Here is a 140,048-nt window from a genome sequence, read left to right on the forward strand (position 1 = left end):
CGTGAGCCCTCTACACTAGGCTTCGTAACTCCAACTTTCTCAGGCAGGTAACTGAGCAGAGTGAGTGTGTAGGTTGTTTGTGCACGTGCTGTTTAAGTGGGTTCACTCAGCACCCACCCAACTCACTTTCCCCTGCCTCCTACACTGTAAGGGTGATAAATAAGTGACAAGCAGTAGGCTATATTGGAGGATATGAGGAAGCCATTTGGTTTGAAACTAATTTGACCTGACCTTGTTTTTCCAGAAAGGTCTGTTGAGCATGCATTGTACATCTGCTTTAAACGCTTACAATGTCCCAAAGACAAGAACAATGCCCTTAAAGATAAGGAGGTAGCTTCCCCCCACATCGGCATTTCCTTTAATATGCATCTCTCCCTAAACTAAGGATTAATTATGGACCTGCTGTGCTCACTGTGTGACCACCCACCTTGTGACCACTGACCTACTGACCTCTGACCTGCTGGGCCAGCAAAGCATCTCACGATAATTGTAAAAGGGATATTCCTGCCATATATGATGGATGCTCTTTGTTCCAAGACTGTGTATAACCACTCGGTACACCCCACTTCTTTGGTGCCCTTCCTTCCTTGGGGGAGGAAGGCCCCAGGCTAGTCCTCAGACCTGACTCATAATAAATTCACCCCAATTTTGATTTGTAGATTGATGTGGATTATTTGTGTCAAGGGGCTGAAAACAAAACTCTCAAATTGCCAGCTTCCTTTGCTGCTAGGGTTGGCCAATGAAATGTGGGCTGGAGTTTCTGAGGAGGCCTTTCTTCTTGGATAGAAAGGCCTTTGGCTTTTGCTCCTTCCTTTTTTGGGGGGGGCAGTCCTGGAACGTGGATATGATGCCTTGGGACCTAGCAGCCATTTTGTGACTTGGTCTGAGGTCAGAGGCACACACTAAGGACAATAGGGAAGAAAAGGAACCTAGTTCCTTGAAGACAGGCTTAAGACAAAATCCCTAAAGTAACTCCTCTGGACTTCTTATGTGAGAAAAATAAACTTTAGTCACTTTTCAGGTTTTTTGTTCCTGGAGCTAAGTGTATCCGTAACAGTCACAGTGGTTAAGAACAGACTGTGGAGTCAGAAAGATGCAGGTAAGTCCCACATCTTTCCCTCACCAGCTAAGTGAGTAAGTTACCCAGCTGACCAAACCTGTTTCACATCTGTAAAATGAAGGTAGGCATAGCACCTACCTCAGGGATGTTGTGAGGAGGAAGGACTTGGCATGTACAATAGTTGTTACATTTGTACTTAAAAATGTGAATGATTATTAGAAATTCAATTATAATGGATGGTAAAAATTACCCTTAAAGATTTTTTAAAACCCTGCCCTAGTTTCTGCTTGTGTTCACATAAGGTCTTTGGTAAAACTGTCTCTCATTGCCCCACTGTAGCTTCTAACACTGGGTCTAATGACTGTAATCACACGCAGCTGTGCTCCTTGTGTTCCTAACAACATCTTTCCTTTCTTTTTTTTTTATGCTTTTTTTTTGGTGAGGAAGACTGGCCCTGAGTTAACATGTTACCAATCTTCCTTTTTTTTTTTTCCTCCCCAAAGCTCCAGTACATAGGTGTATATCCTAGTTGTAGGTCATTTTAGCTCTTCTATGTGAGACACTGCTACAGCATGGCTTGATGAGCGGTGGTAGGTCCACACTCAGGATCTGAACCAGTGAACCCCACGCCACCAAAGCAGAACATGCGAACTTAACCACTTGGCCATGGGGCCAGCGCCAATACCTTTCCTTTGACTTTTGAGGATTTTGGAATAGACTTTTTATGAATATGAGAGTTCCCTAATCAAGGCCAACTCAGGTACCTCTTTCTCGATGCAGCTGTCTTCAGCCTCCCTTTATTCACAGATCTTCAACAATTATGCTTACTCTACGACCGCCTAAGTCACATGGTATTGCAGATATTTGCTTACCCCTCTGTATAGTCAGTGGACTAAATTTGTTTAAGGTTAGGGACCATATCTTTTTCACCCTTACATTGTGATCAGCTCATATTAAAAGTATGAGTTATTTGTTTTCCAGCTACATGAGTCCCACAAAGTCAGTGCCTTTCGGTGCCTAGACCAGTGATCAGCACACAGTAGAAGGTAGTTAAATATTTGAGTATGAATGGCAGGCTCTCAATAAGTTTCCTGAACATGATTCTGCTAGGCTCTCAAGAAAATGTTTCCTATGAACAATACTGTATTTTGTCTTCTCTGGTCCTGACTTGACTTTTCAGATTTTAGCGTCGTCTGACCATCTTACTGCTTTTTAACATTCTCGCAAGTTTCCATTGCTAACTTTCATCATTGTTCCTTCACAATCTTTCATCATGACACTGAAACTCAGGTCATAAGAGTTAAGCAACATTCTGAGGGAGACATCAGCAAGATGGAGGAATACAAAGTCCCAGCTCTTCTTCCCTGACAGAGACACTGTCTTAACAGCAATACATGGACCAAAGTATCTTTGTGAGAACTTCAGAAGCCAGGTAAGAAGTTGCAGTCCCCTGGGTAAGGGCAAAGCTAACAACTTCCACCCTGAAACTAGGCAGAAGAGCCCTTTCATTTTCCCTGCGACCACCTCTCCCCCAAGCCAGCACAGCTCACCCCTGCTTACAGCTCCTCCATCGTGAGGAGCAGGGGAAAGAAAAGAGAGGAAAATTCATTCACAGTTCCGTCTTTTTGGAGAGCTGCCTGAAGGACTGGTTTCTGTCTCACTTGACCCGAACTGCTGATGGAACTGGCATGGTCTGGCACCAGACAGAGACTAGCGTGGCTCAGCACCATCAGGAGTAGGTGCCCAACTCGAAGCTTCATCCTCGGGAGGGAGGGAGGGAGGAGAACAGAGCGTGTGTCTTATGTGCCAGCGTTTTGGAGGGCTGCCATTGGGACTGGTTTCTATCTCACCTGATTTGGGGTGCTGATGGGAGCTGACGTAATTTGGATGCCTGGGGGCCAATGAGAACAAAGGAGAGTGGGGTGGCTTCCTGCTGCAGCACCAAAGAAGCTGCAGTACTACAGACAGATATTAGAGGGAGCAAGAGATTATGAGCTCCTGAAAAAGAAACTGGCAAACCTCTCTAATTGGCAAATCACACACACAAGCCTAGAGAGTCACATCTGCCCAAAAGCTTTCAGAGGGCCCACAATCTATAACTGGGCTGACTGATGAAGGTCTTCCCCTGTATGAAGCAGCCCATAAAGACTGGAAGAGGTGGCTATTTTTCAAATGCATAAAAGTCAGCAAAAAAATCAAAAGGCACACAAAGAAACAGAGAAACACGATGCAATCAAAGAAACAAACTAAATCTCCAGAAACCAACTCCAAAGAAATGGTGACCTATGAATACCTGACAAACACTTGAAAATAATAGTTTTAAGGAAGCTCAATGATCTACAAGAGAACACCAATAGACAGCTAAATGAAATCAGGAAAATGATGCACAAACAAAATGAGAATATTAAAGAGATGGAAACTATAAAAAAGGACCAAACAGAAATTCTGGAGCTGAAGAATACAAATAACTAAAATGAAAAATTCACAGAGGGGTTCAATAGCAGACTTGATCAAGCAGAAGAATCAATAAGTTGAAACCAGGTCATATGAAATTACTCAGTTAGAGAAGAAAAAAGAAAAAAGAATAAAGAAAAGTGAAGAGAGCCTAAGGTACTTATGGGACATCAGCAAGTGGACCAATATATGCATCATGGAACTTCCAGAAGGAAAGAGAAAGGGACAAAAGATTTATTTGAGGAAATAATGGCCAAAAACTTCCCAAATCTGAGGAATGAAAGATATCCAAATTCAAGAGTTAAGCAACATTCTACTAGACTGGATATCTGAAGACTGATCTTATATATATATATAATTTCTATTGAGTTCATAAGAGTTGACATCATTGTGAAATTTCAGTTGTACATTGTTTCTTGTCTGTCACCACGTAAGTGTTCTCCTTCACCCCCTATGCCCACCCCTCACCCCCCTTCCCCTGGTAACCACTGAACTGTTTTCTTTGTCCATGTGTTTGTTTATATTCCACATGTGAGTGAAATCATCTGGTGTTTGTCTTTTTCAGTCTTACTTCCCTAAGCATAATTCCCTCCAGGTCCTTCCATGTTGTTGCAAATGGGATGGATCCGTCTTCTTTTAATGGCTGAGTAGTATTCCATTGTATATATACCACATCATCTTTATCCAATCATTGGTCAATGGGCACTTGGGTTGCTTCCAGGTCTTGGCTATTGTGGATAGTGCTGCTATCAACACAGGGGTGCATATGTTCTTTGGATTATTGATTGCAAGTTGTTTAGGTAGATACCCAGTAATGGAATAACTGGATATGGTATTTCTATTTTTAGTTTTCTGAGGAACCTCCATCTTGTTTTCCATAGTGGCTATACCAGTTTGCAGTCCCACCAGCAGTGTATGAGGGTTCCCTTTTCTCCACACCCTCTCCAACTTTTGTTATTTTTAGTCTTAGTGATTATAGCCATTTAAACAGGTGTAAGGTGGTATCTTAGTGTAGTTTTGATTTGCATTTCCCTGATGATTAGTGATGTTGAACATCTTTTCATGTGTTTCTTGGCCATCTGTATATCTTCTTTGGAAAAATGTTCATATCCCCTGCTCATTTTTTGATTGTGCTGTCTTTTTGTTGTTCAGTTGTGTGAATTCCTTATATATTATGGAGATTAACTCCTTGTCAGATATATGATTTGCAAATATTTTCTCCCACTTGGTGGGCTGTCTTTTTGTTTTGATCCTAGTTTCTTTTGCCTTGCAGAAGCTCTTTAGTCTGATGAAGTCCCACTTTTTTTCTTCTGTTTCCCTTGTCTGAGAAGACCTGGTATTCAAAAAGATCCTTTTAAGTTTGATGTCAGTGAGTCTACTACCTATATTTTCTTCTAGGAGTTTTATGGTTTCAGGACTTATCTTCAAGTCATTGATCCATTTTATTTTTGTGTATGGCATGAGATAATGGTCTACTTTCATTCTTTTGCATGTGGCTGTCCAGTTTTCCCAACACCATTTGTTGAAAATACTTTCCTTTCTCCATTGTATGTTCCCAGCTCCTTTGTCAAAGATTAGCTGTCCATAGATGTGTGGTTTTCCTTCTGGGCTTTCAGTTCTGTTCCACTGATCTGTGTGTCTGTTTTTGTACCAGTACCATGTCATTTTGATCACTATGGCTTTGTAGTACACTTTGAAGTCAGGGATGGTGGTACCTCCAGCTTTGTTCTTTTTTCTCAGGATTGCTTTAGCAATTTGGGGTCTTTGGTTGCCCCATATGAATTTTAGGATTCTCTGTTCTGTTTCCATGAAGAATGTCATTGGGATTCTGATTGGGATTGCATTACATCTGTAGATTGCTTTGGGTAGTATGGACATTTTAACCGTGTTTATTCTTCCAATCCATGTGCGTGGAATCTCTTTCCATCTCTTTATGTCATCATCTATTTTTAAGACTGATTATATTTTTAATGGCCTTAAAGTCGTTTTATTACCCAGGTGAACATACCTACTACTTTGCAATACTCTTATTCAGTGGAGGAGTGAACATCGTAGAGAATCAACCTGCAGCTCTGTAATCATGTCTGGTTTGGGTGCAGAGGAGAAACCAAACTCCCAAGGGACAGGCCTGAGGGACAGCGTTATAGGAAGGCACAGTTTCACTTCACCCTAGTGAACCTGTGACAGTGTGTTAAGGTAAGGGAAATAACCAATTCATAGACTTTAACAGTGATGGCTATGATATAATTAATAATCTCTCCCTTTGAATGTCTTCTTACCAAAGAGCCAAGAATGCCTTGAAATCACTAACTCTGTTCTAAACCTTATGCAACTTGCTGTTTTATATGGTTTTTCAAAGTCATATGATATAAAAGTACTATCAGATACTCTCTAAAACCACAGTTCTTAACCTCTTATAGAGTAACAGACCTCTCAGAGAGTATGTTATAAGAAAGTAGGGACCCTAGTATCCTAGAAAACTGAATCCACACACAAAAGATAAAATTTCAGAGGTTTTACAGATTGTGTGAAGCCCATCCATAGATGCTTTATGTGTTGCGGGGAGCCCAGGTTTAGGAATTTTGTTAATTAAATGATGCTTTAATTTATGTATTATCTAAGTCACATGTGGATAACGAGATTAATGAAAATGTATACATTTTATGTATACACGGAAAGACTGGAAATTTCCTTCAATAACTTTATTCTTCACAAAATATATAAATAAATAAAACAATTCAACTTCTAAAGTATTATCACATTCAGGAAGAAGGCAGTCTATCACCATTCTAAATGACTGGAATGCCTCAATTTCTAATGGCAAAGTGCAAACTGAATTGAAATTAAGTTGGACTGTGACATCATTGCCAGGGATAGAAAAATAAAGTAACAAATACAGTCATTTCTAAATAAGGAACACTAGGCCCCTAGAAAAGTGACAGCAGAGTTTACTGAGTCTTGCACTCGGGCACAGCTTGTCCTGAGGAGGCGTGCCAAGGGCCTGGCTGAGGATCCACACTCTCTGCTCCAGCAGTTTGTTCTTCTGAGAAAAAAATAGAAAGCAAAAGTCATCTTATTAAAAAACACGTTTGGTTGCAACACAACATACAGTTTATATACAGTTTACCTTACAGCTGAGGTAATGTTTTCAAATTGATAACCCATTATGTTCTCCTGCTGTTCTTTAACATCTTTCAACGGCTTCCTCTAGCATGCTCCCAGGATGAAGTAAAAATTCCTCTCCACAACCCACAAAGTCCTGCGCATCTGGCTCTTCTCTCTCTGGCTTCACCGACTTCACCCAGAGGAACCTGTGTGCACTGCGCTCTGGCCACACGTGGTTTTCCAACCCTTCCCCTGGTTACGGTCTCTCCCAGCTGGGCCGACCCTGTTCCCTCTGCCTGAATCGCCTTCCCCTCCCCTCTTTGTTAAGCTAACTCACCTTAACCTGTTAGATCTCAGTCCCCTTCTTCAAGGAAGACTTCCTTATGTTCCTAAAACAACCTATTAAAAACTCATAGGCTTTTGAACTCTAGAACTGTACCTTTTTTGACTACTTGATCACCGTCTATACCCACTAGACTGTGAACTCCAGGAAGGCAGGGGCCATATCTGGTTTGGTTATCAATGTACCATCAGGGTGCAATATGTGACACATAGGTGGAGACCAAAAATTTCTGTTCATTGAATGAATATGTAAATGATATAAGTCTATGATCTGGCTTGTGTAAAATGAATATAATGCTACTGGAAATACTGGCCCATTGAATTGATAAGAAGGTCTTTTGCAGTAAAAGTAGTTATGTTTGTAGGATGGTGTCTCTCTGTGTCCTCGAGAGCTGCTTGTCTATCTGAGGGAAAAGTTGAAGGTTCAGGAGGCAGAATAAGACTTCCCTCGGGGTAAAAAGTGATTTCACTTCAGTGCTGTGCTTTGGAGAAACTTCTCACAGAGACAGCAAATGACATCTCTGCAGTGCAGCTTCTCCATGACATCTTCTCTTGTCTAAACTTGCCCTTTGGGGCCACAGGGGACAAATGAGTTCCAACCGTTATCCCCGATCCCCAAGTAACCAGTATATTTACCCACCTGGGCGGAGGCCTAGACTTGAGTTATCAAAATAGCGAACTGGGTGAGGTGCTGGGAAAGACTTTGATCGGCCATCAAAAAACCAAGATTTCGGTGAGTCCTTTGGCACAGGATCTTGTAAATTCCGTTCCTTGCATTGAGAAGGCGTATGCTGTCTCTCTTGAGAAGCTGGTCCGGTCGCTTTAGGAGACTTTGGAGAATTCTCACAAGTCACTTCTTTGTGAGCTTCTCTTTTAAGAGTTCTCTCCTTCCACATTTTGACCTCATTGGAAAGATGATGATTATTGCTTAAATGTGGGGAAAAATAAAAGAGACTGTAAGACTGCTCAATTCCAGAAATATATTCATATTTACATAAAATTTTTTTTCTTAATTGTGGTAAAATATATGTGACATATAATTTACCATTTTATCATATTTACATTTTAATTTCAACCTAATGCTTCCTAAGTTTGGATTATTTCCACAGTTCAGAAAATGAAATGAGGTCAATATAAATTGAAAAATTGTACTAAATCTCCGTGATCACAGAATCTTGAAAAGTATGATATTAGGTTTCAAATGAATCAGTGATGTCGTCCAGCATGGTTTATCTACTGATACTCTGTGGCAATAATTTGATAAGTTAGTCTTCTGGATGGATGAATCTTTAATGTACCTTTGTTATTTTAAAAGATATATTACACTGTGCTTTTCTGGATTACTTATAGTGTTGCTTCCCACAGGAAATGCTGCCTGCATTTATTCACTCCTTCAGAGAAGCCTGGGAAGCAATCCTAGGCCCTGCTCTCCTTTCTTTGATCAGTCAGCCAAGTGTGTTGATACAACCTCACACTTTTGGGTTCCCCCCCATTCTGCTCTAGCAGCTAGAGACGCCGTATGAGCTCATTAGGCCCCAGCTTAAAATCCTCCAGTGGTGGTAATCCTCCCGTTACATTTAGGAGACCACCCCAGCTGCCTCAGAATGACCTGCAATGTGTAATCTGGACCAGTGGCCTCTGGCATCGCATCTTGCACTTACTCTGCCTCATTCTGTATGCTCTGGCCACACTGCATGTCTTTCTGTTCCACTTTCCTCTTTGACTCAAAGCCTGTGCACATGCTGTTCCCTCAGCCTAGAAGGCTTAGCCATCTCTACTGTCATCAAGCCTAACTGCTACTCATTTTCAGATCTACTCTTACATATTAGTTTCTTGATCACCGCCCCTCCCCACATCTAGATAAGGTCTGATCCCTCTGTTGGACCCTTTCATAATGTCCTGTTTGCTTTTTTTGTTGTTTAATAGCCTCACACAGAACAGTAGCTATTTGCATATTTATTTAATGCCTATTTTTCTTCTATTGCATCATTAGTAAAGATTAGCACAAGATTCTAATCTTTGGTAGAAGCCAATTAATTAAATTTTTTACAACTGTTTATAAAGGTTAATGGGCTACAATAATGGACCTCAGGGATTCTCCTTTGAGTAAAGCCTCACTGACTTGGGCATATTTGTGGCATATTTAAGCTCCCCTCAAAGATCTTGGTTTACTTTTTGGTTCTTGGCTTAGTTAAAAACAGGCTTAGCTAAAATCAGTTGATGGGCCAGCCCTGTGGCCTAGTGGTTAAGTTCCGGGCACTCCACTTTGGCAGCCTGGGTTTGGTTCTCGAGTGTGGACCCACATCACTCTGTTAGTGGCCATGCTGTGCTGGCAGCCCACATACTAAAAATAGAGGAAGATTGGCATGTTAGCTCAGGGCGAATCTTCCTCAGGAAAAAAAAAAGGTCAGTTGATGGATAGCAAACCTCTGGAATGGTGCTACCATATTCTCATTCCTTTTCAAAAAGACACATTACATGAGCTCTAAAATTTACTTCCCCTATATGTGTGAGGGGTTGCCCACTGCAAAAAATATATATGCATGTGTAGGCATCATCCTCTCCCACACATACCACCATAAGCATAATTCCTGTATCAGGTAAGCAGATCTTACCTTAACATTTCATTCCTTTGCTTTGTTAACTGTTCATTTTGCTGCTTTAACTTAGAAATTTCCTTTTCTAGCCGTATATATTCACTTTTCAAAATAAGAGCTTTTGTGCTTTGTACAATGCCGCTGCCACCCCCACAGGTTAAGGGTTTCCTTGAAGGCTGAGAATCAGTATGTTCTGATATCACTGTGGGAGGCAAACACACAGACAGGTGATAATTTTAATTATCTCCAAAGTTCACAATAAAGGAAACATTAGTAAGTTCAATAAATCACTATAAAAAACAAAACATCTCAGCACCATCTCCCTGAACGTCACCCTTGACTTCCTCCTCTTCCCTCACCTCCTATGCCAATTCCATCATGGATTCTAAGTATCTGCGGAACCCCTGCTTCTCTCCACCCACTATCTCCACCACCACCACCTGCTAGGATCACTCACGGTGACGGCAGCAGTCGGAGCTGCCCTTCACTGTCTACTCTCGACGCCAGTGGGGTCCCCTGGAGGGCTGCTTCCACCACACAGCGTGTGTGGGGTCCACCCCAAGGCAGTCAATGTGCTCCCAATACTCAACACGTATTTGTTAACTAAATAAACCTTAGACTGCTATTAAAGAATATACTATCCAGTATTTTACACCATATGTGTACAAGTAATGTAAAGAACTGTTTTGTAAATTTTAGGTAAAATTGCATAAAAGTGTGAGGTGCTTAGAAAGTGGAATGATCCACTGGGTCACTGACTGTTTACAAGGGAGGGGCAAGATGAGTGTGGGGAAGACACTCAATGTCCATTTCCTTTTGAATTATTCTGAATTCAGGTACAACACGTACCTGAAAGTCACAAATTAGAAGGAATCATCCTGACCCTTCTCTAACAACAAAAGTTCTATTTTTACCCCTTGAAGTTTTCCAGGTAGGAGCTGCAATTATCCTGCAATGGACACTAGGGCAGTTCAAACTAAACAAGCACCAGACAATGCGTGGACAATAATACACACAAACATCATCTTGCATTTGCCTGACATTTAGAATTTTCAGTGTGCTTTCACACACAACTTTTAGCCTGATCCTTACAAGTCTATATCCAATCTAGAAGGTCAGGCGTTCTCCTCATGATTTCACAGGCTGTTAAGTGAGGGCAGTCAGCTTAGAGAACTGTTCGTGACGTTATTTCGATGCTGGACCCACTACACAAAGCTGCCCCAAGTACTGTTCAGCATTCTCTCTTTTCAAATGAAACATAAGAGACAGAAATATGGGAAAAGATACAGTTTGAGGAATGTATATGCAGAAATTTGATGATTAGATTTGAAAACTGTATCTAAGATAAGTTTCAAAGAGTTTGCCAGTAAGCATCAAGTCTGTATTTTCAGTACCAACAACAAGTAGGATAATATTTACTGTATACTGACTATGTTTTTACAGTGCACATGGTTAAAATCTATTAAGATATGCTTGTGTTTTATTGGGAAGGGTATGTCTACCTTGACAGGTAAGTCATTCTTGTATACTACTGAAGGTATCTTCACTAATATGTAAAGATCTGATAGCGCACAGGTTACATTCATAGTTTTTAAGAATCTATAATGGATAAATAGTTGAGATTACAGGAAACTTAAGGAGGTATCACAGGATAAATATGATCTCAATGAATTCATTTTAAAAATAGTTCTTTATAAATTAGTGATTAACAGGTTTATTCTTGACTGTCATATATATAGTAGCAGTCTTCAAAATGTGTAAGTATACTGAGAAGTAAGATGGAAAAAGATCTGGAAATATCAGCATTTTCTACTTACTTGAAGTATCTTGGGCCTGCTGATTTCGTCTAAGATTTTCTCTCAATAGCCTTATAACTTCTTTTTGATGTTCTACAGTGGCTTTTGTACAAGTAATTCTATTAAGAATAACAACAGAAATATGTAAAAGGCCAGCAACTAATTTTTAATGGAAGAATAAACAGAACTGCTGTCAAGAATTTTCTGATAAGATACATCACATTGATATGATATGCATAAGCAGCAGTAGGTAAGCCCTCACGATACCCCCTGGTATCATGCACTTTATAGCCATAAATAACACCATCAAATTGGAAGTGTTCTGTTTGGCTGCAGGGGCAATTTTTTTTTAACATTGAGAAACCAATTCTTTTAAAATTTCTGAAAGCCCAATAGGTATCATTAACTGGATATTGAGCAAAATTACATTCAGGGGCACCATAAAACAAATAATTGGGTTGTTATCATGAGGTCCTAGAAACCTCTTGAAGGTACAACAATTACCAAAGCGTAAAACCAAAAGCACCTTCCTGTATATACTGTAAGGAAAGCACACTCGACTGCAGCTCTGATCTGAGGTGACACAGTCAGAGGTCACAGTCTGCTCATTGCACCCAGGAGAAAAAGACATTCTGTTAATTATTTGCTTGAGTGTTAATTGGCAATGCTAAATTATGAGACTTTCTGCCTTTCTTAGAGACTGAAAGTATCTGCTGATTCTATTCTATATAAAATTGCTTTGCATTTATTTAAAAAAAATTTTTTCTTTTGAGGAAGATTAGCCCTGAGCTAACATCTGCCACCAATCCTCTTTTTGCTGAGGAGGACTGGCCCTGAGCTAACATCGGTGCCCATCTTCCTCTACTTTATATGTGGGATGCCTACCACAGCATGGCTTGACAGGTGATGTGTAGGTCCACACCTAGGATGGTGAACCCTGGGCCACCGAAGCGGAATGTGCAAACTTAACCACCGTGCCACTGGGCTGGCCACTAAAATTGCCTTTTTAATGATGCTCCACTAAAACCAACAGTCCTATCAATAGAAGGCTGGTTAGAATGCATGAAGATTCAGAGTGCGACTTTTTGGGCAAAATTAGATATCATCATTAAACATTTATTAAACATTTACAGGAAGAATAAAAAGTGTGAGGAGTCAGAGGTGACATATTAATAAGTGGCAACATTATATTTCTAATTCAGTTTCCTTGACTCTCTGTTTAATGTTCTTTTCATTATGCTATACCACAAAGAACTTTAGGCATGCTATTGTATATGGTACTATACATAAATAAATCAATAAAAAGGGAATATGCTCTTGGGCACTAAGTACTACAATTTAAAAGGAAATAAAACCTTACACAAAAATACAATAGGAAGAACAAATGAAATTAAGAGAACCAACAGAAACCTTAGACAAACTGCTAAAAACACACACACGTTCTTAATATTCACTTTCAAACAAAAAAGGCCATTTTTAAGCTGTTCCTATATGATTGAACAAGAAGTATCCAAAGACATAGTATGTCAGTAATTGATCAGAATTGTGCTTGTTTTCAAAACCTTTGCATACATAATGAGAATTTAATAACTTTAAAATCTGTAGATGTTTGTATTTATTTTATAAAAAGCAATAACAATATCTTAATATATTTTAAATTTATACAGTTTAGAAAGGAAGTTTAAGCTACTAAAGTCATATTCAATTAAGACAAAGACATACTCCTTTTCAAACTCCTTGGCATTTCTCATCTTCTCTAGGTCTATTTTCACCAGCTTTGTTTTGAGCTCTTCAATTTCTTCTTTATAGGGCTTAGCTCCTAAAGCAACTTTGTCCTAAAGGTTTTAGAGAAAAGAGAAATAAAGTAATTTTAGAGCAGTTTCAAAGACTTGTTAACTACCTAATATAGTAGGAACATTTTAAAACAGCAAACTCCAAACATATGAAAAGGAGGAAAGGCACAAATTTTAACCCTAAAATGAGTAACAAATAGATATTTGATGTGAAGTACATGTGAAGCTATTGGAAGCTAATGTGTAATTAGAAAACCTATGACTTCTATTTCTTAAAACAAATATTTTTCCCAATTAAAAAACAATATACTTAAACAAAATGAAACAGAAAGGTTGAAACGAATGAAATGGGTAGATAAAGGTAAATCAGGAAAATAAGACAAGAGATGAACAGTAATATAAATATCAAAGTAGAACTGAATTCAAGGCACAAAATATTATATAACATTATTGGGGATATTCTGTACTCAAGGTTGGTTCAATCTAGCCATACATCTACTTCGACTCAGAAAAAAAATCAGTCATATATACATACAAACATATACAAAAATCTTTTTTAATAAATAGGTTTAACTTTTTAGAGCAATTTTAGGTTTATAGACAAATTGAGCAGAGTACATAGAGTCCCGGTAATACCCGTGTCCTCCCCTAGTTTCTCCTATTATTAACATCTTAGTGTGGTATGATTGTTACAAATGATGAGCCAATATCGATACATTATTAACTGACGTTCACAGTTTACATTAGAGTCTATTGTTTGCATTGTATAGTCCATGGGTTTTGACAAATGTATGACACGTGTTCATCATCACTGTATCATGCAGAATAGTTTCACTGCCCTAAAAATCTCCTGTGCTCCACTTATCCATCCCTCCACCCTCCCCCAGAACCCTTAGTAATCATTGATCTTTTCCTGTTCGCCTAGTTTTGCCTCTTCCAGAATGTCATACAGTATGCAGTGTTTTTAGATGGGCTTTTTAAAATTAGCAATGTGCATTTAAGGTTCCTCCATGTCTTTTGTGGCTTGATGGCTCATTTCTTATTATTGCTGAATAAATCATTCATTTCTTTTATTGCTGTTACCACAGCCATACTATGGATTACTATTATATATTGAATACAAAAATAAACCCATCTAAATAGGGACCCAGAGAGCTCTTCATTCCTCTAGGCGTTACCCCCAGTGCCTATAAAAACATTTGCACACACACGTAGTTAGCAAAGACTAAAAAGATGCAAGCTTCCAAAGCTGAGATGCTCAGCTTAAGAGGGTTGCTGACTAGGTCAGATAAGCCCATTCTGGGAGGAGCCCAGTATTTGCTCAGTCATGGCACCAGTAAAATACCCTGGCTTTCTGGACCAGATGCTGATATCAGGGACTCCTTGAGCATATGACTGGCTGGAGTGGTGTCAGTTTTGTAAGAAACTGCCAAACTCTCTTCTAAAGTGGCTACTGTACCACTTGCATTCCCACCAGCAGTGAGCAAGAGCTCCTGGCCCCACTCCTTGCCAGCATTTAGTGTAGTCAGTGTTCCGGATTTTGGCCATTATATTTTGAGATACAGTGGATGTACAGTGGTATCTCATTGTTTTTTAATTTGCAATTTTCTAATGACATATGATGTGGAGCATCTTTTCATATGCTTATTTGCCATGTGTGTATCTTCTCTGGTGAAGTGTCTGTTCAGATCCATTGCCTATTTTTAAATCAGGCTGTTTGCTTTCTAATTATTGAGTTTTAAGAGTTCTTTGTATATTTTGGATAACAGTTCTTGAAAGATATGTGTTTTGCAAAGATTTTCTTCCAGTCTGTGGCTTGTCTTTCATAGGGCAAACATTTTTAATTTAAATGAAGTCCAGTTTATCAATTTTTTTCCTTCATAGATTATGCTTTTGGTGTTGTATGTAAAAAAATGTCAATGCCAAACCCAAGGTCACCTCGATTTTCTCCTACGTTATCTTCTAGGCATTTTCTAGTTTTGTGTTTTAGATTTAGGTTACAATCAATTGAGTTAATTTTTGTGAAAGGTGCCCAGTTGTTCAGCACCGCTAGTTGATAAGACTACCCTTTTCCATTGAATTGCCTTTGCTCTTTTGTCAAAGATGAACTGACTATATTTGTATATATTTCTGGGCTCTCTATTTTGTTCCATTGATCTATTTGTATACATTTTGATTTAAAAGTTCAAAGAACTCTAAAAATATTTATTCATTTATGACACCTAAAAGAAAATTTCAATATATTCTAAAAATGGAGAAATTGCAGTAATTTTTTTGCCACAATATAATGAAATAAATTAGTCATATATAACAGTTTTAAAACAATTCTTGAGTAAAAGAAATTGAAATTGGAAATACTCTCTTAGAAATGAAAGACAGTGAGAATTCCTTATTTCAAACACATGACGTGTGCCCAAGCTGCACTCAGAAGCGCTGACAGCCTTAAACATCCTCTAGCCGCCTGAGGAGTCTGAGCGCCTGTGTTCTCAGTGAACAGCACCTGCTCATCCTATTTTAGATGGAGTCTGCTGAGAAACTTTCTTTGCTCTACCAGAAAAAGAATTCCTTTGAGATTCTGATTTGAATTACATTAACTTTAGAAATTAATTTGGGAAAAACTGATGGTTGTACAGTATTTAGGTTACAACCTAGGAAATAGCATATTTCTTATTTTAAACCACATGCTCTCCTATATTTCCTTTTAGAGTTTTGTTGTTCTTTTCATATATGTTGCCTCATTTTTTGTTAAGGTTAGTCACTTGAGCATTTTATATTTTGTGCCAGTTATAAATAAGATCTTTTTTTCCCACTGTGCAGGATGTCCCTAAAGTACTAGCACAGTTTGAATTTTTAACAAATTTACTGCTACTTGATATAAATAATTTGTAAAGATACAACAGAGGAAATGTATCAAGATTTAAACAAAACTGTTAATGAGTCATTTGTTCAAATTACTTTCTTCTATATTCACTTAATAAACCCTACATTATATTGGACAGCTATATCCAGGTGAATTAAAATAGTGGTGAATAGGTTAAAAGTTAATATCTTTGCATTTTACTATGCCAAATCTCGAGTTAAATATACTGTTGCATTTTATAGAATATTTATATAAAATACAGAAACAGATTCTTAAAAATTCAAACTGTATAAAGATTTTATGGATACCCTATACTTTGCTTTCTTTCCTCATGGATGCTGTACAATGGCATACTCTATTATATTATCTAAATGGTTACTTTTAGTATGCAGGAAAGATATTCCTCTCTCCATAGACACCTGTACCAATCTATACTGAGTGTGGAGAAATTTGTCGCTTACTCCCTTTTTCTTGAAACACTAGCTTCACTTATATGAAGAAACTGGAACCACTCTGTTGCCCAGACCCCCTTTTCTTTTTCACTCACTGGCTGCTCCATCTCAGTATCATTTGGTTACTCCACATCTCCTCTCCATTATGCTTATGCCCTCGTCCAGTCTCATGATTTTTATACGCTGATGATTCCCCAAACTTAAACCTCTCGCCTATATCTTGCTCAGACTCAGATATTCAATTGCCTAAGTCATATCTCAACTTGGGTGTCCCCAGTGGGCATTTCCAATTCAGCATGTCCAAAACTGAACTTTCCTGGTTTCAAACTTCCTCTTCTGGCAGTCTTTCCCATTTCCGTATGTAGCAACTCTATCTTCTTGGCTGCTCAGGCCAAAAACTTTGGAATCATCTCTGACTCCAAGAAATACGAGAGGTACGTGTTTGGCTTTCTCTTTGATAAATTGAATCTAAATATTTTGCAAAAAAAAAGAAATATGAGAGGAAGAGACATGTGCCACTTCTGGGCCAGAGCCTTTATGAGTACAGATTTTAAGACAATTTTTAGCTTCTCCATCTTGTCCCTTTTCTGTGAGCCTGAGCACGGACAGCTTACAACTGGGCTTTAACCATGCAGATGAAAACAGCACCAAGGAAGTGCTGGAGAAACAAGATGGGAGAAACGGGGGCCTCTGAATGACCATGTGGAAAGGAGCCACTTGCCAAGCTGGAACCCACACTTTTACGTGTGAAATAAGCTTCTGTTTTGTTTGAGCCATTGCATTTTGTGGTTCCCTTTGTTGTAGGAGCTGGCACGTCACTAACAAACACGCCTTCCTGGATTCTATTTTCAAAGGGCAGCCTTTAAAAATTTAAGTCAGACTATATCATTTTGCCAAAATCCTCTGATGACTTCCCATCTCATCCAGAATAAAACCCAAAGTGCTTACAAATAGCTTTCAAGATGCTTTATGATTTGGCTCTCTGCTACTTCTCACCTATTTCCCCTTCTATCCTTGCCCACGCTGCTCAGGAGACGCTGGCTTTCTTGCTGTTTCCTTGAATACATCTCAACTACTTCTGTGTTGTGGCCTTCGCATTTGCTACTTCTTTTGCCTAGAAGGCCCTTCCCTACCAGACAGCTCACACCATCACTTCGTCATCTTAATTGTGCGGCTCTCCTCAACTCCCCTTACAAAATCACACTCCTACTCACACCCACTCTCACCCTGCACCTATATACCTCTGTCTGGCTTAATATTTTTCCATTGCACTTCTCACCGTTTAACAAACATATATACTTGTTTATTTTCTGACTTCATGAAGCAGAATGTAAGCCTCTTCAAGGAGGCTTTATTTTTTTTCCATTGCAGTACACATGGCATCTAGAACAATGACCAACACATAGTAGGTATTCAACAAATACTTGCTGAATGAATAAAAATGTGATCATTTAGTTATTTAAAGTATTAAAAAATTACTCTCAAGGATTTTAAAGCTTTACAGTTGATTTTCTTGGTTTTTAGCTATACTAACAATTTCTAAAAACAAAATTAAGATTATTTTCTCTTGCCTCTCTGTTTCATGTCTCATTGAAAGAACCAGAATTTTTAGAACAATGTTAAATAATGAAAAGAGTAGGCATTCTTGGCTTGTTTCTAATTTTGGAATGAAGAGAAGAGACACTGGAGCAGGAACAGTGAACAAAATGCCTATTAGGATCCGACCCAAGTAGCAGAAGAGTGAGAAGTAGCTGTGGCTCAGACGAGGAAGGAAGGCTGTGATGAAGGAGGGTGCGACTTGTGTAACGGCATTCAAGCTCAAAAACATTTCAACTCTGCTCTTTCTAGAGAAAACAGGTTAGATTAAGCCCATAGGCTACCAGGTGGGACTCAATAACAGGGGATTAAGTAGAAAAAAATATAATTTTAAAATGTACTTATCTAACAGAGTATTAAATATTTAGATAAGAAGCATATTTTTTTGAAAAATAAAAAGAAAGTCTCAACAAGAAAAAAACCAACAACTCAATTAAAAAGTGGGCAAAGGATCTGAACAGAGATTTCTGCAAAGAAGATATATGGATGGCCAACAGGCTCATGAAAAGATGTTCAACATCATTAGCTATCAGGGAAATGCAAATCAAAACTACAATGAGATATCACCTCCCTCTGGTCAGAATGGCTATAATTAACAAGACAGGAAACAACAAGTGTTGGAGAGGATGTGGAGAGAAAGGAACCCTCAAACATTGCTGGTGGGAGTGCAAAGTGGTGAAGCCACTATGGAAAACAGTATGGAGATGCCTCAGAAAATTAAGAATAGATCTACCATATGATCCAGCTATCCCACTGCTGGGTATTTATCCAAAGAACTTGAAAACACAAAGGCATAAAAGATATATGCACCCCTATGTTCATCACATCATTATTCACAATAGCCAAGGCTTGTAAACAACCTAGGTGCCCATCAAGGGACGAATGGAAGATGTGGTATATATACACAATGGAATACTACTCAGCCATAAGAAATGATGAAATCTGGCCATTTGTGACAACATAGATGGACCTTGAGTGTATTATGCTAAGTGAAATAAGTCAGAGGGAGAAAGTCAAATACCATATGATCTCACTCATAAGTAGAAGATAAAAATGACAAACAAACACAGAGCAAGAGAGACTGGATTGGTGGTTACCAGAAGGGAAGGGAGGAGGGGGAAGGGCAAAAGGGGTGATTAGACACACGTGTGGTGATGGATAATTGGTCTTTGTGGGGTGAACATGATGTAATCTACACAGAATTCGAAATATATTATGATGTACACCTGAAAGTTATATAATGTTATAATCCAATGTTACTGCAATAATAAAAAATTAAAAAAAAACATATTTATGAAAAAATGTTTCAATATACTACTAGAGATATACAAACATACATCCTCTACATTTTTGGCATTCAGAAATTAAAGTGAAAATAAAAAATTTCCTTACTTTGAAAAGTAAAAAAATTAAAAAAAATTAAAAAAATAAGATATATTTTAAACTGTCAAGAATATTTATGTTTTTTAAAAATAATTTTTACAGGAAGATGAAAACAATCATTATTTGGCATGAAAATAAACGTATGCATTTATTTATATTTATTATGCATAATTTATAAAATTATGCCTTTATTTATAAAATGAGTTTTAAGTTACCTGAAGTACTTGGATCATTTCTTTTGTTTTTTCAAGGCATTTATTTGATTCATTAACTTGTGATTGAAGTTTTGCTATTATATCATTAGTCATCTCAAGCTCTTTCTGTATCTTTATAATCTTGTCTTCCTTTTGCATGGCAGTTTCTTTAGCTTCACGTAGTGAAGTTTCCAGCTCTTGAATCTTCTATTAAAAAAAACACACATATATAAGGTGTGCCTTGAAGACAGAATCACAGTTTATATGAAACAAAGATCATATATAGGTATTAATCTTTCAGATTGCATCAACATAGGATAGATGGAGACTCCAAATGTCACTCAATTTATACATGTATTATTTTTTTCATTTAGAAGCTGATCATTTAGGACTAAAAGAGGCCCAGATTTTATATAAGGTTAGTACTTATTTTATTTACTAGTTAGCATGGTGCTAAGCATATTAAATAGGCACTTACATTTTAAATTAACACTACTTACAGAAAGTATATTTGTTAATTGACACTTTAGAGGAATACATGTAACATATCTTTCCCTTTATTTTTATTACCTAGTTTTTATGCTGAAAAATACAAGTATGTGGAAAAATCCAAAGGCATATAATTAAGATTAAGTTCCCCCATCTCAGAACCCCCACTGACTCTAAAGCGATGACTACTAAACTCTTTCAAGTGTATCCTTCTAGAAATTTTCTATATGTATCTACGCATGTGAATATACAGTTTACAAAAACAGTAAGTCACACACACAATAGTGTGTAAGAAGAAAGTTCACACAGAATAGCGTGAAAGAAGAAAGAGCCAAAGCAGGACTGCATTCGAACATGAAGAAGACAGATATGACTACAGAAGAACTATACAACTTTAATGTAGACCATGAAGACACTGAAATTGTTAAAGGTTTTGTTTCCCTTGGTTCAGTCATCAGTTTAAATGGAGACCGCAGCCAAGAAATCAAGAGAAGACTGTGACTCAGAAGGGCAGCGATGGAAGAATCAGGAAAGATCATCAACAGTAAGGGAGTATCATTAGAGACCAAGGCCAAGATTATCAACATCCTCGCATTCCCAATTACTATGTGTGGGTGCGAAAGCTGGACAGTGAAGAAGGCTGACAGGAAAAAATGGACTCATTTGAGATATGGTGTTGGAGGAGAGCTCTACAGATACCCTGGACTGCCAGAAAAATGAACAAGTGGGTCCAAGAGCAAATTAAGCCTGACCTATCTCTGGAGGCAAAAACTGTAAAACTGAGACTATCCTACCTTGGGGACATGATGAAAAGTAAAAGGCAGCAGGAAAAGAGGAAGACGAAATACGAGATGGAGTAATTCCAGAAAGGAAGCCATAGGCGTGAGTCTACAGGAGCTGAGTAGGGCTCTTGAGGACAGGATATTGGACATCACTCATTCATAGAGTTGCCAGGAATCAGAGCTGACTCTACAGCACATAACAACAATAAATATATACTTCTGGTTTTTTGTGGGTTTTTATTGCTGAGGAAGATGAGCCCTGAGCTAATATCTATGTCAATCTTCCTCCATTTTATATGTGGATTGCTGCCACATCATGGCTGCCAATGAGTGGTGTAGGTCCGTGCCTGGGATCTGAACCATGAACTGGGCCGCCAAAGTAGAGCATGCAAACTTAACCACTATGCCATGGGGCTAGCCTCCTGCTTTTTAAAAAATTAAAAATTTTATTTTCACTTGATAATATATTTTCCAGATCTTTTCATTATCAACACATAGATCTCTCGCATTTTTGTTTTCATGGGTAAATATATCCTATTTCATGGAGGTACTATAAACTAGTTAACCTGTCACCTACTAATGAACATTTAGGTTATTTCCAGTTTTTTATAAATACAAAAATATCTTAATTTGTTCATAATATAAGACTGTTCACATATACACACATGCAGGTTTTCCTGGAAAATGTTTCTTTTTGGTCCACCTGGAATTTACTTTTGTTTAATGAATGAGGTAGGAGTCCAGACTTATTCTTCTAAGATGGCTAGTTGGTTGTTCTGATTCAAACATTAAGCAGACTATCTTTCCCCCGAGTTGACTGCTCCTACTGTCATGCACTGAATTCTCCTACTTGTTTGGGTGGACTGCCCAACTCTCTGCCTGCCCCACTGCTCTACCTCCACATCACTGACCTGCTCTGTGCTACTCTGATTTGGCCTAATTATCAAACTAATAACATACGATTTATTATCTGATGGGGTATTTCCTGGGGTCATTGAAAATGGGATTTCCTTGTGCTTGTTTATCTTATTGCTTTGGAAGATGGGTTTCATATTTCCACTATTTTTACCTCTACAGCTGACTGAGGTCTGTAGTGATCAGCAAATCAATAAACTCTATATTAGTGATCTTCTAGTTTCCACTAGTAATAATTATTAAACTGGCAGTTGATGTTTTATTATAAATATTTATTTTGGTAAAAATGCTAAGTTGTAATTCACTCGGGTTCCCCACTAAGACGTGTGTGCTAACAAAATAAAACAGCATGTTTGCTGTACAGATTCCCAAGTAAGGGCAGTTAATACAGTTATTGGATTATTCAAATAATGTACTGATTCTTGGGCACAGGTTAATCTGTATAAGAAATTTATTATACTTTTAGCCTCTTCCATTTTTGTTTTGATCACATTAACCAATATTAAAGACACTGATGATAATTAGAGAAAAGCTAAATTGCTCTTTCTCTCTAAACTAGTTTGGTACTATAGACATAGATTATAATTTAATAGAAAGTCACATGATTTAGAAAACTTATAATGTATGGTAATAACACCTTAAGTGGTATACATACCTATTAATCAAATTAAGGCATGAGTTACTTCTATTTTATAATTCAAAGGTAAGATCTTATGTAACATGTAGCTTTATAATTAGTTGAGTGAGCGCCCCAATAGAACTATATTTAAAAAACAAGTCCATCATGCATGTTCCCTAATACCTTCAATACTGTGATTTTGCTCTGAAATGTTACATATGATACATCTTTAACTCTACAATGAAGCTGCAAATTGAAAAACATCTTATAAGAAATCTCATACCTCTGTGGTTAGTTGTGTAGCTCTTGATGTGACATGAAGATTCTTATCGCCTTGTGTAGTAGGATTAACAAGGGCACCAGATGTTCGAGAGATCTTCAAAGTTTGATAGTTTTTCAACAGTTTTTCATTTTTCTCTTTCACTGATTTCAGGTCATGTTCCCATTCTTTGGTGATGGTCACATTTCTTTCCTCAAACTCTGTTGATTCATTCATTATAGCCTATTGAGTAGTAAAGACAACACTATAGCTTCTAAAATGAATTACGTATTAAAAAAACCACTATGGAAAATACTAGAGTTCTAGGACAAGGCATATGTTGAAATTCATTATTCAGAACATTCTAGAATAGTACTTTAAAAGAATGTGAACATTCTTTGTGGCTTGCACCAGTTCCTGACATTTCAGAAGACGCTGGATATTGATTATGAGAATAAAAGAAGAAAAAGGACTAGAGAGGATTCATATTGATCTGCAAGATGATAATCTCATTCTATTAGATCAGCACTGACATATGAAGAGGAATCTGAAGAACTGGTCAGGTTAAAATCATTATGTATGTTATGACATATATAATGTCATATATAAACATTAACTGACATCTAATAGCAGAGCATACCCAGTAAACTTAATAACAATCTATTTTCCTCTTTCATTTCAAACCTCAGTGTTTATAAGGAAAAAAATTTACTGACTTTTCGTAATCTGAAAATCTTCTATTTCCGTGCAGGGAGTAACAGCCAATCCATACCCTCATTACATCAAAGGCTGACTCACTCTGAAATTGCTTCTATCATCTTTTTACTTCCTATTCCTATGGGATGTACTTTTTGCTCTCATCATGAATGCCTTCTTGGCCTTACCTGTATCTTTCTTTGTGGCTTTATGGTAGTTCTGTGAGATGCGGATCCTAAATTAGTTGTTCTTGCTGGCACCCTGGACTCTCCTTGGTTCTGGACTACTGACCCCACACCACACCAAGTTATCAATTGCTATGCTCAGATGGTGGAAGAAGCCACATATCCATGCTGATCCACAGAGCAGAAATCTCTACTTTCTAACCACAAGTGAGCCCTCAATATTATGAGAAAAACACTGAATTATATGGAAATTATCTTATCCCAAACACTGGTTTTATGCTTTTCTTCATTGATTGTGGACCATTTTTTTTTATTTTAAAAGCTCATTTACTGTTTTGCTAGCTTGGGGTATTCGACAAATGGGATTCACTATCCACAGGAAAACCTTTTTTTAAAAATGTTATCTACATTTCAATGTGATTTAAGTATAGTTTCCAGATGAAATTAAAGTGTCAGGAAAGAACTACCCAAACAAATGAAATATAAAACCAGTCTTAGGAGCTATAATATTAATCTAGCTCCCTTTGCTCCAACTGCCTATATAACAAGCAACTTTCTGATTAATGACAATTTTACCAGGTGTATGAGGTAGAGATTACTTCAGAAAGCCGAATGAATCTTCTCATCAGTGGAAAGTAAAACAAATTAATAAAACTGATCTCAAGCAATATTGGTTCATATGAATCTGTCCACAAGGGCTGGTCACCTTGGGAACAATGATACAAACCACATGTTTGAACCTCACAGTTGAAGGATCAGCACGTATGATAGCAACAGCACCGAGGTGAGAAGCACAAGGCCTCACTAATTAGTGGACTAGAGCTGTCTTTGGCTTGACCACAGGTGCTGCCCACAGCCCTGAAACAGGCTAGCATCTCACCTTGTTTGAGGATACTTGGGGGAAAAGGCTCAGGTCTTACGGAAGCGAGAAAGGACAGAGGAAAATGGCAAGATTTGAGGTTTCACCAGTGGAAATGGATTGTTATACTGCAACATTTTATTATCTTCTTTACAAGTTGATATATTTAATTACCTTAAGGAAGCAAAATGTGTTAGAGGAAGAACACATTTACAGTCACTCTTTTTCAAATAAAAAAATAAAGAAGCATATACAAATAAATGAAAGAAAATATACTTAAAATTAAGTTGCTCTAAGTCTTTTTAAGAATGAGGCAGAAAAATTAAAGCAAACAAAAAAAAAGAATGAGCACAAAAAAAGTACTACTTACAATTATCTTTTTATTATAAAAGATATTCACTTCACAAATCCTATCATTTTCTTTCTGGATGCCATTTTTAAGCTTTTCTATATCAAAATGAGTATTCAACCACTCTTCCAAAAACTGGGTCATTTCTTTCCTATTACTCAGTACTTGTTGAAATTCCATCTTTACGCTGTGGAAGTCACATTCCGAAAAATCTTTGAGAATTTCCTGTGTGAAAAATAAGCATTGAATCTCCTGAATCTTAGGAAAGTTTTTATCTAAATATCAGACAAATATCATAAAAAGGGGAAAATAACCTTACTGAACTTTCACTTCTAATATTTTGAAGTAAACATAATTCTAATTTATCCTCATTATATTAGAAATATAATTCTAATTTAAATAATAAAATTTTGGCAGTATAGGCTATGTAACAGAGGCACATCTACAAATTCTGCCTTTTGGCATTTTTAAAACCTGTTCGAAACAATGAATCTGTGACAGTGTCTGAAGTGCTTCTGGATGCAGCTTTTCTGTGCATACAGCAGGCCTTGCATGCATACTGGGAACTGCAGGGGCCTCACACTGCTGGGTGAGAGCAGGACACTCCATGTGGGGTTGCTACAATACAAATGTCTGTGACTCCCAGTCACAGATCTAGGAAGTTTTAGAAGGCATTTGGAAACTTATTCTGGCCTTCCAAGAAATCCTACTTGCTGATATTAAGTCTACTTTTCTATATCTGTGTAGTTCTGAAAGGAGGCTAGTCTATGACTTGGCACTCTTTACATCTGGCCAGCTGTCATTCTGCAACCTATTTTTTTTCTCCCCAAAGCCCCAGTAGTACATAGTTGTATATCCTAGTTCTAGGTCCTTCTGGTTCTTCTCTGTGGGACACTGCCACAGCATGGCCTGATGAGCAGTGCCAGGTCCACACCTAGGATCTGAATCAGCGAACCCCATGCTGCCAAAGCAGAGCACAGGAACCCACTTGCTACGCCACCAGGCTGGCCCCTCTGCAAGCTGTTTTTAATTTCATAAATGAAAATGACTCTAAGCACATGAAGAGGTACCTTTCTATTTGATAAAAAGACTTAAAATCTAATTAAATCCATTTTAAATAAATCATACCTCAATATGTAGATCCATTTTCTGGCTCAACTGGAGGTCCCCTAATTCTCTGGATGGTACATCATCATCTTGTTGAAGATGCTGCATTTTACTTAGCAGTTCATTTTGCTTTTCCACTTCATCAATAAAAACCATTTCAAGTTTACTGATGGATTCATGTTGTTCTTCCTTTATCTTTGTAACATGGCTTAACACATACTTGCAGGAAAACATGAAACAAATTGGGAAATGAAACTTTTATCACGTTTAGAGGAAGTTCTAAACTCTCAAGACTAAGAGGTGGGGCGGCTTGTCTTGTTTGTCTCTATCCTCTGAGGAGTGAGGAAGAAGGGAAGAACCTCTCTCTATTCCCAAGTTTCTACTCTCAGCGTCTTCAGAGAGTGACTTCCAGACCTCTAGTTTCTTATTTCTGACTTCCTTCTGGAGCTACCTCAGGGATGTCCTACAGTTACCTCAGATTCAATATGTTTACAATGTAACATGATGCCTTTCCCTATAAACCCACCTTTTTCTATTGCCTCCTTTTGGTTAATTATATCACGCAGTTTTCCCAGTGAGATTCATTTCAACATCCTCTCCTGCCTATGTCAGCTGGGTGGCCAACGTGAGTGTGCCCTGCCTCAGGACTTACCTGTCAAGTGTGGCTTAAAGGGGACAAGAATTTGAATGCCCTGGTTCTATGGACCTCATGAATAAGTTCTGGATATCTGATTGTTAGGCTTTTGAAGACTATTAGAGCCTGAGGGGCAATCTACCTAGGTAGGGAAGATACCGCTTCCTACTTCCTCAACTTCCACAATTCCTTAACAATTTACAATCTGGCCTCTTTCCTAACCACTCAACTAAAACTGCTCTGACAAAGGTCACCAGTAAGCTCTATTGTCAACAATTGAGGGGATCTCTTCATTCATGTTCTGGCTGTCTGAAGCATCTGACACTCTTGACCACTTCATCTTTGACACACTCTCCACCACTGACTTGACCAATGGCACTTTTGCTCAGTTCTCTCTTATCTCTCTGACTTTTCCAACCTCAAACTCATGTGTTGCTCTCTTTTCTGCTACTGCCTCTTGAGAACTGATCTTTTCCAGAGTTCTCTTTTATCTTCACTCTATTATACTTCTGGGTGGCCTCATTCACACCTGTTGTACTATCTATCACCAAATGCTGATGGATCCCACATCTTTATCTGTGGTCCTGATTTTTCTCCTGACAAACCTCAGATTCACAACTAAAAGCCTACTTGGTTTCTCTTCCTGGATGTTCCATTATAGGTATTTCTATCTCAAAACATCTCAAATTAAACACCAGATCTCTCCTCCTGCCTCACCTGCCTTCTCCCTTTCGTTTTTTCTTTCTATCAGTTAATGGCACCACTATCCACAAACCCGGCTAAGCCCAAATCCTGGGGCTCAGTCTGAACTTCCCTCCCCTCCCTCCACTGTCAAGCACATGGACCTACTATTGTAAACTGCCAAATATTTCTTTAACTTCTTTCATCCTTTCCATCCCTATGAATCCTTCCCCCATAGTACTGTCACCCATCACATCTCATCAGGACAATTGTAACTGCCTCTTGTCTCTTCTCTCTGCCACCAGGCTTATCATCCCCTGCAGACTCATTTCTTCTTTGTCTGTAGTGAAGTCTCTACAATGGCAACCCGATCACATTACTGCCACCACTTAAAATAACTGTCCAGTGACCCCTCCTCATCTCTAAAATGAACTCTAAGCTTTACTGCTTGAGCCCAGCTTCCAGTCCAGTCTTGTCCAACTTGTTCTCCAGGACATTGTCCACTACTGCACTTCTCACCTGTTCAAATGTCTGCCTCACCCACTGGACTAGGAGAGATTTAGCGCTTGCTCATCTCTGTCTCCCCAGCACCCTGACACATTGTTAAGGCCAAAGGCAGAGCTCAGGTTTTGTTGAATGAGCAGGTCCTAGATGCACTGAGGATCCTGCACATGCTATTCTCAGACCCATGCCATCTTTAATTCAGTAGCAAATGTACTAATTAGCAAATACACCAACTCCCAAAGCAGGACTTAAATATACTGGTTTGTAACTGAAATTAATGGCAATATTTACAAAGATATTACTAAAACAGGTGGTACCTTGAGTTTCTTCATGACTCTGTGGAACTCCATGGAACATCTCTGGTTGGCAGTGAGAAGTTTCTGAATCTGTCTGGTTTGTGGATGTGGAAGTGAGAGGTTTGCTTTTACTCTAATTGAAAGCTCTCTTTGGGTTTCAATTTCCCTCTCCAAGTCAAGGCAGAGTCCATTTAAGCACTCATAATGACTATCCATCTCTGTGTATCTCTTCAGAAGCTCCTAAAGGCAGTGAGAATTCATTCAATTTAATAATTCATTCTACTTTAACAATAAGTAGTCCTAGCTCTGGAATTGTAACAAAATTTATGCTTTAACACTTTCTATAGGGCAGAAATAAATTGAGACTTTTGTGTATAAAAAACAAAGAGAAAATGTTATTGTCGATTTTGGATTATAGAAATAATTATAATCATTGTGGAAATTTAAGAAGTTTAAACTGTAGGGGAGGAAGATATTTCCTCTACACGCTCTAGGTCCTTCTGGCTGGACAGCGAATTAAATTCACATGAGACAGAATAACAGGAGAAAATTAAACAAAGCTTTATAACATGTATACATGGGAGAGACCCAGGAAAACTGAGCAACTCACCAAAATGGCGGAAGCTCTCACCTTAAATATCATCTTCAGCTAAAGACAAAGGAGGATGTTGTGGGTAGGGGGAGTCAGTATGGGAGGTTACCAGACAAGTACAGTAAACAAGAGTAAGGTTATTATGCAGATTTAAGTCCTTGCCTTCCGCATTGATAAGAGTTTCTAGAGGTAAGGTCATCCCCCTTCTTCCTGGTACAGAGAGGGAGACATCTTTACAGATGGAGATTTCCCTTACAAATGGAAATGTCTCTTACAAAGGGTAACTTCTACTTTTCAGAGTTTCTCTCATGTCTGCAGTTTTTGAAAGTAACCAGCCCAAAATAATCTTCATGCCAAAGAGATATATCTTGGGGTGGCCAATTCTAATCCTCTATAAAACAGCTATAACAAAGAAAACCAGAAACAACCATTGTTATCATTTTGATACATTTTCTTTTAGTCTTCTAAACATCCATGATTTGAATGAACATTTACAAAGTTGGAAGAGAAATTTGCATGAATTCAATCTAGTATGTATTGTAGCTCAAGGCTGAATGCTAGCTTCTGTTGACAATAGGTGGTGTGAGTGAGCAGATAAAACTGATGAGGATCAAGGATGCCTCAGGGAGAAAAGCCCAAGGCTTCCTGGCCTACATACCAATCTATATCATCCTCACAGAAGCATGGGACATCCTGACCTCATTCAATCTGATTCTTACCCAAAGTTATAAGACCACCTGATAACCAGACTCCACCTGCACTGATACTTTTTTTACCTAATTTTTCCTTTGTCTTGTAAAGAAGCAACTCACATACTTATGCCTTATAAATTTAGCCCTACCCTCAACCCATGTTTGCAGCTCTTCACTGCCCATAGGTCCTGTCCCCATGCTACTCCATGCTACTTCCTGAATAAAAGAGCACTACTGCCAGACCTTGAGAGTCCAAGAAATGTTTCTTTCGACTCCTCAGCTCACTGAGCCAGCATCAAAACGAGTGACAACAAATCACATGACCTACGTTCTATTATCTGCCTAGAATCTGAGATTTCTCACCTTTTATCAGAGTTAGAGTTCAGGTTCTAGCCCTGTCACTTCCTGACTGGGGAAATCCTTGAGCCATTCTCCCAACTACAAAATGAAGAGTACAATAATTTCCACAAAGTTTTCTAGGGAATTAAGTAAAATGTTAGATAATATCTAAATATAACCTATAAAATACATACAGACACTATAAATTAAAGGAAATAAAATTACATTTGTAGAAATGCTTCTATACCCAAGTTTTAAACTTAGACTTGGTTTCAAATCCTAATTTTACCAATTTACCAGCTGTGTGACCTTGGGCAATGACTAAACTTCCTCCTGGGCCTCAATTTCTTTGTTTATAAATGGAACAATAAACTCTGTCTCATGAGGTAAAGCACCCAGTCTAGTGCCTTGTGTATGGCAGACACCCATTAGGCCTAGGCCCAGCAGCTCAACTTTCTAGAGACCAGACAGGTGACAAGCTGGTCAGGGCACAGGTGGAAGAACACTTTACATTCAATCGGGTATTAACATATTTAGTTCAGGGTGCTAAACAATAGAGTAAGGGGCTTCTGACAATAATGAGCTCTCCTTTTAATAATTTAAGGAAAACCTAGATAGATGTTCATTAATCTGGGATGTTGGAGAGGGGATTCTTGCCTTTGGTCTTAGGAGGAATCACCTTATGGTTGGAGCAGCACTGTCTAGTCATTCATTTGTACTTTTAATAAATACATATTGAAGGCTGACTTCTGTCAGGACTGTGCTAAGTGATGCAGCCATAAACAACACACAGAAGTCTTTAGGGATCTTGTGTTCTAATAGGGGTGACAGTAAATCCTGTTGGCTTTACCCTCACTACATGTTCAGAATCCACACACTTCTCACTGCTTCCACTACTACCTCTCTGGGCCAAGCCATCACCATCTTCGCATGATTACTGAAATTAGTCTTTCAAATAGTCTTCCTGCTATCACTTAATTTTCAACACAACAATCAGAGCTATCCCTTTAAAATGTAAGTCAGACCATGTCTCTCTTGTGGTCAAAACTCTCCAGTGGATCCACATCTCGTTCAGAGTAAAACCCAAAGTCTTTTAAAAGCCCCACAGCCTGCTTCCTCCTGTTAACTCTGACCTCGTTTCTCATTAGCTTTCCCCCTTGTTGATGTTGCTGGAGCCCACTAGGCAGCTTCTGCTTCAGGAGCTCTGTCCTTGCTGTTCTCCCTGCCTGTTCTGCTCTCCACCAGATACCTGTATGTCTCAACCATTGACTCCTTTCAGGTATCTGCTGAAATACCACCTTTCCAGTGAAGCCTCAAAATCATAAACCCTACTGTTTTTTTTCAAAGATTGGCACCTGAGCTAACATCTGTTGCCAATCTTTTTTCTTCTTCTCCCCAAAGCCTCCCCAGTACATAATTGTATATTCTAGTTGTGAGTGCCTCTGGTTTTGCTATGTGGGATGCTGCCTCAGCGTGGCCTGACAAGCGGTGCCATGTCTGTGCCCAGGATCTGAACTGGGGAAACCCTGGGCTGCCGAAGCGGGAGCAGAAACTTAACCACTTGGCCCCAGGGCCGGCCCCAAACCCCACTGTTTTGTTTGTGTATGTATGCATGTATGCACACACATATCTGTACTAGATTATGAAGTTTAGAAGAATACTGAGCATTATCTATTCATTCCATAGAGGTGCCTGTGACTCCTCAGGCCTTTGGAAGGGCCCCAATATTTATTTGTAATTTGAACAGGGGCACTTACTTTTATCCTAAAGCACTTTTCTCTCAGGCTTTCTGTAAGGTGCTGTTTTCCATCACATAGCAACATTTTTTCATATTTTAATACCTCTTTGATGTTCTGTTGGTCCTGCTTGGATGGAAAGAAATAAACAAGGCTTCAGCTATAACTCCATTCATATATAATGTCTAATCATTTACTTTTTCAATTACACATTGTACATTATTTCAATAATGGAATCAAATATTATACTTGTAACACAAAAAAATGTAAAAAATGGTCAGAAAATGAATAATAGTATCATGAAGTCTTTTAGTGAGTAACCTCAACTCATTGGGGAAAAAAGTGGGAGAACCACATATTTTTTGGAGACAGAATCTGTTCCTGTAACGTTCATAGCTGCAAATTAGGTTTTAGATTTATCTCTGGTTCCTACTCTTCCAGATCTCTGCAGTAGAATAATTATTGCCAACTAAACATGCTAGCACGACTGTCTGTACTGTCCATGGTGCTCCAAGCTCCATTCATATATTCTTCCCAGCACCTTGGACCAGAAAATTCATACCCTGCCTACATTTTGTATTTCTGACTACAAGTACAAAACAAAACATTTTCTCCCATTTGTTTATCTTATTTACTGCAGTACCCAGAAGACTAATTGTTCAATGAATATTTGTTGAATGAATTAAATCTCTTTATAAATTTAGTTAGGGTCCACATAAATATGATTCCCAAGTGTCTGATGTTTCTATTGAGATTGCAAATGATACTGTTTTCCACTTTATTCTTTCTTCACTATTGAAATATGAGAATGAAAAAGATTTTTATAGATTTCATAAACTTTCTTATTGATCTGAAGTTTACATTACTTTTTAGAGGATTCAGTTCAATTTCTTTTTTTGTATTCATCTTGCCTTCTTCCCTTCTAATGTCACTAACAAGAGCCCACGTCTAACCCTATCAGGTAGAGATAGAGAGATGGGCTATTTAATCTTTTGTAAATCGAATCCTTCAACTATTTCTCCATTGAGAATAATGCTATTTCTTGGTTTAAAAACTCTTTTAAAATTTCATTAAAGAAAATAGTCTGCTTATTTAACAAATTTTTTCTTAAAAATAAAGAATTAAAATGGTATTTTCTGAAATAGATTTTAGCTTCTTTTAAAACTGTACTTGCCTGTTTGTGTGAAAAGTTATAGTAATAGTTTTCCCATTATCCTCCGTTTGTAGAAATTTCCCGGAAAAAAAAAGTAAAAACATTGCTACCCTTTTCAAAAAAGCTTGTTTCTTATAAATAGTTACTAGATAGGGGTAGATTCTGAACTCGCTCTAGCTATCATTTCTCTTAAGGTTTCTCTGAATTGGTCTCTTTCCATTTTTGAGAGACTTTTATGCTCCTTAGCTCATCTCTCTCCTTAGCTACAATTCTTATTTCTTCAAGGCTTTCATAAAGTTTCTTAGTCAAGTGTAAGTTATCCATTTCCACATTTTGCATAGATAAATTTTGGGCCTCAAACTGCTTCTTCAATCCTTCCGTTTCATTCATTTTTTAATGAGTTTTACTGACATCTTCTTTCACTTTAAGAAGTTGAAGCTCTTTTTTCTGAAGTTCTCGGATCTTGAGATAATTATAAAACAAGTTAGAATGCAAACAGAACTCCTTCAAGGATGGAAAATAGTCTATTTGTTACATACAAGCACATATCTATGTCTATATATCTATTTCTATCTCCTTGCTGAGTCTACAAATAATTTTGGACACAACTACTCCCAAAAGAATAAAACAACAATACCTTTTCCTGTAATTCATCTTTTGCCTTATTTAAATCCTTTTGAATATTTGAAATCTGGGTTGTCTTTTCTGAAACTCTCTCTCTGAATTTATCAATAGTTTCCTGGTGTTCTTTCAAATGCATACGAGCAATTTTCAGTTCTTGTTGTGTTTCCAGATCCTTTATTATTAGAAGAAATTGAGAAATATGATAATATAAAGGCACATTATCTTTTCTTAATGATGAACTAGTTAAAGTAAAAAAATGCATTCTCACAGTTAAAAACCACCAACACACCACCCCCAAATCAGAACAGTATGGAAGGATAGAGAGTACAGACCCTGTCCCTCACCTCGCCCATCCTAGTCCTGCTCCTTGTTGAACTGGCTGCTTGCTCTTCTCCTTTCAGACCCCTTGGACACCCTTCTAGATCAACGTCACAGAAAAAGTGTCCCATTCTTATGCTTAGTGTTCCCTTATACAGACAAACCCCACTTAGCCAGTGCCTTATGGCGGACACTTGGATTGCTTTTAGCTTTTGTTTACCACAAACAATGCTGCAGTGAATGCTGTTGTATTTCTGCCCAAATGTGTGAATATATTGGTTGGATAAATTCCTAGGAATGGAATTGCTGTAACAAACGTATATGCTGATAAATTTTTAATAAGATATTGTCAAACTGTCTCCCTAAAAGGCTATAACATTTACTTTTTCACCAACAGTATCATTTATTTAAAAGAGAAGGAAGCTTCTTGTATTAAAAATATGTGTGCTGGACAGGAAGAAAGAGTATAACTCACTCTAGCTATGGTTTCTTGTAGGTTTGCCTTCAGTTGGTCTCTCTCCAGTTTGAGTGCCTCTTCCACTTTTCTTAGATTATCTCTTTCTTTCATTACAGATTTCATTTCTTCAAGATTTTCATGAAGTTTCTGAGCCAAGTTTAAGTTTTCCGTTTCTATTTTATCCAGAGTTAAACTTTGGGCCTTGAATTGTTTCTTCAATCGCTCTATCTCGGACATTTTTTTCTGTGTCTCACTGACATCTTCTTTTAACTTAAAAAGCTGATGTTCATTTGCCTTAAGTTCTTGGATCTTATCAAGATAATCATAAAATAACATGTCAGGATACAGATGGTTTTTAAGACAAGTATAAAGAATAGTTTCTAAATTGATTAAGACAATAGGCTTCTAATGTCACTCATTAATATTCTGCATAATTCCACACAGAATTTATTTTCTTTTGAGATTATATACGTAAGTGTATATATAATATACACACAAGTGTGTACATATGTACATATACACACAAGTGTACATATAGATACATATATATACTTGTGCATATATACACATGTATATAGATGCACTCATGTACATATACACATAAGTGCACTAATCTTAAGTGTATAGTTCAATTATTCTTGACATATGTTTACATCTATGTAATAACAACCCAGATTAAAATATAGAACATTTCTAGCACCCCAAAAAGTTCCTGTGTGCCCCCTTACTACAGCCAACCACTATCATGACCTTGGTCATCTTAGGTGACTTTGCCTATTTTTGAACTTATAAACCACAAGGTGTAAATCCATTCTCCCAGTGAAAGGCATCTGAGTTGTTTTCAGTTTTTCACTATTATGATTAGAGCTGCTATGAACATTCTTGTACATATCTTTATGTGGAAGTATGCGTTCTTTTCTCTCAGGTACATACCTATAATCGCTGGGCCACAGGCATGTACATGTTCAGTGTCAGTAAACACTGCCAACGTGTCTTCCAATGTGGCTAAACTATTTCATATCCCCAGAGGATTATAGGCACAAATAAGTCAGACAGCCAATCAAATAACCCTCCCCTCCCCCCATACCTTTTCTTGTAATTTAGTGTTTGAATTTTCTAAATCCATCTGCATATTTGATATTTCATCTGTCTTCTCAGAAACAATCCCTCTGAGTTTATCAATAATTTCCTGGTGCTCCTTCAGATGCATGTGAGCAATTCTTAGTTCCTCTTGTTTTTCCAGATTCTTCATCATTAGAGAAATTTTGAGAACAGTGACATATCTTAATGTTAAAATGTTAGTATTTTTTTGATGAAAATAACATATTTTCTTAGTAAAAATAATAAAACTATTACTTCTTACTCTGTATTTTTGTTGTTAGAAAGTGATAAGCTTTTCCTCCCTGTCCCCACCTCCCACAGCCTGCTTCCACTTTCCAGAGGCAAACATGTTATATGTGCACTATTCTACAGCTTGCTTTTCCTCCTAAGAGTCATTCTGGGCTTTCCATATTAGGACGGTCAAATCTATTCCATTTTTTTATTAGGTGTTGCATAGTATTCTGACATATTGCTCTTGTTTACCCAGTTTCCTTCTGATGGACATTCAGATTGTATCCCATTTTTTATTACAAATTGCTACAATGAACAACACTGTGGTGTATATATGTGTATGTATATATATATATTTCTTTATCTTAACAATTGATTAAGTATACATGTAGGATAAAGTCTATGAAGAAAATATTGCTTACAGAATTTACAATTTTCAAGAACAATACCAAGTTACGTGCCTAAAAGTTTCTATCAGTTCACTCACACCAGCAGCACCATCATGTGAAAGCAGGGCTCACTGCTGTCAGCAAAGCCCACGCTTCCTCACGAGGGAGGGAAGGAGTATCGCTTACTGTAGCTTCCGTCTCTCGCAGGCTTTCCCTGAGCTGCTCTCGCTCCGTTCTGAGGGTTTCCTCCACTCTTCTGAGGCCATCTCTTTCCTTAGCAACAAGTTTTATTTCTTCAAGGTTCTCAAGATGTTTCTGAGTCAATTTGAACTTCTCTGTTTCTATAGTTTCCAGAGTTGAATTCTGGGCCTCTAATTGCTTCTTCAATTGCTCTGTTTGATGCATATTTTCCTTGAGATCATTTTTTGCCTTAAGAAGTTGATGTTCTTTCTCCTGAAGTTCTTGGATCTTGAGATAAGCATACAATAAATTATGATATAGATAGATTTGATAAAAAGCTAAATAATAGTTTCTAAATTAATAGGAAAATCTTTACTTGTCTCCAATTTTAGGCTAACTCATATCTTGTTTCTTTACACAAAAGACCTGATTCAAACTCTCAGCTACTCAGATAACAACTTTAAAAAAATACCTGTGCTTTTAAGGCAGTATTTGTGTTTTCTAAATGTATTTGCATATTTAATATTTCATCTGTCTTCTCTGAAACAACTTCTCTGAGTTTATCAATAGTTTCTTGGTGTTCTTTCAGATGCATGTGAGCAATTTTGAGTTCTTCTTTTGTTTCCAGACCCTTTATTAGCATGTGAAGTTTAAAGAATATTTTAACAACATCATCTCAACACTGCCCCCCTTCCCAATTGGCTCAGTTTTAAGGAAACACAACAGATGAAGAAAAGGGTCTAACTGACCTTAACTTCAATTCTTCTTATGTATTCTTTAAGTTTCTCTCTCTCTACTTCAAAGGACTCTTGTAATTTCTGTAGATCATTTCTTTCTTTGGTTATGGATTTTATGTCCTCATAATTTTCACGGAGTTTCTGAGCCAACTCTAGCCTCTCCATTTTCATACGTTCCAACGTTAATTCTCGGTTCCTTAATTCATTCTTTATATTCTCCACATCATTCATCTTTTCCTGCATCTTACTCATCTCTTCTTGTACACTAAGAAGTTGTTGCTGTTTTTCTTGGAGTTGTTGGCTCTTAAGAAATAAAGTTTTTATTATTACCATTTTGCCATATTATCTTAAAATTCTTATGTAAAATGTACTTTGCCAAACTGAGAGAATCATTATCACAGCCCTGCACACTACCCTAGTGGAAACAGACAAGCAGCACTGAAAGTAAAGCAGCTTCTAGGCATAGTGTCTGTACTGGGCTGAAGAGGGTCCCACCCAAAATTCAAGTCTACCCAGAACCTCAATGTGATCCGATTTGGAAAGAGGGTTTTTGCAGATGTAATTAGTTAAGGATTGAGAAGATACCCTACTGGACTAGGGTTGGGCCCTAAATCCAATGAGAATGTCCTCATAAGAGACGGGAAAGGACGCACAGAGACACAGAGAAGATCCTGTGAAGATGGAGACAGAGATTGAAGTGATGCAGCTACAGAACAAGGACTATCGAGGACAGCGGGAGCCACGGATAGCACAAGGCAAGGAAGGACTCTTCTCTAGAGCCTTCAGAAGAAGCATGGTCCTCCGACACCATGATTTTGGAATTCGAGAATCTAGAAATGTGACAGAATAAATTTCCATTGTTTTTATGCCAGCAAGTTTATGATAATTTGACACAGAAGTCCTAAGAAACTAACATAGTGTCACTTGGTTAATCAAGGAGGCAAAGTAAAAATGCGAAAAATTTAAAAAGAAAAGAGACTGACTAAATATATAGATGTACCTGGCAAATAAACTGTAATTCCTCATCTCTTAAAACCTTTTTGGATAATTTATTTTTAGTTCCAATAAGGTCTTTAGGGGATGGCCCACACAAACACTGAGGCATTAACTTTTACATAAGCCTATTGATATCACCTCTTTGGGAGGAGTATGAAATAGGAGGTTTTAGTAAATTCAATTAGGTTATAGTGAAAGGGATGAGAATTAAGAGAACATATATTAGGAAAAAAACATTCCACAGAAGCACAATGGAAACACTACGCTATTTATAATGCATGTAGCACTGTTCTTAGGATAAACAGAAAGATATCAGTGGGTCCATTTTAGAATTACTAGAGCAGTACAATTGTTCTAACAGTCTTAGCTCTTACACAATTATATTACAACAGCACCTTACTTCTAAAAAAGAAATAATTCAGGAACTTGCAAACATCTAAGAGATGGTAATAGTGACAAATCTTAGAGTTTAGAGAATGACTAATATAGCTCTATATAAGGGCAGGAGCTTTGTTTTACTGACTAATGTATATCAAGTGCCCAGAACAGTGCCTGGCCCACGGTAATGCTCAATAAATATTTGATGAATGAATGAATACATCATGAGTAGTTTAGATGAACCAAGGCCCCCTCTCATTGAAAGACTCTAGGATAATATAATACACACAAAAGAGGTTAGCTAAGATCCTAGTGTGAGTTCAAACTGTCCAAAATATTAGCATTGAGAGCTGTTCATTTGGGAGGTACATTCTATTTCTGGAATTTAGGTCTATTAGAACCAAAATTTATCACCAAAAAAAAAAAAGTTTAGTCAGGAAATATGGCCAGGAAGATAACTTTAAAAATTCACCTTTTCCTTTAGCTTTTCTTCAACTTCTGCCAGTTTCTCACAGGTCCTAGAAAGCTCTTTCTCTTTCTTTATGGTACAGTTCTTTTCTTGTGCAACTATCTCTTGTTGCTTTTTAAGTTCACCTCTAAGAATTCTTAATTCTTCCTGGTTTTCAATGGTCTAGAATTTTTAAAAAGTTGAGATTAAATGACACTAGCTTACATTTAGGAAATCAGGTAAAAATCAGCATTTACCTCAGCCTGAAAATGGAGAAATCATGGCAAACTATATTGGAAAAGACTAACTTAAAAAGAAAGTGAGTCTATTTTGATCATGTAAATGCCAAGAATCTGCTTTCTTATGCTGTTTCTTTATTGCTCAACTTACATTCCTACCACGAGAATTAGAACTGGATTTAGTATTCCATCATAAGAGGTTTGCTTGTTTTCTACCCTGAAGCCAAAAGAGACTGTTTCTAAGCTTTCATCGATAGACGATGAGACTGCAGGTTATAGGCTTTTCATATGCTGGGATGGCTTTGATTTTGAGCAAGCTCAAAACAGCAGCCGTCCTTTGCTAGCATGAATTGGACTAATCTTAGTTATTATGCTTAAAGAGTGACATTCTCAAGTATCAAGACCAAAAAACATTACAAGACAGATACCGAGAAGAAAATACAACTTTTGTCTGTACTCTTATTTACATTCAGCTCTTTGACCAAACAGACAATCCTAAGAAACATGGAAAATTACACAAAAGGTCAGGGTCTACTGTGATCCATAGCAAACTTCTGAAAATATTAATTTCAATCTATTACACATTAGATTGCCCCCACATATAGAAACAAAAACTAAAGTAGGTTTGAAAATATTGGCAAACATTAACAATTAAACATGAAATTTAAGAAAAATTACAACAGCATAAATAAAATAGAAACACTTAGGAACCAATTAACAAAATATGTCCAAGATCTGTACATTGAAATCTATACAACACATCACTGAGAGAACAGTTTATAGAAAGATACACAATAAGCACATAAAAAGATGCTCAACATCTTTAGTCATTAGGGAAAGGCAAATCAAAACAAGGTTACACCCAATAGAAATGGCTAAAATTAAAAACACCAATAATATGAAGTGTTGGTGGGGATGTGGAGCCATCAGAATTCTCTTAATGTGCTGATGAGAATGTAAAACGGTGCAACTATACTTTGGAAATCAGCCTAGTAAATTCTACCAAGCTAAACATACATCTCCCTATGACCCAGCTATTTCACTTAGATCCATACTCTAGAGAAATAAAAAATATATGTTCATAAAAACATTTGTATGAGAATGTTTATAGCAGCTTTATTCAAAATACCCAAATAGTAGAGATAACTCAAATTTCCATCAATACAGGAGAAAGGCTAAACAAATTGTGGCCTATTCATACACTGGAAGACTACCAAGCAGTAAAAAGGAGTGTAGAAAGAAGTGAGACAAAAGAGCACATGCAGTGTGATTCTATTTGTGTGAAGTTCTAGAAGAGACAATGAGCTGAGGTGGAAAACATCAGGACAGTGACTATGTGGGGCAGAGGATGAGATCAGGATTGCCTGGGTGGAGGTGGGAGGGAACTTGCTGGGGTGGAGAGAACACAAGTAGAGACATTTGTCAAAAGTCATCACACTGGACACTCACATCAGATACATTTATTGCATGGAAATTATACCTCAATAAAGTTGTAAAAATCTAAAACATACAAAGACAAAAACACATTGCTGAATCTCACCATTCCAATACTGTCCCTCAGGTCAGTCTTCAGTTGCTCCTTTTCTGCAGTAACCCTCTCTAACATTTGTCGCAGTGCTGTTTTCTCCTGTATTAAAGAAAATATCTTTCTCTGTTGTTCAGTTAGCTCATTATCAACATCTGCAATCAGCACTTGGGTTTTTTTGGCTTCCAAACTCTGCTTTTTATCTATGCCAACCATCTAAAATATTAATACATTAGAGAAGAATTTCTTAGTAACAGTTTTAATAATAAAAATAGCCAAACTTCTATTACTTATTATGTACCAGGCACTATTTTCACACAGTGACACATTTAATCTTCCCCATAACCTTACAAGGTAGGCACTATTACTATCTCCGTTTGACAGGCAAGGAAACTGAATCCCAGAGAGGGTAGGTCACTTGCCCAAGGTCACTCAGAGAAGTTATCAGACTTTGAATCCAAGTGGTCTGGTTCCAGAGCTCGTGCTCTTGTGCCTGTTCACTGGTAAGAGCTATGTGGACAGCTATAGATAATTCACAACTATCTTCATGTACGATGGGTTAACCTGGCTTTATGAAGGAGTAAGCCAGCTTAAACTCTCCCTCTTTATTTCTTTCCTTCAAAAGCTGGAAACCATAACTTATGCCCTACTACTAACAAATCTTTATTTTCAGAGTTTTATTATAGATAAGAGGGCAAAAGAGTTTTGTTAGAAACATATTTCATATTATAGTAGCATAATTCACCTTTTCATATTTTTCATATACTGCTTAAGAAAAGCATGTTATATAAATCCATTTATCCATAAATAAGTCTTAACCAAAGGTAACCTGATACATGGACTCCTTGGTAAAAGGAGACAAAGATTGATGTTACCAGTATGAAATTAGGGTATCACCATATAATCCTATACTAGCCCAGTAAAAACACTCAGCTGAATATTGGTCACAGATGTTTAAAAAGTTTTTGTAATAATCTATATTTAATTAGAAAAAAAAGAAAAAGAAAAAAAATCATCCAATGACACCAACTTCACACAACCACTATTAGAATTTGGGAATATTTCCTTCCAGAGTTTCTTCTATTAAAAGAATTTTTTTAACATTGCAATTATGACTACTTTACATATAAGATCCTTTTTAGTTTTTCTTTCCCACTTAGATTAGATGATATGCATTTTCCCATGCTGTTACATAATCTCCAAATTATAATTTTTAGTAGTTGCTCAATTCTCTAGAGTGGATACAGACAAACCATATTTCATTTGGTTAGCCCCTTCTTTTTGGCAATCTGCATGAGCTTCTACAAGGATGAGCAGAGAGCTAACTACAACTACAGGAGAAATTAAGGCAGGAACACAGAGTCTTTGGGATTAGTCAGTCAGCTACTATAATTCAGAATCTTGCATCTTTACTCCTAAATATGGAAATGTACACAAAACAAAGCAGATTGAGACAAAGTGCAAAACTGAACTCAGCCTAGAAAGTATTCCAGCTACCATGGTTATGAGCAAATCTAATAGGTCTAATTATTAAATAAGGAAAAAAATTGTGTCCTTTATATGAGAATAAGCCTACTAATCACAAAGTTTAAAATTTCTGTTGAGACACACTAGAGAAACTCATTTCCAGAGAGAGACATATCAAGCAGGATTGAAAACGGGCACTCCTAGAGGCTTCATGATAGACCTACTAGGCTATCATAGGCTGCCCTCTGGTGCTCTGATAAACAGGTTTATCTGGAAATCCCTAGACCCACTGCATTATCCTCATGGGTGATTCCAGCATGAACACGATTTCACAAGACCAAGCTCACCTCAGCATTGCATCCCAGATTTCAGAAACCCTGATGAACAGAATGGCCCAGGAGAATTTCCAGTTAGACCCTTTTATCAACACAGATGATTCCAGCATGAACTTAATACCACAGACTGGCTGGTCCAGTGAGTGTAACTCTCCTTTTCCCTCACTCCGCCTCTACTGCTCCTTCTCATGGGGCCCTGTGACTGCATTTTGCATTTGTTTAAAAGCGGCTACTGACTGTGCATTTATTTTCAAAAAACTATTGAAAAACCTTTCCCCTTATAAAAGTGGAAGTTATAAATTTTAAATCAAGGTCAAGTGCCTTTGGCCCATAGTTGACCCAAAATATAGATAAACTGAGAATACAAGATATAGAGCAAGTGAAAATGCTTTCTAGGAAAGAATGACTGAAGCATAGGGAGAGAGGAAGAGAAAGCTCCTTTTCCAAGGCAGGAATATTGTACCCCAGAGTAAATGGGAAAAAAGAAGCTCATTATATAGAGTAATAGTATATAAAGGTATATAGAGGTTTCTTTACATAAGTTGGATCTTACTGAATTGTTCTTTAGTATGTATCTGTTTTTATTTAATAATGTATCCTGGAAATTTTCCAATTGTAGATAATGTCTACTTTAAAGAAATTCCATGACTATACAAAACTCTATTACATTTCTATACATTAACAATAAACAATTAAAAAAGGAAATAGAGAAAACAATCCATTTACAAAAGCATCAAAAAGAATAAAATATTAAGGAATAAACTTAACCAAGATGGCAAAGGCTTGTACAATGAAAACTACAAAATGTATCTGAAATACATTAAAGACACAAATAAATGGAAAGACGTCTCATGTTCACAGATTGGAAGACTTAATATTGTTAAGAAGTCAATGCTACCCAAAGCGATCTACAAATTTAATGCAATCCCTATAAAATCCTAATAGTGTTTTGCAGAAATAGAAAAATCCACCCTGAAATTCATATGGAATCTCAAGGGACTCCAAACAGGCAAAACAATCTTGAAAAAAGAACAGAGCTGAGGGTCTCACACACCCTGATTTCAAAACTTACTACAAAGTTATAGTAATCAAAACAGCTCAGTACTGGCATAAAGACAGATATATAGACCAATGAAATAGAAAACAGAGCCCAGAAATAAACCTTTGCATATGGTCAAATGATCTTTAACAAGGATGTCAAGACCATTCAATCATAAAGGATGGTATCTTCAACAAATGGTGTTGGGAAAACTGGATATCTCATGCAGAAGAAAGAAGTTGGGCCCTTACTTTACATCATATAAAAAAGTTAACTCAAAGTAGATCAAAGACCTAACCATAAGAACTAAAACTGTAAGATGCTTAGAAGAAAACATGGGAGAAAAACTTCATAAAGTGGATCTTGCCAATGATTTCTTGGATATGACACCAAAAGCACAGACAACAAAAGCAAAAAGAGATAAACTGGACTACATAAAAACTACAAATTTCTGTGCACCAAAGGACACAATCAACAGAGTGAAAAGGCAACCTAGGAATGGGAGAAAATATATGCAAGTCACACAATTGATAAAGGGTTAATATCCAGACTATATAAAGAATGTCTAAAATTCAACAACAAAAACCAAACAATCCAATTTAAAAATGAGTAAAGACTTGAACAGACATTTCTGTAAAGATATACAAATAGCCTACAAGCACATGAAAAGATGCTCAACATTACTAGTCATTAGGGAAATGCAAATAAAAACCACAATGAGATATCATCTCACACTTATTAGGATAGCTACTGTGAAAAAAGGAGAAAATAATACGTGTTGGTGAGAACTTGGAGAAATTGGAACCCTTATGCACTGCTGGTGGGAATGTAAAATGGTACAGCCATGATGGAAAACAGTATGACAGTTCCTCAAAAGATAAAAAACATGATCCAGTAAATCTGACATCCAAAAGAATTGAAAGCAGGGACTCAGAGAGATATTTGTACACCATGTTCATAGCAGCATTATTCCCAACAGCAAAAAGGTGAAAGCAATCTTCACTGCCCATTAATGGGTGAATGGTTAAACAAAATGTAGTATATACATACAATGGAATATTATTCAGCCCTAAAAAGGAAGGAATTTCTGATGTATGCTGCAACATAGAGGAACCTTGAGGACGCTATGCTAAATGAAATAAGCCAGTCAAAAAAAGACAACATACTGCATGATTCCGCTTATGTGAGGTACCTAGAGTAGCCAAATTAAGAGAGATAGAAAGTGGAAAAGTGGTTGCTAGGGGCTAGAGGAGGGAGGGAATGAGGAATTGTTTAGTGGGTATAGAGTTTCAGCTTCACAAGATAAAAAGAATTCTGGAGATTGGTGGCACAACAACGTGAACGTACCTAACACTACTGAACTGTTTGCTTAAAAATGATAAAGATGGTAAATTTTATGCTATGTATATTTTACCACAATTAAAGATACAAAACAAACAAAAATAAATTTATACATATATATATATATATATATATGAATGACTACTACTCCAAGCTATGGATGTATGAAAGATTATTTCACCATTCTCCTATTGGTGAACGTTTTAAATTCCCAGTAGTAATTATTCTGGATTAAATAGTATTAAGTATAATAACAATGAAAAATAGTATAAAAAATTCTGACATATAAAAGGCATTTTTGAAAAGTAGAAATGCATTGTAAATAAATCAGTTATATAAAATTACAGGCAATCCCGTTATGGACTGAATTATGTCCTCCCAAAATCCACATGTTGAAGCTCTAAGCCCCAAAATGACTGTATTTGGAGAGAGGGCCTTTAAGGAGAGTAATTAGGGTTAAATGAGATCATATGGCTGGGGCCCTAACCCCATAGAACTGGTGTCCACTCCAGAAGCAGAAGAGAACCAGAGCTCTCTCGGCTCACACACAGAAGGGCCATGTGAGGAGAGGTGCCATCTGCATGATAGGAAGAGGGCTCACAAGAAACTGAATTTTCTAGCTCCTTAACCTTGGACCTCTAGCTTCTACAACTGGGAAAAAGTAAATTTCTGTTGTTTAAGCTACTTAGTCTATGATATTTTGTGATGGCAGACTAATATACCTCCCTTTTAAAAAATCATCATTAGCATCCTAGCCTTTCTTGTATATAATTAAATAACAAAGCAGCTCTTCTCCCCAGGTTTCAGGACAAAACGAACCATGCTGCCTAGAATAAGCTGAGATTTAAGCACAGCACAGCTCTAGAAACAGACATGAACACGACACACACATCGATAGTGAACTCTCAACTAGTACACAAAATCTGATATAAAACAAATATTTTACCCATAAGTAATAATAAGCACTCAATCTTTCTTACATTCTTAGAATTCAGAGGGGCTTTTAAAGATGTTTAAAATACACCAGGCCTCGGAAAATATCAGCTCAAAGTTTGAACTAACATTTTTGCCTTTTCCTTTTCCAACTGATTGTAAGCAGTTATATCTGAAGTTATTTCAAAGACACTAGGGCTAATCTTGTAAACTGTTGTTAGTTATTCACTGTGAATAATCAATAAGATTGAGGTCACCATTATGTACTTAAGTGTCTGAAGTTAAGGAGAAAGCTCACATATAGTATATGAAAACTCGAACAGAAATACCCTTTACCTTTTCCTGAAATTCATCCGAATTTTCTCCTATGTTTTCCTCTATACGCAAATTCCTGGAAGTTTCCTCAGAAATTTTCATTTTCAGTGTGTTAACTGTTTCTTGGTGTTGTTTTAAAGACTCAAGAGCATTTCGTAATTGTTCTTGGGTATCTATGTTCTTTGTCAGAGAAAGGGAACACAATTTCAATTAGAATAATGTGAAACAATGAAAATAACTTTATAGTTACTGCTTGATCATAAATAATAACTGATGGCTCCTGAACGTCTTGAAGAGGCTCTGAGTTTTCAGTTTACTCTGTCAAAGCCTCACCATGGTCACGGTGTCCTGAATGTCACTTCTGAGCTGGTCCCTCTCAATCTGCAGGCTCTCTTGGAGCTGTTTCAGGCCATCTTTTTCTTGGGTTAAGGTTCTTACTTCTGCTAAGGTTTGTTGAAGTTTCTCAGTAATCAGTGCTTTCTCCCTTTCGACAGTTTGCAGCCTAGAATCTCTACTTTCTAATTGTTGCTTCAGCTCTTTCACTTCATTTAACCTTTCTTGACTCTCAGCTGTTTTCTGCTGAAGTTCCTGGGTTTTGTAAGAAAGCTTTAAAATAAGAAAAAGTTACTGTGAGAAGCAGAGCATTCTGTGGCATCTATATAGAAGCCAAACCCCAGAAAACTAAAGACCATTTCCATAGAGGGTGTGTTGTACCAACCTCCATGTTCAAAGCATCCAAGCTTAAACCAAGTGTTTGAGCTTCTTTAGAGAGATTTCCTATGTTCTGACTCATTCTTGCATTCTCCTCAAGGACCATCTTATACTTTTGCTCAGTTTCAACATGTTGATTTTTAAAATCTTGGAATTCTTGATCAGTTCTTTTATAATTCAACTGGCTAGCTGCTAGGTCACTTTTAGTTTTCCCAACTTCTTCAAGTAAATCTTGAATTCTACTCTCTTTATGAACTACTTCAGAAAACAATTTGTCTTTTTCTGATGTTATTTTACAGAGCTCTTCAGATTTGTCATTTATCTACGGAAAAGAAATAAAATTTAGCTATGTTAGCAATATAAGATCCACTACAGCAGTTATCAGGAAAAGAAAAGCTTTATCTGCAAAAAAGAAAAAAGACATTGAAATTAAGCACAGATTTGACTGAGGAAAGGTAATATTTTTATTGTCACATCTTTATAACAATATATTATCCTGCTTAACTTTACCATCAAAGTTTTGTTTGGGTTCTAGTAAGGATTGAGTGGAGAAGAAACACTTAATTAGGATGTCTTTATTTCCTTATCTATCATTCTAAAGTGTTTTCTAACTTTATGGTGTTTCAGGCATCTTATGGTTTTTCTTAGAATTTGACTTATTATTTTCTTTCTAAAGGCTTTGAATGCAGCTCAGATTTCCAAAAACTTAATCCATGAATAATTTAAATTTTAAATAACTTAAATTGAAACTATTATTTAAGTAATTAATTTAAACCAACAATATCCAGCTTATAAATAGTTTAATCATTGTGAAAGATAAAGGAGAAGGAAGTGGGAAAAAGAGAGGAGAGCCAAAGTTGAGACAAAGGAGAGGGAGCGAGACAGTAGAGCTCTTGTAACCACAGGCTCAGGGTAGGAGGCAGGTCTGTGTAACTCAGCTTTTAGATCCATAACTATGTGTTGGGCTAAAAAACAGCATGTACTTTAAAGAGTTTTTAGGATGACTAAATAACGTTGCTAAAGTTGTTTAGCATGATGCTCACCATGTAGTAAGTACTCAAATTCTTGTCCTTTTTATTTCTTTCAGAAAGGCAGAAAAAGGAAAGGCTGGCAGAAGGTTTCCGGAATTGCTCACTAGGCTGCAATATTTACGTCAACCTCTAAAACTTCATCAATGCCACCCTCTTTACCTCCTTACTCTCCTTTATTCAACATAGTGATATGACCACAGCAACAGCACCAAAAAAGATAAAGACTAAGGGTGGGCCATCAATCTCTGTTGAAAAGCACTACATCTGAGGACTATAGAAATGGCCCCTACATGGATCTCATTACTAAGTATACTGTTACATATTCTTTGAAAATGTTCCTAACAAGCAGGGTCAAATGTTTACAGTCTCTTCACTGTTACTTTAAAACAAACTATGGCAAAATATTTAAGGCAATATTGCAAGGGTTTTTATTTCAAAGTAAGAGTTATTTGCTTAAAAACATATTTACCTCTTTCCTTAGCATTTCTACTTCTGAGGGTAAAGATTTCAACTCTGAGAGCAAATTAACTTCTTTATGCAAAGCTTCATTTTCTTCAACTTCTTTATTCAGTTCTTTCTGGAGATCAGTAATCTTTCTTCCTGATTCCAAATTACAGAGCAAATCTAGGATATTTTTGGTAAATTAAACAGTTTGCAGTTATTGGGACAATTTAAATTACATACAAACTTAGATTACTTAATCAGATTATATAAAATTTATTAAAGAAAGAACCAGTGTTGGTCAACAGGTAATCCAATTGTTAAAAGTTCTTGAATCGCCTTTTTCAAGATCGGGTCCAATTCATTTGAAAAATAATTCTTAAACCTTTATAATTTGAAGTCCATGGAAACACTTATAAATACTGACACCAAATGATATTGAAATTTAATATTAGGCTACTTACAAACATCAGAGAACAATGGACTTTTAATCATTGGAATGGAGGTGCAAAATCCTTTAGGCAGTTGGATTTGCAAAGAGGTAAGTCTGAAATTATAAAATACCTTTTGGAACTTTTCCATCTATAAGGCAGGTGAGTTTTGCTATTTCATTAAAAGAAGATTGTAATTCTTTCTCCAGATCAACTTGCATTTTCTTCTTTGCCTCCAACTGCCTTTGATATAACTGAATATCATTTTCCATTTGCTTGCATGCACTTGCAAGTTCTTTCTATGAGAGAAACAATACAAATTCACAAAAATGTAGTGATCATTACAACTGCTTTATTATAAATATAACAAAAATCACTTACCATTTTCTCTTTCAGCTCCAGATTTTCACTCCTGAGACAGGCTGCTTCTCTCTTGGCATCGAGGGCTACAGCCTCAGCATCGAACAGAGTCTGTTTCATCTGTTTGAGGTCTTGAATGTTTTCCTATACACACAACAAAAAGGATTTCCTGAAAGCTAACTTTCTTAGAGTTGGAAAAGACTTTAGAGAACACACACACAGATGTCATTCCTAACAAATCAAAAATGGTGAAAATACGTTAATCACCAAATTTTTTTTAGGATAGATGAAAAGAAATGACATTTTCGAAAATAAAAATATTTTTAAAAATTCTGGTTATCTTTTTCCAAATTATAAAAGCACTATATATATAGAAGTACTGTAATTTAAGAAATCTGTTATTGTTTAAAAAAGATTAACACAATTGTTGCTCAGCTAGCCTGTTAAAGTTTCCTACGTATTTTTAAATTATTCTCTCCAAAACATGACAGGTGAGCAATTAATAGTTAAAATTAAGAATATTAAATCACAAACTGAAAAAAAAAAGACAAACAATCCAAAAGAAAAAGAGAGAAAAGATACGAACAGGCAACTCACAGAAGAGAAAATATAACTGATAAATACATAAAAAGATCCACTGTGTCATTTTTAAAGAGAAGTAGCATTTTAACATGACTTTAGCTGACATGAATTCAACCATATGTCCTTGGGAAAACATTAATGCATGAATGAATGAATGAATGAATAAAGAGAAAGAAATAAAGAACAACTTTTAAAAAGTGGGCAATTCTGCTTGCCACTCTGTCAGTAGACACTCGAAGATTATATGAAAGTACCTTTCTTCCCAGGGCCTCCAAACAGTAACAACACTTTTAAAAAGAATCATTTGTGATTAATAGAAGGTAACAAAAAGTACTCTGACAAGTTCAAATGAAAACAAAAGAACAACAGAAACTAAGATTAAAAAAATTCTAGCTAGTGGACAGCCCCGTGGCCGAGTGGTTAAGTTCACGAGCTCCACTTCAGTGGCCCGGGGTTTTGCTGGTTCGGACCCTGGGTGCGGACATGGCATCACTCATCAGGCCATGCTGAGGCAGCATCACACATGCCACAGACAGAAGGACCCACAACTAGAACATACAACTATGTACTGGGGGGCTTTGGGGAGAAGAAGAAGAAAAAAAAAATGATGACGACGAGTGGCAACAGATGTGAGCTCAAGTGCCACTCTTTAAAAAAAGAAAAAAATTCTAGCTAGAAACTGTTGCCTTTTAAAAAAGGGTGTTAAAAACTAGAATCAAACAGATACTTTCTTGAAGTAATCAGGTGGATTGAAAGCAAATAAAAAAATTTAACAATTTCACCATGAGATTCAAATGTTACTTAATGCCAAGATCTGATATCTTGGCTGAGATCAACTACATACTTCTTCATGCATTTGTATAAAACAATTGAAAAAAATTAAAATGTTTTTTGAATTACTGGTTTTTAATGGAAGCTCACTCCTAACTTACTTACATGCACTCAAAGAATGATGTCCTCAACTCTCTGAGCGATTCTTTATCTGTAGAATGGCAATGATACCAACAGTCCCTTTCCCATAGGGTTAGTGATAGGATTAAATAAAATACTAAATGTAAAACAACTACAACAATGCTCGGCACACAGTAGGCTCAACGTAAGCATTTGCTATGATGATGGTGATGGTACACTATAAATGCCAACATGATTACACAACAAAATAAACCTGATTTTTACCGATGAGTATGACAAGTCCATGTTCACATTTTCTGATTTTTGAGTGTCTATGTATTTCTGTAGCTTTTTAATCTGGTCTTCCTTTTCTCTAAGCAGCTCTACTTTTGAACTTAGTTCATTCTAAAAGAATCAAAGGAGAGTGAAACACAATTTAATTGGATCTAAATTCTAAGGGATTAAAAAGAATTTACATTTAATAGTTTAGACAGTAAAATTTAAAAGTTGATACTTAAATATAATTCCTTCTCTTTTCTGAAATCATGTTCAATTACATATGATGTATATTTTATAGCTCTAGTCCCTTATCAACAGAAATATCAACATAAAAGCTCACCTCAAGATCTTGATTATACACTTCTGCATGCTTAACTAAATTCTTTATTTAAGTTGGAAATTTCATGAATTAGTTGCATCTGTAAGAGCATGTGAACAGGCAACAGAGCAAACCAATAGTTAAACAGAGCAAAAAAAAAAAAAAGACAGCATTCATTCACTGCTTCAGAATCACCTAACACAGTAAGAAGGGCTGAGAGATAACTGTTCAAGCTACTGCAGCAGAGCACCTCATTATTTAAAAATACAAAAACTCTCCCAAAAGACCAAACCCAACTAACCAAACGAAAAATCCCAAAACCCCACAAAACAAAGAAGAAAACCTCAGCATAACCCAAATAACAGTTACATCATCTGTTAATAAAGTTACAAGAACATCAAAAGTACATTAGTAGGCATCACTTGGAGGAGATGAACTGTAATCAAACTTTTAAAAAACATTCTCTGAATAGATTTTTGTTTTGGGTAAGTTAAATGCATAAATGTATTTACCCCGTAAGATTTTTTCTTCCCATGAATTAGCCATTTAGCTTTACACTGGCGTGCTTGTTAATGCGTTGTGATCTGGAATGCAGGTTTGGATTAGGCTGGTTCCATGTGGTGCTCACCAAAGCTACAGAGGTATGCACAGCATTACCAACTATCTACCCTGTTGGTTTATTCCACAGGGAATATTGGAAAGATGATGTTATCGCTTTACATTGTCCAACTGTCTAAAAGTATAAAGAATACTTAAAGATATAAGTATTTCTATTAAAGTTTCCTTTCTATCAAAATAGCTATAGCATTAACTATCTCAGTACCATAAACTTTTGTGTTCAAAACAAGTAAACTACAATTTCCTAAGATAAACATATTTTTCCTTAGAATTATTTAATCTTAATAATCAGATGAGTCCTTAAAGAGTAAAAGCAAATTCTAGTAGAATGCAAGCGACTGGCTGTTTCCATCCTAAACTAGTTTCAGATTTCAGACTAGTGTTGACGTTCTTATTTTAGGGCAGTATCATCCAACAGAAATATAATGTGAGCCAAATTTGTAATTTAAAATTTACTAGTAGCCACATTAAAAAATAAAACAGGTAGAATTAATTTTAATAATACATTTTATTTAACCTAATATATCCAAAATATTGTCATTTCTTCATGTAATCAATATAAAAAAAATGAAATATTTTACATTCTTTTTTCATACTGAAGTCAATTCAGACTGGCCCCAATTCAAGTGCCCAGCTGCCACATGTGGTGAGTGGCTGCCCAATTGTTTGGCAAAGTTTTAGACATTTGTATAGGTTGTAATTTAAACTGGCTTCATCTTTTACCTCTTCTTCTCTGTTTCTAACTTTCGTGCAAGAAAGCTGCCTATTTCTAATTTTTGTGCAAGAAAAGCACATTTACCAAAAAGAAAGAACTAAATGATCATTCTTAATTTTGGAAAATATTTAGAAAATAAAGATTTAGAAGGAAAAATTCTCCCACTTCTCATTTGAAATAGCACTTCATTTGAAGTATTGGTTCTCATAAACAGAAAAAGATGAAGCAACTTTTGTAAAGATCTGAGTGTAACCTTCCAATAACATATTGTTTAAGATGCTGAGCATAAAGTGTACAATACGATCAAAAGTTAATCTGTTGCTGCTTAAGAAAACAATGTAGATTTCAGCTGTAATTTTCCGCAGGTGAAATGAAATACTTAAGTTCTTAAGACAAAAATCTCCAAGTTGTGAAAATTATAAAATTAAATAAATCAAGTTTTTGTCTTAAGAACTTAAGTATTTCATTTCACCTGCTGAAACTTAGAGCTGAAATCTGCATTGTTTTCTTAAGCAGCAGGACTGTAATTTCTCTTGTTCCCTGAGCTTGATGATACTGACCTTATTTCTCCCTCTAAAATCACTATTTAAACATCCTATATTATGATATTCCCACTTGAGAATTATCCACAGCTTTGGTGATTTTTGGTGAAACCCTTTGGCAAACCAGAGCAATGACATAGGTCCTAAAGCCATAATTTGACTTTTACTCTTTTTTGGTTAAACTTTTCCCCAAAATATATGTTTTGGAACATATTTTACTGCATACACATAAACTTACAATATTTTCAGTTTAAAATGGAATGGATATTGTAAAACTGTCTTTGAAAAGAATAAGTTTTTATTACTTAATCTTTTATGTTACCTTACAGAACCTAGAATTTCAATTTATGTCCAAGAAAAACTGAAGAGAATAGGATTATTTTCCCCTTTGACTGTGGTTAAAAAAGAAAAAAAAATCCAGATGTGAGATTCAAGTCATACATTCTGTTATTTTGTAATCTTTTTGAGTGTGACAATTCAGTGAGCTTCAGTTTTTACTAATTGAACATATAAATGACGTAATAAAAAATTAGAGAAATTACTGCTACACTTATGCCCGAAGTTAATTTTACATCATATTATTTATAATAAGAAATACACAAAAACTTAGATGAAATTTTGGAGTTCGAAGGGGCCTTGGCAAGCACCTGATCTAACCTCAGGGGTGGAGACACGCAGGAAGGAAGCCCTATGAAATTCGGTGCTTGCTCAAGGCCTTGTCAATAATGCGTGCCAGGCTTGAATCCGCAGTGAGGTCGGGAGCAGCAAAACTGGGGCTTAAATCCATGGAGTCTGGCCCCAGAGAACCTGTTCTTAACCACGACGCCAGACCACCTCCTCTCAATAAAATCCAGTTTTACTGACTGAAGTCCACTGTTTTTTTCATGACATTTTGCATTTTGTCAATATGAGAATATTAAAAAAGGTAAATGAAACTCTGGAGAACTTACAAACTTTTGCGTCTTAGGATATAATACCTATGAAATGTAGGATTAACTAATTTGTAGGTAGAATGGAAATAACATATTTGGCACAGGATTCTTTTTTTCCTTTTAAAAAGGAAAAGAGGGTGAGAAACTAAACAATGACACAGAGGAAAAATGATTGTGTCCCTTTGGGCTATTCATACAGAAATCTGAGAAGCAGCTGCAAATTAACTCATACTTTAACCACACCAAACACTGGCTCTTAATTTTGGAGGGAATCACAGATCACTTCACAAGTATGATAACAGCTATGGATTCTCGTTCCCAAAAAAGAGTGAGTTCAAAACTTCTGCAAAATAATTTCATCGTGTCTATAAACTCTAAGTTAACGACTCTCTGCACTAAGAAATCTCTTGAATCTTTTGGACAATTTCTGTCTCCAAAGTCTGATGATTTGGGGATTAGGTTCTCTTAACATGTAGCCTAACATTATACACTGAGAAAATTTAACTAATCTGTTTCATTTCTAAAAATTCCATTAAAACTACTTCATATTAGTTATACTAATTTTTACAATAACTCTCTTATGGAAAAAGAAACATGCAAAATCAGCTTTCCCAGCTATTCTAATAATGTTCTAACTACTTAGGTACATACTTTCTAAAGAAAATGAAGTCCATTAATATGTAGTATCCATACATAAAACATTCACTAGATATTAAAATTCATATTGGTCTCAGAAGGAAACAGCTATGCTCTAGGCAGCAATTCTGGTATACTCAATAAATTATTGATAACATACAAATTATCAGGAAATAATTTCTTCAAGATTAATTCATCAATAGGCAGATTCACCAAACCTGCTCAAAGATGTTTTTGATTCCTTCCTCTTCTTGCACACAAGCACAAGTGAAACAATTATGATTTAACTATTTTTAAAGCAATATAAATGAACTGATTATTTCTTAAATTCTCTAAATTGTGTGTACAAATGGAAAATGGTTGGGTTTTCAATATATCAACCTTAGAAATAAACATCTTTAAGAAAATGATACTTTTAAAAGTGTGGTTTTAGGGTCCAGCCTGGTGGTGTAGTGGTTAAGTTTGTGCACTCCATGGGTTTGGATGCCAGGTGCAGACCTACATAGCACTCATCAAGCCATGCTGTGATGGTGTCCCACATACAAAATAGAGGGAGACCAGCACAGATGTTAGCTCAGGGACAATCTTCCTCAAGCAAAAAAAAGAGGAAGATTAGCAGCAGATGTTAGCTCAGGGCCAATCTTCCTCACACACACACAAAGTGTAGTTTTAGTTTAGTTTTGTGTTTCCACATCTTTTCATCTTTTACCTCTTGATCTTTTTCCGCTTTTCTTTCTAGAGCCTCAAATTCATGCAAACCATTCTTTTCTTTTAATTTCGATTCCATTTCTTCATTTTCTCTTCTTAGTTGTTCATAGTCTAGTACCAGACTATCATAGTTAGCACGAAGTGAATTCAACTCACTTTCTAAGTTTTCCTATTATAAACAAAACCAGATTTTCAAGTCAGAGAGGATTCAAGTTCTTTGTTTTGTTAACTAAAATCTGGATTAGTCAAATAATTCATTTAACCTTGAATCATTTGGTAGTTTGGGCCATTCTCCAATATCTTCCCAATGGTCTAGCTTGATCCACAGCATAACAGAAGGTCTGCCTTTTGGTAAACTAGCTAACATAGAATAGAGGAAGACTATTTTCAAAGAGATAGAATTAAAAAAGAAAGAAAGAAAGAAAGAAAGATCATATAAACAAATGCTCTGCCTGTGCCTGACTTAAAATTCAGTCGGGAGTAGGAGTAGGGCACATAATGGGAAGTCATCTGACCACAGATCCTTAAGCTCCTTGGTAATAAAGCTAATAATGTAATTCTCCACCTGCTTGACTCCTGTTTAATTTCTCAGACAGCTCTGAATTTAGGAAGTGACACGGAGCCATTATTTATTGACTTCTAAAACTCCAACGGCTGCCAGGCCTCACCGTGCTGAGCAGAGGCCTGTTTCTGCTTTCTGTTCCATCATGAGGAAGAGTAAGCCATGAGTTAAAAGAAACTAAACCAACACTAGGGATTTGAAAAAAACAACAAACCTTCCAGAGTGTTTTAGGGACACAAAAGCATATAATTCCCCATAATAATTAATTATAAGAACCATTACAACTAATTATAATGGTTAGCTAATGATAATAACAATTCCCAAGAATCACTGCAATTTTATTTCAAAATTAAAATGAAATTTTCTTTAACAAATACATTTATATGACTATGTTATATTTCTTTGAATATTAGCAGCCTAGAAAGCAAACATGGAATCTAAACATACTAAAGTATTCACTACAGTATTCCTTATTTCTTAAAGTTTTCATAAGACTATATAATTTTATTTACTTTCATTTTTCAGCATTATTTGGCAATATTACCCTTCCCTGATACACCATTCTACTTTATGCCTGAGAATTTTGATACTTTTAAAATCAGCCCTTTTTACCTTCAAGGGATGGCCCAAGGCAAAACAGAAACTTACCAAAAAATCATAGATACCAAGATCTGCTGGTAAAAACTAGAAGCAAAGGTTTACCTATTACCATACTTTAGGAAATGTTTAGCCTCTCTCTGTATGCCACAGTTACCAACGAGGAGTGTAACAAGTTGGGGAAGCCTTAATAAGAACCTCAACTACTACTGAAACAGTCAGAGCTAGAAATGTGCCACAACAGCAAACATCAATAACAAATGAATTTAAAGAAGAGTAAAAGGATAATGTTCTGTAAAATACATTTAAGTTACCTGACTTAGTAGTTTTGTTGCTGGATTCCACTCTGTCTCAGTTAATGTATCAAGAGTGTTACTGAAAATATCAGACTCTGAATAGAGAGCTATAATTAGGGGGAAAAGAAATTTATCCATAAACATGTTATTAAGTTTCCTAAAACTCAAATTAAAGATTAAAAAAATTCTGATCTGAGGTAATAAGCTCAAATTAGTTAATATGTGCTCACAGTATGAATGCCAAGAATATATAAACAGATGTGATCATTTATATACTCGTGTGAATTAAGATCACTGGTTAGAATTAGTGATAAAATGTAGGATCCTTAGTACAACACATTCATGCACGGCATAAGGACGTTTCAGTCAAGGACGGACTGCATATACAACAGGCGTCCCACAAGATTAGTACCACAGAGCCCAGGTGTGTAGCAGGCTGTACCACCTAGGTTTGTGTAAGTGCACTCTGTGATGTTCACACAACAACAAAATTGCCTAAAGATGCACTTCTCAGAACACGTCCCATCATTAATCAACGTGCGACTGTATAGGTTAAAAGGACAAATTCTAAATTTGAGATTTAATCATTGTAAGCAGATTTTTAAATGCCCCTAAAAAATACTTATAATGTTAGAGACAAACTTTGCAACAGATTCCTGTGTAAATGCTACCCTTTCAAGATTAGCAAAGTTTAAGCCAGACATTATATGGGTACTAACTTAATGAGCAGTGATTAAAACAAAAACAAAAAATAAAAATATCTGTCTCAAATGTTTCAACTACAGCACATCATTCTTAAGAGATCTGGAAAAAATAGAGAACTTCATCAATGTTCACTTTCTTAAAATTACTTATTTTTATCATCGTAATCACATCTAAAATACATACATTTTATTTAACTGTGTTTATCACATTAACTGAGTTATAAATAAAGTCTCTCTTTATGGGGATACTTTTATAATTAAAAGTAGTTGAAGAAGAACTCACATTCATCAATTTCTCCTCCTAAAGTTAGAGCAGACTTATGTGTCTTTGTTGTTACATTCTCTGGTACATTAAACTCATTTACATAGTTTGAATCCTTCATTTTGTTAATTTTGCCAACACACCAAGTGACTCTTCGTTTTTTTTTAGCCTAAAGAAGAAGAAATCAAAATTACCTCACACACATCTGGCTCAAACATCATAAAACAAGGGAACTAGTTTCCATTTTTAACAACCATTGACTTGGTAGAATTCTTATTCAGCCTAGTTTAATATCTTATCAGTCTAAGGACATCCTGAGATAAGAAAACATATTCAAACTTTTCAAATTAGTGTTAACTTCATAATAAATTTGATGAAACTATTATTTAAATTTCATTTTGTATTTGAAGGCTTACTTACAAGAATTTCTGCAAATTTACTGAAAGGAATTAGTTAAGTATCAATCCTTCAAGTAATCTGGTGTTACAGAAGACAGCACAGCCACCAACATAGTGACCAAAAGCACTTCTGGGAACCCAGCCTTAACTGGGAAGGAACAGACAGGCAGCCCATTTGAACTTCCCTCAGCAAGTAAATCTTCCACAGGGCCATTCCCATGCCAATTCTTTGCCAGTTTATAAAGCTCACGATCCAACCAGCGCTCCTAATCTTGTTCCTTCCGTTCTCCCTTGGGACTCTGTTCCCTCAGGTATCTGTTCATCTGTCGTCTTCACTACCTTCTTCCACTGGGCTTTAAGAATGCTCAAGCCTCTGTTTTCTGCTTTTGATTTTTTCAAAAACAAACCCTTCACTCCTTCCTTCTCTCTAGCCAACATTTTCTTTTAGTTTCTATGTTCTCTTCTTCCTCGTCTCTCTACTTCTTCCTCATCCCTCCTGGGATACCTCTGTCTCCTGGTTCTTGTCCCACCCAGCTAGCTGTCCTCATCACTCACTTGGCTTTACTGCTTTCTCTTTCTCTGACCACCGCCTAAGTGTTTTTCCATATTTTACAGGTATATTCCTCTCTTGTCCCTTTACTAGAACAAGCATTATCTCATCTTTTTTGATCCTCTCAACAATCCTCTCTTACTACATCCACTTTATAGATGCCTGAGTGTCCAAAAAGTTTACATGAGTTGTGTACAGTCATACAGCCAATTGGTGGCTGAGCCCATGCTTGTAACTTCAGACCTTATCCACCACCCATTCCACTGCGTTGCCTGTCAAGATTATCTGTTGTCCCCAGAATATATGGCTTCTGCTTGAAATGGCCAGCCCTTTCCACAGCCTGCTCTGCAAAAGCACATTCATATATAAATCCTTGATTCCCATGACCTTCAGCTCAACTCCATTCGCTCCCAAAGCCACTGGACCCTGTCATCTGAAACTCATAAACCTAGAACTCCTTCCACCCCAGTGATTCAGTTAATCCCATTATAGCTAGTTAGCTTAAGAGGGACATCTAGTCTCTTGATCCACTGTTTTCTTTCTGCCAGCTACCTTTGGGCTCTCATCCCATCATCTTAGATTCTATAGATCACCAGTTCAATCACATTTTGGGGTCAATGGTCTCAAACTATTAGACCCATTCTGTGTTCCCCACACCTATCCTATCACAATGTACACTCAGATGAATTACACTGCCATCTGAGCTTTTATTAGCCTCCTGAACACTGTGTGGACAGCCAGAAGACTGGCTACCAACATCACCTGGGCCCTTAAGGCTGCCTGGCAAGACTCCTTGCCCCCTCGTTGGCTTTCTTTTCCATTCCCTACAAAGGCGAGACTATTTCAAACCCTTAGTAGGTCTACAAACTGTGTCTCTACCATCTCCAGCCACCACAGAAGAAAAATTAAACCTCCTATTTCACAAAGAAAATACAAGCCTAAACTTACAAAAGCATTACTTGCATTGATTCCTACCCTTTTCCTCTGTCCTTGTTATAATGAAGGAGTGTTTCTCCTTCTATCTAAGGCCAGACCCTTCTACTGTATTCAAGATCCTACGCCTTTGGGCCATCTCAGCCTACTGCAAGGTGGCTTTCATTCCCAATACATAACTCAAATTGTTTTTGCAAAGGAGCTTCTTGTTTCTAAATCCAAAAAGTTTTAGTCTATATTTGTCTTATTTAACTTCTCAGCAGAACGTGACATCACTGACATAGAATGTGACCTCTCTATGCAACATTCTCTTCTTTTAGTTTACCACGTTCACCTGGTTTCTTTCTTAACTCTAGAGCTAAACCTGGGCTCCTTTAGGCATTCCTCTTTTTTGCTTTTACCTAAAAAGTTGTTTGGGAGGATCTTATCTTTGGCCCTCTGTTCTTTTCATTCTCAACATGCTCCCAGAGCAAGCTCATCCATTCTCACGACTTTAATTTGGATTTGCAGTAGTTAATGCCCAAATTGATATCTCCATCCCAGATCTTTCACTTGATTTTCATATATTTGCATTTTCAACTGCCTGACACCTTAAACTAGAGCTGACCCAAATAAAACACTGGACAGCTCCACTGCTCTTCACTCAATGTTCCTTAACTCAACAAATACTGCTACCAGCTATCCAGCAAGCCCAGTAATGTGTGCATGTCATTCTAGATGCTTCCTTCTCCCTTTCCATGTCCCCATGTTGAAACAATCACAAAGTTCTGTCGAGTCTGTCTCCCAAATAGCTCTCCAATTTACCCATTTTTTTTCCATCTCCAGAGCCACAAGCCTTGTGGAGGCCCAATCAATTGTAGGTACACAGTAGCCACATCTTTCTAAACAGCAATTCCAATCATGTTACCTACAAGGCTTTCCCATATCCTTAGCATAATGCAATGTTCGAATCCTACAATGTGGTTTAAATGCCCCTGCCACCAGAATATTTTAAGTCCAAGAAATATGTTTTCTCACGACTCCAAGCTTTTGTACATGTAGATGTCTAACCGGCATACTTTTCCCTACCCCTTTCCTTGGGCTGTTTCCTACTCATGGCTGAGCCAACAGATGGTTTTGATGCCTTCCATTTACCTGGTATGGTGGACTTAAAGGTAGCGTCTATTAATAATAATCTTAACAGCATACACTTATTGAGGATTTGCTGTATGGAGAGTATAGTGTTAAGCACATTCTATATATCACTTCACTTAATTGTCACATCAGTCCTATGAGGTGAGGATCAAGCTTTCTCACAGATAAGGAAACTGCAGCAAAAAGTATTTAAGAAAGGGCCCAAGGTCGAGAGTTAGGAATTGACAGAACTGGGATTCAAATCCAGAAAGTCCAGCTCCAGAGGCCATTCTCTTAACCATGACACTATCACTCCCCAAAACATCTGCTGGATAAATAAACCCCTACTCTGGTAAAAACAAAAGCACACAGACTGGAAGCCAGAATTTTGATTACTATGTTGATTTATAGTCTAGATAAATTTTCCTGAGATTACTATTTCTGTTTCATTAAATAGAAAATATTACCACATACTCTAGACACCTGTGGTTTCCAATCACCTAATCAATTTCATTAGAATTTCATAAGAAGTATAGTGCAAATAGATTCCTTGACTACATCCCAGACTTTCTGAATTAGGATCTCTTCATATGGGAATCAGGGTTAAGTATTTTTAATGAACGTTCTAGGTGTTGTTGAGGTATAGGCAAATACACAAAAGGTTCTTTCCTAAAATATACTGTATCAAAGGATAAGAAACACATAGCTATATAATAAGCATATAAGAATACCAATTCTATTCCCTATATATCAAGTTTAAGCTGTCATCTTTCATAAAAAAAATAAGACCCATATATGTGCTGCATACAAGAGATGCATTTCAGACTTAAAGACACTCACAAACTGAAAGAGAAGGAATGGAAAAAGATACTCCATGAAAATGGCAATGAAAAGAAAGCTGAGGTAGCAATATTCATATCAGAAAACATAGACTTTAAAATAAAAACTGTAACAACAGACAAAGGGCACTACATAATGATAAAGGGAATGATCCAACAAGAATATTTAACATTTACAAATATCTATGCACCCAACATAACAGCACCTCGACATATAAAGCAATTATTAACAGACATAAAAGGAGAAATAGCAACACAATAATAGTAGAGGACTTTAACAATCCACTTACACCAAAGGAGAGATCATCAAAACAAAAGATCAATAAGGAAACGTTGGCCTTAAATGACATATTAGACCAGATGGACTTAGTACACATGTATAGAACATTCCATCCCAAACCTGCAGAATACACATTCTTTTCAAACGGACATGGAACATTCTCCAGGACAGATCACATATTAGACCACAAAACAAGTCTCAATAAATTTAAGAAGACTGAAAAAATACCCAGCATCTTTTCTGACCACAATGGTATGAAACTAGAAATCAACTACAGGAAGAAAATCAGAAAAGCCACAAATGGATGGAGCTTAAACAAAATGCTATTGAACAACAATTGAGTCAAAGAAGAAATCAAATGAGAAATCAAGAATATCTGGAGACAAATGAAAATGAAACTACGACAGGCCAAAGTCTATGTGATACAGCAAAAGCGGTTTTAAGAGGGAAGTTTATATCAATACAGGCCTACCTCAACAAAGAAGAAAAATCCCAAATAAACAGTCTAACAGTGCACCTAAAGGAACTGGAAAAAGAAGAACAAAGCCCAAAATCAGTAGAAGGAAGGAAGTAATAAAAATCAGAGCAGAAATAAATGAAATAGAGACTAAAAAAAACCAGGAAAAAAAATCAATGAAACTCAGCGCTGATTCTTTGAAAAGATAAACAACATCGACGAACCTTTAGCTAGACTCACCAAGAAAAAAAGAGAAGGCTCAGATAAATAAAATCAGAAATCAAAGAGGAGAAATTACAACAGATACCTCAGAAATACAAAAGATTATAAAAGAATACTATGAAAAGCTATACGCTAACAAACTGGATAATCTAGAAGAAATGGATAAATTCTTAGACTAATACAACCTTCCAAAACTGAATCAAGAAGAAGTAGAGAATGTGAATAGACCGATCACCAGTAAGGAGATTGAAACAGTTATCAAAAACCTCCCAAAAGATAAAAGTCCAGGACCAGACGGCTTCCCTGGTGAATTATACCAAACATTCAAAGACTTAATCCTATCCTTCTCAAACTCTTCCAAAAAATTGAAGAAGAGAGGAAGCTTCCAAATTCATTTTACGAAGTCAACATCATCCTGATACCAAAAGCAGACAAGGACAACACAAAAGAAGAAAATTACAGGCTCATATCACTGATGAACATCGATGCAAAAATCCTCAACAAAATACTAGCAAATCAACTACAACAATACATTAAAAATTTCATACACCATGATCAAGTGGGATTTATTCCAGGGATGCAGGGATGGTTCAACATCTGCAAATCTATTAACGTGATACACCACATTAACAAAAATGAAAAATAAAAATCCCATGATCATCTCAATAGATGCAGAGACAGCGTTTGACAAGATATAGCATCCATTTATGATAAAAACTCTAAATAAATTGGGTATAGAAGGAAAGTACCTCAACATAATAAAGCTGATATATGACAAACCCACAGCTAATATCATTCTCAATGGAGAAAAACTGAAAGCTATCCCTCTAAGAACAGAAACCAGACAAGGATGCCCACTGTCACCACTCTTATTTAACATAGTATTGGAAGTCCTAGCCAGAGCAATCAGGAAAGAAAACGAAATAAACAGCGGTCAGATTGGAAAGGAAGAAGTGAAACTGTCACTAGCTGCAGATGACATGATTTTATATATAGAAGACCCTTAAGAACCCACCAAAAACTTCTCGAACTAATAAACAAATACGGCAAAGTTTCAGGATGCAAAATCAACATACAAAAATCAGTTGCGTTTCTATACACTAACAAGGAAGTGGCAGAAAGAGAAATTAAGAATATAATCCCATTTACAGTTGCAACAAAAAAGAATAAAATATCTAGGAATAAACTTAACCAAGGAGGTGAAAGGTTTGTACACTGAAAACTATAAAACATTGTTGAAAGAAATTGAAGAAGATGTAAAGAAATGGAAGGCTATTCCATGCTCTTGGATTGGAAGAATAAACATAGTTAAAATGTCCATACTTCCTAAAGTAATCTACAGATTCAGTGCAATCCCAATCAAATTTCCAACAACATTTTTCACAGAAATAGAACAAAGAATCCTACAATTTATATGGAACAACAAAAGACGCAGAATAGCCAAAGGAACCCTGAGAAAAAAGAACAAAGCTGGAGGCGTCACACTCCCTGATTTCAAAATATACTACAAAGCTATAGTAACCAAAACAGCATGGTATGGCATAAAAACAGACACACAGATCAATGGAACAGAATCCAGAGTCCAGGAGTCCAGAAATCAACCCACACATCTATGGACAGCTAATTTTTGACAGGGGAGCCAAGAGCATACAATGGAGAAAGTAGAGTCTCTTCAATAAATGGTGTTGGGAAACCTGGACAGCCACATGCCCAAGAATGAAAGTAGACCATTACCTTACACCATGCACAAAAATCAACTCAAAATGGATTTAAGACTTGAATCTAAGACCTGAAACCACGAAACTTCTAGTAGAAAACATAGGCAGTACACTCTTTGACATCGGTCTTAGCAGCATATTTTCAAATACCATGCCTGACTGGGCAAGAGAAACAATATAAAAAATAAACAAATGGGACTACATCAAACTAAAAAGCTTCTGCACAGCAAAGGAAGCCATCAAGAAAAGGAAAAGACAGCCTAACAATTGGGAGAAGATGTTTGTAAACCATATATCAAAAAAGGGGTGAATATCCAAAATATACAAAGAACTCATACATCTCAACAACAAAAAAACCAAAAACCCAGTTCAAAAATGTGCAAAAGATCTGAATGGAGATTTCTCCAAAGAAGATATACGGATGGCCAACAGGCACATGAAAAGATGTTCAACATCACTATCAGAGAAATGCAAATCAAAGCTATAATGAGATATCACCTCACTCTTGTCAGAATGGCTATAATTAAAAAGACTGGAAACAATAAGTGTTGGAGAGGATGTAGAGAGAAGGGAACCCTCATACACTGCTGGTGGGAGTGCAAACTGGTGCAGTCACTATGGAAAACAGTATGGAGATGGCTCAAAAAATTAAGACTAGACCTACCATATGATCCAGCTATTCCACTCTTGGATATTTATCCAAAGAACGTCAAAACGTGAATGCGTAAAGATACATGCACTCCTATGTTCACTGTAGGCTTATTCACAATAGCCAAGACTTGGAAGCAACTTAGGTGCCCGTCAAGGGATGAATGGATGAAGAAGATGTGGTATATATACACAAGGGAATACTACTCAGCCATAAAAAAGGATGAAATCTGGCTAATTGTGACAACAAGGATGGACCTTGAGGGTATTGCTGCTGAGAGTAAAAAGTCAGAGGGAGAAAGTCAAACATTGTATGATCTCACTCACAAATAGAAGATAAAAACAACAAAAGACAATCACATAGCAACAGAGATTGGATTGGTGGTTACCAGAGGGGAAAGGGGGAGAGAAGAGGTTGAAAGGCATGATTAGGCACATGTGTGGTGATGGTAATTAGTCTTTTGGTGGTCAGCATGATATAATCTACATAGGAATTGAAATATAACGATATACACCTGAAATTTATATACTGTTATAAACCAAAGTTACTGCAATTAAAAAAAACAATAATAAAAAAGAAGAAGAAAAGAAGCTGTTGTCTTTTAAATTTTACTTTTAATTCCTGTTGTGATGTGAGGGAAGAAGAGGTCACTAGCATTCGTGTTAAGTTTTGAATTTTCTCAATCTGCACTTTTTGAAGCAAATCTTTTTCTTCCAAAAGTTGGGCCAATTGGTCTTTTTCCATTGCCTGGGCCCGAGTCTCTAAAGAAACCTAAAGAATGTAATATTGGGTTACGTTAATAAATGTAGGTAGGTTTTAAAACCTTGAAAGTATAGTTTAAAAAAATATAAATTTGTATGTGAGTTTTGAGAATTTTTCTTTTCTTTTTTTTTTGTTGAAGAAGATTCACCTTGAGCTAACATCTGTACCTATCTTTCTCTTTCTGCTTGAAAGGGATTTGCCCTGAGCTAACATCTGTGCCTATCTTCCTCCATTTTGTACATGGGACAACAGGACAGCATGGCCGCCAAGTGGTGTAGGTCTGCGGATGGCAACTGAACCCGGGCTGCCAAAGTGGAGTGCAACAAACTTAACCACTAGGCCACAGGGCTGGCCTGAGAATTTTAATTTTATTGAAATAAAATATGCCCTACCTGCAGAACACCAATATGCAGTTACCATAATCAATAATTTCTCAAACTTATAATAGGGTAAAATATACATTTCTCCTCATGTCACTATTCTATATGCCATGTATAAGATTATATCAATGCTGTTAAAGCAATTCTATTAATTGACTAAAAATATATAAATAGGCAGAGAAATCATAAAGCAGAGACTTGAATACCTATAGCAAAGGAAGAGAGATCCTTCTAAGACCGCCATTTGACATTTTAGGTCATTTTTAAAAAGATCAGTAAAATGTAAGTTTTTTACAGACTGGGGACCATGATGGTTTAAACAAACAAATGGTAATGACAAGCAATTATGCTATCTTATTAGATTGCTATCTTAGGGCTAGAAGAGGAATTCAAGATAATGTAAAATGAAACAAAGTAGTTTTAAACACTATTCATGGTCTCTCTTTTTAACCTAATTCTCTGTATTTGTGACAGTTTTTATCTCTTAAAAAAACGTATCTCTACTTGGCCCATTTGAAAATCTCAAATTTTGCCCTTTGGAAATGAAAAACAAAATCTAAAATAAGTTCAAGAAACCAAATCTTGCAGTTTATAGTAAAGTTTTTACGGGTTGATTTCTCCTTAGTTAAAAACTATTTGTTTTAAATTTAGATTGTAGAACTCAGATATTGAGGATTTAAGAGTCTCTGGGCATGTAGGCAGATCTCAATTCTAAATCCATCTCTATTCTTTACTGAAATACACAGTTCATACATACCTCCTCTAATTGTTTTTTAAGATCCATTATTTCTTTTCTATATCTTTTCAGGAGAGCTTCATCACTAGACACCTCATTGACATAAGGAGTATTCTTCATATATTTAGCAGTGCTGGCAAACTGGGAAAAAATACAAGAGTGTTAAACGTTGACACCAAAAGATTAGTTTAATTAATATTTAGGTTTCTTGTAATTTTCTTTTGTAAAGAAACATCAGTAAAAGCTTCCCAGGTGGCTTACAGCTTCTGAACACACAGCATTCTACGTCCCTGTAACAATGTCCATAACTTACCTTTGCCACTAGTCTTCAGGAGGGTCAGAGAAATATCTTGAAGACAGATGCCAACAGAGAGCCTACACACCCTGGCTCACTGGAATCCATCTACTCCTCAAAGTCCAGGGCAAATGCTCCCTCTGCGCTGAAGCTTCACTTCCAGTCAAAAGCACCTCTCCTTCCTTTGAACTCTGTCCTACTTATTAGCCACTTAACTTTTAATCCAAGGAAATCACGCTGGAAGACAGGTCTTATCTTCACTATAAGACTATAAATTCTGTGAAGCCAGGAACGCTATCTCCTACCTTTGTTTCTCTGACAGAACCTTGATCCAGCGCTCAATAGCTACTTAAAGTGATGTTTCTTAGAGCATGAGTGTCAAAAGTAACTTTAACTGGGTACGTGAGGGTGCCCATTAAATAACACTGAACCCTTCATTGAGACAGCTATTCTACTGACAGTTCTCATTCTTCTTTTCTTTTGAAAACAGAAAATACAGGCCTTAGGCTCAGAGCAAAGGCAGGCAACAATTTGTTAGCAGGAACTTAAGAATTATTTTGTTATAAACACGCACACCCATTTTTTGGGTCACCTTCTGTTTGTTCCAAGTGATAACCAGTTTTTCATTTATGGGACTGATAGAAAGTTTCCTTTTATAATAAGTTAAATTTAAAAAGTGAGTTATTTAAGAAAAAATCAAGTCAATTTCAATAAAATATTGTTGGATGTGGCAAAAATTGGGGAGGCAGGATATGAATGATTGAAGTTTGGGAAGATTAAGGAATGCTATTTAGTAGACACACCAATTTTATTTTAACAGGTATGTTATGTCAATTACAAAAAATTACACCTAATTTTAGTAGCTAATTTTTCCTTCTGAAAGATGATTTCCCCCATATTGATTCGAGATAAAAATCAAACTCACCTGGAGAGTAGTCAGGGTTTCATCCAAAGACACTGGAGTAATTGTGCAGATAATGCGTGTTTTTGCATTTCCTCCCAAGGAATTCTGGAGAATTCGTGTTAATTTGCTATCTCGATAATTTATGAAACCACTTAGTGAGAGATGAGTTTGGGGAGAAAAAGAGTAAAACTTTTTATATAACAAAAGTGGTTTATTTTTAACGCAGAACCTTAAATTTGCTACAGTTTAAAAAATTCATTCTTTACTGGTTACTTGAGGCAGAGCAAAACTACTAACTAGAAAATATTTAAAATATAAAGTAAATTTAGTAGGTCACGGTCATACATATAAGAAGCAACGCATGCTCATAGAATCACAGAAGCTTTTGAACATACAGGGGTATCAGTACATTTATTTGAGTGTCACTGAAATATCATAATTTTCAACCTAATGAAAAACGTAAGCATTAATAGGTAAATGTACAATGGGACAAACTTACCCAACTTGTCCATCACTAAGTTTCTTGATCACTTGTCCCAAAATAAATAAGCTACGATTTATATTACAGCCTTCCTTGAGTCGCACACCTGCATTTATTAAATAAATAAGAAAACAAATTGGCCCCTGTACTAGATGATGAACTTATTTATCAGTAATTTATGGGAGAAATTAGAAATTGCAGGGTCAGATGCTACAGTCTGTGCTTCAAATTAGATCTGCGCCCACCTTTCCTCCCACTGCTGACAGGCGCCCTTCCCTTCCTCCCACCCATCACGTGAAGCAGAAAGGCTCTCACCCAAGAGAAACAGCTCGAAAAAGACGACTAAGAAAAGAATAAGAATGCAGGAAAGCCCATGTCTGCACCACGTCCTAAAAGAGCTCCTCGAACTCCTCAATTCCAATCTATTTTTCCAAACCTCCAATACAGGCAACTAATGACGTGCAACCAAGTTAGTTCCTAGAGGTTCACAACCAAAAGTCCTTATTTTTAAACTGTTAATATGCTCACATGTCTTAAACGGAAGTCTACTGAAAAAGGTTTCTCTCACTTTATTCTCCTTTCAACCAGTTCCTATCGCTCTAACCAAGAACTATTATTAGTTTATTCTTCTAGAGATTTTTAGAAATACAAGTTCATACGTATTAATTTTTCCCCTTTCTTCTTTACATAAATAGTAACATACTATACACACTATTTTGCACTTTGCTTTTTTCACTTGGCAATATATCATCTATCTTATTGGTAAACATTGGTCTTTTTCACTCTTTTTTACAGCATAGAATTCCATTGTATGGATGTATCAGAATTTATTTACCTAGCACCCTGCTGAGGGACATGCAGGTGTTCAATCTGCCATGTACACAAAAAATACTGCAACAAATCCTTCTGAACAGCAGTTATTGCACAGGTGCGTTATTCAGCTATTGCTGGAATACTGCTGTTTAACAAGCCAGCTTAAAGCAACAGGCATTTATTTCTTGTTCACAGGTCTGAGGATCCACTGGTGTGGTGGGTACAGGCCACACTCAGCTGAGTGTCTCTATGTCAGGCTGCAGGAAACTAACACAGAGAGAGGCCTGACATCTTTATGGTTCTGAAACTTCCCATCTAAGTATGCGTTTTCATTTGTCTCAGTGTTTGGTTACCTCTTTCAGGTCTGTTTTAATGTTTTCCTTATTTTGGTCTTATACAATTTTTGTTGAGTTTCTTCCTAGGTATTATGCCTTTTAAGTCATTATTGCAAAGGGGGTCTTTTCGTACATTAAATATTCCAACCGGCTGTTGTGTTAGGAGGTGCTCATGTCTATAGATTAATTTTGTATCCTGCCACTTTTCTGAATTTCCTTACTGATTATGGTGTTCATGGGACTCTCAGGAGCTTTCCAACTATAAATCCTGTCAACGACAGAGTTTCATCTTTTTAACTAACGCTACAGCAGCACAAAGCAGATAATAAGCCAGATAAGGAAGCTGCTTTTTCTGTTAAAGACTTTTATCACAAAATTATCATTACTTTATTAGTCTCTAAAATGCATGGTGGCACTTTTACTCTGTTAAAGAACAGGAGGACTTTCAGACCAAAATATTTCATGAGTTTTCATTACCTTCAGCACCTGTTTGAGCAGCTCTTTCACTGCCTGCAAGATCAACCAAATTCTGCAGGAGATGAAAATAAACCTTTAGGAAGTGTAACTTGAAATAATAAAATCCAAAGTACTGGAAGAACATTTTTAACCCATGGTTTATCTGAACACCCCATCTGTTTCCTTGTTTCTCACCTCACTATTTAAGCCTTCCCTTGTCTGAGTCAAACTGAGCTCAACATCTTGTTCCTTCTTTATAATACCTCCTCCATAATGCTGCCAGAATAGGTTCACTTTCCTACACAAAGTTCGAAATCTTACCATGGTGAATACGATTCTTTATAATCCGGCACTTGTGTTGCTCTAGCCTCATTTCTGTCCATCAGTTACTCTTAACTCTGGCTGAACTACGGACTATGCCCTCCACACCATGCACAGCTACCCTTTGCCATTCCCTGTGTTTCGCTGATTCTGATGTTCTAGTCTGCCCCTACTCTTCCTTCACGACCAAAGGCAACTGCCACCTTCCCAGTGTAGCTTTGTCAACTTGATCCTTCCTTCCCTATACCGTGAATGAATTGACCTTTCAACGGTGTACCCAGAGGTCTTTATAGATATGACTGGTTATTATAGCACTTACTGTGTTGAGCTAGTTATTTGCGTCTCTGACCACACTGTAGCATCTTTAAAACCATGGGCTTTTCTTCCATTTCACAAATATTGTTGGAAAGAACTGACTGCCTGTCGTGCTGCAGGCAGCACGTTAGGTGCTAGGGATATGGCAGCGCAACAGGCAAATGAGGACCCTGCTCTCAGCTTATGTTCTGCACAGGGTGGGACTCGGGGAGGAGGAAGTTAGTGAGAGGAGAGAAAAAGACAAACAAATAAGAAACATAGCATGTTAAGCGTAATACAGACAATTTAAACAGAGTGTTAGAAGTGGGAAGAGGAAAGGACAGGACAGGCTCTTTGGGCAGGATGGCAGGGGAAGTCCCCCAATTCAGCTAAGATCTGGAAGGACGGAGAAGAGGGAGCCAGCCCTGCAAAGACCAAGGGAACCATACTCCAGATTAAAGAACAACCAGCACACCAGTCACAAAGCAGAAATGAGCTTGGTGTGTTCAAGAAATGGAAAGGGCAGTGTGGCAGAGTTGGTGAAGGAGAGATGGGACAAGATAGGGTACAGAAGCGGGTTTTTGGGATGCAATGGGAAGCCATTGGACGGCTTTGACAAGAGTGACATGCTTGACTGAACTTCCTCAAGGGTCACCTGGGCCCCTGGGGGGCAAACAGATTGGAGAGGGGCAAGACCGTAGCCAGGAGTCCAGTTAGGAGGCTGGGGCAGGAATGTGAATGGAGACAAGGCGGCCTGGACTAGGGAGGTTGCCATGGAGACAGTAAGTATGGAGGGATGTCTTCTTTACTCTTTTAATCTCAGAGCCCAGTCCTGGGCTCAGAACACTGTAAAGCCTCCGCAAATATTCTTAATGCATTAAAAGAAAGTCAAAGATTTAAATTATTTGTCTCTGTGGAGACCTCCAGTGATGAGCAGGTGATTACACACTTCTGCTTTGGAGTCCTGTCTCAGATACTTCTTTCTTTAAAACATTCAAAGAAGTCTCACCTTTCCTGTGTAGTATCTACCACAGATGGCCTAGATACATAATAAAGGGGTGAAGTGGTGGTGAAGGCAGCATGAACTTAGGTATAAAGATGGGAATAAGCATTAGTGTTCAAAGATACCAAGTGGCCCAACCTATCCTTAAGAGAGGAGCGCACATGGAGCAGAAGGACGTCAAGTTAGACTGGTTAAGAGTGGCCAGATCTTGTCCAAGGAAGTGACACGACACAAGCTTAGTGACATCAGAAATCTGCATAACAGACTGAAGAAGCAAAACCAGGTCATGGGGGCCAGGTCCAGGGGAATGATACAGTAATTCAAGAGATGAGGACTTGAGTATGACACCCATGGAATGCTAAAGGGTAGCATCAATAAAAAACGGGGATGACGGGACAAAAGAGAAGGCAGAAAAAGATGAGGTGAAACTGACTTGGGTTTCCAGCCTAGGTGACCAGGATAACACTGATAATACTGGAAAAAAGGAATATTCACCATGGTAGGAAGAAATAACTTGGTTTTAGACACACTAAAATTTGAGATATCAGTGAGACACACCATTATAACAATCTTTAGGAAGATATGAATTAGAACTCAGAGCTCTAGACAAAATAAATATATGGCTGTCATCAAAAGACAAATGTGAACCAAATGTCAGAGGGCAACGGGGAAGTAAGAAAGGCCACAGAACACGCCTGAGTTTTTGTTAGAAAGGTAGGGAAAAGAAGCCACAGAAGGGAACAGAGACGGAGCAGAGCTAAGAGAACCTGGATATTATTCTCCCAGAAAGGCCAGGAGACACTCAGAGACTCCCTCCAAAGAGCCAGAAAATGACTCTGGGGAAGACTTCTTTCCAAGAAGATACTTAGAGTGAGCGGGAGGCTGGAGGGCTGGACTTGATGATATCTAAGGTCGCCAGATAATAGAACATCAAAGAACACAAGAAAAGTCACCAAATGGATCACTGAATATGTCAAGAGTATTAAAGCTACATTATTAAGAGAAAAGTTAAAAATTGCAGTTAAAAAAGTTAAAAAAGGCCAGGTTTGGAAAACAAAACAGAAGTTAGGTTTTGTGGGGTTTTTTATTGTTAAACTGAAGAAAGAATAGGCTATTATAATAGACATTATACTGTGTAGTAAAATAACTGGGGTGAACTAGAATTAGATACTTGAGTGATTTTTCAAAATCTCAAAGTGAATAAACATATTATAGATTTACTCGTTTTTTCCCTGAAGTTTTCAAATAAAATAATCTTTATTTTTTAAAGATTGGCATCTGAGCTAACATCTGTTACCAATCTTCCCCCCCACTTCTTCTTTTCCCCAAAGCCCCCCAGCACACAGTTGTATATTCTAGTTGTAGTAGGTCCTTCTGGCTGTGCTATGTGGGACACCACCTCAGCGTGGCCTGATGAGCGGTGCTGGGTCCGCACCCAGGATCCAAAGTGGCGAAACCCCAGGCCTCCAAAGCAGCATGAGAACTCAACCTCTTGGCCACGGGGCCAGCTCCCAAACAGAATAATCTTAAATTGTATCCCACATCAAGCTAAAGAATTTAGGTCCTGAAGACAGAGAATAAAGTAATAATGGTAAGGAATAGGAAGGAAGCACAAAAACAGAGAGAATTGATACAGCGCAGCAAGAAGGAAATGGGAGGTTTACTTATGTGGTAAGGAGTGTTTGCATAATGCTTATGTTCACTCATTCAACAAACAGGTATTGAATATAAACTACATACGATGTGTTGGGGCTATAAAGATGAATTAGACATTACTCTTCCCTTCAAGCGATTTACAGTCTAAAACATTGTGCTCATGGACGGGGTGGGTGGAGCAAAATGGAGGGGTGAGGTGACCTGGGACTCTCTCCCCTCCAAACTACAACAAAGGACTGAAAAAAAACTGAATTTCAGCTAATAAACCTAATGCCAGGAGATCAGAGACCTAGAGTATCAAAAAGACGGAGGACAGAGACCCTGCTGCTGGCCTCAGAGGAGCTGGAACAGGGTAGGAGAGAACTTCGCTCCCTCCCCTAGAGTCTGGGATCACTGCCGCAGGTGAGGGAAGGAGTCGGGGAGGGGCCACGTGACCGGGGGATTGCCCAGGACTCCTGCCGCCGGTATAGTGGAAACCCGCTGATGGGGGAAAGCTTCCGTGTGTGGGGACCCCATAAACCCAGGGCCTCAGGAGACCAGAAAACAGAACTGATCCAAATCCAGATCGGCGAGCCAGAAAAACAGCCCCTCCCCCTGGCAAACAATGCTGGGTGCTGCCATCTTGTCCGAAGGCGGAGAGCTCAAAACACGCGGCTCTCAACCCCCATATAGTGGCAACAGGCTGTAACTGCAACTCAATTCTACCACCATGTGAAAAAACCGCTCCTCTACCATCCAGCAATTTATAAAAGCTCCAGACCAGAAGGAAAACAATAAAAACACAGAATTAAGTCCTGAGAACTTAGAAATAGGTAAACTAAGTGAAAATGAGTTCAGAGCAGCTATAATCAAAAAACCCAATGAGATAGAGAGAAAGATAGAGAAACAAGCCAACGAGTTCTGGAGTTACTTCACAAAAGAGATTGAAATTATAAAGAAGAATCAAACAGAATAACTAGAGATGAAAAACACAATGGACCAGATAAAACAGAATACGGACTCCCTGAATGCCTGTGTAGACACCAGAGAGGAGCAAATTAGCATAATTGAAGATATACAGGCCGAATGGCTCCAGACAGAGGAAGAAAGAGAACTAAGAGTTAAAAAAAATGAGGAAAATCTCTGAGAGATAGCGGATTCAATGAGAAGAAAGAATTTATGGATAATAGGAATTCCCAAGAACGTGGAAAAGGAAAATGGAGCAGAAAGTGTTCTTAATGAAATTATAGAAGAGAACTACCCAAATCTAGGGATTGAGGGAGAAATGTGTGTAGAGGAAGCTTTCAGATCTCCTAGATTTGTCAATGTGAAAAGACCTACTGCAAGGCATATAGTAGTACAAATGGCAAAAATGAAAGACAAAGAAAGAATACTCAGGGCAGCAAGACAGAAGTAAATAACCTACAAAGGAACTCCTATCAGACTTTCAGCAGATTTCTCTGCAGAAAATTTACAAGCTAGGAGAGAATGGAGTGACATATTCAAAACTTTAAAAGATAAAAATCTTTAGCCAAGAATACTCTATCCAGCAAGAATATCCTTCAGATGTGAGGGAGAAATTAAATCTTTTCCAGACAAACAAAAGTTAAGGGAATTTGTAACCAAAAGTCCTCCACTACAAGAAATCCTCAAGAAGGCTCTCATACCTGAAAAAAGAAAAAAGGGAGAAAGGGGACACAATCCACAGAGTAGGGAGACAGATAAATAGAACCAGAATAGGATAGCAAATATTCACCTATAGCATTAGGACAAAGGTAAGGAAACTACCAAAGCAAAGTGGATCTTATCACTCTAACTACAAACTCATAACACGAGTTGGAATAAGAAATGAAAATAACGGGGCTGGCCCTATGGCCAAGTGGTTAAGTTCGCGCGCTCTGCTGCAGGCGGCCCAGTGTTTTGTTGGTTCAAATTCTGGGCGCAGACATGGCACTGCTCATCAAATCACGCTGAGGCAGCGTCCCACATGCCACAACTAGAAGGACCCACAACGAAGAATATACAACTATGTACTGGGGGGCTTTGGGGAGAAAAAGGAAAAATATAAAATCTTAAAAAAAAAAGAAATGAAAATAATAATTTAGGAGGGGAAGAGCAAAGGGACTAAATTAGTCTAGGCCAAGTAAGTAAGAGACCACCAGAGAATAGACTATATTATACACGAGATTCAAAATACAAACTTCAGGGTAGACACTAAACTAAAAAACACAACAAAGCCACAAAACATAAATAAGGAAAAAGCTAAGAAACCCAGCATAAGAAAGTGCAGTATTAAATGGGTAGGCTAAAGCACACAAGAAGACAAACACAGGAAAACCAGATAACGAGCAACAGATTGACAGCATTAAGTCCACATGAATCAATAATCACTCTCAATGTAAATGGACTGAACTCTCCAATAAAAAGACACAGAGTGGCAAAATGAATTAAAGAACAAGATCCAACAATTTGTTGCCTCCAGGAAACACACCTCAGCCTCAAGGACAAACACAGGTTCAGAGTGAAAGGGTGGAGGACAATACTTCAAGCTAATAGCAAGCAAAAAAAAACCAGGTGTTGCAATTCCTATATCAGACAAAGCAGATTTCAAAATAAGACAGGTAAAGAGAGACACAGAGGGACAATATATAATGATCAAAGGGACACTTCATGAAGAAGAAATACATAAATATCTATGCACCCAACACAGGAGCACCAAGATTCATAAAGAAACTATTAACAGACCTAAAGGAAGATGTTAAAAACAACACAATAATAGTAGGGGACCTCAACACCCCACTCACATCAATGGACAGATCATCCAGACAGAAAATCAACAAGGAAATAGTGGAGCTAAATGAAAAAACAATTGGGCTTAATAGACATATATAGATCACTTCATCCTAAAACAGCAGAATACACATTCTTCTCAAGTGCAAATGGAATATTCTCAAGGATAGACCATATGTTGCCAAACAAGGCAAGCCTCTACAAATTTAAAAAAAATTGAAACAATAACAAGCATCTTCTCCGATCATAATGCTATAAGGCTAGAAATTAATTAGAAGAAAAAAGCTGAGAAAGGCACAAAGATGTGGAGCCTAAACAATACACTACTGAACAAGCAATGGATCGTTGAAGAAATTAAAGAAGAAAAAATACCTAGAAACAAATGAAAATGATAACATGCCATACAAACTCATATGGGATACAGCAAAAGCTGTGTTAAGAGGAAAATTCACTGCAATACAGGCACATCTTAACAAACAAGAAAAATCCCAAATAAGCAATCTTAAACTACACCTAACTGAACTAGAGAAAGAAGAACAAACAAAGCCCAAAGTCAGCAGAAGGAGAGAAATAATAAAAATCAGAGCAGAAATAAATACTATTGAAACAAAAAAGGCAGTAGAAAGGATCAACGAAACAAAGAGTTGGTTCTTTGAGAAGATAAATAAAATTGACAAACCCCTAGCCAGACTTACAAATAAAAAACGGGAGAAAGCTCAAATAAACAAAAGCAGAAATGAAAGAGGAGAAATAACAACAGACTCTGCAGAAATACAACGGATTATAAGAGAATACTATGAAAAACTCTATGCTAACAGAATGGATAACCTAGAGGAAATGGATAAATTCTTAGACTCCTACAATCTCCCAAAGCTCACTCAAGAAGAAGCAGACAATTTGAACAGACCAATCACAAGGCAAGAGATTGAAACAGCAATCAAAAACATCCCAAAGAATAAAACCCCAGGACCAGATGGCTTTCCTGGGGAATTCTACCAAACTTTCAGAGAGGATTTAATACCTATCCTTTTCAAGCTATTCCAAAAAATTAGGGAGGATGGAACACTTCCTAACACATTCTATGAGGCCAATATCACGCTGATACCAAAGCCTGACAAGGACACCACGAAAAAAGAGAACTGCAGGCCAATATCACTGATGAACATAGATGCAAAAATTCTAAACAAAATTTTGGCAACCCGAATTCAGCAATTCATCAAAAGGATCATACATCATGATCAGGTGGGATTCATACCAGGGACACAGGGATGGTTCAACATCCGCAAATCAATCAACGTGATACACCACATCAACAAACTGAGGAATAAAAACCACATGATCATCTCAATAGATGCAGAGAAGGCATTTGACAAGATCCAACAGCCATTTATGATAAAAACTCTGAACAAAATGGGCATAGAAGGGAACTATCTCAACATAATAAAGGCCATATATGACAAACCCACAGCCAACATCATACTCAATGGGCAAAAACTGAGCACCATCCCCATGAAAACAGGACGAGACATGTATCATCACTTATTTAACACAGTACTGTACACACTTATTTAACACAGTACTGGAAGTCCTGGCCAGAGCAATCAGGCAAGACAAAGGAATAAAAGGAATCCAAATAGGGAGGGAAGAAGTGAAACTCTCGCTGTTTGCAGATGACATGATCTTATATATAGAAAACCCCAAAGAATCCATTGGAAAACTCTTAGAAGTAATCAACAACTACAGCAAAGTTGCAGGGTATAAAACCAATTTGCATAAATCAGTAGCATTTCCATATTCTAACAACGAACTAACAGAAAAAGAACTCAAGAACACAATACCATTCACAAAAGCAACAAAAAGAATAAAATACCTTAGGGTAAATTTAACTAAGGAAGTGAAGGACCTATATAATGAAAATTACAAGGCCTTTTTGAGAGAATTGGATGACGACATAAGGAGATGGAAAGACATTCCATGTACATGGATTGGAAGAATAAACATCGTTAGAATGTCCGTTCTACCTAAAGCAATCTACAGATTCAACACCATCCCAATCAGAATCCCAATGACATTCTTTACAGAATTAGAACAAAGAATCCTAAAATTTATATGGGGCAACAAAAGACCCCAAATTGCTCAAGCAATCCTGAGAAAAAAGAACAAAACGGGAGGCATTACAATCCCTGACTTCAAAACTTACCACAAAGCTACAGTAATCAAAACAGCATGGTACTGGTACAAAAACAGGTGCACAGATCAATGGAACAGAATTGAAAGCCCAGAAATAAAACCATACACCTATGGACAGCTTATCTTCGACAAAGGAGCAGAGTGCATACAATGGAGAAAAGAAAGTCTTTTCAACAAATGGTGCTGGGAAAACTGGAAAGCCATATGTAAAAGAATGAAAATTGACCATTCTTTTTCACCATTCACCAAAATAAACTCAAAATGGATCAAAGACCTAAAGGTGACACCTGAAACCAGAAGGCTTCTGGAAGAAAACGTAGGCAGTACGCTCTTTGACATCAGTATTAAAAGGATCTTTTCGGACACCATGTCTACTCAGAGAAGGGAAACAATAGAAAGAATAAACAAATGGGACTTCATTAGACTAAAGAGCTTCTTCAAGGCAAATGAAAACAGGATTGAAACAAAAAAACAACCCACTAACTGGGAAAAAATATTTGCAAGTCATATACCTGACAAAGGCTTAATATCCATAATATATAAAGAACTCTCACAACTCAACAACAAAAAATCAAACAACCCGATCAAAAAATGGGCTGGAGACATGAACAGACATTTCTCCAAAGAAGATATACGGATGGCCAATAGGCACATGAAAAGATGCTCATCATCACTGATCATCAGGGAAATGCAAATCAAAACTACACTAAGATATCACCTTACACCCATTAGAATGACAAAAATATCTAAATCTAATATTAACAAATGTTGGAGAGGTTGTGGAGAGAATGGAACCCTCATACACTGCTGGTGGGAATGCAAACTAGTGCAGCCACTATGGAAAACAGTATGGAGATTCCTCAAAAAATTAAAAATAGAACTACCATACGATCCAGCCATTCCACTACTGGATATCTATCCAAAGAGCTTGAAGTCAGCAATTCCAAAAGTCCTATGCACCCCAATGTTCACTGCAGCATTATTTACAATAGCCAAGATATGGAAGCAACCTAAGTGCCCATCAACAGATGAATGGATAAAGAAGATGTGGTATATATATATACAATGGAATACTACTCAGATGCAAAACAGAACAAAATCATCCCATTTGCAACAACATGGATGGACCTTGAGGGAATTATGTTAAGTGAAATAAGCCAGTTAGAGAAGGATAATCTCTGATTCACTCCACTCACATGAGGAATTTAAAAATGTAGACAAAGAGACCAGATTAGTGGCCACCAGGGGAAAGGTGGGGTGGGGGGTGGGCACAAAGGGTGAAGTGGTGCACCTACAACACGAATGACAAACAGTAATGTACAACTGAAATTTCACAAGATTGTAACCTATCATTAACTCAATAAAAAATAAATAAATAAATAAATAAATTCAACCCACCATTTGGGAGAAAAATTGCAATTAAGGGGGAACAAAAAGTCCCAGTATCTACGGACTGTTAAAATTAAATGATAAGAAAGACCACAATGGTTTCTCCTGTTGCAATAAATTCTTCAGATCTGTAGAATGCCGCAAACCCCCTCAATTCATTTTAATTTGCTTTCACTGACACGCATGTCCAACAGAACAGTAAGAAAAAAGAAAAAGAAAGAAAGAAACTACCTTGGGGGAAAAATAAAGTTTATTGGAAGAAACACTCCATTTGAAAACAAAAAGAAACTCTGGGTGAATCAGCATATGATCCAACACAACTTGGAGGATGCATGGGAAGGCCTGTGCTGTAAACCAAAGAGAGTGCCATCTACAGAATGCATACTTTGAATACATCGTCAACAGTGGCAACATTTCCATCGGTTAAATAAATGTAATTTTTTTTCATTAAAAAAAATAAAAACCATAAAACATTGTGCTCATAATATAAAACGTATTTTTTTATTGTACTTAAGAACGAACTTGAATATGTGATTTATTTTTTAACCATCCCATCTAGGTTTCTGTTGATCTCACAAGTCTCAATTCTACTGGCTGAGACTAAGTTAAAAAAAAAATCACCAAATTCCAAGATTACTTTAAGTTTTAAATGTAGATTGGAAAAAAAAACCCAAATCCTCTTTCGTTACTGGTTAGGAAAGGCCTCAACTCCTACAACCATTACATCTAAATTTTAGGAGATGGCAGCCATAACATAACAGGAAGAAAGACCCCCGAATTTTTCCTATATTTTAACTAGTTATCTCATGCTACCGATAAGAATAAACTACCAATTTATAGATGTTTTTCCCTATTTAGTTAACAGTTCTTATGAAACCAAACATCCAGCAGCTGAATTAAATTTTGCTTTGGCCCATAGAGTACATTAGCAGGGTTTACCAATACTCACCAAATGGGACACCTTGACAGATCCTTCACAATTAGAGGGTTCACCTTTCTCTCTACTTTCCAAAATCTAGACAGAAAAGGCAACTTGTAGAAAAATTAGTGTCTTCTTAATTGGAAAGACCAAGTAGAGAGAGAATTACCCACCATCCTAAAAATGGTATGAGAACGACTGCTCCTTTGATTCATCTTTGTGATTCCATAGTGTCTGTTCTCTGTAAAAATGAGTCATATTTCAGCGGCATATATTAAAATCCAAAGAAAAACATTAACTTTTACTGTAGCTTAAAAGTGAAAAGTGTGATTTGAAGCCTAAATACATTCAAGTGAATAGTTTTTACTATTCTACAAGTGTTTTGAGGAAATACAGCATAAAGTCTTACTTTCTCCCTTTGTGATCCACTTCAAAGCCATTTCTGGTGTATAAACAACTTCTTCTGTGAGATCAGCCACATATACATTCCTCTGAAACAAGGTTAATGATGGGAAGAGTAGAGAAATAGAAGTCACTTAAAAGTGTGCATCTCAAGAGAAGGTGCAAACTATTACAGAATTAATTTGTAGAAGTTAAAAGTAGAAAATGGAGAATATTACTCTGTATAAAAATAAGAAGTAAATCTATGATATTTACAATTTATATCCTATACAAAAGCACACCAAATTCTAACCTGATACTTCCATCTTGTTCTTTTGAGGCCCTTACACAAAAATATTACAACTGTCAACATTTCAAAATGATACACATCACTTAAAAGATGATCTCATAAACATTTAAGAAAGAAAACAAAAAACAAATCACAGAAACAGGAGACATTTTAAAAAATAATGGAAAGTAAAGGTTAATGTTCATGAACTATAATCCCAATAAGTAACTGTATTGTTTGAGCCACTGTTACTCACATTGAAGTCTTCCCGAATTATCAAAGGCTTCATTTTTTGAGTGTCACAGAGTAAGTCTGTAATGGTTTCATTGTATATCTCCATGTAGGACACACGTAAGAGAAATTCCCTATCAGGAAACTAGGGGAAAACATATGTAAAAACATCAGAGATCACCCAGTTATGAAAACCTAATACTGAATGTTGATGTGCTCATAATAAACATTAAAATATTCTTTGAGAAGTTATCTTTGTAAAACAAACAAAAAAAATCCTATGGTTCTATATTGACAAAAGTAAACACAAAAATATAAAAGCATTGGGGCTGGCCCCGTGGCTGAGTGGTTAAGTTCGCGTGCTCCGCTGCAGGCGGCCCAGTGTTTCGTTAGTTCGAATCCTGGGCGCGGACATGGCACTGCTCATCAGACCACGCTGAGGCAGCATCCCACATGCCACAACTAGAAGAACCCACAACGAAGAATACACAACTATGTACCGGGGGGCTTTGGGGAGAAAAAGGAAAAAATAAAATCTTTAAAAAAAAAAAAAAGAAATATAAAAGCATTGTTTCAGAAATAATGAAAAGTATGGCATCATAAAATTCGAAGAAGAGGGTGCCCAGTCCAACTCTCTAAGCTTAAAATAAAACCCTACAAACAGATGTTCAATTCAAATAAGAACATTAAAAATCATTAAAACAGTAAGGAAAAAACAAATTGAAAACCCGCCTTAACTGATTAGGTTGCCTATCCTGGTCTTCTCACCACATCTACCCTCTCCTGCTCCTGAACGATCACGGACAGCTCCTCAAAGGCAGGGTTAAGATTTCTTGTTCCTCAATGCCTGCTTTGTGACAGGAGCAGCACTGCTTCAGGATTCAAGGGAAAGAATGAAAGGACTCTAAGCTCTAAAGCAAGGCTGTGGGGAAAGCAAATGTACGCTATGCCTTTCTTCCTTCCCCGTGGATAATCGAAAGAGAACTGTAAACCTGCTTCCTTCCACCATGACAAGAGGTGACTGCTTTTACCCGTATGTACCGGAAATTTGGCTATTTACCTTCTTAATTTTTTGGAAAATGTCATGAATTGCCCTGGGTATTACTCCCAAATAATCTTTTGAACCCATCATGGTATATGTTTTTCCTGAAGCAGTCTGCCCATAGGCAAATACAGTACCTGGGGACACAAAAACACACACACACAAAGATTGAAAAAGCATCGAGAGTATGTAAAACTATCAATACTGTTGAACACACACCCAAGACTAAATAAAACGTTTCTGCAGTGGATACAAACCATTGTAGCCTTGTATGGCAGAATCTATGATTGGTACTGCGATTTCCTCATACACATTTTTAGTAGATTCATCACTGTCAAAGACACGATCTAAAAAAAAAACCACACAAGTTAAACTAAACAAATCAACTGTGTTTTCACTTTGAATTAGTAGCTGCCCAAAGAAATAAAATTGTCAGGATATGGTATGATAAAATATTTAACTCACAATATTTTCTTCAACTTATTGGTCCTCTGAAAATACACTTCTCTATAAAGTAAAATGTGCTGGTTCTCACACAAAAAAACACAAGTCAGCTATCTTATGTGCTTTCAAGAGGCAGTGAGGCATAGTGGCTGAACCTGGGGATCTGGAATCAGACTGCCTGCAAATCCTGGTTCTGTCACTTAGAAGCTATGTGACCTCGGGCAACGTGGATGATGTCTCTGTGCCTCACTTCCCTAACCTGTAAAGTGAATATATATTATCTTCCTTAGAGAATTACTGTGAACATATGGTTAATACTTAGGAAATGCAAACTATTACTATTCTTTGAGAAATTTTAGTGTTTATAACATATCTAGCAAGAAGGCCTGGCTCAAACTAAACCAAGAAACACAGACAATTGGAAGAAAAGCACCGAGCCAAGCTGAAGTGTTACAGAGAACAGCTGGTTGGCTGGCTGCTGAGGGCTGGGGTTAGGTAGCACTTGCCATGATGAATCCACCAGTCCAGGATGTGGTCTCTCCTTTGTTGGTGCATCAAAAATGGACCACTCTCTCAGTGATGGGCTCACATTAGAAAGCCCCCAAGAAATGGATTTGTCAGTCAGGAGGGAAATGTATCAACTGTCTTGAGAAATTCAGTGCTCACACGGCTTGCACCATGACCAACATCTGCACTTGCAGGTAGAACCCTATGGGAAACCAAAGTGCCATCTGAATGCTGCCAGGGGTCAGGAGTTCAGGGCAAGGAGAGATGGCAGGATGATTCAAATCTTAATACCAGCTGCTTCAGACAGGTAGGTGAGTCCAAACCCCTTGTGAGCATACACAGCTACTGAGAACCTGCAGCACTTGAGTCAGAATGCCTGTGTATCCCTTGTTCTTGGTTTTATCATCTCTGGAACATACTGTTCTACCTTTTAAAAATTTATGTTGATACTATCAAATAGTCCTTTACCAGGAATCATTTTCTATTCTATACATCTTTACTCTAAAGGCTTAGATATTGGCTTTCTAGCATAACACTAAGTCAACAACCTAATCACTCTCACTCCTAAGGTTGTTGAGGGGACCTTACTGTGCTTTGTGGTGCCTACGTGGCAGCATGGCAGTGTGGCTGGAACACAGATCTGACTCCTCCATTTGCTGGCTGTGTGATTTGCGTTTCAGTTCCTCATTAAAATGGGAAGGTACCTATCACATGGGCTTGTTAGGAGGATTAAATGAGTTAATATATATGAGGTGCTTAGAACAGTGTCCGGCACATGGTCAGCACTATACAGAATGTGCTAAATCAATACACAAATCAGCCTGGCCAACCTTGAGGGCCTCCAAGTCCTTTTGCCCTAGCTAGCTCTCGCTCATCCTACAGGTGCCGGGTACCTAAGCTAGTTAGATCCCCTGCTAGAAACTCCCACAAAGCCATGTCATCATAAGTGTAATTAGTAGTCTAAAGTCTTTCTTCCCACCATATGACAAGCTCCACAAAAGGGGCAGTAGGTACCCGCTGTATTCTAGCCAAGAAGGAATATCTTCACTATTTATTCTTTAAAGAGTTTTCTTGAAAATAATTGTGGAAAGAATATACCTAACTGAAAGATCTTAAAGATGACTTGACATTAAGCAACATATTTTGGGCTTACGGAGTCTTAGGCCACAAATACACTAATGAATAAGAGGAAAAATGTTAGTTTCAGTCATAAGGCATTATGACTATAACTGTGTTTTAAACATCAATTCATTATCTTACTTATCATAAAGGATGGATGAGCAATTTTTCAAATCTTCCACTGAAGCAGTTTACAGACGGCTTAGTCTTATCTTTAATGTCAAATCCAGTATTCTGGATAAGCCTTTTGTACTCTTAAAAGGAAAAGGATAATATGTTTACTTTTGATGCTATTATAAGCTTACCAAAATTGAAGGATTTACTTCCATCAACTTGATAAATAGCATTATTGTCAGTTTTCCAGTAAACTTGCGTATCTTCTCCAAGAGCTTCTTCTCTAAAAGAATAAAAACAGTGCATTTTATAACTAGTTTTGAAGTCTGTTATATGAAAGATAATTTAAAAGATTTCGTCTTCTGAAGAATATTTTAAAGGATGGTAATGACCTATACTATAATTGGGAGAAATGTGGAAAGTCCACCTTTAAGGGGTCACCACTCTTCAATGGGGCTTCCCTGACCTCCTGCCCTCTCACCGGAGCGTCCCTGGGAAGGTCTTCACGCCCTTCCCCCACCCAGCACTGTATGCTGAAAAGATACATTCAAACGCAACTCCGATTATCCTTCTTGCTTAACATCTTTCAAAACCATCCGAAATCCTCAACACACGGCACGTGAGACTTCGATCATGTTTATTTCTCTCTTCAACCTTTGCTTCCTCTGACTTCCTATATACACCCTAACTCAAGACAAATCAACTATCTGAAGGTTCCCCCAAGAGAAGAGATTTAATCCCTCTGTGCCTGGAATACCCCGACTTCCGTTTCCATCAAGTAACGTAACTATTCTTTCTCCCTGAAAAGTGTCAGGACTTTCCTGACACCAGCCCTGCCCGTCTCCCACGCCGTCATCTCGCTGTGGGGCTAATGACCCCTCCGGCACACTCCCCACCTGCCCGTCACAGCACCTGTCACAGTGTCGTGATGGTTTTGTTCCGGAGCTGTCTTCTAACGCATTAGATAATGAGCTCCTAGACAAGAGGGAAGTCCTCGTCTTGATATTCCCCTTTATTTAACACAGTAACATTTAACACATATTTCTCAAATGCAAAAATGTGTTAGTATTCTGAGGGAGGGGCAGAGACTAGAGAAGCAAACAGACATCATTTCTTGCCCTTCCTGCTCTCTCTATAGGGTTCATGACCTCTGTGTCTCCTCCTCTAGAATGTAAGATCCACGGGGCAACGACGGTAGTGTCTACACTGTACCAAAAGGAAAGAATTCCAAATGGGCGAATATCAGGCTCGCAGCGTCCTGAACGCTGAGCCAGCCGCCGCCGGAGCGAAGCCTGGGCGCAGCGAGCAGCCTGGGCCTCGCGCCCCGGGACACCGGGCGGCCGGGCCAGCGGCCAGCGCGCAGGGAGCCGGCTGCGCAGCGTCGAGAGAAGCCCCGGCCGGCCCGTCTCTCGCCCGGGCCGGGACCGCGCACCAAGGGCGAGCGGCCGAGCTGCCGACGGCCTACCTGATGTTGAGCGGCCGCAGGCGCACGCACACGGCCACCGCCGCCTCCTCCTCCATCCCGCCGAGCGCCGGCCGGCTCGACGCCGGCGCAGCCTTAAAGGTCAAAATTTCCGCGACGCCGCGTCTGATTGGGCGGCGGCCCCGTGGCGTCACGCGTCGTCCCCTGCGTCCCCGGACGCTCGCCGCGGGGGAGGCGCGTTTCCAGCGTCTGGAGCAGAGGCGGCCACGGGGCGCGGAGGGCGGCTGTCCTGGCGGCAGCGGAGACGACGGCCGTCTGCTGGAAGCCTCTGGAGGGCGGGCAGCCGGTACGAACGCCGTCCGTCGCCCATCCTTGAAGACTTCGCAATCGGTGGGAAAACACGGCAGAGAAATTTTTTTCCACAATCAAAAGAGAATTACCACCTTTAAGCAGTCATACTTTTTCCTGTTTTAATCTAAAACCCTTAAAACGACAAGAGTTGAAAGTTACTACCCAGCCCAGAAACAAAAGAATCTTGTGCTCCTTAGAAACTGTGAGTTTTAGGTTTTTCCTCTTTCTTTTTGTTTGAACTCCTGTTCCCATTGGCTGTAAGTTCCTAAAAGGTTGACTTAGGAAAAGAATTATTGAAGAGTGGAAAAACTCACTTAGTAATGAGCTCAAACTTTTATTAGCGAAAGTGGAAAAGTGATTCTGAATTCTTTCCCAGAAATAGTGCTTGGTTTTCCTTTGTTTTAAATATGTATCCCAGTAAAGTATTAACATTTTCTTTAGGCAATTTCATTTCCTTTCAGTCCTTTTCTTAGTTGATTTAAGAAGCATCAAGAATTATCTCCTTTCTCTCACCAAAAACATGACCTGCAGTTGCTAATAATTGTTCGTTGTTTAGGAGTAGAAAACACTATTGATTTAATAAAACTATTTTGGAAGGTAATTCGGCAATATCAAAAATTGGAAGGCGCATGTACCCTTTATGCGAGCAATTCTGCTTTTAAGAATGTATACATATATTTGAATGACTGTGCAAGGACATGTATATCAGGCTATCAGTTGCAGCATTGTTGACAGTAGCAAATGACTGAAAACACATTAAATGCCAATAAATATGTTAAGTGGTTGACATTGTCAAGGAAAATAATCCATAATCAATCTATAAATGAAAATTTGGGTGAGTTTATTCTGAGCTTAAATCTGAGGATTATAACCCAGGGCCTTTCTTCCCAAAGGAAGAAAGGGCACCAAAGAAGTGGGGTGCACAGAGTGGTTATATACCCCCAGAGAGGATGTTTCACATAGGATTGAAATGTCCCTTTTACCGTAGTCGCGAGACTGCTCTGTCCGCACAGCGATTGATGGAAACAGCAGGTAGGTCTTCTGTCTCAGTGAACGCAGCAGGGTGGCAGTCTGTTGTCTCCAGCTGAGTGGTCACAGGTGAGCTGGGTGGTCAAAGGTGAGTGCAGCAATCAGTTCCTAGCCTAAGGAAAGATGCTTATCCCTAAGGAAATGCCAATGTGGGGGGAAGTTGCACCTTTATCTCGAGGGCCTTTGTTCTTGCCACAGGAAATGTCTAAGCAGATATGCAATGCGTGCTCAACAGCCACAGTCAGGCCCTTTTGGAAAAAACAAGGTCAGGCCGAATTAGGTTTATACCAAATGGCTTGCTCATATACTCCAATATATCCTATTGCTTGCCATTTTTATTTGTCAAACACAAGCTGGGAATGTAGTCTCGCTTTCTGGTTGGAAAGAGGAGAGTGGATTTTGGTGGACTGCCATCAGCCTCTGCAACACTCTGACTACCTTAGATTTTCTCTGTAACCTAGGTTGCTTTTCCCTTCCTCTCATACATCTGTATTCTATTTGACACTCATCCATACTCAATTTTAGCAAGTTTCTTTTTTTATGAAGATGTCATAGACTTATTGAAGCTGAAAGGAACCTTAGAAATATTCTCATACAATTTTCTCATTTTGTGGATGGGACAATGGTGAATTACAAGATAAATGATTTTCTAGTGTGGCATAGCTTATAAATGGTGGAGTTGGACTGACCCAAGCCAGTACAGTTTCCATCTGCCACTGAACTCCTGTGTAACCATGACTAAAAGGAAAGGGACACTATGTCTGTAATCATTGCAGATAATTGTTGCAAGATTAAAGACTTGTGCTTTTGAAATTAAACACTGTTTATCTATTAAACAAAAATTACTCCTGTTGAAGGGGATGGAATGATATAAATATACATTGCAATTAATTTTATATGAAATTCATAAAGTAAGTGAGCACAGGTAAGTATTTCAAATTCATGTATATTTGTAATACCAGGAGCTCTCTGACCCCTAAAATTTGCACCATAATCAAGAACTGCCAAACACTATGTGAGGCCATGCCTCCCTCTGGAAGGACCACGGTGCCCTCTGCAGCTTTAGCAGAAATGAATACAGTTTGGGGGAAAAAATAATGAGAACACCAACATGCAAGTATGTGCAATTAACATGCCTCAGAAATTCACTTTACCTTCTTGAATTGAATGAAGATATTTATGTAAAGATCATATTTTAAGCAAAGTATACTACAGCCTGTATAGCAGGTACCTATTTATATAAAAAGATATGCAATACAGAAAAAGATACATATAGGTCCATATCTACAGATTAATTTGAGGGTAACACTCTAGGAAATGGCACAGTTGCCTTTGGCGAGACAAACTGGCACTCAGGGATCAGATGTGGGAATATTTACTTTTCACTGTGCTTCTTCTTGTACTACTTAAATTTTTTATCATATGCATGTATTAATCTTTCAGGCAAGAAAAAAGTTAATCAACAAAAATTTTAATTACCACTTAGAGCAATAGCTTGCATCCAAATTTCAAGCCTCCCTCTCCAGAAGTTCCATAACTGAAGTTCTTTAATCTGTTCAAAACAAGACAACAGGCCCAAAATGGAGTCACTTATACTAAGCCCCACGTCATCAAACCAAGACTTAACTTAATTACAGGTTCAGCTTTCCCAGAGAAGGAACTTTACACCAGTCAACCAGGAATCACCCCACCAGCACTAGTTAGGTAATCTGCCTGATAGGCCCCTTCCATCCTCTAAAGGAAAGTGACTTTTCAATAACTAATTTGCTTGCCTAGTATAACTTCCTTGTCCCCACTCCCTTCAGCCTATAAAGGTTTTTCATCTTGTACAGCCCCTCGGGGCTCCTTTCTATCTGCTACATTGGATGCTGCCCAATTCAAATTGATTTTTGCTCAAATAAACTCTTAAAATTTTTAAGTATCCCTAAGTTTGTCTTTTAACAGTTCTGTACCTGTTGACAGTCCTGGTGTTAAATGAGGGAACTGAGGGAGACCCTGAAGGTGCCTGCCCCCGAGAAATGAGCAACCAGGTGGGTGTGTGTGGAGCCCCTTGAGCTCACTGCTTTCTCGCTGCCTCTGGAGGTGGTTGTTAAGTCCTTCTGGGATCCTAGCTCTGCAGCTCTTGCATTATGAGTTTTCAAACTTTATTTGAACATTTCTTTTTCCAGACTGGGTCTGGAAACTGACGGGAGTCAGATTGGGTCCGACTTACAAGCTGGGCGGTACGGGGGCAGGGGAGGGGGTGGCTGGCCCTGTTGTCCAGTGGTTGGGTTCACGCCTCCGCTTTGGCAGCCCAGGGTTTCTCGGTTCTGATCCTGGGCACGGCGGTGGCACTGCTGGTAGGGCCATGCTGAGGTGGCGTCCCACATGCCACAGCTGGAGGGACCTGCAGCTGAAGGTATACAAGTATGTACCGGGGGGCTTTGGGAAGAAAAAGGGAAAATAAAATCTAAAAAAAAAAAAAACCTGGGCTGGGTCTGGGTCTGGACTGGACGTGACTTAAGCTGGACTGGGTCCAGTGTGAGGCCTTGAGTGGATAAAATTTTCTTTCAAGGATGGGCAAGTAAGTTAACCTTGCCAAAGACAGTCTTGAATTATAGTGGCCATGGTGGAGAACTTTTAACCTAGCTAAGATTATCCATTTAGAAGATGCCCTGGTGAAAAAGGGGTCTCAGCCAAACACAAAACACGAAGAGGGAAAATTATTTTTCCTCCTCTACTGTGTCTGGTACCAGGATGAGGCCTGCTGGGACACCCCACTCGCTCCAGAGCCTGCAGACAGGATCCAGGAAAACTGGTAGAAGCTGCCAAAGGGTGAGAATTCTTACCAAAGTCACCCTCCAGATCTCTATCTGTGGTGCCTGGTTGAGAGAGGAAGGTAAAATTTCACATTATTCCTTCTATTCCAAACTCAGATTGGCAGGACAAAACATTTGTAAGAATTAGATCTTGACTGAAAGTATGAATCTGCTTTCAGGTACCCATTGGTTGTTGATCCTTTCCCTCCTAGGGATAACTATTGCCTTATTGTTTGTCTCCTTTAGTGGCCAGAGAAATTGGCCTGGCAATCACCGGGTTGTGGACCCCTACAATAAGGCAAGACAGAAATGTAGGTTGCACTCCATCTGCAGCTAGATATGGCTGGATAGAAATATGGGTTGCACCCCATCTGCAGCTAGATATGGCTGGACAGAAATGTGGGTTGCACCCCATCTGCAGCTGGACATGGCTGGACAGAAATGTGGGTTGCACTCCACTTGCAGCTGGGATTCTACCCACTGTTGCCAGCTCTCAGGGGAATTATTTCTTTCTTGCTTTGATTATCTTGGAGAGTGGCTCTGGATCCTGAGAAGGTAGTATCTTTTTTTCCTCTTTGAGGACACCTCTTGTGTCCATGGAGTTGTTCAGTACTGCCAGGAATATTTACTATTTGCCCTGGCTGAAATCTGACAAGATATTCAAAAGGATTTTTTTAAGTATCTCTATGGTCAAAAGTTGGCCCAATAAGAAGCTGATATTTAGAGCCTGATAGAAAACAATTTTTTTAGGCCTTCTCCCCTAAGCTAGAATGAAACTATATACCCAGAGGGAAAGAAGAACATTCTGAAATCTTTGTGGAAGAATTTACTAAAATATTCCAAAGACACACAGCTCTAACTCTAGAACATAGGGATCTTTTGTTTTCCATCTTAGTTGATGATCTTCTCCCTGATATAAAGAAGCAAACTGAGGATAATGTGCTTGGTAGATGGGGTCCCTCCTTGATATTAATCTGGTTGCAATCCCATTCTCTGAGAAATTAAAAACAACCATACTTGTCTTACAAATTGAGTCTTTACAAGAACAGAAATGTGGATCTAGAAACAATTCAAAGCCCATCTCTCTTTTTTACCAATCCAAAACCTCCGATATTCATCTCAGAAGGCTTGCAGATATTCTAAAGGATCTGGGCTTCAGAAACAAAAGTCCTTCTAAGTGGAACTTGTATTCTTTCTCTGTGCCTTTTGAAATGTAAATATTCTACCTGGTCTTCTCTAGGAACCAAGGTCATTCATATCAGAAGAAAGAAAAAGAAAAGGCAATTTTGAAAACTAGGCTTATTGAAAATCTCTTCCACAAATAATAGTAAAAAGCTTTAGCCATCTGAGCAGTTAATTTACTCCCTCTGCCAGAAACACAACTTGGATGAAACTGATTTTTTTATAAACTAGTGAGTCTTGCATTACCATACCTGTCTCTCAGCTAAAATTTTAAGATAAAAGCTAGGAGATCTTTGTTTGATCTGTTTGCGTGTTTATGCTTGTCTATGTATGTATGTTATAAATCTGTATTTTTTTCTACCTCCAGATGGTATTAATGAGGGTTTTAGGCTGGTTAATTTTAAAACTGAAGATGAGAAGCAGGCTCCGAGGAGCAGGAGAGGAGTTTGCTTGCCCTTTGTTGGGAAACATTTACATTTGTAAGGGAAACCTCCATCTGTAAAGATGCCTCCTCTCTGTGTCAGGAAGAAGGCAGGATGGCCTTATCTCTGGGAACTCTTAATGGGGAAGGCAAGGACTTAAGTTGGTTACTGTTTGGCAACCTCATGTAACTGATTTAGGGTGGTGGCTTCTGGCCTTTACTGAATCCGATTTGATTCTTATCTAAAAGTTGTGGGACCACCCAATGGCCAGACCCCACCTGCACTGATAACATTTTAACTTTTTTACATGTTCTTTCCTTTGTCTTGTAAAGAGATGGCTCACATACCTATGCCTTAAATTTAGCCTTACTCTCCACCCATGTTTGTAGCAGAAGTGGCAGCAGCAGCTCCTCTTGCCCATGGGTCCTGTCCCCACACAGCAGCTCTGACTGCCCATGGATCCTGTCCCCATGCTATTCCACACTATTCTCTAAATAAAAGAACACTACTGCCAGACCTTGAGAATCCAAGAAATCTTTCTTTCGACTCCTCGGCTCACCAACCCCGCATCGGTATTGCCAAAATTAATTTGTAAAGAGCTCTATTTAGTTGGCTTAAAGGCAAACAAGAGTTTATATAAATCAAGTGTACTCTCAAAAATATAGAAACTAACCCAAATGTTTTTCAATTTCATGTGATCTAGAATAATCTTCAGTAAATAAAAGCTAGTTTAAGTTTTTTGGTTTAATTAAAACAGGCATTTCTTGAGAGTTATCAGCATTAAATATAAAACTTTTATTCTACCTAGGTTTAGCAAAAGTCAAATAAGCTCATGTGCTCTCTGTTACAGAATTTGTCAGCAAGAAAGATAACTTAAGATGATGATTAGCTGTGTAATATCTTGTGAAGTTTTAATGACTAATCTAAGCATAATTTTTAGGAAGCAAATGAATTAAATAAATGTAATAAGATAAAAGTTTATAAGTGAACTTTTCAACAATAATTATTCTTTATAGTATATCTATTTAAAAATAGTTTCCAAAATCTTTTTTGGTAACTTGAAACCTTAAAGTTATACTGAAATATGTTAAATAATGGGTATTAATTGAACGTCTAGATCATTTCCAAATGAAATAAAATACTGAAACATTAATTACTGAACATAGATTTATCCACTTTTGGCTTCCTTTTACAAAGTAACTAAAGATATTGTGGTCTATTAGCAAAGAATGTGTCACAATGTTTTGTGCCACATTGAAAAATTCATTGTGAGGAAGATAAACTTCCAGAAATTATGAAATGTGTTTACAAATTTGCCGACTCACAGAATGCTTGTGTAATAGTCCACAATTGCTTACTTCTAAGTTATCACTAGGAATAAAGGATTCTAAGGGCCAAGAATTCTAATAAATACATTTAATTAAAACTATTTAGAAATAACAAGAGTGGAAGAAAACAATGCATATGAAAAGTAGGTAAGGAAAGCAAAATGACTGATTGTTCCAGAACGAGAAAGAAGAAACAGCATAGGATAAAATCTGAATGGATATCAAAAGCTATAGGTTTGTAGAAAAAGGAATCTTGGGAAAGAAATTTTATGTGTTCGGCATGGATTTATTTAAGTTTTTTAACAATGAATTTTAATATCAAAAGTGCACTGGTGCAAAACTAGAATTTGGTTTCACTCTGTTAAGAGAACAAAGTTTTCTTAGACTATGGTCTGCCCTTGATAAGAGGTTGTGAAAGTTTTTGTTTTTTGGGTTTTTTTTGTTTGTTTGTTTTACCTTTTGGTTAAATCTAACTGGAAAGCTTGAAAGCAAAGATTTTGTGTCTTACCAAAATGATTTACTGTGCTTCACATTGTCTTTATTAGGTTTTTGATTACTTAAGAAAACCCAATCTTCTCAATATTAAAAAAGCTAAGTTTTGTTTACAACTATGTAACCTTCTGTATTAGACTTTAAATTTTTCTATTGTCACTTTGGTTAAATGGATAATGAAGTGTTATTTCATAATGGTTTGTGATCCCAAGTCAATGGTTCAAACTTTTAGATGTTTTGACAACTTCCCCAAATCAGACTCTAAGTGGAATCTTTTTGAATGCAACATAACTTTGAAATTTCTCAGATGGCCCCTGGAAAAATCTCAAAAGATTTGTCTTTCACTTTGTAAAAGAGAGATATTAAACTAATAGGCTTATTTGGTATGTTAAATTACAGCAGAAGAGGGGCTGGCCCCATGGCCGAGTGGTTAAGTTCGCGCACTCTGCTGCAGGCAGCCCAGTGTTTCGTTGGTTCGAATCCTGGGCGCGGACATGGCACTGCTCATCAGACCACGCTGAGGCAGTGTCCCACATGCCACAACTAGAAGAACCCACAACGAAGAATATACAACTATGTACCGGGGGGCTTTGGGGAGAAAAAGGAAATAATAAAATCTTTAAAAAAAAAAAATTACAGCAGAAGCATTGTCAAATAACAGATGATAAACACTCTTAGATTATATTCGTATGACACATGTTATTAATATGTGTTCTAGAAGCCATATGAAATTCCTAAAAATCTGATATGTCCTGGTATAATGTTATCAGTTGTAATTCCACTAATTGTCTTAAAATGTCGTAGGTCACAGACATAACAAAATTTCCTTGTCAATTCCATTATAATGAACTCTGATCAGATCTTTAACCATGGGGATTTTTAAGTCTTTTGTCATTTCCAAACAGATATTATTTTACTCTAATGCTTTTGCAAAAGGAAGATTCATGGAAAGGACCCTACCAAGTACTCTTGGACCATGACTCTGCTGCCAAATTACAAAGTGTCAAAACTTGGGTGCACATTTCACAACCGAAGAAAGCTCCACCTGACATCTGGTCCTGTGCAAATGCTGGAGACATCGAAATCAAACTAAGTAGGAAGAGCAGTGGCCAACATCGAGGTAGATGCTTCCTCCCAAGATGTCAGATCGAGAACGTCTCTTTCCAGTCCTCCTCCCCTCTCTGACCTTCCTTTTCCTAATTTTTACACCATGAATGTCTTTATTTTTGTTGTTGCGGTTGTTCACATTTTGTCTTGCTCTGGCCTGGAAAAATAATATCATTGTTCACACATCTCAGGCCACTGCAGAGGAGGGTACTCCCACCTCAACATGGCTGTTGGATTTGCCACAGTGGTGTTGACCCTGCCCTCACAAACTTCTCCCTGATTTCCAATGCCTCCATTTCTCGGGACAATCTGACTCCTTTCTCTATCATGCCAGATTCTCCAAACCTGGGGGTCCAATTCCCCGCTTCTGGTTAACAGCTCCAAACCCAGGGGACCTTGCTTCTAGGCTCTGTACAAAGAAAGGGACACAAGATAAAGGCAACCAGAATAAAACCACCCATGCAGTCTACAGTCCCTTAAGTTTTACTCACCTCCATGGCTGTCAACTTTCCAGTCCTGAGCCACAGACAAAAATTGGAATTGCCAGGAGGCATCCATGATTTAAAAAGTTCACTTCCTTCAGCAGATCTCTACTCCCCTGGCTAGGAGTAAGTGCAAATGAGGCTATGTTCAGGAAGCTCTCCTTAACTCTTGAAGATATTGCAATCCAGTCTAAATTAGATGATGCTTGATTCAAATCAATTTTTGCACAAATAAACTAAAAAATGTTAATGTGCCTCAGTTTATCTTTTAACAAATATCTTTGCCTTCCCTGACCACTCAATTTAAATTAAAGTATAGCTTCCTGAACTCTGTATTATCTCATTAGATACAGCATAGTATCTTCGCAATTTAGCTATGAAAAATTTGTCTATATTAGCCCACAGCTGATTAACCAAAACAAAACAAACGACACAGAAACAAACTCTTAGAAGCAGACAACAGATTAGTGATTATCAGAGGGGAAGGATGTGGGGGCAAAATGGGCAAAGGGGGTCAATTATATGGTGATGAATGGAAACTACACTTTTGGTGGTGAGCACGCTGTAGTATATACAGATGTGAAATTATTATGTTGTACACCTGAAACCTATACAATGTTATAAACCAATGTTATCGCAATAAAAAAGAATAAAAGTGGTGAGAGTGGGCATCCTTGTCTTGTTCCTTTTCTTAAAAGGATATCTTTCAGTTTTCACCATTGGGTATGATGTTAGCTGTGGGTTTGTCATATATGGTCTTTATTATGTTGAGGTACTTCCTTCTGTACCCATTTTATTCAGAATTTTTTTTTATCATAAATGGATGCTGAATCTTGTCAAATGTTTTCTCTGCATCTGTTGAGATGATCAAGGACTTTTATCCCTTAATTTATTAATGTGGTCTTTCATGTTGATTGATCTGCAGATTTTGAACCATCCCTGCATTCCTGGAATAAATCCCACTTGATTGAGCTGTATGATCCTTTTAATGTATTGTTGTATTCAGTTTGCTAATATTTTGGTAAGAATTTTTGCATGTATGTTCATCAGAGATACTGGCCTGTAATATTCTTTTTTGGTGGTGTCCCTGTCTGGTTTTGGTTTCAGGGTAATGTTGGCCTTTAAAATGAGTTAGGAAGCATTCCCTCCTCCTCAATTTTTTGGAAGAGTTTGAGAAGGATAAGCATTAAATCTTCCATGAATGTTTGGTAGAATTTACCAGTGAAGCCATCTGGTCCTGGACTTTTATTTTTTGTGAAGTTTTTCATTACCGTTTCAGTTTCCTTACTGGTGTTCTGTTTATTCAGATTTTCTATTTTTTTCATAGTTCAGTCACAGAAGGTTGTATGGTCTAAGAATTTATCCATTTCTTCTAGATTTTCTAATTTGTTGGTGTATAGCCGTTTGTAGTAGTCTCTTATGATCACTTCTATTTCTGTGGTATCAGTTACGGCTTCTCTTATTTCTGTTTTTATGTATTTGAGTCTTCTTTTCTTCTTAGTGAGTCTAGCTAAAAGTTTGTCAGTTTAGTTTATATTTTCAGAGAACCAACTCTTAATTTCACTGATTTTTTTAGTCTCTATTTCGTTTATTTCCCCTGTGATTGTTATTATTTCCTTCCTTCTGCTGATTTTGGACTTGACTTGTTCTTCTTTTTCTACTTCCTTTAGGTGTAAGGTTAGACTGTTTATTTGAGATTTTTCTTGTTTCTTGAGGTAGGTCCCTTTTTGCTGTAACCTACCCTCTTAGTACTGCTTTTGCTGCATCCCATAAATTTGGTATGTCTTATTTTCATTTTCACTTGTCTCTCTGTATTTTTTTATTTCTCCTTTGATTGCATCATTGACCTAATAGTTGTTCAGTAGGATGTTTGGTCTCCACATTTTTGTGATTTTTTTCAGTTTTCTTCTTGTAGTTGATTTCTAGTTTCATACTGTTGTGGTCAGAAAAACTGTGGCTTGGTATTATTTCAATCTTTTAAAATTTATTGAGACTTGTTTTGTCTCCCAACATATGTTTTATCCTTGAGAATTTTCCATGTGCACTTGAGAAGGATGCATATTCTGTTCCTTTTGGATGCAATGTTCTGTATATATTTATTAAGTCTATCTGGTCCAATGTGTCATTTAAGGCCAATGTTTCCTTGTTGACTCGCTACCTGGATGACCTATCCATTGATGCTAGTGGGGTATTAAAGAACCCTACTATTATATTGCTTTCAATTTCTCCCTTTAGTTCTGTCAATAGTTGTTTTATATATTTTGGTGCTCTCCCATTGAGTGCATAAATATTAATTAACGTTATATCTTCTTGAAGGAGTCTCCTTTATCACTATGTAATGTCCATCTTTGTCTCTTGTTACCTTTTTTAGCTTCAAGTCTATTTTGTCTGAAATAAGTATGGCTACACCTGCTTTCTTTTGGTTGCAATTTGCCTGGAGTATCTTCTTCCATTCCTTCATTTTGAGTTTATGCTTGTCTTTAGAGCTGAGATGGGTCTCCTGGAGGCAGCATATTGTTGGGTCTTGTTTTTTAATCCATCTAGCCACTCTTTGCCTTTTGATTGTGAATTCAATCTATTTACATTTAGGGTGATTATTGTTATATGAGGACTCACTACTGCTATTTTATCTTTTGTGTTCTGGTTGTTCTATATTTCCATTGTTTCTTTTCCCTTATGTTTCTGCTTGCCATTTTAGTTTGGTGGTTTTTTTGTGATGTGTTTCTCAGTTTCTCCTTTTGTTTGTATTTGTGTTTCTGCTCTAGATTTTTGTTTTGTGGTTACCATGAGGTTGTATACAATGTCTCAGAGATAAAATAGTCTTTTATCTGTTGATAACATCATATCTTGATTTGCCTATACAGGTTTTCCTCCTCCCCTTTTATGTTTTTGTTGTCTCAAATTATCTCTTTTTATGTTGTGAGTTCATTACCATATTGAAGTAGCTTTAGTTATTTTTAATGGTTTTTTCTCCTTTAACTTTTATGCTACATTAAGTGTTTAACACCCTATTCTGTAATAGCTTTGAAATTACCTGGTTCTCTCTATTTATCACCTTACTCAAAGTTTTACCTTTGCCTTTTCATTTCTGGTAGTAAAGCTCCTTTCAACAGTTCTTGTAAGGCAGGTCTAGTGGTGGTGAACTCTTTCAGCTTTCATTTGTCTGGGAAAGTCTTTATTTCTTCTTTATACCTGAAGGATAATTTTTCTGGATAGAGTATTCTTAGCTGACAGTTTTTATCTTTCAATATTTTGAATATATTGTTCCACTCTTTCTTGGCCTGTAGAGTTTCTGCTGAGAAATCTGATAGCCTAATGGGGGTTCCTCTGTAGGTTACTGTCTTTTCCTTGGCTGTCTTTAAAATTCTTTCTTTGTCCCTGTCTTTTGATAGTTTTAATATAACATGTCTTGGAGACAGTCCTTTTGTGTTGAGATATTTAAGTGTTCTATTAGCTTCACATACTTATATATCCAGTTCTTTCCCTAGGTTTGGGAAGTTCTCAGCTATTACTTCTTTTTTTTTTTCAAAGGTTTTACTTTTTTTCCTTTTTCTCTCCAAAGCCACGTGGTACACAGTTGTGTATTTCTAGTTGTAGGTCCTTCCAGCTGTGGCATGTGGGATGTCGCCCCAGCGTGGCCCAATGTGTGGCACAATGTCCGTGCCCAGGATCCGAACCAGCAAAACCCCAGGTTGCTGAAGCAGAGTGCGTGAACACAACCACTCAGCCATGGGGCTGGCCCTTCAGCTATTATTTCTTTAAGTAGGCTTTCTGCTCCCTTCTCCCTCTCTTCTCCTTCTGGGATACCCCTTATCCTTATGTTGCTTTTTCTAATAGAGTTGGATATTTCTCATAGAATTTCTTCACTTTTAAAAAATCTTAGTTCTCTCTCCTCTTCTACCTGCATCATTTCTAAGTTCTATTTTCAACGTCTCTAATTTTCCCTTCCACATGGTCTGCTCTATTTCCAGTGTTGTCTACTGTCTTTTTCATCTCATTTTTTGAGTTCTTCCACTCCAGAATTTCTGCTTGGTTCTTTTTTAGAATTTCAATCTCTTTGATGAAGTACTCCTTCTGTTTATTAATTTTATTTCTGAGTTCATTGAACTGTCTTTCTGAGTTTTCTTCTAGTTCACTGAGTTTCTTTATGACAGCTATTCAGAATTCTCTGTTGGTTAAATTACAATCTTCCATAACTTCAAGTTTGCTTTCTGGAGAATTGTCATTTTCTTTTTGTAATAACATGTCACCATAATTTTTCATGGTGCTTGAGGAGTTTTTCCTCTGCTGGTGCATTTGTAATAGTGAGTATCTTGCTTATTCAGGTAATGCTTTGTTCACTTTGATTCTGAGCTGCTTCTGGTTGTATTTGAGAACCGGTACTTTCACCCTCCACTGCCTCTGTTAGCAGTGTCCTTGGTGCCCTTGTTGTGCTGCTTGTGCCTCCGATGTTGCTGGTGGCTTGCTGCTGCTGGTGTCTTAGCAGTAGCAGGCATCACCACCAAGGTCCAGGCTGGCGTGTCCCTCTGCTGCTTCCAGTGTTACCTGGTTTGTGGGTTCTCCCCTGCAATGGGGGCAGGGAGAGAATGAGGCAGGAGCTGGGGACATGGGCACTTCTGCCACATCTGAAGTTGTTGGGTCCAGAGGTGCTACTGCCACAGGTGAGGGGCCAGGGTTCAGGCACTGCTCTAGCTGGAGGGGACTGGAGTCACAGGCTCCACTGCCATTTCTACCTGGCTCTTTGCAGATTCATGTGCCACTGTGACTAGGGGGGCTGGAGTCACTTGTGCTGCCTCTACTGCTGTTCCTGGGTTTTCTAGGGGTGCTGGCACCACCACTACTGGGGGTTCTGGGTTTGCAGGCATCATCGCCACTTCAAGTGGGCTGGGGTCACAGGTGCCACCACCAAGGGTAGGTCTATTTTCTAACTCAGTCCTCCTCTCCAAAGGAAACTATGTGTATTCTATGTATCTTTCCAGAAATTACATCAATACAAATTTATTGAGTGATTGAATAAGCAAAATTTTTAATTGAATGTTTACCATACCCCAAGAGTCTTTCTAAGTGCATGGAATAAGGAGTAAACAAAAACTATGTCTTTAACCTCATACAGGTGACACTCTAGTGGGAGGAGACAGATAATATATACACAAATAAATACATAGATATTATGTCTGAAAGTTATAATTTTTAAAAGAAAAAGAAGAGTAAAAAAACAGAAGTGGCAGACAAGAGAGTTGCTATTTTGTACTGAGTTCTGAGAAGGTGACATCTGAGTAGATACCAGAATTAAATGGAAGAAAAAAATTATGGCTATCTCAGGTAAGGGCCTAACAGGCAGAGAATAGCCAGTGCAAATCCTTTAATTAAGAGGGAGCCTGTCGGGCCAGCCCTGATGGCCTAGTGGTTAAAGTTCAGCATGCTCCACTTCAGCAGCCTGGGTTCGGTTCCTAGGTGTGGAACCACACCAGTCATCTGTCAGTGGCCATGTTTGGCGGTGGCTCATATAAAAAAAGAGGAAGATTGGCAACAGATGTTAGTTCAGGGTGAATCTTCCTCAGCAAAAAGAGAAGGAGACTGACTAGTATTCAAGAAAGTGCCAAGAGACCTGATGTGGCTGGAGTGGAGAGAACAAAAGGGAGAGTGGAGGTAAGGCCAGGGGGTAACAAGAGGCAGGGTTATGGTGAGGCTCGGGCGACAGTGAGACTGTGGGTTTATTCTGAGAAAAATTGGGATGGGTGGTCCTGGGCATCTTGAGAGAGGATTAACATGACCTAACTTTCATTGTTAAAGGATCATTCAAACTGGTGTGGTGAGAATAGACTGGCAGTGGGGGTGGGCAAAGATGGAAACATGGAGGTGAGTTCAGAGAGAGATGATGCTGTTTGAGATCAGATGGATAGCAGAAGTTGTGATAACTGGTCATATTCTGGAATATTCTCAAGGTAGCCACAACAGAATTCTCAGGTGCTTTGAAGGTGAACTTGGAGAGAAAGAAGTTAAGCAACAGGACTCCATCGTTTGTGGCCTGGGTAACCAGAAGGTTGGACTTGCCATCAATTAAGATGTAGAGAACTGTGGATTGAGCAGGGGAAAACTGTGGATTTGAGGGGAAGATCATGAATTTAGTATCAGACATTTTTAGTTCGCAGTATCTATTAGGTATCCAAGAAGGGAGAAATTAAGACCTGTTTGCTGATGTGACTGGTTTAATTGAACAGGGGAAATGATGATGCAAGAGAGAGAAGAGTATGCAGGAAGGGGTAGGATCCAGTGCACCGGTGGGGAGACTGTCAGAGTGGAAGACGGCTGTTCAACTTATTGCAAGCTAGAAGATGAGGGAAATGGGCACAGACAAGTGGGTGGGTAGACAGGCTGACAGGAGTCAGTGCAAAGTTTCTTCTGGCTGCTTCTACTTTCATAGTGAAATAGAAAGGAAAATCTTGTTGGAAGGAATTAGTGAATCCATTTTCACTCCCTTGCTTAAAATCTTCCATAGGCTTCCCTTCACCAATAGAATAACATACAAACATTTCATCATGGCCCACAAGGCCCCACAGGACCTGGCGCCATCTACCTCTCTCCACTGCCCAAAATGTTCCAGCTATGGGGGCCTTCTTCCTTCAGTGCCTCAGACACATGGCAAACTTACAAGCTTGGGTTCTTTGACTTACTTGTCCCTCTGTCTGGTAAGCCCTCTCTCCCACCTGCTAAGTTTGGCTAATTCTTATCATATAGGTCTCACCTCAAAGGTCCCCTCCCTCAGCCTTTCTTGAATACCCCATCTAAAGTGGCCTCTCTTCTCATCATGTTATTTTACTTACATGTTTATTCTGTATTGTCTGCTTCTTCCCACAAGAATGTGTTTCATAAGAAACTATCACCCTCACCCCACCTCCACCTTATCACTCTCTCTCTCCTCTGATCTGGCTTTTCCTCTTCTCACCACCACCTGATAGAGACAGAGATAGAGATAGGACTAGAGAGAGAGATTTGTGCACTATCCATCGCCCTCAGAGAATCATAGTTCTATGAGAGCAGGTGCTTTTCTATTCTATTGACCAAGTGCCTCCTGAGCCTAAAATCACATCTGGCACATAGTACGTGCTCATTAAATATTTCTTGATGAACATAATTGGAAAATTAAGTGAAAAAACATATGTAGAGCATATAACAGAGTGCCTGGCACATAGTAAATCTTCAGTAAACGTGAGTGGCTACAATGACAACATAGACAACCATGTCAACAACCATGAGCACAGTTGTGGAAGGCTGATCCTCCTCTGTGCTCTTGAACAGATTCCTTTCGGGTCATCAGAGACTTTCTTTCATTAACTGCACATCCCTTCCTCCTCTTCTCAGGCTGCTTCCTTTCAGCTAAGTATGTGCAAAGTTTTCCCACTATTTTTAAAAAACCAGTTAAAACACACTTTTTTTAACCTTATATTCTATTAGACATAGCCAAATATTTTCACAGTTTAGCAACTAAAATTGTAGTCCATACTAGCTCACAGTTTGTTAACCAAAACACTTCTTGAACAAGCAAACTCGTTTATATTTATTGTTTTTTTCTATTAACTAGTTTCTTTAAGTTGAATGAAACTACTTAATATTTGCATAGTTAAAATATTAATCATTATAAAATAGTATACTGTAGTCCCTCCTTATCTGCAGGGGACACATTCCAATACCTCCAGTGGATGCCTGAAATCACGGATGGTACCAAACCCTAAATATACTATGATTTTTCCCATACATACATACCTATGATAAAGTTTAATTTACAAGTTAGGCACAGTAAGAAATTAACAACAATAATTAATAATAAAATAGAATAATGATAACAACATATTGTAATGAAACTTACTATTGACCTTAGCAACCTCAGCATATGACTTTTTTTCTTATTAAGTAAAGAACTTTCACCTTTCCACTTAAAGGAAACAATTTATGGCTTCTCTTTGGCATTTCTAAATTGCCAGCATCATTACTCTTGCACTTTTTTGCTATTATTAAGCAAAATAAGGGTTACTTGAACACAAGCACTGCAATACTGACAGCTGATCTGATAACCAAGATTGCTAATGTGACTAGTGGGCAGGTGGTGGGTACAGTGTGGACCCGCTAGACAAAGGGATGGCTCATTTTCGGGGGGAGGGACAGAGCAGGATGGCGTGAGATTTCATCACAACACTCAGCATGGCATACAATTTAAGACTCATTAATTGTTTATTTCTGGAATTTTCCATTTAATATTTTCAGATCGTGAGAGACCTTAAGTAACTGAAATCACAGACAGCAAAACCACGGATAAGGGGAGACTGCTATACAATAAAAGATTGATCCATTATCGAACTCTCCAAAGTAACTAGGCATATTATGTGTATCTTTCCAGAAATCATGTATGCTTATCAAGACATATAAATGTCCTTTGAAAATATCAAATACGACCCTACCGTGCATACAATTCTGCACCTTGGGTTTCTTTCAGCTAATAAAACATCTGGGATGCTTTTCTAAAGTACACATAGGAGCTATATCACTCTTTTTACTGGCTACGTAGTGTTTCATTGTATTGATAAAATGTTGACAAATAAAAATGGCAAGCAATAGGATATATTGGAGTAAACGAGGAAGCCGTTTGGTATAAACCTAATTCGGCCTGACTTTGTTTTTTCCAAAAGGGCCTGACTGTGGCTGTTGAGCACGCATTGTATATCTGCTTGGAAGTCCCTTCACAGCTACATGGCTGCTGAGTTCAGCCAGTATATGATTTCGTGACAGGGGAGAGGCAGGCTGGGTGAAGGCCGTGAAGTGCAATGTGTGTAAAGGAGCGTACCAGGATGATCCTAAACAGCTACGGGTCAGAGCGTTTCTGCACACTGTGCTTTCCTTGAATGGATGTTATAGGTATTCACTCCCACCTCTGGTGAAATGTTTAAAAGCTCTCCTAGTAAAGTGTCCCTTCCAGCTCCTGGCAAGCTGAGCTCAGCAATAGTTTTCATTCATCACATGTCCTTGAGCCTGGGTGTAAACTGCTTGGCACTGAATTAAAAGTCACTTATCAAGAAAATCCTAAAGAGCCACAAGCAGGAGAGTTCCTTGACCATGTGACCTCATAGAATGAATATACAGATAATCTGTCTCAGCTGTAGTGAATGGTTTTAAACCTCTCCTTGGGAGTAGACTTTTCACAGCTACAGAAAGCTGAGTTCACCAGGAGCGTGCTTTCATGACAGAGGAGAGGGAGCCTGAGTGAAGCCCCTGTCCTTCCATGTGTGAGAAGGCACTTAACCAGGTGATCCAAAAAAGCTACAGGCCAGAGATTTTCTGCACAGTGTCCTTTCCTTGAATGGATATGATAGCTATTCTCTCCCAGCTGTAGTGAAACTTTTGGTAGCTCTCCTAGGAACATGTCAATCCCAGCTCCTGGCAAGCTGAGCTTCTCAACAGTTTTCCTTCACTACATACAAGTGACAGCCTGTGCGTAGACTGAACTGCAATGTGTTAGAAGTCACTTTTCAATAGATGTTAAGAAGCCACAAGCAGGAGATTTTCTCCACCATGTACCCTCATTGAATGAACAGACAGTTCATCTGTCCCAGGGGCAGTGAGTGCTTTTAAATCTCTCCTTGGAAGAAGTCCCCTCACAGCTACAGGCAACTGAGATCAGCAGGGAGATGCTTCCATGACATGGGAGAGCCTGAGTGAAAGCGGTGAACTGCACTGTGTGAGCCTTACCTAGGCGATCTGAAGCAGCTAGAAGCCATGGCGATTCTGCAGAGTGCACTTTCCTCTAATGGAGCTTATAGATATTCTCTCCCAGCTGTAGAGAAATGTTTAAAAACTCTCCTGGGAGCGCCAACCCCGCGGCCGAGTGGTTAAGTTCACGTGCTCTGCTACGGTGGCCCAGGGTTTTGTTGGTTCGGATCCTGGACGCAGACATGGCACTGCTAATCAGGCCACATTGAGGCAGCGTCCCATGTGCCACAACTAGAAGGACCCACAACTAAAACATACAGCTATTTACTGGGAGGATTTGGGGAGAAAAAGCAGAAGAAAAAGAAAAGATTGGCAACTGACAAATAAAAATGGCAAGCAATAGGATATATTGGAGTATATGAGCAAGCCATTTGGTATAAACCTAATTCGGCCTGACCTTGTTTTTTCCAAAAGGGCCTGACTGTGGCTGTTGAGCACGCATTGCATATCTGCTTAGACATTTCCTGTGGCAAGAACAAAGGCCCTTGAGATAAAGGTGCAACTTCCCCCCACATTGGCATTTCCTTAGGGATAAGCATCTTTCCTTAGGCTAGGAACTGATTGCTGCACTCACCTTGGACCACCAGCTCACCTGTGACAACCCAGCTACAGACAACAGACTGTCACCCTGCTGCGTTCACTGAGACAGCAGACCTACCTGCTGTTTCCATCAATCGCTGTGCGGACAGAGCAGTCTCGCGACTACTGTAAAAGGGACATTTCAATCCTATGTGAAACATCCTCTCTGGGGGTATATAACCACTCTGTGCACCCCACTTCTTTGGTGCCCTTTCTTCCTTCGGGAAGAAAGGCCCCGGGCCATGGTCCTCAGATTTCAGCTCAGAATACACTGTGTCAAATTTTTACTTATAGATTGGTTATGGATTATTTTTGTCAACACAACAGCTGTTAGCTCAGGTGCCAATCTTTAAAAAGAAAAAACTCTCCTGGGAAATTTCACTTCCTGCTCCTGGCAGGCTGAGTTCAGCAATAGTCTTTCTTCCTCACATAAAAATGAGAGCCTGTGTGTAAACTTGAACAGGAACTTATCAAAAGTCACTATGAGATCATCCTAAAGAACTATAAGCAGGAGTTTTTTCTCAGCACTGTACTGGATGTTACAGATAATGTGTCCCAGCTGTAGTGGCAATTTTAAAAGAAAATTTTAAATCTCTTCTAGAAACAAAACCTTTAACACCTACCAGGAATCAGAGTTCAGCAGGAACATTCTTCTCTTTTTTTTATTTTTTATTTATTTATTTATTTTATTGTGGTAACAGTGGTTTATAGCATCATACATATTTCAGGTGTACGTTGTTATATATTTTTATTTCTGTGTAGATTACATCATGTTCACCACCCAAAGAGTAATTACAATTCATCACCACACACATGTGTCTAATGACCCCACTTGCCTTTCTCCTTCCCCACTTTCCCTCTGGTAACCACCAATCCAATCTCTGTCTCTATGCTTTTGTCTGTCGTTTTTTAAAATCTTGTACTTATAAGTGAGATCACATGGTATTTGAATTTCTCCCTCTGATATTTCACTCAGCATAATGCCCTCAAGGTCCATCCATGTTGTCACAAATGGCCGGACTTCATCATTTCTTATGGCTGAGTAGTATTCCATTCTGTATATATACCACCTCTTCTTTATCCATTCGTCCCTTGATGGGCAACTAGGTTTCTTCCAAATCTTGTCTGTTGTGTATAATTCTGTGATGAACGTAGGGGTGTGTGTATCTTTATGCCTTTGTATTTTCAAGTTTTTGGATAAATATCCAGCAGTGGAATAGCTGGATCATATAGTAGATATAGTTTTAATTTTTTGAGGCATCTCCATACTGTTTTCCATAGTGGCTGCACCAGTTTTCACTCCCACCAGCAGTGTATGAGGGTCCCCTTCTCTCCATATCTTCTTCAACACTTGTTTCCTGTCTTGTTAATTATAGCCATTCTGACAGGAGTAAGGTGATATCTTGTAGTTTTGATTTGCATTTCCCTGATAGCTAATGATATTGAACATCTTTTCATGTGCCTGTTGCCCATCTGTATATTTTCTTTGGAGAAATGTCTGTTCAGATCTTTTGCCCAGTTTTTAATTGGGTTGATAGTGTTTTTGTTGTTCAGAGGTACGAATTCTTTATATTTTTTGGATATTAACCCCTTATCAGATATATGGTTTGCAAATATCTTCTCCCAGTTGTTAGGTTGTCTTTTTGTTTGGTGATGGTCTTCTTTGCTTTGCAGAAGCTTTTTAGTTTGATGTAGTCCCATTTGTTCATTTTTTCTATTGTTTCCCTTGCCTGATCATGCATGATACTTGAAAATATGCTTCTAAGACCCATGTTGAAGAGCATACTGACTGTTTTTTTCCAGAATTTTAATATTTCCAGGTCTTATGTTCAAGTCTTTAGTCCATTTTGAGTTGATTTCTGTGTATGGTTTAAGATAGTGGTCTAGTTTCATTCTTTTGCATGTTTTCCCAACATCGTTTATTAGACTTTCCTTTCTCCATTGTAGGTTCTTGTCTCCCTTGTTGAAAATTAGCTGATATAATCCATAGATGTCTGGGTATATTTATGATCTCCTGATTCTGTTCCATTGATCTGTGTGTCTGTTTGTGCCAGTACCACGCTGTTTTGGTTACTAGAGCTTTGGAGTATACTTTGAAATCAGGGAGTGTGATATTTCCAGCTTCGTTCTTTTTTTTCTCAGGATTCCAATTGCTTTGGGGTCTTTTGTTGTTCCATATAACTTTTAGGATTCTTTGATCTATTTCTATGAAAAATGTTGCTGGAACTTTGATAGGGATTGTATTGAATCAGTAGATTGCTTTAGGAAGTATGGACATTTTAACTATATTAATTCTTCCAATTCAAGAGCATGGCATATCTTTCCGTTTCTTTGTGTCTTCTTCAACTTCTTTCAACAATGTTTTCTAGTTTTCAGTGTACAGATCATTCCCCTTTTTCTTAAATTTGTTCCTAGATATTTAATTCTTCTTGTCATAATTGTAAATGGGATTATATTCTTAATTTCTCTTTCTGCTACTTTATGGTTAGTGTATAGAATTGCAACCGATTTTTCTTTGTTGATTTTATATCCTGTAAATTATATTCATTTATTATTTCTGAAAGTTTTTTAGTGAGTGCTTTAGGGTTTTCTACATATAAAATCATGTCACCAACAAATAGTGACAGTTTTACTTCTTCCTTTCCAATGTGGATCCCTTTGATTTCTTTTTCTTGCCTGATTGCCTTAGGTAAGTCTTCCAATATGATGTTAAGTAAGAGGGTGAAAGTGGGCATCCTTGTCTGGTTCCTGTTCTTAGAGGGATAGATTTCAGCTTTTCTCTATTGAGAATGATATTAGCTGTGGGCTGGTCATACATGGCCTTTATTATATTGAAGTAGTTTCCTTTTATACCCATTTTATTCAAAGTTTTTATCATAAATGGATGTTGTAACTTGTCAAATGCATTCTCTGCGTCTATTGAGATGATCACATGATTTTTATTCATTTTGTTAAGCGTGGTGTATCACATTGACTTGCACATGTTGAACCATCCCTGCATCCCTGGACTAAATCCCACTTGATCATGGTGTATGATCTTTTTAATGTATTGCTGTATTTGATTTGCTAGTATTTTGTTGAGGATTTTTGCATCGATGCTCATCAGTGATAGTGTCCTGTAATTTTCTTTTTTTGTGTTGTCCTTGTCTGGTTTTGGTATCAGGGTGATGTTGGCTTCTTAGAATGAGTTGAGAAGGTTCCCCTCCTCTTCAATTTTTGGAAGAGTTTGAGAAGGATAGGTATTAGTTCTTCTTTAAATGTTTGGTAGAATTCACCAGGAAAGCCATGGAGTCCTTGACCTTTATTTCCTGGGAGGTTTTTCTTTTCTTTTTTTTTTTTTTGAGGCAGATCAGCCCTGAGCTAACTACTGCCAATTCTCCTCTTGTCGCTGAGGAAGACTGGCTCTGAGCTAACATCCATGCCCATCTTCCTCTACTTTATACATGGGACGCCTACCACAGCATGGCTTTTAGCTAAGTGGTGCCATGTCCGCACCTGGGATCTGAACTGGTGAGCCCTGGGCCGCTGAGAAGCGGAACGTGCACACTTAACCACTGCACCACCGGGCCGGCCCCATGGCAGGTTTTTGATTAATCTTTCAATCTCCTTACTAGTGATTTGTCTACTTAAATTCTCTGTTTCTTATCGATTCAGTTTTGGAGGGTTATATGATTCTAAGAATTTGTCCATTTCTTCTACTTTATCCGATTTATTGACATATAGGTTTTCATAGTGTTCTCATAATCTTTTGTATTTCTCAGGTGTCCATTGAAATTTCTCCTCTAGATTTCTGATTTTATTTATTTGAGCCTTCTCTGTATTTTTCTTGGTGAGTCTAGCTAAGGTTTGTCAATTTTGTTTATCTTTTCAAAGAACCGGCTCCTGGTTTCATTGATATTTTTTAGTCTCCATTTCGTTTATTTCTGCTCTGATTTTTATTATTTCCTTCCTTCTACTGATTTAGGATATTTTTGTTCTTCTTTTCCAGATCCTTTAGGTGCACTGTTAGATTGCTTATTTTATATTTTTCTTGTTTGTTGAGTTTCACCTGTATTGCTATAAACTTCCCTTTTGGAACGAATTTTGCTGTATCCCACAGGTTTTTGCATGTTTTATTTTCATTTTCATTTGTCTCCACGTATTTTTTGATTTCTCCTTTGATTTCTTCATTGACTCAATCATTCATCAGTAGGATTTTGTTTAATCTCACCTATTTGTGACTTTTCTGGTTTTCTTCCTGTAGTTGATTTCTAGTTTCATACTGTTGTGGTTAGAAAAGATGCTTGGTATTATTTCAAGCTTCTTAAATTTACTGATATTTGTTCTGTGGCCCAGTATGTAATCAATCCTGGAGAATGCTCCATGTGGATGTGAAAAGAATGTGTAGTCTTCAGTTTTTGGATGGAATGTTCTGTTTATATCTACTAAGTCCATCTGGTTTAATGTGTGGTTTAAAGCCAGTGTTTCCTTATTGATCTTCTGTTTGGCTGATCTGTCCATTGGTGTAAGTGGAGTGTTAAAATCTCCTACTTTATTGTGTTACTGCCTATTTCTCCTTTTATGTCTGTTAATAATTGCTTTATATATTTAGGTGCTCCTATGTTGGGTGCATAGATATTTACAAGTGTTATATTTTCTTGTTGGATTGTTCCCTTTATCATTATGTAGTGTCCTTCCTTGTCTCTTGTTACAGTTTTTGTTTTAAAGTCTATTTTGTCTGATATAAGTATTGCTACCCCTGTTTTCTTTTCTTTGCCATTTTCATGGAATATCTTTTTCTATCCCTTCAGTTTCAGTTTGTGAATGTCTTTAGGTCTGAAGTGTGTCTCTGGTATGCGGCGTATATGTGGGTCTTACTTTTTTATCCAATTGTCCACCCTATGCCTTTTAATTGGAGCATTAGTCCACTGACACTTAAAATAGCTATTGATAGATATGTACTTACTGCCATTTTGTTACTTTTTTATGGATGTTTTAGTGGTTCTTCTCTGTTCCTTTCTTCTTCTCTTACTCCCTTCCCTTGTGGTTCGATGACTTTCTTTAGTATTATGTTCGTTTCCCTTGTTTTAATTATGTGTGTATTTACTATAGTTTTCTGGTTTATGATTACCATGAGGTTCATACATAATAATCTATGTGTATAGAAATCTATATTGAGTTGATGGTCTGTTTAGTTTGACGTCTTTATAAAAGCTCTTCTCTTTTATTCCTCTCTGCCCACGTTTTATGTTTTTGATCATATCTAACCTCTCATTTTGTGTGCATGTATCCATTATCCTCCTATCATTGAAACAGGGAATTTTAGCACTTTTTTTCTTAGATTGGCATCTGAGCTAACAACTGTTGCCAATCTTCTTTTTCTTTTCTTCCCAAAGCCCGCCAGTACACAGCTGTATATTCTAGTTGTGAGTGCCTCTGGTTGTGCTATGTAGGCCACTGCCTCAGCGTGGCCTGATGCATGCTGCCATGTCTGCACCCAGGATTTGAACCAGCGAAACCCTGGGCCACTGAAGTGGAGCACAAGAACTTAACCACTCGGCCGCGGGGCAGCCCCAGCACCTTTTCTTTAGACCTTCATATTCTCTTCATAGGTGGTATCTTCTAACTTTATTTTTGCCATTATCAGTTATTTTATTGCCTCTTTTTTTCTTTTGATAATTTTCTAATTCCTATTGGTGGTCTTCTCTTTCCCACTTAAATAAGTCTCTTTATCATTTCTCCTGAAGCTGGTTTCTTGATGATAAACTCCTTTAATATTGCTTGTCTGGGAAACTATCTCTCCTTCCATTCTGAATGATAACCTTGACAGGTAGAGTATTCTTGGCTGTAGAGTTTTTCCTTTCAGCACTTTAAATAGATATATCATGCCACTCCCTTCCATCCTGTAAGGTTTCTGCTGAAAAGTCAGCTGATAACCTTATGGGGTTTCCTTTGTATGCCACTTGTTGCCTTCTTGTGGCTTTTAGGATTCTCTCTTTCTCTTCAGCTTTGGACATTTTAATTCTAATATGTCTTGGTGTGGGCCTCTTTGGGTGTATATTGTTTGTGGCTCTCTGTGCTCTTGTACTTGGGTGTCTGTTTCCTTCCTTAAGTTAGGAAAGTTTTCAGCTATTATTTCTTCAAATAGATTCTCTGCCCCTTTGTCTCTCTCTTCTCCTTCTGGGACACCTATAATATGAATGTCATCAGTGTTAGTGCACTTCATGTTGTCCCAGAGTTCCCTTAAACTGTTATCATTCTTTATAATCTTTTTTCTTTTATCTGATTAGCATGGGTGATTTCCTCTAGTCTTTCATCCAGCTTACTGATCTGTTTTTCTGTATCATCTACTCTGCTATTAAATCCTCTAGTGATTTTTCATTTCCAGTATTGTATTCTTCTTTTCTGATTTGTTATTTTTTATATTTTACAATTCTTTGTTGATATTCTCACTGTATTCATCTATTCTTCTCCCAAGATTAGTGAGCATCCTTATGACTTTTTACTTGAACTCTTTGTTAGATAGATTGTTTATTTCTTTTCCATTTAGTTCTTTTTCTGGGGTTTTGTCCTGTTTCCTTGCTTGGAATATACTCCTTTGACTCCTCACTTTGTCTCTTTCTCTGTGTATTAGGTGGGTCCACTACGTGTCTTGATCTTGTAGAGGTGGCCTTATGTAGGAGGCATCTTTGGAGACCCAGCAGTGTGCTTCCCTCTTGTCACCAGTTCCGAATGTTCCAGGAGTGACCGCTGTGTGGGCTATGTGTGTCCTCCTGTTGTGTCAGGATTGCTCTTGCCGTAGGTGCCCAGGGAGTCTAGGTTGTGCCCCTGGCTGACTGGTTGTAGTGCTCTGCTGCGTGTGGCGGATATGGACACTTAAGTCTGTTTATTGGCTTTGGGGAGCCTCAGTAGAGTTGAACAAAAGGTCTAATAGCACATTTCTGTTGCAGGTTTTCCGTTAAGCGGGTGGGTCCAGAACAGAGCTGATCATGAGGCTCAGGGGCTTACAATTGCTGCAGGACTTTGGCTTGCAAAAATGTTGTCAGCTCTCTCAGGATTGCAGCTGTGTGGGGCTGGCACCAGGCATGGGGGTATCCAGTTGTTCCAGGCTTTGGAAGGATGGGCCAATCCCCTATGTGGCTGTTTGAGAAGCACAGGCCTTCTGCCTCTGATAAGCCCCATGGCCCACAGGTCCACATCCACCCTCAACACAGTCCTGGCCCTGTGGACACTTCCCAACTCCCTGGAACAGACCCAGTCATTCCACTTTAGAGCCACCCACACACTCCACCAGTGCCCCACACTCTCCACCCACTTCTCATGCATGCCCTTCCCCACAGAGGCAGGGCCACTTGCCTGCCTGCAGAGGATGCATTTACAGAGTCTATGCAGGCTTAAAAGTTGCTTGAGGGCTTGCTGTGGGTGAGGCCAGTCTCTAGGGTGGGCTGTCTGCCCTGCCTGAGCTGGATTTATTCTACACTCTAGTGGGTGGGGCAGACTCTGAGCTAACAGGCCAGGGGAAGAACTCCAAGGGCATCTGCCAGCATCTGTGTCAGCACACCTGTACTAGGTCACGATAAAGGCTGCTGCCAATGTCTCAGTCCCTGAAGAGGTCTTACATCTCACTGAGATGCACCCAGAGCCTATCAGGTGAGTCTCTTTTTACCAAAGGACCTTGCACCTTTCTTTCTGGTAATTTTAGGTTGCTTTCCAAAACAGGGAAGTTTGTGTGTGGGCCTTTTGAGAGCTGGCTTTTTTCTGCTTTTGTCCAATAGCTTTCTAGGGATATTCCTCATTGTAGTTAATAGTCAGCAAAGCCAGGTATTATAACACTCATTTCAGTTGTACTGAGTCTGAAGGATGCTTATAGGGGCAGTGTTCCCCTGGTCAGGTACCCCACTCCTCTGGGGAAGACTGCACACCTTAGGGCTCCTCCCACCCAGTGTGAAGCTTTGCAGCTCACAAAGTTGGCTGTTTTCTCTCCAGACAGGAATTTCTGCCTCAGTCAGGAATGTCTCATGATGCGGGGCTTCCTTTTACCCAGTTTTCAGTTCTTTCTTAGGGGTAATTGCTTCAAACACAGTTGTAACTTCGTTGTGCTCATGGGAAGAGGTGAGTTCAGAGTCCACCTACAACACCATCTCGACACCACTCTCCTCAGGAACACTCTTTCAATAAATGTGAGAGAGAGCCTGAATGAAGGACTAAAACTGCAAAGATTGAAGAGGCAACTGTCAAGATGATTCTCAAGAGGGAGAAGCAAGAGTTTTCCCCACCACCGTACTCTACTCGATGGATGTTATAGATATTGCACAGCTAGAGTGAGAAGTCTTAAATCTCTTCTAGACACAAAACCTTTCACACTTACCAGGAAGCAGAGTTCAGGAGGAGAATTCTTCCAATACATGTGAGACAGAGCCTGAGTGAAGGGCCTGAACTGCAATGTGGGAAAAGACACTTGCTGATGATCCTAAAGAGCTAGAGTTGAGAGCTTTTCTGCACAGTGCACTTTCTTTCAATTGATATTATAGATATTCTCTTCAAATTGTAGAGAAATGTTTAAAAGCCCTTTTAGGAAAATATCAATATGACTCTGAGCAAGAAGAGCTCAGCAAGAATTTTCCTTCATCACACGTGAGAGCCTGTGTGTAGCCTGAATGGCAATGTATTAAAAGTCACTTATCAAGAAGATCCAAAAGATCTACAAGCAGGACCTTTTCCTCACTGTATACCCTCTTTGAATGATGTTACAGATAACCTGTCCTGGCTGTAGTGAAGACTTTTCAATCTCCCCATGGAAGAAACCCCTTCACAATATGGGCAGCTGAGTTCAGCAGGAACATGTTTCATGCAATGGAAGAGAGAATCCGAGCGAAGTCTCAGGACTGCAGTGTGTGAGAAGGCACTTAGAAGGACGATCCTAACCAGCTACAAGCCAGAGATTTTCTGCACAGTGTACTTTCCTTGAATGGATGCTATAGATACTCTCTCACAGCTGTAATAAAATGTTAAAAAGCTCTCCTAGGAGAGGGTCACCTCCAGCTCCTGTCAAGGTGAGCTCAGCAATAGTTTTCCTTCATCACATGAGAGTGAGAGAATCTGTGTAGACTGAATGGCATGTATGAAAAGTCAATTATGAAGACGATACTAAAGAGCCACAAGCCAGAGATTTTTCTACACAGTGTAACCTCATTGAATGAAAGTTACAGATAATCTGTCCCAGCTGAAGTGAAAGCTTTTAAATCTCTCCTTCGAAGCAGCCCCTTCACAGCTATGGGCATCTGAGTTCAGCAGGAAGATGCTTTCATGACCTAGGAGAGAGCCTGAGGGAAGGCGGTGAACTGCAATGTGTGCAAGAGCCCTTACTAGGACCATGCTAAACAGCTACAGGCCAGAGATTTTCCGCACAGTGTACTTTCCTTGAATGGATTTTATAGATATTCTCTCCCAGCTGTAGTGAAAATTTAGGAGCTCTTCCAGGAAAATGTGACTACAAGCACCTGGCAAGCAGAGCTTAGCAATAGTTTCCCTTCATCACATGCGATCAGAGCCTGTGTGTAGACTGAACTGGAGCGTATTAAAAGTCACTTATCAAGAAGATACTAAAGAGGTAGAAGCAGGAGGTTTTCTGTGAACCCTCATTGAATATTTCTTACAGATAATCTGTCCCAGGTATAGTGAAAACTTATAAATCTCTTCCTGGAAGAAGTCCCTTCACAGCTATGGGCAACTGAGTTCAGTAATAAGGTGCTTTCATGACACAGGAGAGAGCCCGAGTGAAGGCGGTGAACTGCAAGCTGTGAAGAGGCACTTTCCAGGATGATCCTAAAGAGCTACAGGCCAGAGATTTTCTGCACAGTGTACTTTGCTTGAATGTGTGTTATAGATAATCTCTCCCAGCTGTAATAAAATCTTAAAGCTCTCCTGGGAAATGTCACATCCTGCTTCTGACAAGGTGGTTTCAGCAATAGTTTTCCTTCCTCACATGGGTATGAGAGCCTGTGACTAGACTGCTTGGCACTGAGTTAAAAGTCACTTATGAAGACAAAATGAAAGAGCCAAAAGTAGAACGTTTTCCAATGTGTGTGCTAGCACTGGGTGAATGTTACAGATGATCTGTCCCAGAGAAAGTGAAAGGTTTTCAGTCTCTCCTTGGAAGATGTCCCTTCACAGCTATGGGGAGCTGAGTACAGCAGGAACAGGCTTTCATGATGTCGTAGAGATCCTGAGTGAAGGCCAGGAACTGCAATACGTGAGGCACTTACCTAGATGATCTGAAACAGCCAGAAGCCAGAGCTTTGCTGCACAATGTACTTTGCTTGAACGTGTTATACTTATTTTCTCCCAGCTGTAGTGAAATGCTTAAGTGCTCTCCCGGGAAAATGTCACTTCCAGCTCCTTGCAAGCTGAGCTCAGCAATAGTTTTCCTTCATCACATGCGATCCGAGCCTGTGTGTAGACTGAATGGCTGTCTATTAAAAGTCACTTACAAAGATGATCTGGAAGAGCCACAACTTGAGAGGTCATGTTGGAGGTGTAGGGGGACTTTGAACTCTCCTCCTCCCACGAACAGAACCAAGATACAACTTGAACTGAAAAGTGGATAAAAAGAACCCCTGCTTCATGAGACTTTCCTGACTGAGCCAGAAGAGCCAGAATTTCCTGTCTGAGAGAAAAAAAGCCAACTTCCTGAGCTGCAGAGCTTCACAGCTAGCTAGGAGCAGTCCTAAGGTGTACAGCCTTCCCTGGAGGAGTGGGGGACCTGACGGGGATTGTTACCCCTAAAGCATCCTTTACATTTAGCATAACTGAAAATAGTGTCATAATATCTGATGTTGCTGGCTATTAACTACAACGGGGAATACCACTAGAAAAGTTACTGGACAGAAGAGGCAAAAAAAGCCTGCTTTTAAAGGGCCCACACACAAACTTCCCTGTTTTGGGAAGCAACCTAAATTCAGAAAGAAAGGTATAAAGTCCTTTGGTGAAAAGAGACTCACCTGATAGGCTCTGGGTACATCTCTGTGAGACGTAAGACCTCTCCAGTGACGGGGACGTTGACAGTAGCCATTATTATGACCTAGTACAGGTGTGCTGACACAGATGTTCCAGATGCCAGTGGAGTTCTTCCCCTGGCCTGTTAGCCCAGAGTCTGCCCCACCCACTAGAGTGTAGAATAAATCCAGCTCAGCCAGGGCAGACAGCCCACCCTAGAGACTGGCCCCACCCAACCGCAAGCCCTAAAGGAACATTTTGGCCTGCATAGACTGTGTGCCTGGATCTTCTGCAGTCATGTGAGTTGGTCCACCTCTGCAGGGTAGGGTGGGCATGAGGAGTGGGTGAAGTGTGTGCGGCATTGGTTGAGTGTGTGTGGGCCTCTGCAGTGGGGAAACTGGATCTGCTCCAGGTGATCTGGATGTGTATATGTGCCAGCACTGTCTTGAAAGTGGGTGTGGACATGTGGGCTGTGGGGCTTATCAAGATAGAAGACCTGTACTTCTCAAACAGCCACATAGTGGATTGGCACCGCCTTCCAAGGCCTGAAACAATTGGGTAGTCCTGTGCCTGGGGCCAGGCCCACTCAGCTGCAATCCTGACAGAGCTGACATCAGCGTTGCAAGCAAGAGGACTGCAGCAGTTTTAAACACCTGAGCCTCACAACTGGCCACACTGGGCATCTACCCACTTAACAGAAAACTGCAACAGGAGTGCGCTATTACATCTTGCATCCAACTGTGCTGGGGGCTCCTCAACCCTGGTAAACAGATTGAAGGGTCCATACCAGCCACATGCAGCTAAGCATTACAACCAGCTGGCCAGGGGGACAGGCTAGGCTCCCTGGGCACCTGCAGCAAAAGCAACTCTACCACCACAACAGAAATACACATGTAGCCTACAAGGTTCACACCTGGAACATTTGGAACTGGTGACAAGAGGGAAGCACACTGCTGGGCCTGAAAATGTGTCTCCTACATAAAGCCACTTCTCCAAGATCTTGAGACATAGCTGACCCACCTGATACTTAGCTATATATGCTAAGAAAGAGGCAAAATGAGGAAGCAAAGGAGTACATTCTGATCAAGGGAACAAGGCAAAACCCTAGAAAAAGTACTAAATGAAACAGAAATAAACAATCTACCTGACAAAGACTTTAAGCAAAAAGTCATAAGGATGCTCACTGATCTTGGGAGAAGAATGGATGAATACAGTGAGAATATCAACAAAGAATTGGAAAATATATAAAAAGAATGAATCAGAAATGAAGAATACAATACTGGAAGCAAAAAATTCAGTAGAGGAACTCAATAGTAGAGTAGGTGATACAGAAGAACGGATCAGCGAGCTGGACCAAAGAATAGAGGAAATCACCCAAGCTGAACAGATGACAGAAAAAAGAATAGAGGAAATCACCCAAGCTGAACAGATGACAGAAAAAAAGAATTAAAAAGAACAAGAACGGTCTAAGGGACCTCTGGGACAACATCAAGTGCACTAACATCCATATTATAGGTGTCCCAGAAGGAGAAGAGAGAGACAAAGGGACAGAGAATCTATTTGAAGAAACGATAGCTGAATACTTTCCTAACCTAAGGAAGGAAACAGACATCCATGTATGGGAAGCACAGAGATCACCAAACAAGATAAACCCAAACAGGCCCACACGAAGACACATAATTAAAATGTCCAAAGTTAAAGAGACAGAGAGAATCCTAAAAGCCACAAGAGAAAGGCAACAAATGACATACAAAGGAAACTCCATAAGGTTATCAGCTGACTTTTCAGCAGAAAGCTTACAAGATAGAAAGGAACGGCATGATGTATTTTCTGCCCCCTCCCACTCACCATTTGATTGTTAATTTGCTCTTTTCATCCTGGCTATGTAATGCCTAATACCCCTTTGTGACTTGTAGCTCTAATATAGTATTGAATTCTCTCATTTTAAAACTTGCTTCTCCCATCTCCTTTTATACAGAACAGAAACTGCTGTCCTGAAAGCATGAACTAAAGGGATTAGAATTATTCTGGAGGTCAGGTAAAATCTTCCCTGAAGACATGACCAGACAACACAGCTCTCCAGAGGAGATCACAGGGGATGTGATGGAGAGGGAGCAGAGGTGTGGGTGAGAGAGCAGGGTTGTCAAGGACCCTCCTTTATTTTGGGCACACACAACCAAAAGGACAAATGTCATTCACTCCAATGTGGAACAGTTCAGTTCCATGATGGAGAGAAATGAATAAGAGCTCCAGGGCCTGCTATGTGAGCTTACATTCTAGTTGAGGGAGGGAGACCATGACAAAGCAAGGGATCAATACACAAATAAGGATGGATCAGATAGCCGCTGTGCTGAGCTGTGAAGGGACAGCAATTGGTGACATGGTAACTTTAGACCTCTCTGAGGTGCCCTAACTGAAATCTTCATAGCAAGAATAATCAGTCAGGCCAAGATCAGGAAAAATGTCCCAAGGTAGAGAAAGAACTGAATCAATGGCACTAAGTCAGGATAGGGACATTGCGTGTGTATTAATCAGAGTTCTCTTGAGAAACAGAACCAGTAGGAAATATACATAGGAAGAGGATGTCAGAGAAAGAGACTATAAGAAATTGGCTCACATATGTGTGACCAAGACAGGAGAAGACAGCCGGACAGAGAGAAGGACTTCCCGCTTGCTCAGCCTTGTTGTTCTGTTCTGATCTTCAATTGATTGGATGAGGCCCACTCACATTAGGGAGGGCAATCTACTCTTCTCAATACCAGTTCAGATGTTAATCTCATCCCAAAATATCCTCATAGTCACACCCAGAATAATGTTCACCCAAATGGGGCACCCTGTGGCCCAATCAAGTTGACGCATAAAGTTAACTGTTGCAACATGTTCCACAAGAGTGAATGAAGCTTATAAGGAATGGGGAAGATGCTACCAAATGAGGTCAGTGAGGAAGAAAAGAAAGATTCCCACCCCAATAGGCCTTGGAAGTGAGCACAAGTTTATAAGTGCTTTGAAATTCCACGGAGAGTTTTACACTAACATTTTCCATCTTTTTATCCCTGCGGCACAGTTGATAATATCTTCAAATCTGGCTTCCAGTTCACTAATTCTTTTGTATGTGCTTAGCCCACTAGCTGAGTTTATAATTTCAGTGATGTGTCAATTCTACAAGTTTCATTTGGTTCTTTTCAATTGTACCTTTTTGGTAATCTTTCATCTTGATGTCAATACAGTCTTTTGAAAATGAGACAGTAAATATATAGATTTTGTCATTTTCAATTTTCAATCTTGAGGATCTGCTTTGTTTTTCCTTTTGTTGTTCTCATCTTTTATTAACATATTGACCGGCTTTGGATTGTTTCCTTAAATGTTTTTTCAATAGAAAAAACTTGTTTTAAAGTACATTCCTGTAGAATAAATTTTATATGTTTTCTGTTAGACATCTTCAAATTTGGTACACGTAAACTAACATTTTTAGTCCACAAAGGTAGTGTTAATTCTAACCTAAAACTAGAGTGAGTTTGTTATATGGGAAGTGGGAGACAGTTGGGTTTTATTTTGTTCCTTTTGGTGAATAAAAATGGTAAAGGAAGAATTCCTTATCCTCCTTCTCTGGATCGAGATTTTTCTGGCTCATCCACTGGGTTCCTGACTTCATGCAAGAAAGGTCTGATCCTTTCTCCACATTGGTCTATTTCCTGCCTTGTGGACACAGCCTGTAAAATGCCTGCCTCTCACCCACAGAATAGGAGAAAATATTTGTAAATCACATATATGATAAGGAATTAATATCCAGAATATATAGAGAACTACTAAAACCCAACAGCAACAACAAAAGGTTAAAAATTGGCAGAAAACTTAAATAGGCTTTTCTCCAAAGAAGATATACAAATGGCCAATAAGCACATGAAAAGATGTTCAACAGTTACTAATCCTTAAGGGAATATAAATCAAAATCACAATGAGTTACTACTTCCTTAGGATGACTACTGTGCAAAAAACAGAAAACAAGTGTTGGCAAGGTTGTGGAGAAATTGGAACCCTTGCGCACTGCTGGTGGGTATACGAAAAGGTGCAGGTACTGTGGAAAACAATGTAGTGGTTCCTCAAAAAGTTAAACATAGAACTCTCATATGATCCGGCAACCCCACTTCTGGAGATCCATCCCATCTCTCTCTCTATCTATCTATCTACATATAAAGAATTGAAAGCAGGGACTCGAATAGAGTTTTGTACACCAATGTTCACAGCCCCATTATTCACAATAGCCAAAAGATTGAAACAACCCGTGTTCATTGATGGATGAATGGATAAATAAAATACTGTATATACTGTGAAACAGAATAAAGGAAACCTCATTTGAAATGATATTGGGAGGCCAGAAGGGGCAGCCCTCATGTGCTACCACTTGATATCAATTACAAGAAGAATCATCAGTTACAGACCCCAACAGGAAAAGATGTCCATTGCATTCCCAACAAGAAATTGACTACCCCAGCAACTCAGCCAATGAGTTGAGAAATCATCACTGTGAACTCTTGCTTTCCACCAATGGACTTTTGTTCAAATCAAACCCTCCCAAATCACTCCTCTTTCTCTATAAAATAGCATTCCTCTCCTTTGTGTGCTGGATTTGCCTATGGCTTTTGCTTGTCCTGAATTGTAATTCCTCTGCTATTCCTGAATAACCGCCTTTTTTATTTTCTTAAATCAACAGTACATAAAATGGAATATTATCCAGTCTTAAAAAGAAAGGAAATTCTGATACATGCTAAAACATGGATGAACCTTGAAGACATTATGTTAAGTGAAAGAAGCCAGACACAAAAGGACAAATACTGCTTGATTCCATTAATATGAGGTACCTAGAATAGTCAAATTCACAGAGACAGAAAGTAGAACAGTAGTTACCAGAGGCTGGGCGAGGAGGGAATGGAGAGTCAGTGTTTAATTGATACAGAGTTTCAGTTTGAGGGGTGAAAGTTCTAGAGATGGATGGTGGTGATGATTGCACAACAAGGTGAATGTATATAATGCCACTGAACTGTATACTTAAATGTGGTGAATTTTATGTTATGTATATTTTACCACACACACAAAATGCCTGCCTCTCAGCTTCCATAGACCAGAATTGCTCCCAAGACCCAGAGTCAATTCTGAAATATATTTCTGGATTCACACTGTCTCCTAATTTCTGGCTTCTCTAGATTTTCTTTGCTTGTATCATCAGAGTAGTAAATTAATTTTTTTTCTGTATCATCACTTAGGAAAATACAATAGGAAATATCTCAGAAGAAATCTAGTCCCTCTTATTGCCAGAAACAAAAGTCCATTTGCATGAGTTTAAAAGGGTAGGTGAAATAGTTATACTGATGTTTTTAAACAATTGTGCCACCCGTTGAGGACAGTAGATGTACAAGAGTGGAAGCAGAGAGGTCAGAAGATGTCTTTGCAGTTTTTTAGGGAGATATGACAGTCCCTGGGACTAGCCTGGCAGTGTTGGCATTAGAGGGACGTGGTCATTTTGCAGATTTAGTAGGTGAGATATATTGAGTAGATGTGGTGGACGAGGGAGATAGAAGAACCATGGATACTATCTGTATTTTCATGGATTGTGGTACCATCTACTGAGATGAAAATTACCGGAGAGAAGTAAGTTGGGCATGGGAGGAATCTTGAGTTGTTTTTCTCAGATTACATTGGAAACACATATTTGACCTCCTTGGAGACGATGAAATGGTTAGTTGGATGGGTCTGCAGCTCCAAAGCTGGAGATGTGGATTTGGACATCATTAGCACATAGCTAATGCACACAGCCAACCGTCTGACTGGGTGAGGTGAGCTAGACCAAGTATGGAGACAGAGAAAGAAGGGGTCTAGGTCAGAGCCCTGAGTAACTCCAAAGCTTAGAGGAGCCAGAAAGTGCCACTAGTTTCTTTCCCAGATGCACTCCCAAGCACAAACACTGATCCTTCAGATCAGTTTTATAAGCACATGCATATCCTTAAAATTTTTTTGACTTTTGATTGCGTGATTAACATTTGTGTACAGAACTTACTCTGCAGCTTATTTTTTTTGACTCAATAGTATGTCTTGTAGATCTTAACACACATATTCTTGTACCAATACAATAATAATCTTAGAATATTTTTTCATAACTTGTATTGCAGGACCCTCTTATTTTTGTTCACTCCAAGAATTCTTTGTTCTCCTTGCTCTTTCACTCTTCCATATGTAGTTTAGTATTAGCTGGCGAAGAGTCAGGAAAAGTGCTTTTTTTGGGAATTGCATTCAACTAACATTAATTTAGAAACAATTCACACTCACAATAACATTCTCTTCCTAGTTACCTAGGAATAGTACTCATTTTATTTTGTACTATTTTATACACTTTTTTGTTGTTTCGTAGTTTTTTCTCCCACAAATCTGACATGTTTCTCATTCAGCTTCTTCTTGGATCTTTTATATGATTGGTTCCTATTGATAGGGTTCAGGGCAGGCTGCTCCAAGATGTGCCACACCGGTATGTGGACTATTTCAAGCTGAATGTCCCTCTGTGCCAGGAAGAACCATTGCTGGTTGTCGTGTCCCATGTTGGAGGTAAAGTACCTAGTGGTTGGAAACTATTTAGGCCACATTTGAGTACCAAGGAAGGTTAGGAGGGGGAACTCTGAGGCATTTCTCATCTGAAGTCTATGTTTCTCCAAGGTCATAGGTATTGGAGTTCATCTCAAAGTGCTGAGATAACATCACCTTATTGGGCAGGTAATTTTTACAGAGGTTTGACAGGCAAAGGGTACAGAACTTCACAACAGGTTTACAGAGCAAGATGAAGAGCAACACTATAAGCCTAGTTCTCAGGATAGTTCTAAACCAGAGCCCAAACAGGAAGGCAGTCAGCTGAACAGATCAAAGGACAATGGGCTAAGTGAAATTAATGGTAGCCAATGTGCTTTCTCTCTAATCTTATGTAATTGGGTTTCTACATCCCCAGATGCATTTATCCAAGTGAGCAGGAGGTGTTCACCACAGCACAGACATCTTCTTGCTTAGCAAGTAGATAATCAAGGGCTATATGATTATCCAAAACTACCTCAGCCAATGAGTTAAGCAACCTTTGCTGAGCTGAAATTGCTTTGGCTGTGGAATCAGCCAGTTCTGCTAGTGTCAAGGAGAGATTTCTGGTCATTTTTTCTCTGGCACTCACTCTGATCCATGGGAAGAAAGCTCTGCCCACGGAGGCAAACCCAGAGTCATGTAGACCTCCTGGAAGTTCTCATTTAAAGGAACTATGGAGATTCAATGGGAGAGACCAATGAGAGCCCTCTGATTCATTATGCAGAGAGAACAGGACAGTGAATATGGCCAGGGCACACTGTCCTTGTATTCTCCAGCTGCTGTCAAAGCAACAAGTTGTCCAAGCATAAAGGCCTTTACTGAAACCTCCACAGATAACATAAATCAGGGAGTGTAAATAAGGTCCCAGCACAAATGATATCATCTACAGACTCATTCACCAACATAGAGGAATTAGCATTGTATAACCAAGGCTCAGATAGTATGTTGTTAGATACTGAAAGGTTGCCTAAATACATGGGCATGTTAAGAAATATGCAAATGATTCAACTTACATTGATGGTCCCACAAAATTTTTCATACAAATATTCAAAACATCTTGTTTTCTCCTCCCAAGGATGGATTAAAGTAAAGCAAGGACAAGTTTAGGCGAGCATAGCATCCTGACTTGGCAAAATGGACCAGCAGAGCAATTTAGACAAACAGCAGCATCTGGAATCTCAGTGAAAATACTTATAGGGTGAACTAAGGGGTCATTACTGTCTTGAACAGACAGAGGTTTTTGATGGTAAACCCAAAAATCAGAGAAGTTTCCCTCTTTTGAAAGGAATTGGGAAACGTGAACAAGGGCATTGTCCTTCCAGGAAAGGGAAGGAGAAAATAAATAAGAAACAGCAGTGGGATGCGGGTATATACGAGTGGTCCGGTCATCTTGGGAAACCTGTCCGCCTCAGATGTCAGCTGCTTCTCTTCCTAGCCACTTTGATTCGGAGATCCCCAGGGTTTGTACAGGACCAGATGTCAGGTGGAGCCTTCTTCGGCTGTGAGATGTGCACCCAAGTCTCAAGTCCCTGAAGTTTGGCTGCCTTCTGGTGGTCAGGATGGCCTGGTATAGTCCCTTCTAAGAGTCTCAAGGGCAGTAAAATTGGGAACATCACTTTGGAGTGTTGTATCCAGACATTTAAGGAAACAGGAAGAATTTAGGATCCAATTTAGCTTACAGGTATAACAAAACCTTAAAGGCAATTAATAGGGCTAGAATTTAATATCTATGCAGGTGAAAACAGAATTTTTTCCTCCACAATTAGCTTGGCTTTTATTAAAGGTAATCAAAGTAAAACTAATTTGTTTGTATTAAACTCCGCCTGATTATTTATATAAATGAAACAAGGATAGTGATTGACCATATAAGCTCTTTTTAAAGATTGCTTTTCTGGAACCTTGTAAGCAAGGTACTATGCTGATTTTTCAAGCAGTTTCTTAAAGCCATCAGTCAGGTCTGAGTCTATGTACATTTTTCTTAAATATAACCTTCTAGTCAAAGCTTTGGCTTGCGCAATGCAACCAATGTTTCTAATTGTGTTTTGTTACAAGGAGAACAGATCTTCACTGAGCCTGTGCAAATACATATATCATCACAAAAAGAATACTTAAAAGTCCCTAAATTCTGGAGGGATCAGGTAGAGAAAAAAAATGTTTCAACCTTGTTGCAAAGATACACTTTACCAAAATGTTGTAAGTTATAGATTGCTTAAAGTAGAGGAGAAAAAGGGGTCGTTTACATCTGGAAAACAAAACGTCAAAGCAATCAGTCTTCCACTCGAGTTCCAGAAATTTCCACCCAGTTCAGAGTTATGATTTTAAAGTTGTCAAAATCTGTGTTCCAGGGTACTTAGTCTTTTTTCAAGAATCTCTTTGAAAATGGAACATATTTGTAGAAGCATCAGCGTAAAACAATAACTGACTGTGACTGACAAAAGACTTACAAAAAGGCAATGGGCAAATACAATTGACAAGGAAATTTGGGTATTTTTTGATGTACATTTTAGATAGTAACTAGAACTGCAGTTAATAACGTTATAATAGGACATATCAGATTTTTAGGAATTATATACAATTTCTACAACACATTAGTAACGTTCACCCATACAATAAACCTAAAAAGATTTATTATTGCTTATTTGGCCATGTTTCTCATGTAATTTGATATATCAAATAAGCCTAATTAGTGTAATATGTCTCTTTTTATAAGGAGAGGGAATAAATCTTTTGAGATGTCCGAGGTGCCACTCAGAAAATCCCAAAATTATATCCAGGTTGAAAAAAACTTCATTTAGAATTTGAATATTTTGGGAAGCTTGCCAAAATAGCAAAAGGTTTGGACGCTTGACCAAATAGGATCACACATCAGTATAAAATAATATTTAAGTATCTATTTGACCAAAGTAACAGAACAGGTTTCAAAGGCAAATAAAAAAGTCACGTGGTGATAAGCAAAACTCAACTTCAACCCTAAGAAGATTGAGTTTTCCTAAGAAAGTAGAGACCTAATTTTAAAAAGCACAAGAAATCATTTTGATAAAACATAAAATCTCTGTTTTGTAGGCATATTACTTAAAGGCAAAGAAGCTTTCCAAATCTGTTATCACGAGTAGACCAATAGCCCAAGAAAACCTTGTCCTTTCCATAGAAAAGAAGGCCAAGTTTTAATTTTGCATCACCTTATTTTAGTATTAAAGCTCATTTTAATAAATTCATTTTAATCTTACCCAGCCTGACCACACATTAAAATTCTTTTCACAAGATTATTTTCCATAAACCTTCTACAGCTTTCTTTTTACATTTAGATTTTGTCCTATGATTCCCTCTTTCCCATTCCAAAATAACCAGCTTCTTTTTAAGACAAAATTACTTTCTTTTTGCTCAATAAAATGCATTTCCAATCCTTATACCTTCTTTTACCGAAAACACATGCTACTTCCCTTGCATACAGGGGTGTTTCCCTTTTTATTTCTTGTAGCTTTAGTTACATATATTAGAATTCTTAACCCTTAGGGTCCCCAATTCCTGGTAAAAATTAAGAAATAAGAAATTGTGAACTATATTAGCATTTTGTGGCTTAGCAAACCTAAAATACCTTTTATAAATTTCTAGAAACATTGCCCTTTTTTCTGTGGAAAATTTCTCAGCATGGCATAGAACTTGTTCACTAATAGACTCAAATATCTTTAGTTTTCTGCCACAGGAAGCCAAAATGAGATAAACTTATCTTCGGTAATTAATGTTTTGGTATTTTGTTTAGTTTGGAAAATGATTTAGGGATTCGATGAGTAGCCATTATTTAGTTTAACTTAGTATAAACTTTGATCTCATTTACATTTATTTTAATTACTTGCTTTAGCAATCATGCTTGGAGTAGACATTAAACAGCCAACCGTCATCTTGTTACTTTCTTGCTGACAAATTTTGTAGCAGACAGAGACAGCATGAGCCTACATGACTCGTGAACCCAGGCAGAGAGAAAAGTTGCACGTTTGCATTACACCCAACTAATGACTCTGAAGATATGCCTACTTTTTATTTACACCAACAACCTTCAGCCAGCTTTTATTTACTAAAGATTAATTCTAGATCACATAAACTTGAAAAGCATTTGAGTTAGTTTCTTTTATATTTCTGAGATTTAGGAATACTTAATTTATAAGTAGTTAATTTCAAGCCAATTAAATTGAGCTTTTTACAAGTCAATTCTAGTAACATCATTTGGAGGTAGAAAAATATCACATCTCTATAACATGCATACATAGACACATAGACAGACACAAAGAAAGATCTCATAGCTTTCATTTAAAGAACTTTAGACATGTCTCAAAAGAATAATCGGATCCAAGCTGTATTTCTGGCAGATGGACTAAGGTGAAGTTTAGCTGTTCAGAGACGGCTGAAGTCTCTTACTGAAGGTTTTTATTTGCATCATTTTAGAGCTACTTTTGGAGTCATTTTGTCTATCATCAAAAGTCTAGGGTAGTTGATATTTAAACTTTTCCTTCTAGTTTTTATTTGTTCCAGTTAACTTAGAAATAGCAATAAGGAGTTAAGCTTTTGAATCCTCAGAGGTCTGATTTTAAAGGGGCAGGTTTTTGCAGAGAGGAAGAGCGGAAGGTGGCATCTGGGGTGGAGCCTGAGACAAAGGAGTCTGGGAAGACAAGATGGTGCCTGAGACAGAGAAAGGGGGAAGGGAGCAGGAGGCTTAAGAAACCTTTTTGTTTTCCCTCAGCTTTTTAGTTGTATTGGTGAATTTAGACAAGATGTCTAGTAGTGAGGCAATTTTAGAGCTTTGTGGGTATCCAGTGAAAATACACTTACCATTTGTTTTGCTTCATTTTAGAGCCATGGTCTTCCAATATGATTTTAAGAAAAGCTAGTTTGGGGAGATTGAAAGTTCTCCATGATGGCCATTGCAATTCTGAACTGCTTTTGGTCAGTTCATCCCACTTAGTTAAAAGTGCACATATAGAGGCCCACAGTTCTTAAACATAACCCGGCTGGCATCCCTGAAGGAGGATTTCCCTCAGAACATTTAGATGACTGGGATCCCATTTCCGAAATGTCCTCTGAAAACCCAAGAAAGTCTCTGGAGTCCTAGCCCTGAGCCCTGAAGGAATCTAAAGACAAAAGAGTTGCTGTATTCCCAACCCTGATTCCAAAAGGAACCTGAAAACCAAAGAAACCTCCAGGAAGTCAGCCAACTTTGAGCAGTCCCACGAGTCCTTCTAGGAGGTGAAGTATCAAACCTGACTGTGATCTGGAGGACCCCACCCTTGGGCCCACAACACTGATGTTCATGCCAAATCCTAGACATGAATGATGCCAGCAGCTCTGTTCATCACTGCTCCAAGCTGGAAACCACACAATGTCCTTCAAAGAGCAAATGGCTAAACATAGGGTTGGGGGTTAGTTGAACAGTGGGTGGAAGTGGAGAGAGGTGTTGGGAGACACATACCAGAGGAGGACTGGGCAGGACCGGGCAATGGATTGTGTGTGATTTGGGGAGATACAGGATGAGGACACACTTCTGGAGTTTGGAAAGAGTGAGGTCACTAGGTGAACAGGGATACAGTCCACTCAGCGGGGAAGCCTGGGGCACGGCCCAGATGACGCTGAACAAACTTTTAGTGTCAGATCATTCTTGGAATGTAATGTTCAGGCAACATCCAAGCCAGAAGATCAACCAGGCAGTTGTATGTCTGATTCTGGGTGGAGATAAATCTGGGGTGCATAAGCACTAAGGTGGTAATGAATGCCTTCAGAATGGATTGGATCACCCAGAGGTTATTTAAAACAATGAAAGCATAGAGATAAAAGATTACGGCCCTGAGTTGAGCATGGGAGCACTTCAATTATTAAAACCCAGGCAGATGAGGCTCTGCTGGCAAACATTCCTGCGGAGGAGCATCCAGAGAGGTAGAAAGAGAAGGAGAAGATTCTGGCATCAGGAGCAGAAACCAGAGTGTCCTCAGAAACAAGGAGGAGCCCATCCCCACTTCTTTGCCCCTGTCCGCCCCAGAGCCAGGCAGGTGCTGGTATCCCAGCCCCTCAGTCTCGCTGCTCCACCCTGACCTGGGGCCAACCAGGGTGGGTGGGACCCCAAGCCTCTAGGTCATTGGCCTCTTCCATATACCAGAGCCCCTGGAGATTCAGTGGGCTGTCCCAACCCTCCAAGACCTGGGGCTGGCAGTCCTGATCTCTGGGCCAGTGCAGTCCTGCTCTGCAGGAGACTCAGGCTGCTTTCCCAAGGGAAGGATATTCCTGTCACATGGCAGGGATGAGCCAAGGGGGCAGCATCCCTTTGCACCTGGACCCCATCTTACAAACTTTGAGTGCCCTCCACTCTGGAGAAACAAGATGACTGATGCTTCAGGCCCCACTGGCCTACTGATATCCACTGCTCTCATGGGAGGCATGAGCTCTCATTAGGTCCAGGGTTACCCAGCAGGCAGGGGAAAGACACACACAACACATACACTCACACACTCCCCAAGGGCCAGTTGGTCCTCCTGCTGGGGCCCAGCAGTGGTGGTAGTAAAAAAAATTTCAGGAGACCATCGCTGCCACTTCTTGGTCCCCTAAGCTGTCACCCCCAGCTGATTCAAGTTTGTTTGTTTGTTTGTTTGTTTGATGTTACCACAAATTGAGAGCTTGGAGCTTCCTAATCTGCCATTGCATTTTATTCTTTCTACTCCACTCCTTCTCCAGAGCACACAATCATAATTAAGAAAACAATATTATGCATATATTGCATTTGGCTTTCAAACTTGAACCAAGGTTAGTAAGAGAGGGAAATTGAGTTGTCTTTGTTAAGAGAATTTTATCTTTTTTTGGTACTATCAAAATGTTCAAGTATAGTCTATAAAAACCTTAATATGTTCAAAATTGAGAAACATACATAAGTGGTTCCTCATTGCTGTCTCTGGTCCTATCCTCTCCCCCCACCTCCAGGCTGCAACTATTTACTGGGGGGCTTTGGGGAGAAAAGAAAAAGAAAAAAAAAGAAGATTGGCAACAGATGTTAGCTCAGGTGCCAATCTTAAAAAAAAATATTGATTTAGTTGGTACTTTACAGATTACAAATGCTGTTATATATGTAAACTGTGAAATGAAGAGTTGGTCTTCTCACCACATCCTCACATGGTCTTTCCTCTGTACACTATAGCTTATAAAAACTTTAATATGTTCAAAATTGAGGGACATAAATAAGTGGTTCCTCATCGCTCTCTCTCGTCCTATCCTCTTCCCCCACCTCCAGGCTGCACAGCCTCCACTCCAGCTCTTGTGACACTGGACTCACCTGCTGAAACACCTACCTCCCCACTGGTCTAGGAGCTTCTGCCCTCACTCATCTCTATTGCCTGTGTTCACACATATGTAAGGCCACTGCAGCTACTAACATGGTAAGTGAGGGAATTATTTCTCCACTGAGCCACTGGATGAGAAGAAAATCTTTCCCATCTCTTCTGTGAAGACACAGCCTCAATGGAGACTAGAGCAAGTGAGTGTGAATGCTGGGAAGATTATTTCCACACCCATCCCTCACCAGCTGCACGCCTAACAGGGTGGTGAACATAATGGACACCAATATTTCCCAGGGTGTTTAGAGGATCCAGGCCCGAAGGAGAAACCCGACCACTTGGCAAAAGAGGGATCAATCCAGGAATGAGAGCAAGTCCCTTCTCACCTGTTGTGTCATTGTCAGGAGCTCAGCTGCCACCCGTCCTCCTCTGTGTCTCATCCAGGAACAGTTTGAAAACTAAGCAGATAAAGCTGATGAAAAAGAAGGAAGTCATGAGAATCCAGTCTTTAAAACAAAAGAGAGACCACATAGGTAGGGAGTATCGCTGGATACACCAGGCACGAACCCCTGAACATTCACCTGGGAGTGGCCCCCACCCAGCCCAACCCACAGGAATGCCCTGTGAGTGAAGACCAGCAGGGAGACCCTCTCCCCTCCCAGGGTCAAAAGTAAGAAGGCTTTGGTGACTTCGCACATAGGAAGATAGCAATATCCCCATTTTACAGATAACAAAATGAGCATCGGGGATGTTATGGGCTGGACTGTGTCCCCCTAACTCACATGTTGAAGTGCCAAGCCCCACTGTGTCTGTATTTAGAGACAGAGTCTTTAAAGAGCTAATGAACATTAAATGAGGTCCTCTGGGTGGGGCCCTAACCATAAGACTGGTGTCCTTGTAAGAAGAGGAAGACACACAGAGGAAAGACCATGTGAGGACGTGGTGAGAAGGCAGCTGTCTGCAAGCCATGGAGAGAGGTCTCTGGAGAAACCAACCCTGCTGACATCTTGATCAACTTTCAGCCTCCAGAATTGCGAGAAAATACATTTCTGTTATTTAAGCCCAGTTTGTAGTATTTGGTTAAGGCAGCCCTTGCCAAATAATAATAGTTTTAGACTTTAATTAGACCTCCTGTTCATAGTTGTTATTTAATTTTTAATTCCTAGGATTAAAACCATATCCTAGGAAACCCTCACAATTGTCACATGGGGATTCTTGTCTCCACAGCAGCACACCACTCTGGAATTTATGGGTTAATAATTCTTGGTTAGGTGCACCCGATTGCTTCTCCAACACCACCCCAGCCCTTTAGAGCCCCCACCCTCCCTGCTGTGCCCTGCCACCACTCTCTGGATGCACCTGCCTTCAGTCCCCTTGGCTCCTCCACATGTGGGATTCAGATAACATCAGAAATTCAGCCCTAGCTCTGCTTAACATGGCCTCGGACATGTGGCCAGGCTCCTGTGGTATCTCTTTTTTTTTTTTTTTAGGAAGATTAGCCCTGAGCTAACATCTGCTGCCAATCCTCCTCTTTTTGCTGAGGAAGACTGGCCCTGAGCTAACATCCATGACCACCTTCATCTAGTTAATATGTGGGACACCTCCCACAGCATGGCTTGCCAAGCAGTGCCCTGTCCGCACCCGGGATCCAAACCAGCAAACCCTGGGCTGTCAAAGCAGAATGTGCGAACTTAACCTCTGCGCCACCGGGCCGGCCCCTGTAGTATCTTTTTAGTGGTGAGTGGAACGATCTAAGGACTCATGTCAGTGACTCTCATTACACAAGTCAGGCACTAACCCCTCTCACCCAGGGAAGAAGCAGGAGTGCACACATCACAAGTCTAGTCGTGTCCCACAGTCCCCACAGGGTGGACAGGCGGAGCAAACAGAGAGTGCAGGAGTTTAATTTGGGGGAATTGAGTTGACTCCTGCAGATATCTTAGTGAAATGCTAGCTAGAGTTCCGTCTTAGTCATTAGCATTGGCAGAAACATTCTTCACCTCACAATTTACGTATATACATATATATTTGTAAACTGTAAAGTACCACCTAAATCAATATTTTTTTAAAAGATTGGCACTGGAGCTAACATCTGTTGCCAATCTTCTTCTTCTCCCCAAAGCCCCCCAGTATGTAGTTGTATGTTCTAGTGGTGGGTGCCTTTGCTTGTGCTATGTGGGACGCCACCTCAGCATGGCTTGATGAGCAGTGCCATCTCCGTGTCCAGGATCCAAACCGGTGAAATCCTGGGTCACTGAAGTGGAGCACACAAACTTAACCACCTGGCCACGGGGCTGGCCCTAAATCAATATTAATCATTAACTACTGCAAGGTCAAATACTGATAATGTGTCAGGAACAAGGATGGCTTAAAACACTTTGACCCTGGAGGTCCCAAAAAGAGAAAACATTTCTCGTAGCTTTAATTGAAACCCTGCGATGGGGATTTACATGTATTTGCTTCTTTAACCTCTACCATAACCCTGCTAGTTATAGACAAGTTATTCATTTTATGAGTGACATGAGCTAGGTTCAGAAAGCTTGATTAAAATGACAAAATCATGAGGCTAGAAAATGACAGAGCCAGAACTTGAACTTAGCTCTGCCTGTCTCTGAATCTCAAATTCCTAAACCTGGTGGTCTTGAGGGGTGGCCCCCAGACTCTAGCTTTACCTGGATATGTCACCTCTCAGATCAGTGATCAGAGACACCTCTTCTTATCACAGTGCTTCCCAGTGCAGCCTATTTACACAGTCTTCCATGCCCAGGTTCTCCCACCGCAGGGGTCCTCAAGGGTGCTCAACCAACTTCCCCAAATCAGCCGCAACTTTCCTCTGCTTTACATGTCAGTTTCACCACGCAAAAAAGTCTCAGGCCCCTCTGACCTTTCAGCATGGCTGATGACCAAGCCTCAAGCCCACAGGATAATACTATCTCCCCATCCCACAGCTGCATCTGTCATAGCCCCCACTGGGTTTTATAACTGACATTTATCACTTGACCCAGGTGGCTGGGACAGCTGGCCTCCTTTGGACAAAGCAGGCAAGCTGCAGGGTGCTCCTCTCCTACTGCCCCGCATGTATGCACTCACGGAGAGGGCCAGGGGAGGGCCAGTATCAGCTCACAGTCACAGATTTCTCACAAGGTTAGTGCCTTAGGGAACAGGAGAGCATGGCTTTCCTGACTCCAGAGTTGAGGGCAGTACCTGCTGATGGAAGGGCATGCCTGATGAGTTCCCTGTCTGTTCCCTAGGGTGTCTGCCTTGTGTGGTCACACTCCTTTGGCAAGCTGTTCTCGGCCTTGTGACTTGACAAAGTCTTTCCCTCTCTGGGTGTCAAAAGATTCATTTGTGATGAGAGGCAGTGTCTGTCAGAAGAACAAATGAGGCCTGGAATGAACCATCAGGCAGAGGGACAGCTTGACTGACTCTGCGGTCTGTTGCAGGCAAAGAGGGTGAGAAAACCGCCACTGCCAAACAATGCAAATGGACCCTTGGAAAAGTAGAAGGGGATGTGAGGCACAGCTGAGGGAAATGGGGACCACTGCCTTCACTGGCAAATGATCACTGGAAGAGTGTGCCCCACACCATCAGAGCCCTGCTGACCCGATACTCAGCCATCGTGAGGGTCACTGCGAGGCCACAGGCACCAGTCACAAGGCGTGTGTAGTTGGAGTGATGGGCTTAAATAAAGGCAAGAGGGCTCCTAAAGGGGTGAGAGTCAGCAGGAACTTTGGGAAAGGTCAGGGACTTGGGGATGGTGTGAGTGGTCCATGACACTCTCTTCAGATTCCCAAGATGCCAGGTGTCTGGATTACAGCCACCTCCACACCCCACCAAAGCAGCCACTGCCACCCCCCCCACCCTTTCTCTCACCACTGCCAATAATATCTCAGCATAGGCCCAATAGAGCGGTGAAAGCTGGGTCCCCAGGTCACATCTGTGGCCTCTGAACCAGACCTGGTTTCATGGGGAAGGGGGGCATGAGGCAGGATGAAATCCACTGAGGCATGGGTGGTGAGGATCCCTGAGTCCCATTCCAGTGTATGGTCATGGCAACTGACAATCTCTGGACCACAAGACAGTCCTTCCAAGACCAGGCCAGAGGCAGCCTGTTCCCTGGTCCCAAAACCTGGGGTACCCAGCTCCTCCCAGGGCAACACAGGAAATGATGGAAGGCCTGTCTCACCACTCACATCCTTCTCCCCACCACTGCCGAGACAATCAACCTCCCTCAGGAGGAAGGACATGGTCGGCAAGGACCCGGATGAAGCTGGTGCTACCTCCCATGTCAGGCACATGACATGCACAGGAGCTTCCTCCCAAAACAGGGGCAATGACACCTCCCAGAAAACCTTCAGGACTCAGGGCCCTTTCCTCTGTCCTTGCCCCACTGACAGAGTCTTGGCCCAAATGAGTGGGACAGTCAGCCTCCTTTGGGTATATCAGGCAAGCCCTAGGGTGGTCTCCCTCCGCCCCTCCTCGGTAGACTCAGGGAGTGGGCCAGGAGAGGGCTTCTCTCAGCCCTTCTTGTCAGGTATCTCCCAAGGGGAGCACCCTAGGCAGCAGCAATGCAGGCTTTCCTCAGTCCAGAGTGGAGGGTGGGAACCGCTGATAGGAGAGCATGCCTGTGGGTTTCCCCTTCGTTCCCTGGGTGGCATGCCTGTGCTGCCACACTCCTTTGGCAAGCCTTTCTCAGCCTTCTGACTTGACACAGCCTTTCCAACTCCTGGGGAAAAAAGGTTCATTCGTGATGAGAGGCTGTGTTTTTTCCAGCAATAAGTGAGGATGGGGATGAACCAGCTGGCACAGGGAGAGTCTTGCTGCCCTTCTGGGTCAGATGTGAGCAAACAGGGCTGGAAAATCTCTTCCAAGGAGGCAGCAGTGACCTGAGCGGAACGGGGGAAGGGGATGTGAAACACAGCTGAAGGAAAGCAGGCAAGCCAGAGTGCACCTCCCCCTGTGCCCTGTGGCTGTGCACTCAGGGAAAGAGCCAGGAGAAGGTGTCTCTCTGCCCTTATTCTAGGATTTCTGGCAAGGGTAGTGCCCCAGGCAGCAGGACATCAGGCTTGTCTGACTCCTGGAGCTGAGGGTGAGTCCTGCTGAGGGAAGAGCTTGCATGGAGGGCTCCTGGTTTGCTCCCTAGGTGGCCTGTCTGCCTTGCCACACTACTGAGCAAGGCATTCTGGGACTTCTGAATAGACAGGGCCTTTCCTCCTCCTGGAGTCAAAGGGTTCATTTGTGATGTGGGGCTGTGATTTTTCTACCAGTCACTGAGGCCTGGAATGAGCCAGCTGGCAGAGAGACAGCCTGGGTGTCCTCCCCTAGTCGTTGTTGGAAAACAGGGTCAGAAGGCCTCCCCCGTGAGAAGGCCAGCAGCCACCTGAGCCGAAGGTCAGAAGGGGAGGTGAGAAACAGGAGAAGGAAAGGTGGACCCTAGTTCACCTTTGAACATTTCTACCCCAGGAGGAGGGAAGACTGTGCCTAGTCTGTCAGAAGGCCTGGAGCTCCTTGCAAAGAAGAGCGGCACAGCAGACTGGCCACCTACGTAACGGATGGGGCATCCCCCCAGGTAAGTGCTTGCACTGGGAGGACCCACCCACATGCCACTCTGGGGCAGAGGGAGAGGAGAACCCTATAACTTGCCGACTTTCCCAAAGAGGGCCAGCCAACGCAGCCCCTCGAGCCAAGACGGTGTCCATGGGACTGCTAGGAAGGAAAGAGCCCTGGGTCCAGAAAGTTTTCGGTGAAGGGTCATCAGCTCTATCAGAGGTAGAAGCTGCTGGAATTCTGGTGTGCCCGACCTGGGAGCTGCTGCCCGCCGCACCCGGGTCCTTAGTGCCCTGCCTGGGCTCCCCAGGGAGGATGCCAGACTTAGTCTTGGCCTTGGCCTGAGGGATGCCTGCGGTGATGGGGGCGTTCCACAGTTGCCTGGGCTTCCCTGGGAGAGTCAGAGATCCCTGGGTGGTGGCCTTATGGAACGGGCCACCTCTGGCCAAGTCTAGGGGAGGGAGCCGCCTCAGGGTCGAGATGGGTGGTGGCCAGCATCATCCTCACCAGGAGCAGCCCTCGGGGATCTTTCGCAGGGATTGTGTCACGCCCCGCCTTCCCCGTCGGATGCTATCCTCCTGCACCCAGATCCAGGTTGGAGGCCACGGATGACGCCTGGAAACTGCCTTTCAGCACCCTGTCTGGCCTTCCCTGCGCCTTGTAGGGCAGCGGTGGGAGAAAAACCTGTAGGGACGGCTGGACGTTGGCTTCGTGGGCTGCCACGTGGGCATCCAGAATCTTGGGGACCTGAGGAGAGGAGGGCAGGTGCACCCATGGCCTCTCTACCTCCCCGACCTGACCTAGGGTTCTGACTGACTCTCACGACTGTGGGAGCCCTGCTCCCTGGCCTGAGGACCATTCCTCCCACTGTGCATGCACGGGTGGGAGGGAGGGGTGGGGGGAGGAATCCGGCCTCTGGCCTCACTGGGAGCCCCGCACTGGGTGGGGGGGATCTGGCGGGGTGGGGGCGCCCTCTGGCGGAGGCCCCGTGCAGCTGCCAGGGAGCTGGGGTTCCCACTTCCTTCAGGGCTTCTCATGACCCTTTCCCCTCTCTGCTCAGGTAGCTGCTTTCCTCCTTGGAAGAGGTTTTCTGGCCCTGTTTGCTCCCAACTGACCCAGAAGGGCAGCAAGACTCCCTGTGCCAGCTGGTTCATCCCCATCCTCACTTATTGCTGGAAAAAACACAGCCTCTCATCACGAATGAACCTTTTTTCCCCAGGAGTTGGAAAGGCTGTGTCAAGTCAGAAGGCTGAGAAAGGCTTGCCAAAGGAGTGTGGCAGCACAGGCATGCCACCCAGGGAACGAAGGGGAAACCCACAGGCATGCTCTCCTATCAGCGGTTCCCATCCTCCACTCTGGACTGAGGAAAGCCCGCATTCCTTCTGCCTAGGGTGCTCCCCTTGGGAGATACCTGACAAGAAGGGCTGAGAGAAGCCCTCTCCTGGCCCACTCCCTGAGTCCACCGAGGAGGGGCGGAGGGAGACCACCCTAGGGCTTGCCTGATATACCCAAAGGAGGCTGACTGTCCCACTCATTTGGGCCAAGACTCTGTCAGTGGGGCAAGGACAGAGAAAAGGGCCCTGAGTCCTGAAGGTTTTCTGGGAGGTGTCACTGGCCCTGCTGGGGGAGGGAGCCCCTGGGTGTGTCATGTGCCCGACATGGGAGGTAGTGCCTGCTTCATCTGGGTCCTTGCTAGCCATGCCCTGCGTCCCAAGGGAGGTTGATGGTCTCGGCAGTGGTGGGGAGAGGGATCTTCGTACCTCACAGAGACCTCCCCTAATCTAAGAGATGCCCTCTGAACTCAGAGAGACCTCTCCTGACCTCACAGAGCCCTCGCCTGACCTCAGAGACACCCCATCTGACCTCACCTGGATCTCCCCTGACCTCACAAAGAAACCCTCTCACCTCACAGAGACCTACCAAGACCTCACAGAGACCCCTTTCTGTCCTCAAAGGGCCCTCCTATGACCTCAAAGAGACCTACTCTGATGTCACATTCTCCGCTGAACTCATAGAGACCCCCTCTGACCTCACAGAGACATCCCCCTGACCTCACAGAGATGTCCAACATCACAGACACCCCATCTGATCTCATAGAGATGTCAAGTGACCTCAGAGACCACCTCTGACTACAGTGACCCCTTCTCTGACCTCAAAGAGAACCCTGGTGATGACACAGAAACATCCCCTGACATCATAGATTCCTCCCCTGAACTCAAAGACCTCCCTGACCCCAGAGACATCCCTGATCTCATAGGGACCTCCTGTGACCACACAGAGAACTCCTCTGAAATCACAAAGACTTCCTCTGACATCAAAGAGACGTTAGCTGACCTCAGAGACCTACTGTGACCTCACAGGGACCTCCCCTGACTTCACAGAGACCCCACTTGGCCTCACAGAGACCTCCTCTGTTCTCAAAGAGATGCCATCTGACCTCACAAACTCATCCTCTGGTTTCATAAAGACACACCCTGACCTCAAAGAGACCCCACAGAGACTTCTCTGACATCACAGGGACCACCTTTGACATCACAAAGTCCTTCCTGACCTCACAGTGACCCCCTCTAACCAAACAGAGACCCCCCTGACCTCACAGAGACCTCCTTGATCTCACAGAGGTCTGCTCTGACCACACAGAGACCTCCCCTGACCTCACAGAGAGCCCTCTGACTTCACTGAGGCCTCCTCTGACCTTGCAGATAGCCCCTCTGACCATACACATACCTCCCTTGCCCTGATGATGACCCGCTCTGACACACGGAGACATCCCCTGATCTCACAGAGACCTCCATGACCTTGCTGAGACCCCATCTCACATCAAGAGACCTCCCTAACCTCACAGAGACCAACTGTGCCCTCACAAAGACCTCCCGTGACCTCACTGAGAAACCCTTTGACCTCACAGAGACCTCCCCACACCTCATAGAGACTCCCTCAGATGACACAGAGACCTCACATCACCTCACAGTGATGTCCTCTGGGCTAGCAGAGACCTCCTGCGAACTCAGATAGACCACTTTGACCTCAGGGAGAACTCCCCTGACCTAAAAGAGAACTCCCTGACCTAAAAGACCTCCCCTGACTGCACAGATACCTCCCCTGAGCTCACAGAGACCTCCCTGACCTCAGAGACCTCAGTGGCATCAGAGACCTCCACTGAACTCAGAGACATCAAGTGAGCACAAAGAGACCTCTCTGATCTCAAAGACACCTCCCTGACATCAAAGAGACCTGTGTGAGGTCACAGAGACATCCAGTGATGTCACAGAGACCACTCTGACCTCACAGAGACCTCATGTGACCTCACAGAGACCTCCAGTGACCTCAAAGAGACCATCTTTATCCTCAAAGAGACCTCTCCAACCTCACAGAGACATTCTCTGAACACACAGAGACCTCCCTGCCCTCTGAGACATTCTCTGATCTCACAGAAACCTCCCCTGACCTGGAATAGACCTCCCCTGTCTCACAGAGACCTTGCCTGACATCACAGATACCTCCCTGTCTTTGAGGACCGCTCCTGACCTCAGAAAGACACCCTCTGATCTCACAGAGACCTTCCCTGACCTATAGAGACCCACTTTTATCTCATAGAGACCTCCCCTGATGTCACATAGACCTCCCCTGAACTCACAGAGGCCTGCCTGAACTCACAGAGATCTCCTTGATCTCAGAGACCTCCCATGACCTCACAGATACCCACTCTGACCTCACAGAGAGCTGATCTTGCCACACAGAACTTGGTCTGACTTCACAGAGACCTCCCCTGACATCACAACATGCTCTCTGACCTCACTGTGACAAGATCTAATCTCACAGAGACCTCTGATCTCACAGAGACCTCCTTGAAATCACAGAGGTCTCTCCTGACCTCACAGAGACCTCTCTGCCATCTGAGAAACACCCAGATCTCACAGAAATCTCCCCAGACATCAGATAGGCCTCCCTTCTCTCACAGAGACCTCGCCTACCATCAGAGACACATCTCTGTCCTCACAGACCTACCCTGACCTGAGAGACAGCCCCTCTGACCTCACAGAGATATCCCTTACTTCACAGAGACATCCTTGACTTCACAGAGACCTCTCCTACCTCACAGAGACTTTACTTGACTTCATAGACACACCATCTGGCCACAAAGAGACCTCCCCCTAACTCACAGAAAGCCCCTCTGACCTCATTGAGACCTCCCCTGGCCTCACAGATACACACTCTGATGTCACAGAGACCTCCCAAGACCTCACCGAGAACTCCCATGACCCCACAGAAACCACCTCTGACCCCACAGAGTACTCCCTGACCTCACAGAAGCCACAGCTGACATCAAGAGACCTCTCTGACCTCAGAGAGACAACCCTGACCTCAGAGAGACAACCCTGACCTCAGAGAGACATCCCCTTACATCACAGAGACCTACCCTGATCTCACAGAAACCTCCCCTTATATCATAGATATCTCCTCTGACCTCACAG

General features: G+C 39.4%; 1 long non-coding RNA gene and 1 pseudogene across 2 annotated transcripts; one reads left to right on the forward strand and one right to left on the reverse strand.

The window, feature by feature from the left end:
• Positions 1–6,015: 6,015 nt before the first annotated feature.
• On the reverse strand, positions 6,016–85,784 carry LOC139043587 (centromere-associated protein E-like; annotated as a pseudogene).
• Positions 85,785–135,356: 49,572 nt separating this feature from the next.
• LOC139043602 (uncharacterized) lies at positions 135,357–136,785 on the forward strand. 2 transcript variants are annotated; one of them, XR_011500684.1, is made up of 3 exons: positions 135,357–135,595; positions 136,110–136,338; positions 136,634–136,785. It is a non-coding gene; the product is annotated as an uncharacterized lncRNA (long non-coding RNA). The 2 variants fall into 2 exon arrangements; XR_011500685.1 differs by having other exon boundaries at positions 136,638–136,779.
• Positions 136,786–140,048: the final 3,263 nt, after the last annotated feature.

The sequence above is a fragment of the Equus asinus genome, unplaced genomic scaffold, assembly GCF_041296235.1.
Source record: "Equus asinus isolate D_3611 breed Donkey unplaced genomic scaffold, EquAss-T2T_v2 contig_3, whole genome shotgun sequence".
Taxonomy (NCBI): Eukaryota; Metazoa; Chordata; class Mammalia; order Perissodactyla; family Equidae; genus Equus; species Equus asinus.